Source organism: Lepidochelys kempii, chromosome 18, assembly GCF_965140285.1.
Source record: "Lepidochelys kempii isolate rLepKem1 chromosome 18, rLepKem1.hap1, whole genome shotgun sequence".
In the NCBI taxonomy this organism is placed as follows: Eukaryota; Metazoa; Chordata; order Testudines; family Cheloniidae; genus Lepidochelys; species Lepidochelys kempii.
The window spans coordinates 4364700-4487043 of NC_136397.1; the positions used below are offsets into that span (position 1 = coordinate 4364700).

The window sequence follows — 122344 nt, forward strand, 5'->3', positions numbered from 1 at the left end:
GAGCAGTATGAATAAGCAGCAGTAATTCATTCCTGTTTGCTCTAGCAAGAATTAGACATTCCTTTGTTTTCCGCTCATTTCAGCTCTTTTTTCATATTAATCTATTAAAATTACACATTACTACAGTGGAGGAAACTTCCTATTTACTAGAAGAAAGCATCAAATGGTGCTATTTAAACAAGGCGGTGGAAAGTCCTACAAATGGAGCACTTAGGAATGACAGCAAATGACTTCTTTTTACACAAAACGTGGAGAAAAAAATCACTGTGCCAGTGATCTCAGGGCAAAGAAAGACTGGAACTGGGAAACATCACAGTATAAATGATACGGGACCGTAGTACTCTGTTGTGCATAGTCTGTATTATTCAGCTCGCTGAATTGCAAAAGCTCTGTAAAAATATTCCACCTGGTTGTGGGCAATAGAACAGCTTGTATGGAAATGCTCCTCCATTGTGAATTGCCAGGTACTAATTTAATAGAAACAGCCAGCTGGGCTCCTCATGTTTCTGCTAGAAGCAGAATTTAATAGGGATCCAGGCATGTTTTAGGAATAGGAAGAGATTAATATTGTTGGCCTGACTCTGCTCCCCCTTACAGCACTGAGATTTTGGGCTGGGGTTTTCCAAGTAGCCCCTCAAGGGAGTTAAGAACGGGAATCCCATTGGGAACCTAACTCCCTTAGGCTCTTTTGAACATCCCGGCCTTCACCCAGGAGGATTTGGGAGTTGTGGTGGATATCAGCTGAACTTGAGCTCCTAGTGTGACAGTGTGGCCAAAAGGACTAATGAGATTGCGGGCTGCATAAACAAAGGAGTCTCGAATAGGAGTAGAGCGGTTATTTTATCTCTGTATTTGGCACTTATGCTACTGGAAAGAGATGATCAGATAGGCTGCCAGTCCCTCCTGCCAACTTGTGCGACTGCTGCTGGAATTCTGTGTCCAGTTATAGGGCCCACAACTCAAGAAGGATGTTGATAAATTGGAGATGGGTCAGAGAAGAGCCAAGAGAATGATTAAAGGACTGGAAAATTTGCCTTATAGCGAGAGACTCCAGAAGCCCAAGCTCTTTGGTTTAACAAAGAGAAGGTTAAAGGGTGACTTGATCACAATCTATAAGTAGCAACATGGGGAACAAATATTTAATAATGGATATGACGCTGGCAGACAAGGTGCAAGCTCATGCCAAGGCCCTGAGCCTTGCTGAACACATACAATTGCATAGCTGGAAACCAGTCTTGCTTACTTGTGTTTTAGCATTATCAAAATCACTATTCGATGTTAAGTTGATGAAAATGTGTTTAGTGTTTAAGCTTTATAAAATGCTTGTAGGGTGCTGTGAGTGGTGATCTCACTTATAACCTCTATAGCCCGTGGTATAAAGTTATATTGAGAGTTTGCACAGTAGGCCTCTGTAATTGTGTAACTCAACACACAGGCAAAGAAGCATTGATTAATGTAAAGTGCTCAGCCTGCAGACAAGAATGGCCCATGGAAGGCAAAAGATGTATTGTGTAGCATCAAAGCCCACTCTGTTGATTTCATTCCCAACTCCCTCCAGGCAGGTGAGACCTGCGGATGAACTCATCCCATCGGTTTTAGACTCTGGAGAGGAGGGGGTAAAAATCCCTTACAAGGAGAAACTAATGAATGACTGATCTCTTGGGACTGGAAGCAACCTGATTATTTTGATCTTTGGTTAAAGTGAGCATTTATCACTAAGGCCAGTCTGGGTGGCAAGATAGACTCGAGTGTCCAGGGGGGCTGTCTGTGACTCCATTGTAGGACTATAGTAGTACTTTGGGAATTCACATTTGTTACCGTGTTGGTGAAATCTAATTATAAAACTTGCCACCAGTCTTGGGTCTCGCATTGATGCTGACCTTGGTGGGACACTTCTGAGAGTGCCAATTCAGGACAAATTGCTTAGAGCAGGGCAATTACAGCCCAAGGCTGGGGTTCCTTTGCACACCAAGGAAAACCAAACAAATGGTTTTACCCCACTGGCTAACCATAAGTCATACAAGCAATTCCCTTAGATACTCCAGTTTCCCAGTATCACCATCAGTGCCATTTGTTATGAGGACGAATGGTTATGAAAACTAATGCCCCAGTAAAAGAAAAAAGGTTCTCCTGATCCCAAAGGACCAAGCCCCAGATCCAGGTCAATGTACAAATCAGATCTTACCCACAAATTACGCTGTCGTCAGTCCTTTAGAATTTCAAATCTAAAGGTTTATTCATAAAAAGAAAGCTATAGATGAGAGCAAGGCTTGGTTAAATGGAATGAATTACATACAGTAATGGCGAAGTTCTTGGTTCAGACTTGTAGCAGTGATGGAATAAACTGCAGGTTCAAATCAAGTCTCTGGAGCACATCCACAGCTGGGGTGGGTCATTGTTCAGAGCTTCAGTTTGTAGCAAAGTCCTTCCAGAGGCAAGAAGCAGGATTGAAGACAAGATGGAAATGAGGCATCTGCCTTTTATAGTCTCTTCCGGGTGTAAGAACTTACGGTGGAAAATTACAGCAAAATGGAGTTTGGAGTCATATAGGCAAGTCACATGTCCATGCATGATTCAGTTCTTTACAGGTGCAGCCATTGCCCACATGCTATCTTGAACGTCCCCAGGAAGACTTCTTATGTGGATTGGAGTCTCCCAAGGTCTGTCAGTTAAGTGTTTCTTGATTGGGCACTTAACTTGCAAATTCCTTTCTCAAGAAGCTGACCAAATGCTTTACTAAGGCTACTTAGAAGCTTTGTACAATGTTTGCTGCAAATATATAACAGTAGTTGCAACAATGATCTATACGGTCAGGTTATGTCAGTAACGTCACAGGTGTCTTCCCTTCTTTTTGACAGTCTGCCCTGAGCTTGGCACTCTCAGTTGGGAATCACTCCAGACAGTGAAACAATGGGCTCTTCATTCTAGCAGAGAAACTTATAACATGATCCACTGGCTTGACACTGACGCTAGACAATTTCAGACTGGAAATAAGATGTAAATTTTTAACAGAGTAATTAAACATTGGAACAATTTACAAAAGGTTGGGGTGGATTCTCCATCACTGACAATTTTTAAATCAAGACACAGTGTTTTTTTAAAAGCTCTGCTCTGGGAATTATTTCTGGGAAGGTCTGTTATACTGAAGGTCAGACAAGATGGTCAAAGTGGTCCCTTTTGGCCTTGGAATCTATGAATCGACATCAGTGGTTGCTGCATTCAGAGAAGTATTTTGCAGCATGCTGTGTGTATATGCACATCGCAACTCCACCCAGAATGTTTCCTTGTCAATAAACTTAACTGATTGGTCCAGTTTTGTGAAAAAAGTAGGAGTGTAAAACAGAATGCTTGTGAGTTGGTGGCTCCCAGGAGCTGCACAGGATACGTAACCATATGCAGATAATTTTCCCATGTCCAGTGCGCCAAACAACAAGGATTTTTAAACCACATGTGGTTGTGCTGAGTGGCAACAGCGCCTGGAGGGGTTTGCGGCTGGTCACTACCAAAGATGTCAGGATTCCCTCCCCATTCTGAACTCTAGGGCACAGATGTGGGGACCCGCATGAAAGATGCCCTAAGCTTATTTCTACCAGCTTAGATTAAAAACTTTCCCAAGGCACAAATCCTTCCTTGTCCTTGCTGCCACCACCAATTGAGTTAGACAAAGATTCAGGAAAAGAACCACTTGGAGTTCCTGTTTCCCTAAAATATCCCCCCAAGCCCTTTCCTGGGGAGGTTTGAGAATAATCTACCAACCAAATAGGTACACCAGAGTCTTAAAAAACAGAACTTTATTATATAGAAAAAAAAGTAAAAGAAGTACCTCTGTAAAATCAGGATGGAAGGTAACGTTACAGGGTAATCAGATTCAAAACACAGAGGATTCCCCTCGAGGCAAAACTTTAAAGTTACAAAAAAACAGGGATAAACCTCCCTCTTAGCACAGGGGAAATTCAAAAGCTAAAAACAAAAGATAATGTAAAGCGCCTTGCCTTATTTACTTACTATTTTTGCAATATTGAGACTCATTTTAGGATGATTTTTAGGAGAAGGCGTTTTCTGACCTGATGCTTCTCTGCTTCCCCAGGGAACACACAAAGAAAGAGCACACACAAAGCCTCCCCCCCAAGATCTGAAAGTATCTTCTTTCCCCATTGGTCCTTTTGGTCAGGTGCCAACCAGGTTATTTGAGCTTCTTAACCCCTTACAGGTAAGGAGGAATTCTAGGCTACCCTTAGCTGTACGGTTATGACAAAAGCAATGTGAGAGACAGCCCAGGCTGGAGAGAGTTAAGGTGGCACAGCGGTCCCACAGTCCCAGGCGGCGCTCTGGAGATCCTGTCACAGGGGGAATGGTAGGTGATATCTCCTCCAGCAAGAGGCAAAGGGGATGTGTGGCTGGAAGAAAGAAAATGGCTGAGAGGGATGGAAGCTTGAAGGGCTAGGGGCAGAAAGCAGAAGCCCCGTGTCACTCTTGGGGTATGAGTGTGTGGCCACCAGAAGAGAGGCGAGTCACTGAGTCTGTGGAATTCAGCTAGGCTTTGGTGAGGACAAAGGGCCTGGAGGCAGTCAGAGCTGAAGGGTTCACGATTAGGGAGAAGGCATGGGCCCGGCAGGAGAAGGTCAGGAGAAGGCAAAGGATGAGGGAGCAATGTTGGAGGGAGTGAAACCTTTCAACGTGATTCCTGTCAACACTAAAGGCACTTTGTGGCCTCAGGAATGACTGGAATCCGTTCCTCTTACCATGTCTGTTTGCAGTTCGTTTTCCTCCCTGCTGCCTATGGGGAGAAAGAACGTAGCCCCCTTCCATGATCAGTCGGGATTTACACTGCACCTTCCATCTGCGGAATTCAAAGTGCTTTGTAGCCCAGCCTCCCCTTTCCCCTGGGAGGGCAGTTTGCACTTGGGGCCTGGGTCTACCAGCAGCAATCTTCAGAGGGACCTGATGCTGAACATACTCCACTGATACCAGAATCCCCTTCTTATGAGAGGGCAAAAGCAGCTTTTCCTGCCGACGCTTTGGAATATTTGTGTTAAATCTCGAAAATGTAACTAGACCAAATCAGAATCCACAGTGCTCATGACCGACCTTTATTAAGCAGGTGCTCAGCCTAGCACGTTTATATCATGCTAACATGACACCATCTTCAACAAACGCCCATATCTTGCCAAAATGATGCCAGCCTCTGTGTGGAGTACCTTAAAGCCCCTTGCAGCTACGCTGCACTTACAGAACGCTACAGAAACTTTCATTAATTACCCTAAAAACACATCAAGGTTCTGGAAAATTGAGTGAGATAATTGTTCACGGTCAAAAGCCACTGTCACAAGCTGGAAGCTGATATGATGGCTCAGATCCACTTCAAAAGCAAATCCAGAGAAAATTTCAGGAGGTTTGGGTGCTTTGGAAGAGCAGCAGACAGAGTGTGGGACTGAAGGCAGGTGTCCTTGGAGGTACAGCTACTTCATTACACTCGGGAGTTTATCATATACATCTGCCCAGTGGCAGTTCTTCCAGAGGGGTAGATGGACCTTTGAGGTCTCCTGGAGGGTCTATCATCTGACAGAGAGAAAAGATTTAAAATAATGTAATTGAGAAAGATTATAATCTAGAAAAGAGGTAAAGTCAAGTTGTGACACTACACCGCATATTCTTTGTAGAGATATTGTTATGATATGAATATGGCATAACTAAAATATCTTTTATGCAAGATGGGTCATGTGAGATATCATTGGGAAGGTTATGATTTACTGAATGTGATTATCCTATTTGTGTGCATGTATCATTTCTGTATCTGAGGTTAGGAATATTAACCATGTATCTATTGAAAAAGTGTTTGCACCTGGGGAATGTCCACCAGACAGAATGCAATCAGTCTGGCTGGTTAGTCAATGGGCCATTAGGAAGCACACTAGGACTTTGAAGAGACTAATCTCCCACTTTCCTGAGAAACTTCCTGGGATGCTGCGCCACACTGGAGGGTCATGTGATCCTGTCACCTGGTACTGGACCCCCTTCTTGGCCTGTTGGTATTTTTCCACAAAAGGGGTTGAGACCAAAGTGGGAAACAAAGGATTCCCACCATATGTAAATCCCATTTAAGGCAGCGAAGTGGGTTAATCAGGGCTCTTTTCTTCACTGAATCCCTGCCCAGGATAAGAAACAAGGACTGGGATGCGGGTGGAGAAGAGCTGAGCCAAGCCCGGAAAAGGTGTCTGGTCTGTGACAGAAATGCCTAAAACAACATTTAGGGTGAGAAATTACCACTTGTAATTGGTTTCTTTAGTATCTTGACCTTAGTTTGTGTGTTTGTTTTATTTGCTCAATAATCTGCTTTGATCTGTTTGCTAATCCCTATAATCCCTTAAAAATCTAACCTTTGTGATTAATAAACTTGTTTTGTTTTCTAAAACCCAGTTTGTGGGATTCATAAGTGGGGGGGCGGGGAGGCCATGCATATTTTTCTCCACATTGTGGGAGGGGGCAATTTTCATGAGCGCACGCTGTATAGATTTCTGTGCAGTGCAAGACAAACCAATTTTGGGTTTGCACTCCAGAGGGGGTGTGTACTTGAGTGCCAGGCAATTCCTGAGCTGAGTCTTCCCATGCAGAGCTGATTTCAGTGTCTGTGTCTTTCTACAGCTGCTTGTGTCTTTAACTGTGTGTCGTCTGTGTGTGTGTGTGCTGGAGGAGGCTTGAGGGCCTGGCTCAGCAGGACAGGGTGAGGGAGTCCAGGCTGGTGGAACAGGCAGACTCAGTGGAACCCCAGTACATCAGGTGGCACCCTGAACTGGAGGGGGCAACCTGTCAAACAAGTGACTCATTATTATTTATATTCCCCCAGTGGAGATCAGGTCCTTCTTGTGACGCTCCCTGAAGTGTCTCATAGTTGACTTTCAGTGACGTGTAGCATGCATTGACGCTTCCAATCTGGAGCATATGTTGAATAATCCTGTGCTGAAGTCCCACATACATGGCACCTTGTTCTCCAAACCGAAATGGGTGAACAAAAGCCAGAGCGATGCTGAGCCCAGGGGAGTATGTGTGTGTGACCTGCTCCTTTTACTGACAATAGGGTGACTCTACCTGATTATGCTGGGCTGCTGGGTTTCCTTTCTGAGCCAAGGCAGGTAAATCCATGGAGCAGGTTGTCACAATCTCTCAGTATCCTTGTGATACTGAGAAAGGGGATGGGAGGACACCAGGGTCCATATTATCAAAGGCAATTTGCAGCTCCCATTGATTTCAGTGCAATGTGTCCCCACACGCTCAGCACTTTTGAAGACCAGCCACATGAGGGCTTCTGCTCTGGAGTCAGTAGCTCGGCCCATCCAGACGCCATAGAGGCTCTGGTTGTTGAATTTTTGACAGGTTCTTCTTTCACTGGTTTGAACCAAACTGGGAATGAAAGCCATTACTGAGCCTTCTTTAACATGCACGCTAACGGGAAGTGAGTGTTTTACATACATATGGCGTACAGAACAACACAGTAATCCCTAGTTTCAGAGTGGTACCCGTGTTAGTCTGTATCAGCAAAAAAAACAAACGAGGAGTACTTGTGGCACCTTAGAGACTAACACATTTATTTTTTGTGGGCTAAAACCCTCTTCATCAGATGCATTCAGTGGAAAATACAGTAGGAAGATAGATATATACACAGAGAACATGAAAAAACTGTAACGAGACTAATCAGTTAAGGTGGGCTATTATCATCACGAGAAAAAAACTTTTGTAGTGATAATCAGGGTGGCCCATTTCAAACAGTTGACAAAAAGGTGTAAGTAACCATAGGGAGAAAATTAGCATGGGGAAATAGTTTTTACTTCGTGTAATGACCCATCCACTCCCAGTCTTTATTCAAGCCTAATTTAATAGTGTCCAATTTGCAAATTAATTCCAATTCTGCAGTTTCTCATTGGAGTCTGTTTTTGAAGTTTTTTTTGTTGGAGAATTGCAACTTTTAGGTTTGAAATTAAGTGAGCCAGGGAGGTTGAAGTGTTCTCAGACTGGTTTTTGAATGTCATAATTCTTGACATCTGATTTGTGTTCATTCTTTTACATAGAGACTGTCCAGTTTGGCCAATGTACATGGCAGAGGGGCATTGCTGGCACATGATGGAATATATCACACTGGTAGATGTGCAGGTGAATGAGCCTCTGACGCTGTGGCTGATGAGATTAGGCCCTATGATGGTGTCCCTTGAATAGATATGTGGACAGAGTTGGCAACGGGCTTTGTTGCAAGGATAGATTCCTGGGTTAGTGTTTTTGTTGTGTGGTGTGTGGTTGCTGGTGAGTATTTGCTTCAGGTTGGGAGGCTGTCTGTAAGCAAGGACTGGCCTGTCTCCCAAGATCTGTGAGAGTGATGGGTCGTCCTTCAGGATAGGTTGTAGATCCTTGAAGATGCGTTGGAGAGGTTTTAGTTGGGGGCTGAAGGTGATGGCTAGTGGTGTTCTGTTATTTTCTTTGTTGGGCCTGTCCTGTAGTAGGTGACTTCTGGGTACTCTTCTGGCTCTGTCAATCTGTTTCTTCACTTCAGCAGGTGGGTATTGTAGTTTTAAGAATGCTTGATAGAGCTCTTGTAGGTGCAAATGCGGTTGTATCTTAAAGGTTGGCTGTAGACAATGGATCGTGTGGTGTGGTCTGGGTGAAAGCTGGAGGCATGTAGGTAGGAATAGTGGTCAGTAGGTTTCTGGTATAGGGTGGTGTTTATGTGACCATTGCTTATTAGCACCGTAGTGTCCAGGAAGCGGATCTCTTGCGTGGACTGGTCCAGGCTGAGGTTGATGGTAGGATGGAAATTGTTGCAGTCATGGTGGAATGCCTCAAGGGCTTCTTTTCCATAGGTCCAGATGATGAATATGTCATCAATGTAGCGCAAGTAGAGTAGGGGCATTAGGGGACGAGAGCTGAGGAAGCGTTGTTCTAAGTCAGCCATAAAAATATTGGCATACTGTGGGGCCATGCGGGTACCCATAGCAGTGCCGCTGACTTGAAGGTATGCATTATGGGAGCAGGGCAAGCATCACAACCAAGGCCAAATGCTAACTAATCTCTTACACTGGCCAGGGCAAATCCAGAATACATTGACTTCAGTGGAGAACGCTGAACCGAATATAGGCCAAGGAGACTCTCCTGATGTTTCTGAGCAGGCTCTCTATCTAAATTATTTTTCTGCCTAAAGAGACATTATGCTGAACAATAATCAATTTGTATTAAAGCAGAAGACATATTTTGTGCTCTCTAAGGATGGTCTTGGCGAAGAAAATGGATGGCTGTGTTCTAGTCTAGGCTAGACCACCACTTGGGGTGTTCCCCTGCATCTGCATGAGGGAAAAGGCTGAGTTTACATCAGCTAAACCTAACCCGAAACTCACCCACTTGTCCTAATGGTGAAGGAAACTAGCCAGTGACATTCACATTTAATATTGATGGGTCAGTGAGATTCTTCAACTGTGACACTGTTCTCCTAAATCTGGGCCAAAAGTTTCAAACTTTGTGTCACTAGGTTTCTGAAGATACTGGACAGTTTGCAAATCTGTTTGTAACTGATTTGTCCCTAGTCGGCTGGTATTGCTACTACTGACCTGTGAAGCTATAAAGGCAGCAGGTTAGCATGATGGATGCCATAAAGCAACCTGTCGAACCAACCATTCCCAGCCAGCAAGACCACCCGAAGTCGTAGTGGATCCCCAGGAATATGTCGTGTAATATCAGAGTGGCTCTCTCCACATAGACATCCACCGCATACCACACGGAGCCGACCATGCCAAGGACACCTAGCAAAAGAACAAAGTGAGCTGAGAAACACCTGCACAGAATGCTCCCTACAGACGCCACACCAGCCACTCTCCTTGGGGGAACAGGCCAGGCCAGTCTGACCGGGGTGCCAATCCCAAGGCTTCAAATATCATGAGTTAGACTGCAAAATAATATAATATTTGGGGAGGGGAAGAGAAGAGGAGAAGGGTAGTAAAATCTCTCTGAACCCCTGGGGTTCACCCTGGGGTGAGGGAGCTGCCTTTCTATCCCTCGCCGTCTGCCTCCCCTACTGTGGCCCTTTTTGTCCCCTCCCTGTCTCCTTTGCTGCACCAGGCATCTCTCCCCCACTCACATTCTCCTTCCATGCTCCCCAACAGCCTCCTTTCCCCACCTGTTGCCTCAATTTATCTTCCCACACATTTCCCTCCCTGACCTTTCCCAGCTTCCTACTCCTCACATTCTGCTTCTCTGAGCCTCCATTTGCCTGCATCCTTCAGCCTCTTCCTGCACCGCCAAATTATCCTTCACTCCCTGTCTCCCTCCACCTCCCCCCATTTCCTTTGCTCCCTTGAACACCTCCTGCTCCCCATTCCACTACACCCCAATCTCTTTCTGGTGTTGTCTCTTTCCCCTACCTCCACCCAATTCCCTGTCCAATTCCCTAACCATAGAACACGAGTGTGAGCATCCTCCTCTGCAGACAGTCTGGCTTCAGCTCTATTGGGAACAATGGGATAGAGTGGCCATCTTTACTAGCTGCAGCCTCACTTTCACCTGCAGGGAAATGGGCACCATCTTGAATAAGGGCAGCCTGTGGCTTCAGCCCCAGTGTGTCAGGAGTTGCAGAAGAGCTGGCCTCTGGGCACGCTAACAAGCACAGCTGGCCTGTGGATGGTTGCCTAATTGGCTATGCTGCATGATTGGTCGGAAGAGTCAGCAGACTGGGGCTGAAGCCCAAAAGCAGTAGTTCAGTGGCTGCTCAAAGCAGTTGCCCATGTCTGCAATAGCTCTTACGCCGGCTTGTTCCCAGCCCTGCCCCTGCCTTAGCCCCAGCCTTGCCTCAGTCCGTAGAATCTGCTTCTCACCCTCGGATCTGATTCCTGGCTTCTGACTCCAGCTGGCCCTTGGCTCTGGCATCTGGCCTCTGACTCCAGCTCTGATGCTGGGCTCCAATTCCTGGCTATTGACACCTGCTCTAACCACTAGGCATGACCACTCACATCCCAGTCATTGACAGTTTGAGCAGTCCCTCTGCAAACAATAAGAGAACCAGAGCTGATGTGGTGAGCATGACTTCTACAATCCCTCTTTGACGGAGCTAGTGGGAGCCCTATGGACCTTGTAGGCCCAAGTTGCCACCCTGCAGGTGTAGAATGCAGTCCTGTAAAACTCAAGTCATGCCGCCTTCAACCCCAACCCCTGCTCCCCACAAGCCCAAGCTCCTACTGCCTGACTAATTTAACGATGATCACAACAAATTCTGTGCGTTCCTAAGTCAGGGTCATCTCCACTACATGCGTCCGATGAAGTGAGCTGTAGCTCACGAAAGCTCATGCTCAGATAAATTTGTTAGTCTCTAAGGTGCCACAAGTCCTCCTTTTCTTTCTCCTATTTCTGCTATGCCCACAGTCACACCCCCCACTGATCAAGCCCAAGTGGGATTGATTATCAGCCTGCTTATCAGGGAGTCCCTGGCTTGGGTGTTTTTGCTCCTGAAAAAATCAAACCCCTTTCTGGGACACCTTGAAGACTTCATCAGAGCTATGACAGTGACATTCGATGACCCAAGTCATGAGTGTGTGGCCAAAGTGTTGCAACAGGGATGCTGGCCCTTAGCTAAATATGCAGCAGAGTTCCAGTGCTTTCTAGTAGAAACCAAATGGAGTAAGGCTGCCCAGCATTATCATTTCCAGCTTGGCCTAATGACCGTATTAAAGATGAACTGGCATGTTGGACTCCTCATCTGGCTTGGCTGCCTTAGCTGACCGATCGAGCAAAACACCTCCAGGAAAAAGGATGGCCCTCCTGGCTCCTACCAGGCTGCCAGAGCTGGTCCCATTCCCAGTCCCTTCCCCATTGCCTCAGCTCATGCTAGTTGAGCATGTCTGGCCCCACCTCTCTGCTCTGGAGAAGAATCAACACCGGACATAGGGCCTCTGTCTGTAATGTGGAGAAACAGGACACTGTGCAACAAGCTGCCCTGCCAAGGTCTGATCTGTACCTGGGTTGGGAAACGTCAAGCTGCAGTCGCAGTAGCAGAGCTGGGCTGGGTTGGCACCTTCCCCTCTTCCCAGCAGCCCACACCAACACTCAGATACCAGTCCCCTGGTGATAGGCAAGCAGTGTCCAAAACATCTCCAGTTCCCTCTTTGGCTCTGGCACCCTGCAATGCCCAACACCCCCATCGAGGCACTGGTGGAGTCAGTTGCCTCAGGCAGTTTCATGGATCTGAAGTTTTCCCAAGCACATAATAACCCCATCCATTGCAACCCCACAAGTTAGCAGAGTCCATAGATAGGTCACTCCTTTCATCAGGACCAGACACCCACCAGATGGCTCCCTAAGAGGTAATTATCCTTTCAGGCTACCTAGGAATCCTCCAGTTTGGGCTAATTCATGCATCTCACTCATCAGTTGGGCTCATTGCCATGACCTGTGCAAGCTCATGGCAGTCAGGCATGATACACTTTGATTCCCCATCTTGCAGACAATCCTGCTTCCTGAGAGCCAAGCTAGGGCCAGCAACCCATTGTGGCTTACTTGGTCCTCCAGAGAAGTCAGAGATGTGAACAGAGGATCCAAAGCCAAACTTGGCAACCCCCTAGGACCAGGGATTCCTATTAAATATCAACTCTATGCTGATGTTTCCAACAATAAGAAAGCAAACATCTTACTGCCTCATTGCTGGTATGACAGCCCATCGACCTCCAGCCAGAAACAGAGGGTCCCTCTGGGCGCAACTACTCCCTCTCCAAATCTGAAGTACAGATATTCCCAAAATATCTCAAGGAAAACCTGAAGTTCATTCACTCCTCCACATCCCCAGCTGGGGTCCAGTCATCTTCCTGGCAAAGAAAGACTATTCCCTTCAGCCTTGTGTGGACAACCAAGTACTGAACAAGATTACAATCCAAAATAGGTTCTTCTCACCACTTATTAATGAGTTGTTCTAAAGACTCCACTCTGCCAAGATCTTCACAAAGTTGCACCTCCACAGAGCTTTTAACCTGGGAAAGATCTGATTGGAAGACGCCTTCTGTACCAGCTCTGGTCACTTTGAGTATTTTGTCATACCATTTGGATTGTTCAGCACCTCAGCAACTTTCAAGCATTTAATCAATGACACCTTTGAGGACGTTCTGGACCAATTACCTTATAGACTCATAGACTTTAAGGCCAGAAAGGACCATAATGATCATCTAGGCCATAGAACCTCACCCACCCACTCCTGTAATATACCCATACTCTCTAGCTAAGTTACTGAAGTCCTTAAATCATGATTTTAAGACTTCAAATTACCGAGAATCCACCATTTACACTAGCTTAAAACTGCAAGTGACCCATGCCCCAGGCTGCAGAGGAAGGCAACAAACCCCAGAGTCTGCCAATCTGACACAGGGGAAAATTCCTTCCTGACCCCAAATATGGCAATCAGTTAGACACTGGGCATGTGGGCAAGACTCACCAGTCAGACACCTGGGAAAGAATTCTCTGTAGGCTAGATGCGGAGGCTCTGTAGTTATTTAGAGCTTCCCCATCTAGCGTCCCATCACCAGCCGTTGCAGATATTTACCAGCAGCCTCTATAAATGTATCAGATGTATTTACCAGCCCCTCTATAAATGTATCAAGCTCTTTCCTGAAGCCAGTTAGGGTTTTTCTTGCCCCTACTGCTCCCCTTGGGAGGCTGTTCCAGAACTTCACTTCTCTGATGGTTAGAAATTTTGTCTAATTTCAAGCCTAAACTTATTGATGGCCAGTTTATATCCATTTGTTCTTGTGTCAGCATTGAATTTAAATAACTCCTCCCCCTCCCTGGTATTTATCCCTCTAATGTATTTATAGAGAGCAATCATAGCTCCCCTCAGCCTTCATTTGGTTAGCCTAAAGAAGCCAAGATCTTTGAGTCTCCTCTCTTAAGGTCAGTTTTCCATTCCTCAGATCATCTTAGTAGCCCTTCTCTGCATCTGTTTCAGTTTGAATTCTTCTTTCTTAAACATGGGAGGCCAGAATTGCACACAATACTCCAGATGAGGTCTCACCAGTGCCTTGTATAATGGTACTAACACTTCCTTTTCTCTACTGGAAATATCTTGCCTGATGCATCCTAGGACTGTATTAGCCATTTTCACAGCCCCATCACACTGGTCATTCATAGTCATCCTGTGATCAACCAATGCACCCAGGTCTTTCTCCTCCGCTTTCAGTTCCAACTGATAAATCCCCAGTTTATAGCAAAAATTCTTGTTAGTCCCTAAGTGCATGACCTTGCACTTTGCACTATTAAATTGCATCCCATTTCTATTACTCCAATTTTCAAGGTCATCGAGGTCTGGTATGATATTTTGGTCCTCCTCCATTTTGGCAATACCTCCCATTTTGTGTAATCTGCAAAATTTTAGCACACTCCCACCTTTTGTGCCAAAGTCATTAATAAAACTGTTAAATAAGATAGATCCCATGACCAGTCCCTGCAGAACTCCACTAGTAACATCTCTCCAGCCTGACAGTTCACCTTTCAGTATGACCCATTGCAGTCTCCCCTTTAACCAGTTCTTTATCTGCCTTTCAATTCTCATATTAATCCCATCTCCTCCAATTTAACTATTAATTTCCCATTTGGAACTGTATCAGACGTCTTACTGAAATTCAGGAAGATGAGATTTACTGCATTTCCTTTGTCAACAAAAATAAATAAATAAACAAAATCAATTATCTTCTCAAAGTAGAAGATCAGGTTGGTCTGGCATGATCTACCTTTTGTTGTATTTTATCACAATTACCATTTACCTCTGTGTCTTCAATGATTTTCTCTTTCAAAATTTGTTCCAAGACCTTGCATACAATTGTGGTCAAACTAACAGGCCTGTAGTTTCCCCAATCACATTTTTTCCCTTTCTTTAAAATAGGAGCTATATTCGCAACTCTCAAGTCATAGGGCATGACACCCTGAGTTTACAGACGCATGAAAAGTCCTTGCTATTGGGCTTTCAATTTCATCTGCCAGTTTCTTTAATATACTTGGATGAAGATTATCCAGGCCCCCCGATTTAGTCCCATTAAGATGTTTGAGTTTGACTTCCACCTCGGCTGTGGTAATATCTAATTCCATATCCTCATTGCCATTAGCCACCCTGCCACTACCCCTAAGCTCTTCATTATGTAAGCAGAGTCAGGATGAGTTCTACTCTGACATCTGGTGGTGCGCCTTGGCAGGTCATGGAAAAGAACTCCAGGGGCTGATCTCATTTGCATAGGCACACCCACCCTGCCTAGATGGTCACTTTGGCTGCTGTGGGATCCCCAGTTTCTCTGTTATTGGGGCAGGAAGAATAAAGTGTATTATCCTGATTATGTGAATCAAGGACAGTGGAATTGTACTTGGCTTTTGTTATGATGGAGGGACTTGCCATCAACTAAGTAGCACTCGCTAGGCAAGGGACATGGGTTCCAATTCTCAGTGAATGGAGTGTGGGTGGGGACAGATTTCCTTCTGAGTCACCTGACCTGACCCCTGTAATGGCAGAGCTGATTTTGATTCCACGAGGAGTCTGGTTACAGATTGCAGAGCTAAATTCAGTTTGGGCCAATGGTGCTTCCCCTACTATGAGCTGAAATCACTGAGTACTATGTTAAGTAGCAGGGGGCCTGAAGTGATCACTGAGTACTATGTTAAGTAGTAGAGGGCCTGAAGACCTACTGGTGAGCGGCTCGAAGGATGGCTACTGGAGAGGAGCAGCTGGCTGTGAAGGCTGCAGCAGAAACCCACAGAGAGGCGGGGCAGTTGGCTGTTGGGAGCATGTAAGGTGCCTCTTTACATCCCCCCAATTTCCACACAGGCTGGAACTCTGCAGATGAACTTTGGAACTCTGGACTCACAAAGGACAGAGTTAGAGACTTTTGGGTTGCTGGACTTTTGGGTTGCTGGACTTTGGGGTTGTTGGACTTTTGGGACTTTGGGTGACTTTTGGGTTGCTGGACTCAAGAACCAAAGGGAAAGGACACAGCCCAATTTGCTTGATGTGGGTTTTTGCTCATGGTTTGTGTTATGAATCCTGTTGGTGGTGTTTCCCCAACATAATGCCACATTGTTTCTCTCTGTTATTAAAAGGCTTTTGCCACACTCAGACTCTGTGCTTGTGAGAGGGAAAATATTGCCTCTTAGAGGCGCCCAGGGGAGGGGAGGTGGTTTATATTTATCCCAGGTCACTGGGTGGGGCCTCAAGCTGGTTTTGAATTGTGTTATTGGAACCCCTAGATACTGAACCCGTCCCTTGTTGCTGCCAACTCAAACAGGCAGAAGGGTTCCAATTATACTTATTAAAACCGAGGCAAGTTATTTGTTTATGTGTTGGGCCATGCATAGATTATCATTAATCTCCACCCCATCCTCAGTGCTTAGCTGTCCCCCTTCTCTATTTGTTTTCTTTTTATTTATATGGCTATAGAACCTTTTACTATTGGTTTTACTCTCCTTTGCAAGGTCCAACTCTGCTGGCTTTTGGCAGCTCTCAGTTTTCTCATACACTTTCTGACCTCCAAGAGGTAGTGTTCCTTGCTAATGCATCTCATCTTCCATTCCTGGTAGGCTTTCTGCTTTCACCTGTTTGAGATACTTGCTCATCCAGCTTGGTCTGCAACCCTGCCCTATGAATTTATTCCCCTTACTTGGGATGCAGGCGTCAGATAGTTTCTGCAACTTTGACTAAAAGTAATGTAATTAAGTAAAAGTAATCATGGAGCAGGTCCTCAAAGAATCAATCCTGAAGCACTTGCATGAGAGGAAGGTGATCAGGAACAGGATCAGGAACAGCCAGCATGGATTCACCAAGGGAAGGTCATGCTTGACTAATCTAATCGCCTTTTATGATGAGATTACTGGTTCTGTGGATGAAGGGAAAGCAGTGGATGTATTGTTTCTTGACTTTAGCAAAGCTTTTGACACGGTCTCCCACAGTATTCTTGTCAGCAAGTTAAGGAAGTATGGGCTGGATGAATACACTATAAGGTGGGTAGAAAGCTGGCTAGATTGTCGGGCTCAACGGGTAGTGATCAATGGCTCCATGTCTAGTTGGTAGCCGGTATCAAGTGGAGTGCCCCAAAGGTCGGTCCTGGGGCCGGTTTTGTTCAATATCTTCATAAATGATCTGGAGGATGGTGTGGATTGCACTCTTAGCAAATTTGCGGATGATACTAAACTGGGAGGAGTGGTAGATACGCTGGAGGGGAGGGATAGGATACAGAAAGACCTAGACAAATTGGAGGATTGGGCCAAAAGAAATCTGATGAGGTTCAATAACAGAGACTTGGTGGGATAACTCACATGACTGGAGTACTGTCATGGATGGTTATAAACTGTTCAGGAAGGACAGGCAGGGCAGAAAAGGTGGGGGAGTAGCACTGTATGTAAGGGAGCAGTATGACTGCTCAGAGCTCCGGTACGAAACTGCAGAAAAACCTGAGTGTCTCTGGATTAAGTTTAGAAGTGTGTACAACAAGAGTGATGTAGTGGTGGGAGTCTGCTATAGACCACCGGACCAGGGGGATGAGGTAGATGAGGCTTTCTTCCGGCAGCTCACAGAAGCTACTAGATCGCATGCCCTGATTCTCATGGGTGACTTTAATTTTCCTGATATCTGCTGGGAGAGCAATACAGCGGTGCATAGACAATCCAGGAAGTTTTTGGAAAGCGTAGGGGACAATTTCCTGGCGCAAGTGCTAGAGGAGCCAACTAGGGGGGGCGCTTTTCTTGACCTGCTGCTCACAAACCGGGTAGAATTAGTGGGGGAAGCAAAAGTGGATGGGAATCTGGGAGGCAGTGACCATGAGTTGGTTGAGTTCAGGATCCTGACGCAGAGAAGAAAGGTAAGCAGCAGGATACGGACCATGGACTTCAGGAAAGCAGACTTCGACTCCCTCAGGGAACGGATGGCCAGGATCCCCTGGGGGACTAACTTGAAGGGAAAAGGAGTCCAGGAGAGCTGGCTGTATTTCAAGGAATCCCTGTTGAGGTTACAGGGACAAACCATCCCGATGAGTCGAAAGAATAGTAAATATGGCAGGCGACCAGCTTGGCTTAATGGTGAAATCCTAGCGGATCTTAAACATAAAAAAGAAGCTTACAAGAAGTGGAAAGTTGGACATATGACCAGGGAAGAGTATAAAAATATTGCTCGGGCATGTAGGAATGATATCAGGAGGGCCAAATCGCACCTGGAGCTGCAGCTAGCGAGAGATGTCAAGAGTAACAAGAAGGGTTTCTTCAGGTATGTTGGCAACAAGAAGAAAGCCAAGGAATGTGTGGGCCCCTTACTGAATGAGGGAGGCAACCTAGTGACAGAGGATATGGAAAAAGCTAATGTACTCAATGCTTTTTTTGCCTCTGTTTTCACTAACAAGGTCAGCTCCCAGACTGCTGTGCTGGGCATCACAAAATGGGGAAGAGATGGCCAGCCCTCTGTGGAGATAGAGGTGGTTAGGGACTATTTAGAAAAGCTGGACGTGCACAAGTCCATGGGGCCGGACGAGTTGCATCCGAGAGTGCTGAAGGAATTGGCGGCTGTGATTGCAGAGCCATTGGCCATTATCTTTGAAAACTCGTGGCGAACCGGGGAAGTCCCGGATGACTGGAAAAAGGCTAATGTAGTGCCAATCTTTAAAAAAGGGAAGAAGGAGGATCCTGGGAACTACAGGCCAGTCAGCCTCACTTCAGTCCCTGGAAAAATCATGGAGCAGGTCCTCAAAGAATCAATCCTGAAGCACTTGCATGAGAGGAAAGTGATCAGGAACAGCCAGCATGGATTCACCAAGGGAAGGTCATGCCTGACTAATCTAATCGCCTTTTATGATGAGATTACTGGTTCTGTGGATGAAGGGAAAGCAGTGGATGTATTGTTTCTTGACTTTAGCAAAGCTTTTGACACGGTCTCCCACAGTATTCTTGTCAGCAAGTTAAGGAAGTATGGGCTGGATGAATGCACTACAAGGTGGGTAGAAAGCTGGCTAGATTGTCGGGCTCAACAGGTAGTGATCAATGGCTCCATATCTAGTTGGTATCAAGTGGAGTACCCCAAGGGTCGGTCCTGGGGCCAGTTTTGTTCAATATCTTCATAAATGATCTGGAGGATGGTGTGGATTGCACTCTCAGCAAATTTGCGGATGATACTAAACTGGGAGGAGTGGTAGATACGCTGGAGGGGAGGGATAGGATACAGAAGGACCTAGACAAATTGGAGGATTGGGCCAAAAGAAATCTGATGAGGTTCAATAAGGATAAGTGCAGGGTCCTGCACTTAGGACGGAAGAACCCAATGCACAGCTACAGACTAGGGACTGAATGGCTAGGCAGCAGTTCTGCGGAAAAGGACCTAGGGGTGACAGTGGACGAGAAGCTGGATATGAGTCAGCAGTGTGCCCTTGTTACCAAGAAGGCCAATGGCATTTTGGGATGTATAAGTAGGGGCATAGCGAGCAGATCGAGGGACGTGATCGTTCCCATCTATTCGACATTGGTGAGGCCTCATCTGGAGTACTGTGTCCAGTTTTGGGCCCCACACTACAAGAAGGATGTGGATAAATTGGAGAGAGTCCAGCGAAGGGCAACAAAAATGATTAGGGGACTGGAACACATGAGTTATGAGGAGAGGCTGAGGGAGCTGGGATTGTTTAGCCTGCAGAAGAGAAGAATGAGGGGGGATTTGATAGCTGCTTTCAACTACCTGAGAGGTGGTTCCAGAGAGGATGGTTCTAGACTGTTCTCAATGGTAGCAGATGACAGAACGAGGAGTAATGGTCTCAAGTTGCAGTGGGGGAGGTTTAGATTGGATATTAGGAAAAACTTTTTCACTAAGAGGGTGGTGAAACACTGGAATGCGTTACCTAGGGAGGTGGTAGAATCTCCTTCCTTAGAGGTTTTTAAGGTCAGGCTTGACAAAGCCCTGGCTGGGATGATTTAACTGGGAATTGGTCCTGCTTCGAGCAGGGGGTTGGACTAGATGACCTTCAGGGGTCCCTTCCAACCCTGATATTCTATGATTCTATGATTCTATGATTCTAATTCCAAACCTCCTCTCCATTCAGATCCTTGAGTTCTTCGGTCCAGTCCATGTCCCTAATTAGTTTCCTTAATTTTTTAAAGTTTGCCCTTTTGAAATCAAGGACCTTAGTTGCCGACCTGTTTTTGCTTATCCTTCCATTTAATTTAAATTGAATTGACTCATGATCACTCGAACAAAGGTTGCTCCCTACAACCAGTTCTTCTATGAGGTCCTCACTGCTCACCAATACCAAATCTAAAATGGCATCACCTCTTGTTGGTTCAGTGACTATTTGGTGAAGAAATCTGGGAACTATCACATCCACGAAAATCTGGGCCCCACTATTGTGTACAGCACTTGTCCTCCAGTCTAAATCTGGGACATTAAAGCCTCCCATAATCACACAATCCCCAGTAGTAGTTATTAAAACCATTAAAGAGGTCTCTATCAATATTCAACTCAGCTCATCGGTGTCTGTAGCATATCTCAATCACTATCCCAGGACAATCTCTGTTAGCTTTCTTCCCCAGAGTGTTTTTGACCCAAAGAGTTTCTGTTTTATCCATCCCATCACTTCTAATTTCTTGACAGTCTACTTCATCATTAATATACGGTGCTATTCCACCATCTTTACCTTTATTTTTGTCTTTCCTGAACAGCACATACCCTTTAAAACCTGTACTCCAGTCCTGACCACTATTCCACCATGTTGTCGTTATCCTATATTATCTAGTTTCATTTCCTGCACCAGTAGCGCTAGTTCCTCTATTTTGTTACCCAGGCTCCTTACGTTGGTGTATAAACATATTAGCTGTTTCTGCTTGGCTTCGCCCCCCTTCCTCACCCAATTGGATAAAATCATTCTACTGTCAGTATTGCCTACCTGACTGTTAGCTTCACTGGTATCAGCACTTTATCTCCTCTTAATGTCTATTCCCCTACCCACTGCTCTTCCTTTCTCCATCGCTGTGTCCTTTCTTCTTGATTTTCCTCCCAGTCAATATTAGATAAGACATGGAGATTACATGAACATCTCCTTCTCCTCTGAGTTCCTAATTTAAAGCTCTTTTAATCAGTTATTCCAACCTCCATCACAGAAGTCTATTTCTCTCACTCCTCCGGTGGAGTCCATCACATGAGAACAGTTCTCTGTCCATGAATGCCTCCCAGTGGTTGAACATCCCAAAGCTGCCCTCATAGCTGCTTGGGCCATCTGTTGATCATCATAATCTTACTGTGTCTTCACTCTCCTTCTCTAGAGACAGGTAGAACCCTGCTGACAATCCACAGAGCCTCCATATCTTTGAGTGTCTTCCCCAGCCTGGCATAGTCTCCCTTGATACATTTGAGTGAGAATCTGGCGGTATCATTGGTTCCTATGTGGAGGACAATCAGTGGATTCTTTCCTGCTCTCATTAGGATACTCTTGAGCCTCAGGTTCACATCCCCTATCTTAGCTCCAAGCAGACAACACACCCTTCTGTTCTCTGGATTAGCTCTGGTGACAGGCTTGTCTGTTCTTTATAGACCTGTCCCTTCCTGGTGTTGGTGTGGTTCGCCAGCCTACTTCCTGTTCTTTCTCGCTGCAAGTCCTCTCATCTTTTGTTCCCTCTTGCTGTCTTCTGTGAGTCATCCTGTAGCCTCCTGGGGCTCTGAACTCTGACTGTCTCCACTGACTCGTCCCCTCTTCTTATAGGACTAGCCTCTCTTCTCTTCTTTCTGGCCTGTCCACCTTCTGTTACTGCCTGATGTACACCTTCATTTTCCAACTCAGCAAACCTGTTCCTGAGCTCTATTTCTTCTTCATTAGCCAGTCTTTTCCTCTACCTGGTTCTCATAGTCACTTGCATCCACTGGTCACTTTCCTCACCATAGAATCATAGAATAACAGAGTTGGAAGGGACCTCAGGAGGTCATCTAGTCCAACCCCCTGCTCAAAGCAGGACCAATCCACAATTAAATCATCCCAGCCACGGCTTTGTCAAGCCTGACCTTAAAAACTTCTAAGGAAGGAGATTCCACCACCTCCCTAGGTAACGCATTCCAGTGCTTCACCACCCTCCTAGTGAAAAAGTTTTTCCTAATATCCAACCTAAACCTCCCCCACTGCAATTTGAGACTATTCTCCTTGTTCTGTCATCTGCTACCACTGGTATGAGAACAGTCTAGATCCATTCTTTTTTGGAACCCTCTTTCAGGCAGTTGAAGGCAGCTATGAAATCCCCCCTCATTCTTTTCTTCTGCAGACTAAATAATCCCAGTTCCCTAAGCCTCTCCTCATAAGTCATGTGTTCCAGTCCCCTAATCATTTTTGTTGCCCTCCGCTGGATTCTTTCCAATTTTTCCACATCCTTTTTTGTAGTGTGGGGCCCAAAACTGGACACAATACTCCAGATGAGGCCTCACCAATGTCGAATAGAGGGGAACGATCACATCCCTCGATCTACTGGCAATGCCCCTACTTATACAGCCCAAAATGCCGTTAGCCTTCTTGGCAATGAGGGCACACTGTTGACTCATATCCAGCTTCTCATCCACTGTAACCCCTAGGTCCTTTTCTGCAGAACTGCTGCCTAGCCACTGGGTCCCTAGTCTGTAGCAGTGCATGGGATTCTTCCGTCCTAAGTGCAGGACTCTGCACTTGTCCTTGTTGAACCTCGTCAGATTTCTTTTGGCCCAATCCTCCAATTTGTCTAGGTCCCTCTGTATTCTATCCCTACCCTCCAGCGTATCTACCTCTCCTCCCAGTTCAGTGTCATCTGCAAACTTGCTGAGGGTGCAATCCACGCTATCCTCCAGATCATTAATGAAGATATTGAACAAAACCGGCCCCAGGACCTACCCTTGGTGGACTCCGCTTGATACCGGCTACCAACTGGACATGGAGCCATTGATCACTACGTGTTGAGCCCAATGATCTAGCCAGATTCTATCCACCTTATAGTCCATTCATCCAGCCCATACTTCTTTAACTTGCTGGCAAGAATACTGTGGGAGACAGTGTCAAAAGCTTTGCTAAAGTCAAGGAATAACACATCCACTGCTTTCCCCTCATCCACAGAGACAGTTATCTCATCATAGAAGGCAATAAGATTAGTCAGGCATGACTTGCCCTTGGTGAATCCATGCTGGCTGTTCCTGATCACTTTTCTCTCCTCTAAGTGCTTCAGAATTGATTCCTTGAGGACCTGCTCCATGATTTTTCCAGGGATTGAGGTGAGGCTGACTGGCCTGTAGTTCCCAGGATCCTCCTTCTTCCCTTTTTTTAAAGATGGGCACTACATTAGCCTTTTTCCAGTTGTCTGGGACCTCCCCCGATCGCCATGAGTTTTCAAAGATAATGGCCAATGGCTCTACAGTCACATCCACCAACTCCTTTAGCACCCTTGGATGCAGTGCATCTGGGCCCATGGACTTGTGCTTACCCAGTTTTTTTAAATAGTCCCAAACCACTTCTTTCTCCACAGAGGGCTGGTCACCTCCTCCCCATTCTGTGCTGCCCAGTGCAGTAGTCTGGGAGCTGACCTTGTTTGTGAAGACAGAGGCAAAAAAAGCATTGAGTACATTAGCTTTTTCCACATCCTCTGTCACTAGGTTGCCTCCCTCATTCAGTAAGGGGCCCACACTTTCCTTGACTTTCTTCTTGTTGCTAACATACCTGAAGAAACCCTTCTTGTTACTCTTAACATCTCTTGTTAGTTGCAACTCGAAGTGTGATTTGGCCTTCCTGATATCACTCCTGCATGCCTGAGCAATATTTTTATACTCCTCCCTGGTCATTTGTCCAATCTTTCACTTCTTGTAAGCTTCTTTTTTGTGTTTAAGATCAGCAAGGATTTCACTGTTAAGCCAAGCTGGTCGCCTGCCATATTTACTATTCTTTCTAAACATTGGGATGGTTTGTTCCTGTAACTTCAATAAGGATTCTTTAAAATACAGTCAGCTCTCCTAGACTCCTTTCCCCCTCAAGTTATTCTCCCAGGGGATTCTGCCCATCAGTTCTCTGAGGGAGTCAAAATCTGCTTTTCTGAAGTCCAGGGTCCTATTCTGCTGCTCTCCTTTCTTCCTTGTGTCAGGATCCTGAACTCGATCATGTCATGGTCACTGCCTCCCAGGTTCCCATCCACTTTTGCTTCCCCTACTAATTCTTCCCGGTTTGTGAGCAGCAGGTCAAGAAGAGCTTTGCCCCTAGTTGGTTTCTCCAGCACTTGCACCAGGAAATTGTCCCCTACACTTTCCAAAAACTTCTTGGATTTTCTGTGCACCACTGTATTGCTCTCCCAGCGATATCAGGGTGATTGAAGTCTCCCATGAGAACCAGGGTGTGCGATCTAGTAACTTCCATTAGTACCTGGAAGAAAGCCTCGTCCGCCTCATCCCCCTGGTCTGGTGGTCTCTAGCAGAGTCCCACCATGGCATCTCCCTCGTTGCTCACACTTCTAAACTTAATCCAGAGACTCTCAGGTTTTTCTGCAGGTTCATACTGGAGCTCTGAGCAGTCATACTGCTCCCTTACATACAATGCAACTCCCCCACCTTTTCTGCCCTGCCTGTCCTTCCTGAACAGTTTATATCCATCCATGCAAGTACTCCAGTCATGTGAGTTATCCCACCAAGTCTCTGTTATTCCAATCACATCATAATTCCTTGACTGTGCCAGGACTTCCAGTTCTCCCTTCTTGTTTCCCAGGCTTCTTGCATTTGTGTATAGGCACTTAAAATAACTCACTGATCGTCCCGCTTTCTCAGTATGAGGCAGGAGCCCTCCCCTCTTGCGCTCTCCTGCTCGTGCTTCCTCCCGATATCCCACTTCCCCACTTACCTCAGGGCTTTGGTCTCCTTCCCCAGTGAACCTAGTTAAAAGCCCTCCTCACTAGGTTAGCCAGCCTACTTGTGAAGATGCTCTTCCCTCTCTTCATTAGGTGGAGCCCGTCTCTGCCTAGTACTCCTCCTTCTTGGAACACCATCCCAGGGTCAAAGAATCCAAAGCCTTCTCACTGACACCACCTGCGTAGCCATTCGTTGACCCAGCAGTCTCCCCTCAGAGTTTTCCAGTCTAGCTTGCATCTGTGTGTGTTAACATTTGCCTTCAGCCTCCTCTTGCCTTCCTTGCATCATCTGCTCAAATCCCCTTCAGAACTCAACCATAGTTTCCAACTGCATCTCCAAACCTCAGATCTTCTCTTCCATCAGCTCTGTCAGGCAGCACTTCATACAGACAACCCTCTTTTTGGGTACCCGTTCCATGATAATGTACATCCTGCAGCTTCCACATCTGGTCATCTTTACTGTCTCTTCCATTCCTTAGGTCTAAGCGCCTGTCAAGGGAACAAACAAACAAAAACAAAAAAACAAACACCAAGACAAAACCTGATCACTGCACAGTCCCTTCCCCAAACAAACTTCCTCAAACTCCCCCTACTTTCAGCTCTGTTTCTGGCTCCTATGCCATTGTGCCTGTGTCGTTGGCTGCCTGAATGAAATCCTCATTTTCTCTGAAAGTCACTTGAAAAAGAATATGAACCAGTCACTTCTTGATCTGCACAAGCTGGCAACTGACAAGAATGACCCTCATTTGTGTGACTTCATTATTCATTATTTGTGTGAAAGTCAGGACTGCCAGAATCATCATGTGCACACCGTCTTGGAGAGATTCTGCCAAAACCACCTCTACACATTGCTTGTGAAACATGAGTTCAATAAGGACACCTTAGAAGTCCCAAGGGACTCACCAGGGACTCATGGCAGTAACAGCCAATTGTGCTGCACCCAAGGATGTACATGGAGTGCAGCAATTACTGAGGATTGCCAATATCTAGTGATTTATTAAAGGATTCTCTAGCCTGGTTGTACCCCTAATGGCACTCTTGCAAAAGGGGGCCTGCTTTGCCTAGTCCACAGAGGCTCCATTGGCCTTTGATCAACTGAAGAGTGCATTCACCTCAGAATCTACCCTGATTCACCCATATCCCACTAAACCATTTATGAGTAAGGCTGGCATCTCGAACTTTGCCATAGGTGCGTATTATCTCAACAGGTAGGGCCCTGCAACCAGCTCCATCCCTGTGCTTTTTATTCTCAGAAGGTAATCCCAGCAGAGAAAAATCAACTACACTATTACCAAATTACCTCCACTATTTAACATGGCCTGGAAGAAGACATAAAATCTTCATTGATATAGTTTGCAGATGACACAAAAATTGGGGCATGGTGAATAATGATACAAAAGACTCTAGACTACTTGGTAAGATGGGCTCAAGCAACAGTATGCATTTTAATATGGCTAAATGTAAATGCATACATCTGGGAACAAAGAATGTGGGCTATAGTTACCAGACTGGGGATTCTATCCTGGGAAGCAGTGACTCTGAAAAAGATTTGGGGATGGTGATGGATAATCAGATGAACATGAGCTGCCAGTGTGATTCTGTGCTTAAAAGGGCTAATGCAATCCCTGGGATAAACAGGGGAAACTTGAGGAGGAGCAAAGAGGTTATTTTACCTCTTTATTTGGCATTGGTGCAACTGCTGCTGGAATACTGCAACCAGTTCTAGTGTCCACATTTCAAGAAGGATGTTGATAAATTGGAGAGGGCTCAGAGAAGAGTCATGAGAATGATTAAAGGATTAGAAAACCTACCTTATAGTGATAGACTCAAGGAGCTCCATCTATTTATCTTAACAAAGAGAAGATTAAGTGGGAATGTGATTCAATCAATATGAACCTACATGGGGATTAAATATTTAATAACGGCTCTTCACTCTAACAGAGAAATATACACCACAATGCAATGGCTGGAAGCTGAAGCTAGATCAACTGAGACTAGACATAAAATGCACTTTTTAATAGCGAGGGTAATTAACCACTGGAATAATTTACTTAGGTTGTGGTGGATTCTCCATCACTGATCATTCTGAAATCAAGACTGAATGAGTTGTTAAAAGATTATTTTGGGGAAGTTTTATGGCCTGTGTTACGCAGGAGGTCAGATTGGATGATCACATTGGTCCATTCTGGCCTTGGAATCTATGAATCCATCCCATAATACCATCCATATCCCATAATTTTCATATAGTTTTTTTTAAATCCCACAAACCTATGCAGCACTTTTCAGTCTTTGCCATGTCTGACCAGAAGCAAGCGGCTCGCTGAGCTCTGCACTGTTCTCATGAATGTTGCAAGTACAGAATGCACAATTCTCCTGTATGTGCTGAACCTCAGCAAGTACCACTACAACTCGGGACATGAAGATTTCTTCCGAGACAGTTTGCTGAGGGACATAGAGAAAAACAATTCAGACTTGTTGGTGTCATTCACAGAGAAGCGGCAGACAGTGGAGTGTCGCTTTTGGGTCTGAGAAACGAGCACTGGGTGCTGTGATCTGAGTCTAATACGCGTGTGGGATGGTGAGCAGCAACTACAGACCTTTTAGATGTGAAAGGCCACGTTCCTGGACCTGTGTGCCAAGCTTGCCTTTGCCCACCAGTGCAAGGACACCAGAATCAGAGCTGCATTGACAGTGGAGAAGCAAGCAGTCATCGCACTCTGGAACCTTGCAATACTGGATTGCAAGTACTGGACTGGGCAGAGGGAAATCATTTTGGAGTTGGAAAACCCGCTCTGGGGGCAGTCATCATGCAAGTGTGTAGGGCCATTTACCATCTCCTGCTACACAGGACTGTGATTCTTGCCAATGTGCAGGACATAGTGGATGGTTTTGCAGCAATGGAGTTCTCAAACTGTGGTGAAGTGACAGACAGCATGCATACCTCTATTTTGGCACTAGCCTTGTCACAGAGCCCATTAATAGAAAGGGCTACTTTTCTATGCTTATACAAGCATTAGTGGATCAACAGGGATGGTTGGGGAAGGTACGTGCACCCTCGCATCTGTAAAAACACAGGACTCGTCACAAAGCTGCAAGCAGAGACAGTCTTTTGTGACTGGCAGATTGGCAATAACAAAACGCCAAGAGTGATTCTGGGGGACCTTGCTCCCTTGGCTCATGAAGCCGTACACTGGCCACCTCGACAGCATCAAGGAAAGATTCAACTACCAGCACAGCAGGTGCAGAATGACAGTTGAATGTACTTTTGGTAGATTGAAGAGACGCTGGCAGTGTTTACTCACTAGATTGGAGCTCAGTGAGAAAAATATCCTAATGGTTGTAGCTGCCTGTTGTATCCTGTCTGTGAGACAAATTGGGGGAAAGCTTCTCTCTACTGCTGCCCTACGGCAGTGGTTCTCAACTAGGGGTACGTACCAGCAGAGGTCTTCCAGGGGGTGCATCAGCTCATCTAGTGAATTGCCTAATTTTACAACAGACTACATAAAAAGCACTAGCAAAGTCAGTACCAACTAAAATTTTGTACTGCCAATGACTTGTTTATATATACTGTATATACTATACACTGAAATGTCCGTACAATATTTATATTCCAATTGATTTATTTTATACTTATATGGGAAAAATGAGAAAGTAGCCATTCTTCAGTAATAGTGTGTGTGAAACACTTATGTATTTTTATGTCTGATTTTGCAAGCAAGTAGTTTTTAAGTGAGATGTAACTTGAGGGTACGCAAGAGAAATCAGACTCCTGAAAGGGGTGCAGCAGTCTGGAAAGGTTGAGAGCCACTGCCCCACAGCAATGAACTCAACAAGCAACAGCCCCACCCCCACTCCCTCCAGTTGAGACTATCACAGACACCACAGCTCCATCCTACCCACGCCACACCACAGCACCCACCATGACCTGACGCCAGCCCACTCCCTATTCTTTTCATCTATCCAGCTCCACCAGCCCCAGCCACCACCACTCCCCAGGCCCAGTGGATGCAAATCCCATTCCACTGCACAGGTTTGTTATTGACAAGGCCAATTGCTAGTGCTTTGGAACACTTACTTCCAAGGCCAAGGGTTAAGCCAGCCATGTAGCACATCTTCAGTTTGATATGGGGCGCTTCCTTGAGAAACTTGATGCAGTCCAGACCCAACAGCAGCGTAATCAAAGCCAAGCCCGCCAGAATGTCAGCTGTGATCAGCAGTGCTCGCGTCACCACGATCTTCACTGAGAAGAGTGAACAAAGCAAAAACTGGACAGATCACAGTCATGACAGTGTGGATTTGACTCCAAACACCTTCTATCACTCGGTGTTAGGCATGCTGCTGTTCTAGGGTAACACATGTGTGCTATTGTAACCCATGGGTGAGTGTTTGTTACAGGTCCCCCTCTGGCTCTGATCCAAAGAGGACATGAGTCTGTTACAACCCCCAGCTGCAGAGCCTTGGCTCTTTAGCTCAAGCAGTAATAGTTTAGCTTAGCCGTGGAGGTCCCTGGTTCAGTCCTGATATGTTGTCTAAGAGGGTGATTGTCCCACATTATAAGACCACTGCTTATCATGCTGTGCAGTAGTGTCTCATCATTTCCATCTGTTATCTTATATTTAGACTGTGAGCTCTGGAACTGTCTTTTTATTCATGTTGTACAGTGCCTAACATAATGGGGTCATGGGCCATGACTAAGGCTCCTAGGCATAACAATAATAATTAATATAGATATCACAGTATGAGCCATGTCTCGGTGGTGTTGTGTTACTAGTATCAGTCTTCTCACCGCTGCAAGGATTTCACCATGTTCCGCAAGACACAACTGCCTGAATGTCTGAAGCGTTATTTCCCCTTTCCACCGCACTTACAACGATGGTACCAGGCAAATACCCACAATGTGGCGTTTGACAATCCGGGCAGCACAGCACTGTTTGGACGCATGCTTTACTTGTAATGTAGCTGATGCCAGGGGGAATGCCCACCATCGACATCGATGTATGGTCCATTGGTAGAACTTGTGTGTTTAGGTAAGGCCTTTGTCTTACAGTGAACAGAATAATGACAAGAACAATTGAAATTCATCTAAAACTGACTCTGGCAGATCCTCTGCTGGTTTAAATTGTCAGAGCTCCGTTGGCATCATTGGAGCTATGGGAATGGACACCAGCTGACATCTCCTCCACTGCCTTTATCTTAATCTGTAATGGTCTTCGCTTGGGGTCTGGTTGGGGAGCTTGGCCTTGTGGTCACAGCCACAACCCCTGTGTGCCAAGGGGGCTGTGGGGAGAGGAGCCCAGGCTCTCCCACTCCACAGAGCTCCGACCCAGGGCCTTTTTGTGCTATCAATAGTCTGGCAACCAAAGCTGCTTAAGGCTGTCCTCCCTGGGCCACTTCCTCTCCTCCTTCCCTCGGGTCAGCTTAGTTCAAATCTTAGTTTCCTGTTGGGAAGTCCAAACCATAATACGTAAGAGGGGGCTACCAATGTCCAGGGTCCACAGATGGGAGAGAGGGGGCTATTTCCCTCTCTGGTTGTCTCTGGGGTGGGTCCTCCCTTCCCTCAAGTAGGGCCCCTTTGGGCAGCTATGTCAGAGCCTTTAGGCTTCCCTCTGCTCTGCTGGAGCTGGGGGCTGCAGATCTGCTCACCTCCAGCTCTGCCACCCAAATGAGCTAATTCCTGTTTTTTAATTCCTCCAGTAGATGGAGCATTTGCTGCAGGTGTGGAGGGGTGGGCCTGGCTGAGCCCAAAATAATCCCTTAAACCCTTGTTGTCTAGTATGAGGTCTGTATACTCCATCACACAATCAAAGCTTTTAATGCCATTTAAATGTGACTGTTAAGCAGTGGACTTACCCCTATAAAAGAATCTAAACAACCAAAGAAAAAGAGGAAATTTTTCACATGAAGTTTTACTTCACTTTGGGTTTTTAAGGTTTTGAATGTTTTTATGTGTGTTTTTTTAAAGCATTGGTTGTTACAGTGGGAAGAAGCAAATCATATAGCTTAATGCAAACTCCAAATCACAATGAATTGCTTAACGATGTAACATATGCTTTTGTAAACACACCCTGTTCCCGAACACCCATTCTCATCATGACAAGCAGGACTCACATGGATGGCCTGCTAAAATGGAATCATACTGGTCACAAGTCCTGATGCCATCTTGCACGTTGGTGACACATTCCCTCCACAGGCCCCGGCATTTGAGGCTGACCTAGAAGAGGAAGAAAGAAAGAGATAGAGACACTCAAGCAAAAAGCATCCCATGATCCTTTGGGGCTAATCTAACCCAAGAAGGCAAAACCTGAGCTACCAGCCAATGGACACAATTTGAAAACTCTCTGTAGTTCACAGGCACAAAACTGGAGATGAAGTAGAAAAGAGCCATGAAAATGATTTGAGAGCTGAAAAAATACCTTACAGTGTTAGTCTAAGAGCTCAATCTGCTTAAACTTTCAAAAAGAAGCTTGAGAGGTGACTTGATTATGGTACATTAGTATCTTCATGAGAAGAAAATGCCAGGTTCTAAAGAATCTAGCAGAGAAAGATTTACAAGAATCGATGGCTGGAAGTTATAGCCAGACAAATTTAAATTAGAAAAAAGGCACACATGTTTAGCAGTTAGAGTGGTTAACCTTTGGAACAAACTACCAAGAGGAGTGGTGGATTTTCTATCTTTTGATGTCGTTAGATCAAAACTTGCTGCTTTTCTGGAAGATACATGTTAGCCAACACAAGTTCCTTGGCTCAACACAGGGGTAACTGGGTGAAATTCTCTGGCAGAACATCAGACTTTGATCTAATGGTCCCTTCTGGCCTTAAACTCTATGAACCTCTATGATTTAATTGGGGATTGGTCCTGCTTCGAGCAGGGGGTTGGACTAGATGACCTCCTGAGGTCCCTTCCAACCCTGATATTCTATGATTCTATGATTCTAACCTATAAAATATGTGAAACAGGTTAAATGCAAAGCACTGCGTGCTCACTGTATGGTGTGTAGGATCTACCCAGCTACGGCTAATCCTTGAGTCATCTTCAACTTGAGTCATCTTCAGCAGCAAAGCAAGGGGCAGGTAATACCATCTCTTTCCTCCCCCTGCCCTGCCTCATGGGGTGCAGCCATGAGGCAGGGCAGGGGGAGGAAAGAGATGGTATTACCTGCCCCTTGCTTTGCTACAGAACCCCCATACTGCCCACAGTTCCTAGGACCCTGGTCAAGGCTAGACGTGGGACTTAACGATGGAAGGGATGTATCAGGATCATTGGCAGCTGTGAACCATCAGTCCAGTACTTTCATGGGCTTGCCACAATTTTTGCTACATTGTGAAGTGTTCTCCAAATTTTAAGCTTGCATTTAACCTTAAGCTGATATCTATTTCTATGTAAGACACAGTTATGAAAATACATGCAGATGTGCTGTGATACTTCCTAAATTGAAGCAGCTCCTTAGTCACAGCACTGAACACTGAGCAAAAGGCTGTTCTTTTTCTGCTCACCTCCAAGCTATCATCAGCATTAACCATCCAGCAATCGGTGCAGGTGGCTATGACCAGGAAGAGGGTGGAGAGGAGACCCAGGCAGAAAGCCATCAGCTGGAAGATCACACTCATCTGGAACACTGCAGGACCCCAAAGCACAGTGGGTTGACATTGACACATCAGCCCTGAAGAGAGATGAACTTCCCCACCCTAGCCTGGCACTATTTATGCATCCTGATCCCCCAAACCAGGCACCAATACATTCCAGCCACACAAGCCGGCAGCATTTGTGCTGCCCACACAGTGCTGCTAACTCTGTTTAGAACCAGCAATGAACTCAAGAGATGGAGAACGAAGTCCTGGCTCAACTAAAGTCGATGGCAAAATTCCTCTTGATTTCCAGGCGGCCAGCAGTTCGCCCATTGTTTCCAGAACTGTAGTGCAGGATTACAAGGGATCCCTAATAGGCAAATGTCAAACAAAAGTTAGGTAAGCAATTCTCACAGCAAACTGAACACAGTCTCTGCACACAGAATGTGTTCAACAGGAACATTCCACTGCTTGACCAGTCCCCAACAACTTTAGGGGCATGAATGATTGTGGGCCTGTGCTTGGAGGGGGCGGGGATCAGTTGGTTAACCCATGTGGTTCCAGGTCTCTGCACAGGGGGAATAATGGGGTTAAACTACCTGCGGTCAGAGTGAGCGTAAGTAAGCGATAGGGGTATACGTTGTTCCACTGGAGAAGCAGAAGTGGACGAAAAAATGACGGAGGCCCATTTGAAATGGGAAAAGGCTCCTTTGGGGCTGTTTATCATTTCTAGGCTATGTAGCCCGTGGTTCTGGAATGCTACAAACATTTTCTTCTCTCAGCTGAAATTGATCATAAGCAGCATAATAGCAATATACCGGCTTTATTAAAACATAGATGGGTTCCTCTGTGTGTGTGCAAATGAATGCACGTGTTTATATGTGTACTGGGGTGTTTGTGCATACGTGTGCTCATGTGCATATTAAGAGGAGACAGGTTTTCATGGCCGAGTTAACTCAGGTGATCGGCACCTATGTCTCAGCACTTGCGTTAGCTTAGCGCCAGTGCCTGAGTCCATCGGAATGCTCTTGGACCCCATTCCAGCGCCCCAAAAAGGGCTGGAATGGTGTCTCATGGCACTTATGGGACTTCTGATCCTCGTGTTCCTGCATTGCTTGTGTGTAGCGCTCACCACTCCCTAGCACCCACAGTGCAAAGCCATACCGGAGTAATTGGGTCCTCACCAGGGCTGCACTCACCTGTGTGTGTTGCTAAGACTTCTGGGGACACATCCCATAGTTCTTTGTGCTGTAATAAGCTGAGTTGCTGTGACATTCTGTACCTTGGGAGAGGGCCCTGTAACTCCCAAATACCTCATTTATACATGAGTGTGATCTTGTATGTAAAGCATGCCTAGTAAGGTATCAGGGAAAAGTGATCTGTGATCTGCTGAAAGTCAGTTCTCTATCTATAGATGTGGATATCATTCATGCATATGAAGTTATGAGAATTGTGTTGTATGGGGGTCACTAAAACATGCTGTAAGTTGGAGAATCAGCCAGATATTAGCTCCTCAGAGGCAACAGCAAAGAAAATAGCCAACACCCGAGTAGGGTGTCAATCAACCCATCAACAACCATTGTCTACCAAGGGAGCGACAATACAATGACTCACTTCCATGAGGCCACACCAGAGGAATTGCTCAACCTTGCCATGAGACTCAGCAATGTCCCCAGACATGCCTGGACTTGTGTTTTCCAAGCACATGGACTGAGGGTGTAAAACAGACACAGTGGCCACATGCTGGGCCTTTCTCTTTCACCCACCCATGCTGCAAGCAATAAGGACATGCTGAAGACTCCATCTGAGGGGACTGGCCCAGATTTCAAGGGTGAAATCTGTGCACTATGAACTGCAATATCCAGTGGGGGTGAGAAAAACTGCTTAGTCTAGATGTTGCCCAGTCTAATAGTGTTGAGAATTTAGACTGCGTGCTTATATTTTATTTTATTTTGGTAACTAACTCTTGACTTTTTGCCTGTCACTTACAATCACTTAAAATCTATCTTTTGTAGTCAATAAATTTGTTTTACTCTTTATCTTTACCAGTGAGTTTGTATGAAGTGTGTTGTAAATTTGCTCAGGTTTTGCAAAGGCTGGTGTGTGTCCACTTTCCATTGATGAAGTGGTGAACCAATTAATAAATCTGCACTGCCCATCTTGAGCAATGCAAGATGGTATATTCCTGAGGTACAGAGCTGGGAGCTGGTTGGATTTGGTGCTAGTGCCTTTCTCTGTGTGATTCATGAGTGGCTCTGGAGCAATAGAGCTGGGTATGGGGCTCCATATTCTGTTGTGCTGAGTGATCACAGTGTCTGGAGGCTTTGCTGCTTGTCACTAGCAAGGCATTGTGAGAGAAAGCCCAGGCTGGAGAGATTTAAGGGGGCACAGTGGTCCCACAGTCCTAGGCTCCACTCCGGGGATCCCGTCACAGTTGCTCTGTGATTCTTTCCCCGTGAATAATGGGAGAAGTTGTCTGTCCTTCTAGGCACATACCGGGAATTGTGGGAAGGCAATGGAGGACTATCATCAGCACTCAAATGATTTAGCCTCAATGCAAAATGAGCAAGTTACCAGCCTGAATGAAAGCGGCACCTGAGCTCCGGCCTCTCCCCAAGCTGGACCAGCAAGTCCAGGTTGAAATCACCACTAAACTCACATCAGAAGGTTTTGTGTGTAGACAGGAGGAAAGTTAGAGGCAACACCCTACTAGGAGACCAGGCTAACTCTGCAGTGAAGACAGACCCATAGGCGGCGCATGAACCACTGGCTGTAGGATGACCTTTGGTAAATTGTTCCAATGGTTAATTACTCTCACTGTTAAAAATGTGCACCTTATTTCCTGTCTGAATTTGTCTGTCTTCAACTTCCAGCCATTTCATTGTGTTGTACCTTTTCTCTACAGATCTATCTTTGCTAGACTGAAGAGCCCATTATCAAATATTTGTTCCCCAGGTAGTTACTTATAGAATGAATCAAGTCACCCCTTAACCTTTACTTTGTTAAGCTAAATAGACTGAGATCCTTGAGTCTATCCTTAGAGGCATATATTCAAATCCTTTAATTATTCTTGTGGCTCTGAACCCAGTCCAACATCCTTCTTGAAATGTGTACACCAGAACTGGACACAGGATTCCAGTAGTGGTCACATCAGTCCCAAATACAGAGGTAAAATAACCTCCCTACTCCTACTCGGTATTCCTCCATTATGCAATGCATTAGCCCTTTTGGCCACAACGTCGCACTGAGAGCTCATGTTCAGCTGATTATCCACCAGATCCCCCAAATCTTTTTCAGAGTCACTGCTTTCCAGGAGAGAGTCCCTCATCCTGCAAGTGTGGCCGACATTCTTTGTACAGATGTAGATATTTACATTTAGCCATATTAAGATGCCTATTATTTTCTTGGGCCCAGTTTACCAAGCGATCCAGATTGCTATGAATCCATGACCTTTCCATTATTTACCACTCGCCCAACCTTTGTGTCATCTGCAAACTTCATCAGTGATGATTTGGTGGTTTTTTCCAGGTCATTAGCAAAACTGTTAAATAGCAGAGGGCCAAGAACTGATCCCTGTGGGACCCCACTGGAAACACACCCATGCGATGATGAGTCCCCATTTACAGTTACATTTTGGAACAATCAATTAGCGAGTTTTGAATCCATTTAATGTGTGCCATATTGATTTTGAATCTTTCTACTTTTTTAATCAAAACATCATACACTACCAAGTCAACCGCCTTACAGAAGTCTAAGTCTATTACATCAACACTATTACCTTTCGTATCCAAACTTTGTAATCTCAACAAAAAAAAAAGAAATCAAGTTAGTTTGACAGCATCTATTTTTCATATTTTCTCACAAAATGCCTCATTATCTGGGGGTGTTGCTGCATTCATGAAACTCATGGGGACCCTGGTGTGTGTACTCATGCAAACTTTATTTGAAGCAAGAAACTCAGGCAGGGGGCCCTAACAGAGATCATCAACTGACTGATTCCACACTCTGCAAATTCTCACAGCCCTCTAGTGCTATAAACAAAGGTGCAACTTCCTCTAAACACAACACTTACCGCTCCCTACTGCATGGGTCTGTTGATGCTCAAACTAGGGTTGGGCTTTTCGAAGCCACCTAGGGGCTTGGTTGGATCCATCCATCCCTTTCAGTAGGAAGTGGGCATCCAAATCCCTTAGGCACTGTAAGGGACTGCGGAAGACTTTGTTACAGCCTAGCCAGGGAACTTCTGCTTTCTCAAAGCCGCCCGGTCACTGTAGGACATGGAGAACCAACTTTAACTGGTTTTAGGCCGGTTTTGTCTGTCTTGCATGGCCTGTTGCCAGGTAGCGGAAAGCCCCCTTAGGGAAAAAAATATATATTTATGAGCTGTTTTCGTGTATTGCTTATTATGGCTCTCTGGTTGCCCCTTCATCGGACTCTGTCCCAGGCAAAGCTCCGGTGTGCTGGGTTCTCTGCTTCCGAGACAGCAACGCTTCAAGTCCCTGTTGCAGGTGTGTCACTAACCTTCAATAAAACCAATAACTCGCTGCTTAGCTGTATGTGGATTTCGTTTTCCAGAGTACCTCTGCTGGCCTGCGGTGCTTCCAACACCTTGGCCTAGAACATTTGGTGCAGCGAGCAGGGTACTTTGAGAAGCAATGCCACGTTGGCCGAAGGAAGGGGAAGTGGGGAAGCCGCCACTGTCCCTACAGCGCATACCAGGATGGTCCCCGACAGAGCGCTGGGGGCCGGTAGCACGGGTTATGGCCGGGTGGGCTGCCCCCATGGATTGGCCGGAATTTCAACAGGCTCCAGGAGTCATGCCTGTGCAGCTGGTTGAGGGGTTACAACGGTTATGGGGGAACCAGTGTTCTGGGACGGAATGGCGGGCGATGGGGGAGCTTGGGTGGCTCCTCCTGACCGCCGTCCGGGCCCAGGATGAGGAGTTGCTTCGCTTACAGCGAGCACAAGAAGGGAAGACTCAGGAATGCATGGCGCAGGCGGCGGCCTGTGCCGTGGCCCAAGAAGTCGTGACCTCCCAGGCGGAGTGCGCCCAGGAGCTAATGCGATGGTGTGAAGTGTTGGTTGCTCGGGTGGTGACCAGTGACCACCGCCCAGGTATGTGCGGTGACCACTGCCCCCTCTTGGGATCCCGAGACTTGGGATGGGAACATTTGGGACTCCTTGTCCCCCGTGGTGGCTCTGGCATGGCTGGTACGGGAGCTACGGGTGCAGGGAGGCACCCTGCAGCCAGAGCTCATACATACATTTAAAACAAGTGAGTTGCAGGAAATCATGAAGCCCGGGGAGAGCGTCATTCAGTGGCTCGTGCGGGTCTGGGACAATGCAGGCAACATGGTTCTGCTGCTCCCTTATGAATTTCAGCAATGGGGCGTTCTCTCACAAGACTCTCAGGTACATGCACAATTGGCGACCTCGCCACAGCCGCAGGACAAAGGGCAACCCATTGAAAGCCCCTCTTTGTACCGCTGGTTGGTGGCTGCAGTGAAGGCAGCCTACTCCTCGATGGGGGAATTGGAAGCACAGGCGTGCCCCTGGAAGACTGTTCCGGAGGGGGTGCAAGTCCTCCGCCAGCTGGGGATGGCCTGGGCTGTTGCCACAGGCAGAAAGGCAGGGCTGGACGACATACCAGTGACGAAATCGATAAAGGCTACCATTTTACGCCTGGCTCCTGATGAGTTAAAACCTTCCCTCCTAGCAGCTGTCCTGGCAAAGAACGGGCGAGTGGGGGATTTGGCAGCCACCCTTACGCAATTGGAGGCGGCCCTGGCGAGTGCTAGGCCGCGAGCCGTATGGGCTGTGAAGGGGCAGCAGGGCGGGGGGCAGGAGAAGGGGGTATTACGAGTGCCCCGGAAGACCTTGTGGCTAGATCTTTTGCAGGCTGGTGTCTCTCGCGAGGACAGTAATGGAAAGCCGACGGCGGACCTATACAAGCGCTGGCTGCAGTTGCCCCCTACGAAACGGAGTGCAGGAGGAAAAGGGGAGAAGAGTGTAGAATGAACCAAGCCGGCGGAGCCCTCTGCCCTGCCCGCCGAGTGGAAACTGCCACGCCCCTACTGAGGGCATGGCGGGTCCTCCGCCCTGTGTGTTGCGGCAGCCACACTCGGTAGAGAGGCGGGGGACCAATGCCCCTATGTACCCCGATCTGCTGGCCAAGGGGAGGCGTCCAACATGTCCTAGCATTGATAGACACGGGCACCGAAGTTACCATTTTGCACTCCGCTCAGGCCCAGGGCCGAGCCGCTGTGGTAAAAGGCCTCGGAGGAGCGGAAACTCCGGCATATGAGGTCACTGTCACCCTCACCCTGGGAAAGGCACCCCCGTTTTGGGCCACGGTCTTGGCAGCCGCGATCGGAGAGTATATACTAGGCATCTACGTCCTGCAAGGCCGCTCGGTGGATACCCAGTACTGTCTCTTCGTGTTTGGACATCCCTGGTATGTAAGCGCAACGCGGGTACGGGAGGTGCGGGCATTGACGATCCTGCTGGGTTCTCCCCGCTGGGAGCCCATAGTGCTGCCTTCCCCGACAGCCGTAGTCTCTAAAAAGCAGTATCACCTCCCTGGAGGGGAGGAGGAGATTACCCAGACCATCAGCGCACTATTAGAGGCCAAAGTCATTCGGCCTACCCTAAGCCCGTACAACAGCTCTCTGTGTCCTGTGCGGAAACCAGATGGAACTTGGCGCATGACGGTAGACTACCGCGAGTTGAATAAGGTGACCCCCCCAATTGACAGCTGTTGTACCGGACATGGTAACCTTGATTGAGCGGATTGCGGCGGCTGCCCTACCCTGGCACGCCGTCCTCGATCTCGCTAATGCCTTTTTCTCCATCGCCATCACTACCAGCAGTCAAGAGCAATTTGCCTTTTCATGGCAAGCTCGCCAATATACCTTTTGTGTTTTGCCGCAGGGCTGGAAACACTCCCCGACTATTTGCCACCAGCTGGTGAGTGCAGATCTTGCCCGTATACAATTGCCAGATACCACCCGTTGTTATCATTACATTGACGATGTGATGGTCCGGCCCCTCCCGTGAACTGGTGGTTGATGCATTGCATGCAGTCATCACTGGCCTGGAGGTGCGCGGATGGACTCTGAACCCGCACAAAATACAGGGCCCCACCCAGATGGTGGTCTTCCTGGGTATCATGTGGGCGGGCCCAGAACAACAAATTCCCCAGAAGGTGAGACAAACGGTGCAGGGGTATCCCCCGCTGCAGTCGAAGAAAGGGTTGCAAGCCTTCCTTGGTCTCCTCAGGTTCTGGCGCGCCTTTGTCCCCCACTTGGCTTTCCTCATGCAGCCCTTGCAGGCTTTAGTATGGAAGGCGGCGCCCTGGCAGTGGACGCGGAGCCATCAAACTGCCTTCGACCTGTGTAAAAAGCTCTGCTTACCCACGCACGGCTCCACACTCCACAGCCAGGGGTCCCCTTCGAGCTCGAAGTCACCACGGTAGCAGACGTGGCCTCTTGGGGGCTCTGGCAACAGGTAGGGGTCCAGCAAAAGGCACCTATCGGGTTCTGGTCCCGCGCGTTGAAAGGGGCGGAACCCAGGTACCCTCCTCTGGAAAAGCAAATTTTAGCCATAGTTTGGGCGCTGCAGGACATGGAGCGAGTGACAGGTCCCATGCCGGTTGTCATGCGCACACCTATCCCGCTAGGACGCTGGGTGCATGCGGAGCCGGCCCAAACAGACAGGGGTTGCACAGCTCGCAACCCACTTTACGTGGAAGCACTATTTGCAGCAGCATATGAATCATAGAATCATAGAATATCAGGGTTGGAAGGGACCCCTGAAGGTCATCTAGTCCAACCCCCCGCTTGAAGCAGGACCAATTCCCAGTTAAATCATCCCAGCCAGGGCTTTGTCAAGCCTGACCTTAAAAACCTCTAAGGAAGGAGATTCTACCACCTCCCTAGGTAACGCATTCCAGTGTTTCACCACCCTATGCTATTGGGCCGGCCCTCTCTTTCCATTCCCTATGCCTTGTTGTTGGGGGCTGTCACTTTTGAACATGTGCCGTCCCTCACTGATGAGCTGCCCCCCGTGGAAGACCCTGTGCCCTCCTCCCCGATAGAGGAGGCTCCCCCCGTGGAGCAGTTGTCCACTAAGGAACGAGAGTATGCATGGTTTACGGTTGGGTCAGCCTCCTACACAGCCCAAGGGGCCCGGCAGTGGCGGGCCGTAGCCTATGCCCCATATACTGATGTAGTTGCCATGGCGTGGGGAACGGCCAGCTCCAGCCAATGGGCCGAACTGCGGGCCGCTACCCTGGCGATCGAGGGCGACCCACCACGGGTTTATTTGTATACGGACAGCTGGGTACTGTATAAGGGCCTCCGGACCTGAGTGACGGCATGGGAGGCAAAGGGCTGGGAACTTGCGGGTCGGCCTTTATGGGGAACTACGCTCTGGCAACAATTACTGTGCTACGCCTGACAAGCCCCTTTGGCCGTGCGCCATGTGGATGCCCACACGAAGGCTAAAACCGCTGAGGCTCACTGGAGTGCGGCGGCTGATGACATGGCGCGAGGGGAGGTCTTGCAATTGGCAGAATGGTACCATGTAGAGGGGGGCCACCGAGGAGCCCGCGTGACGCAAATTGCGACCCTCCGCCAAGGCGCCTCTCTGCCCCGGCGGCGTGTCGGACTGTCCATGCCAGTTGTCTGGTTTGTTCTCGCCTGGCACCTATTGCTCTCCTGGGGCCAGCCGGTAAGATTCATCGAGCTACCAGCCCCTGTCAGGACTGGCAAGTGGACTACATTGGCCCCTTGCCTTCAGAGCGACGCTGGCAGTATGCCTTTACAGCCGTCGATACCTATACTGGCCTGTTATTTGTGTATCCGAGTGCGACCGCAGCCACAGCCACCACGATAGTTGTGCTCCTGCTACGGGACGCCACGCACCCTGCAGAGCAATCAAGGAACCCATTTTACGGCCCAGACCATTCGAACCTGGGCCGCAGATGTGGCAGTGGACTGGCATTACCATCTTCCGTATACGCCTACGGCGAGCGGCCTCATTGAACGCCTGAATGGGTTATTGAAGGACCAGATTCGCAGCCTTACCCCTACCCACATGCTGCGCGGTTGGTCAGGGGTACTGGAACAGGCTGTCTGGCTGTTGAATAATCGTTCCCTGGGCGCCCTTCCAGCGGCTGACCTTTCCCCCTATGGTACCTACCCACCTACGAGTTAGTTTACTCCATACACCGGGGGTGGTCGACCCAACGCAAGGCGTGGTAACCTTGTACGTGCCTCACCCCTTTGTCTTGCAGGCTGGACAAGCAGTAAGCCCCTGGCCCGCCCAGGCGCAACTGCAATGTGGGCCGCCCAGTTTGTTCTTTGTTACACCATTGGCCACAGGCGTGCACTTCTATCCACCGTACTGGTTGAGTGCAGACCCCTCGCTAGGCGCCCCTTCGTGCACCAGCGTGGTGACCCAACCTGTACAATGGGAGAGAGGGGAGGCCCTGTGTAAACTCTCTCCTTTACCTCCCGTAGGTCTGGAAACCAGCACCCTGAGCGAGACTGATTGGCACGTACTGGCTAACGTGTGGTGGACATTACTGCAGTGAGAACCACAAGCCGCTGTAGTCCTCACCACTGGGGAAGGATGGGCATACGTACTCCCGGAGGGGGAAGACCATCCCCGCATGGTCTCACTTTCCCGCTTGTCGCGACACTCCTTATAAGCACCGCCGCAGCCAGCTCCTCACCCGTGAACACCTGGCTGGTGCTGGCTCGCAGTGCTGTGAATGCGACGTCGTTTTGCCTACCGCATACATTCGCTGTGGGTGCGGTAATGGAGACCTGTTTCATCGGCGTCTCTGCAGCATCGACCCTGGTCCAGCACTGTTCCCTACTGAAGACAATTGATAAGACTTTTACGTATACAGACTTGTATGCATTGGGGGCAGCCCAATATAAACTGGACGCCTCTATGTATTCCTTTTGGCTTGCCAATGTAACGCTTGCCCCTTCTTGTATGTGGTTTGTAAATGCTACTCACGTTGGGGCGGACCTCACCAATGGAGACCTTATGTGGAATGAGAGTATGGAGATCTCCTTTGCATACGGGCATATGAAATTGCCTGCTGGGTGGTTTCTTTTCTGTGGCAGGCGTTCTTATTCCTACATCCCCGCCAATAGCTCTGGGAGCCCCTGCGCTCTTGGTCGGGTGGCCCCCCTTATTTTTCCGTCTCCCCCACAGGTGCCTGCCCGCCACTGGAGGGATGCCACCCCCCTTGGTTCCACCTGTAAATCGGATGTGACCCTATTCTCCGAGGCCGAAGCCGGGGCCCTGGCCTTTTCCTTGATTGGTATTCCTAGGCTAGTGATGCACAGTTAGCATGCGGCGGAGCACCTTGCCTGTGCCGTGGCAAAAGCCATCAGTCTGACCTCTGCAGTCCTCGCACTCCTCTCACATGAGTTGGGCGAGGTAGGCCAGGGTATGCTACAGAACAGGCTGGCTGTGGATTATTTACTCCTGCGCCACGGCCACCTGTGCCAAGAGTTTGCTGGCATGTGCTGTTTTAATGTAACCGATGCGGGGCCTTCCGCTGAGGCCAACTTATTGCGCCTCCGGAAGTTAGCAGAGGGCATCCACCAGCAGCAAGGGGATGCCTGGCTTTGGTCCTGGCTTTCCACCTTATGGGGGTGGGCAGCACATCTAGTCCAGGGCCTCCTTGTAGGCCTCATTTGCCTTATTAGCTTGTATTTTTGCTGTCTTTGTGGTCGTGGCTTAATGTCCCAATGCTGTGCGCGCTCCACCCATTATGCTTCCGCCTGGGCCCTGACGTCGCTTGAGAAAGTGAGGGGAGGAGTGTAAGGGACTGCGGAAGACTTTGTGATGGCCTAGCTAGGGAACTTCCGCTTTCTCGAGGCCGCCTGGTCACTGTAGGACATGGAGAACCAACTTTAACCGGTTTTAGGCTGGTTTTGTCTGCCTTGCATGGCCCATTGCCAGGTAGTGAAAAGCCCCCTTAGGGAAGTATCTAATTATATATTTATGAGCTGTTTTCGTGTACTGCTTATTATGGCTCGCTGGTTGCCCCTTCGTCGGACTCCGTCCCAGGCAAAGCTCCGGTGTGCTGGGTTCTCCGCCTCCGTGACAGCAACGCTTGGAGTCCCCGTTGCGGGTGTGTCACTAACCTTCCATAAAGCCAATAACTTGCTGCTTAGCTGTATGTGAGTCTCGTTTTCCAGAGTACCTCTGCTGGCCTGCGGTGCTTCGAACACCTTGGCCTAGAACAGGCACCTTTGGAAACCTACAGCCAAAAGTATGAGCCTCAAAATCTCTAAAACGTGCTAATGGGCCCTGAGTGTTCATGCCTCTCATCAGCTGTGGAGCGACCAGGAGTTTACCCTTTCTGGTGGGAAATGGTAACGTATCTGCTAACAGGCACAAACAAGCCCACTGAGGGAGGCATATTATTATATATTCGCAGATGTCCAAGCTTCTGAGGTCGGTTTGGGTGCCACTTTTGCAATTATTCCCTTCATGAACCACAAGCAGGGTTTGAACCTGGGGCATTCAACACTACCCCACAGACACCTTGAGCTAGCTGTGTTTCTTTGTCATTTCTAGGGGTTTCGTTACTTATCAGTCATGGATTCTGGGGTTCTGGGCCAGACACCAACTGCCATTGGTTTCCCTTCCTAGGTAAGGTGGGCCTTCTGGTTGGGGGACAGGAGGCTGAAGGCATTAGGCATGACCCCAGAAGGGAAAGGGTTTAGGCCATAATACCACATATGGTACAGCATCATTTCCTGTGACATCATGTCTGGTGACATCACTTCCAGTTATGTCATCAGCCTAATCTTATTTCTTGACCAATCTTTTATCTCATCCATCAATCTCATTTCAACACAAGCTAGGGTCCACCATTGCATTCTAAGCCTCAATTTGTGGTCACTAACTTTCTTAGAATCATAGAATATCAGGGTTGGAAGGGACCTCAGGAGGTCATCTAGTCCAACCCCCTGCTCAAAGCAGGACCAATCCCCAATTAAATCATCCCAGCCATGGCTTTGTTAAGCCTGACCTTAAAAACTTCTAAGGAAGGAGATTCCACCACCTCCCTAGGTAACGCATTCCAGTGTTTCACCACCCTCCTAGTGAAAAAGATTTTCCTAATATCCAACCTAAATCTCCCCCACTGCAACTTGAGACCATTACTCCTTGTTCTGTCATCTGCTACCACTGAGAACAGTCTAGAGCCATCCTCTTTGGAACCCCCTTTCAGGTAGTTGAAAGCAGCTATCAAATCCTCCCTCATTCTTCTCTTCCATAGATTAAACATCCCCAGTTCCCTCAGTCTCTCCTCATGTGTTCCAGTCCCCTAATCATTTTTGTTGCCCTCCGCTGGACTCTTTCCAATTTTTTCACATCCTTCTTGTAGTGTGGGGCCCAAAACTGGACACAGTACTCCAGATGAGGCCTCACCAGTGTTGAATAGAAGGGAACGATCACGTCCCTTGATCTGCTGGTAGTGCCCCTACTTATACATCCCAAAATGCCATTGGCCTTCTTGGCAACGAGGGCAAACTGTTGACTCATATCCAGCTTCTTGTCCACTGTAACCCCTAGGTCCTTTTCTGCAGAACTGCTGCCAAGCCATTCAGTCCCTAGTCTGTAGCGGTGCATGGGATTCTTCCATCCTAAGTGCAGGACTCTGCACTTGTCCTTGTTGAACCTCATCAGATTTCTTTTGGCCCAATCCTCCAATTTAGCTAGTTCCCTCTGTATCCTATCCCTACCCTCCAGCGTATCTACCTCTCCTCCCAGTTTAGTGTCATCTGCAAACTTGCTGAGGGTGCAATCCACACCATCCTCCAGATCATTTATGAAGATATTGAACAAAACCGGCCCCAAGACCGACCCTTGGGGCACTCCACATGATACCGGCTGCCAACTAGACATGGAGCCATTGATCACTACCCGTTGAGCCTGACAATCTTAGTCACGCTTTGGGACTAGTATGTCTCTTGCTTGTTCTCAGGCAAACTGTGGCTTGTTCCAGGAAACTTTGAAGAAAATCTCTTCAGCAATTTGAGTTATGTGAGCACAAAAAAAATCAATCTCTAAAAGAAATGTTCAGTCTTTGTTTGCGCTCGGATAGCTCAAAAACAAGTTAGTTTCAACATCCAAGTCTTGGCCTGGCATAGCTGTTGGGTGGGATGCCAGCTTTGCTGTGTTTGAAAACATTTTGTCAAGAAATAATGAAGTTAGAATTGATTAAAAATTGCATACCATGAGAACAGCAGCACTTTGTATTCCTTAAAGGAAAAGTCCAGGGACAGTGCAAAATGCCAGACCCAGACAATCTTGCATCAGTGGCAGGGGAATCAGACTTACTTTGAATGAACATTGTTTAATCAATCCTAAAAAGAATGTGAAACATACTCATCCTATGGACCCAGTCATCCATCCGGTCAGTCTGGCCTATCTATCTCGGGTAGTTTATTCTAAAGCACTCAAAGTAAGAGAGTACCACATGTTCCTGTGGAGAGGACGAGCAGAGATGGAAGACTTTTCTCTCTCTTATTGAGTTCAGTGAGAGGGGAGCAGCTAGCTCTGAGTGCCGACTTAAGGTTTTTACAGTTTTTTGCAGGTTTACTCATTTATTTTTGTTTACTCATTAGAGACAACAGGAGTCTGAAATCTGCACAAGATGAACCCCACCCGATCCAGCAGCCTTCAACTTCCTGATGGGGAGTTCCAAAGAGGATGGAGCTCGGCTGTTCTCAGTGGTGGCAGATGGCAGAACAAGGAGCAATGGTCTCAAGTTGCAGTGCGGGAGGTCTAGGTTGGATATTGTAGTAGGGTTACCATACGTCGACATTGCCTTTTTTTGATCCCCGTCCTCAGTCCAGGATGATTTTTCAGATAAGAGGCAATGGTTTAGGTTGGATATTAGGGAAAAAAAATTTCACTAGGAGGGTGGTGAAGCACTGGAATAGGTTACCTAGGGAGGTGGTGGAATCTCCATCCTTAGAGGTTTTTAAGGCCCGGCTTGACAAAGCCCAGGCTGGGATGATTTAGCTGGGGTTGGTTCTGTTTTGAGCAGGGGGTTGGATGAGAAAACCTCCTGAGGTCTCTTCCAAATCTTGTATGATTCTATTATTCTATTATCCCCTTCAAGGAGATCTCCTGAAGGTCCCCCCTTTACCTGCAGAGTGACTGTTTATCACCAGGGCCAAGGGCAGCTGGGAAGAGGTGTCCCTGCCCTCTACTTTCTCTTTAGTTTCACTGAAAGCAAGCTAGTGATGTCAATGTGCCAGTCCTATTTCCCATTAGGCTCCTGGGGTCTCCTCCCTGGCAGCTTGGAAGTTTCTTTTAGCTCACAGTCCTGCAGGAAAGAGGGAAGCAGCCCATAGGACCATTCCTCTGGAAGCAGCAGAGCACTTAGTCGGTGACAGTCTGTGACCCGCACTTCCTGGGGATTTCTCAGTCATGGGGAATAACCGTGATCCCTGATCCTCCTCATGAATGGGGCTCAGTGGGCAGGTGACCTGGGCCAGCTGTTGGCAAAGGATAGGCCCAGTGAACCAGGCAGAGCATGGATCAGCGGCTGTACACACATAAACACCAGCTAATGCACACACGTGTGGCATCAGAGAGAGAGAGAGAGAGAGACCCCAGGATGTTCAGCTAAAGGAGAATGCCCATCACCCGTAGCGCTAATGCCCACCCTGAGAGGGAGACATGGTGCCTTGTACAGTGCTCTATCAGTGGGACTCTGAGTAATGCTGCTACTAATTAATAGTAACCTTAAGACTATCAGGCAATATTCCATGCAGCAGATTGATGTGGTACATGTGCCCTCCCTGCCCTGCACACACCCAGCTGGCCAGGCACATTGGCCAGGCACATGTTCCCGGTAGACCTATAGGGTACAATAGCTATTGTTAAGAGTGGCTGTTTTACATGTTCAATGCTGTGACACCCCCCGGGGGAAAAGATTCCTAAATCCTCAGTACCAAGGCTCCTGCCTAGGCACCACCTGAGGCAGTGCGAGTAACAAACCTGCCAGGGCTTTGTATAACAGGATTAGGCAGTGCAAGGAATAGCATGTTTGGTACAGAACAGGAGAGGCCAGGCCATGGTGCTGTTAAACTGACTCTTGGAACGTAAACAGGCTCAATAGCCCCATTCAAAGGAATTGACTATTGCCTAACCCTCTGAAATGTACGGGCCTTGCTGTGCAATAGCCTGCTTACAGGAGACTGCTAGGAGGGCACAGAGACTGTGGTCGGGGACTCTGCACTTGCCCAAGACACACAGGCTGATTGTGCTATGAAGAGAAGGCAGAACATGGTGAGTGAAGGTGTGGCTGGCTGGGCATGGTGCAAACAGCAGTGTAGATCAGGGGAATGGGACGACTGTTGCCACTCACTCACTTCCAGTGCTCCCCATCCCACGGTATTTTGCTGTATTGATCAGATGAGGATTTCCCAATGAAAAAGCCATGTTCTCTAGTAGTGAGGCATTGACAAATCTACTGGAACATGCTTGTGGAACAATGCACAGGCAAAGGGGTACCCTGTGTGGAAGTGGACAGAAAAAAAGGAAAAGAGAAAAGGCAAGAGGGAGACAGTTGGGAAGAGATTCCTAAGAGGCTAGTTGAAGTGCTACTTGCAGCAATGTGGAGAGAAATGTGTGCTGCAGGATGATCATACGGTCTACTCCAACAGCCAGTCCTATTCTACCCAGATTTGATCAAACAAAAGAATGTTGAGTGTAAGGTACAGGAGAGAAAAATGTGCACAGCTAAGAGTGGTTGTTTGAGTGTCTTGTTGTTAAAATACTGAACAGGGGCTCAGGACACCAGAGTTCAATTCCTGGCTGTGCCACACAGTCCTTCTGTGACCTTGGGCAAGTCACTTAGTATCATACCACCCCACCCCCTCCCATATCGTGATCACACTTAAGATACCACTAAAGGACTGTGGGAGGGGACTTAAAAAGTCAAAAGAAAGAGTGGGGCATGATGTCTGGAAAGCAGTGCATCTGAGAAAGATCCTGAGGTCATAGTATGTAGGAAGCAAAATATGAGCTTGCTGTGAGATGCTGTTTTTATTGGGGGTGGAGTATGTGTGTGAAATCACACACTTGGTAGGGTGACCAGATAGCAAGTGTGAAAAATTGGGACAGGAGCTGAGGGGTAATAAGAGCCCATATTAAAAAAAGCCCATCCCTATAAAATCGGGACATCTGGTCACCCTAACACTTGAAGATGTAGCACCATGGTTTGTTAAGAATGGAGGCAAAACTAGTGAAAAAAAGTTGGATACAGCAATAATTCCAAGTTTGGAGGATAACTGTCAGGAAAGGTGGAGGGAGCTAGAGGAGAAGGGTCACAGGAGACATGAGTCAGGGTGTGCGGATGACAGGCTATAAACCCTTTGGGGAATAACATGAATAAAGCCCTCAGGGGGATGAGGTGCAATGGCCTGAAGAGGAAGAAGGAAAGTTAAAATGTGTTGAACGGTAAGAACAACTGAGCCATAGAATAGATTCCAGGGTTGGCCAGTGAGTCGTCATCACTGCAGAGGTTCTACATGTGGCTGGATAAGGATGGAGTGAGGTGAGAGTCCTGCATCTCCTTTAGCCTGGTGTCTATGGTGTCTGACATTCCCGCTGATCGCATGTGTACAGCGTTCTGCTGCAAGCATAAAGGAAGTGACAGGAACTGGAGTCCAGACAGTGAATTCCCAGAATTTTCCGTCCTCTGCCTACCCCAAAGGAAAAAACCCTCCCAAATCACATGAGCCACCCTGATATCTGCCTCATGCAAGACAGCCCAGAATAGTGCAGGAACCACTGCATCCGGGTGAATTGGACCAGCTCAGTCCAGATCAACAACAGGCACTTCCATTTTGAGGCTGCACTGTGATGCTCCAGAGCCTCAGCTTTCATTTTAAAGAGGAGGTCTTCAGCCCTGGTGGTTATAGAGAAACCTTTCAAATGTGTCCCACAGCTCTGCCCAGTGCACAAGCTACCCCCTGCCACTGGCCCACCTCCTTCTGCTGCAGCTCAGGGGCTAGCATCTCCCCCGCCCTGTTCAGACCCTCTAGCCTCACCCAGTGCAGCAGATGACCCAGCCCTCATCCTGGCCCCTCACACAGAAGGCACCTAAACTGCCTAACACCCAAGCTACCCAATAAAACAAAATAGCAGCATTAACCCTTACAGGCCAGTAAAGGTGAGCTCGCACTCTGCAGGCCCCTGCCAGTGAACTTGTATGAGGTGGCGGAAAATCCTGGCCCTACTCACTGGCAGCATTTCTGCAAGAAACACAAACACCTTTGGAAGCTGCCAACAGATTAACAGGAGCAACTGGTTGCCTGCTAGACACTGACATTCATTTTTATGTTCTCTGAGTCTCTTAAAGTCCAGTTGACTGTATTTTATCCAACCTGGGTTTATCACAGTACCAGCTGCAGGGGACAGGTTACCCGGATATTACCTCACCCATCTTCTCCCTGTATTATCCTGGGACCATCATGGCTACAAAAAGACTGCAAACAACACCCGAAGGGTAAGTCCGTTTTGTACCTCTGAGAACCCTGTGGGGCTGCTCATTGCATGTCTTGAGCTGAATCCCCCGGTGATAATCCAGACTCAGTTCGCTTGAGGAGTAAGCAGAAGAGCCGAGAGTGTTCACTCACTGATATAACAATGTGATCTGCAATGGATCTCCAAGAGCTCCATTCTTAGCATCCATTCCAGTGTATGAGACAGTATGTAATAACTCATTGTAACGGGAAACAAACTGCAAGGCAAATCTTGTTAATTCAGCTGACTCCCTTATGATTGAGCAGTCTTGCTTTATGTTTGACTATGAAAACTGGAAGTTAATTAACACATGTTTAATTCCCAACGTTAACACAAGTTTAATTCCTTGCCGATCTCTTATGTGAAGCTGCTGTACATTTTATCCCAACCCCACCAATGTCATTAAAAGCCATACAAAGACCTTAGACTTATGCAAGATTGCCTGAGAGTAACTGACAAAATAGAGGTCAGGGAAGAGGATGGGAGGGCTAACCCAGACTTGTCCTGCTGACAGTAATGCCCCCCTTAGCAATGAAGAGGAATTTAAGAGGTTACCTTTACTGTGCTCAAGTCAGACTCATCCTTGTTGTTCCCTGGAGGAGGGAATGGAGAAATACCCACAGACTAGGGTAAGAGAATTTGTTTCAGAAAGTTGTAAAGGTAAAATGAGTTTGATCCAGAAGAATCAGTTGGGGGCCTGGAATCACCTGACTGAGTCTGGAGAAAGCAGAGCCCCCCTGGGACAGGCAGCACTCAAAGCCAACACCCGGGTTAGACCATTTTAAGTTTTTCCAAGTCATGTCAGATGTGCTTTGCATTGTAAGATGTGACGTGCAGCCTTGTAATTAAAATGGTAATGGGTCAGAAATCAAGTGCCATGTCCATGTGCCGGTGTCCACAGGAGCTGGCTGGTGGTTGTGGGGAGACATCACGCTTGCTAGGTAGGGTAGTCTCAGCCCTGAGTTAAAATCAGGGCATTCTTCATTTCACCATCATTGCCCTTTATTATTTTTAAGTGCTCCAAAGCGTATTAGATATTGAGATCCAGTGCAAGAGGAAGAAAGACAAGGCCACAGCCCTGAGGGGCTTCCAGTCCAATGTAAGAGATGAGTCAATGTGACATTGGCAGGGCACAGGAGGAGGAAGGATAAAGATTATAACCATAGGAGTTAATGGAGTCTCAGTTGCAGAGTCATAGATTTTAAGACCAGACGGCACCAGTCCGACCTCCTGCATAGCCCAGGCCATACAGTTAAGGCGTGTTCCCATCTTGGGATCACGTACAGATGTTATGTTTATTGTAGTTGCCATCTCGTTTGTGAGCATTAGACAAGGATGTGAGCGTGAGGGAGGGTCTGAATTGGGAGAGGCAAGTGTCATGCTCTGAATCAGCTAATTACTCTTTCTCCAAATTGTTAGGTGCCACTTGCACCAGTCAACAAGCGTGTGACTCAAAGGGGCATTGTCAGCTCACCTTAGTATTCAAAACCAAAATCTGCATTTTCAAGCACCACTTAAGGCTGCCGGGTGACAACACTGCGCTTCCCTCTCAGTGCTATTTGCGTGGCTCCCATCACTGCAGGATCTGAGCGCCTCGGCATCTTCCTTATATTTCCTCTCACAGCGCCCTGCAAGATAGGGAAGTGTTGTTACCCCATTTACAGATGAGGAACTGAGCCACTAAGCCTGCAACAGGACAGAGCAGGGTATCAAAAGCTGGGCTCTTAAGTCTCAGGCTAGTACCCCATGCCACCGTGAACATCCTTCCTCTCCCCTGATAAAGCCCAAGCATTTCTGAGTGAGGAACTGGAGAAGGTTCGCACAAAAGATGAATGCCTCATAAAAATCTTAAATCTCAGGGAAAACTTCCTAACAGTAAGTCCAGTAGGACAACAGTCCAGACACCTATGGAGGTTGTGGAAGCTCCTTCGCTGGAGGCTTTCAAAAGGAGTCTGGGTAGCCAACTGTCTTGGATGCTTTAGACACAACAAAACCTGCATCTCAGCAGGGGGCTAGACTAGATCACTGTGTGAGACAGGTTCCCCCCAGGGTGCAACCTGGAACTGGGGTACCACTGAGCCCTCTGACTCACCAGCCAGGGCTCCCTCTCACACTGTGCTGCTGTGACAAGCTGCAGACTGCTCCTGATCCTACACTCCCACCAGCATTCACAAAGGCAGGGACACATCCAGCTGTAGTTACCGGCAGGCTCTGGCCAGCCATTGTATGAACCAAGAATAGAGATGCTACAGCCAAAATACCTGCAGGTCCCCAACCTAGGACCCCAGAGCTGTACCATCCTGCCCTGGTAAAAGCTTGAACAGTATGAATTTATTATTTTGTCCGCCCCTCCCTCGATGTGAAGAGGACGATGCACAAGCCCTTGTTAAGTGAGCTGAAATTTTTCACCAAACACTTCACTCAAAATCACACTGGTTAAGATAAAACATGAAACAAGTTTATTAACTAGAGAATGGTTGATTTTAAGTGACTAGAAACCAATCACAGCAGAAAATTAAACAAAAACTCAATCTAAGACTTTTATAAATTAGATCTGATTTGTATAAGCAATATCTCACTCTGGCTGATGATACAAGCAGTCCACCAAGCTTCCATACACAGGCTAGAAATCCCTTTAGCCTGGGACCAGCGTTTTCCCCAGTTCAGTCTTTTTTCCTTAGGTGTTTTCAGGTATTCTCTTGTGTGGGAAGTGAGGCCAAGAAATGATGTCAGACCCCATCTTTGATAGTCTTCCCATATGGTGGGAACCCCTTTGTTCTAAGCTAAGTTCCCAGCCCAGTTTGTGGAAAAATACAGGTACCAAAATGGAGTTCAGTATCATGTGATGTGGTCACATGCCCTGGGCATGCCTCGCTGAGTCACAGCAGCCACTATCCCTAGCCTGTTGAAATGTCCCCATATGTGGACAAACCTTTTCCATGGCCACTGCCTTTGTTGATGGGCTATTATCACTGTCTAGCTTCTTTATTGTTGTACCTGAACAACTAGTTGTGGGTGTTACCCAGAGCAAGCACATTTGAAATGAAGATACATAGTCAATATTCATAACTTCAGATACAAAAACGATACATGCATACAAATAGGATAATAATATTCAGCAAATCATAACTTTTCCATTAACACCTCACTTGACATATCTTGTATAAGGTGCATCATAATTATGGCATAATAATATCGTAATCATACCACTATGATGAATATGGGGTGCAGTGTCACATAGTGTTTCTAATGGTGCCGGTCCCTGAGATCTCCAATGGTTTTGGAAGGCAGCAAGCTGGTCCCTGGTATCTAAAAGGTTGAGAAACACTGGACTAGGTGATGCTTGCAGTCCCTTCTAGCCCTTTGGTTCTATGAAATAGGTGAGTATGTTGGTATCTCAGCCCCAGCTGGGTAATGATGTTGAGCTTTCATCAATAAGGGTTATGGTGAATAATACAAGATTATAATAATGTTGCCCCTTGGCCTGAGCCAATATTTTGGCTTTGCTTGGTTCTGTAAGGAGGAAAAAAGAAAAAGAGCCAGATATTTCTTCAGTGCAATCTTGTTTATTTACAAAGAATGTACAAAAACCTGAACACAGGAGGACCAAACAACAAAAGGCAGTTTCTTTGCTCACAATTTTCTAAACCTGCCCTAAATTCTTTGACTCAGATTCAGTGCCTCCCACTAACCTGCTCTTTGGACTAAGTATTCCAGGCTATTCTGAAGGCCAAAGAGGGCAGTCTTCCAGCCATGAGGTTTTGACACAGAAGCACCTCTAGTTTCCAATTACTATTATTGACCATTTATATGCATGCCCTGAACCGGCCGGAGAGTCAGCTGTGCATGGTGTTGTATGTATTGAGGCAGACACAACCCTGGTCCTGAACAGGTGACAGTCTAAGGACTTGCCGAGATGGACAATGGAGCAGCAACGCAGCTGTGGTGCTAAGCTAATGGGAGAGGTCCTCCTGTCGGCCTAGTACTCCACCTCCTCCACCACTGGGGGTCGGTTGATTTAACTGCATCACTCGGGGTGTGGATTTTCCATACCCCTGAGCGATGTATTTACACCTACATAATTTCCTAGCGTTGACCAGGCCTTATAAAATAGTGGCAATTTCTTAAATATGTCTTAATTCCTGTGCTTGAAAACTGCCTCACGCACAAGCCAGTGTCAAAATCAACCTGTTCCAGTGTCTATATGGTGATATGATTTCTCAGGCTGGCAGAGGAATACTAGGCAAGTTGACATACTTGACAGATTTTTCCAAAAGGAGCCATTTCCCAGTCATTAATCTCCATAAATCCTTATTTTGCTTATTCAAAAATTGTCAAGGTGTCAATGAGGAGATTAATCTGAAAAACAGAAGGCAGAAGGATTTCTATTTTTGAAGGTAGAAGGAGGAATAAAATCAGCTCCCCATGATAAGCCACATGTCTGTGGACGGGGGCCTAAAACCCAGCTCCTCCTTAATACAGAGAAGGGGTTTAAACAGCAGCTCCCTACCATTGCACTGTTGAGTCCAGGGTTCGCTACTTACAGAAAAAGCCCACAGTAGCTAGTACATTTTGGACATACATTTAGCTAAAGTACACTCTTCATGCACAGTAAGTGTTACCCACAGTTGGGCCAACTCGTAAGCTTAGGGAGGACGAATGATCCACCAGGGTTTGGCAGAAAGCAGCACATTTATTATACTGATAGCTAAGCTCCAAGGAAGGGGGGAGGGTCACTCTGACACTCGCATACTCACACTCCCAGGACAGGCACAGCACTGGAGATGTCAGGATCCTTCAAGGTAAGTGTATGAAGGTAAGTCTCCCGAGGCACAGTGGAATGCAACGCAGCAAGCCACTGGCCAGGCGGTCCCGGCGAAGGGCCTTCACAGGAGGTAGAAGCTTGGGAGTGCACACCCTTGAGCACATGGCCCCTTTTAAGGACCTACTCCTTATGGCCAGCTACTAGAGATGACTTGGACACGTCTGGTTGGTCACACTCCACATCAGGCAGTGTCCATGCAGTGTCCGTGCACTGGGTGTGTGATCGCTGCCTAATTAGAGTGCCAAACACCTCCTGGACTTGGGAGCTCTTCTGATCTTCCAGTTGTTCAGCCAGCCCATTCCTCCCACAAGCATTCCAGGGGGAGGGGGAAAGCCACTTCACAGGTATTCAGAGAGGGAGAGGAGACAAAAGGGGGGGAAAGTGTAACAGACCTTTTGATCATACAGGTTTTCAGAGCATAGTCATACAGAGGTACAGATCACTGCTGCTCCTACAACACTGCACAGGTGTCCACTCGGGGACCACAGAGCAGCTAATGCACCTTAAATTCACACTCCAGCTTCCTGTGCATTAACGTCCCCCATAGACAAGTCCTCATTCTCACTCTCTGTCCCAATGCCTATTTAGTTAGTTAAGTATTTCATACTCGGTGGAACAGCTTTCATAGGAGAGATTGCAACCTACGCTGGAATATCACAGTCCGCAGTGATTACCACAGGCCAGTGATTTGGGTACTCATCTGCTAATCAGTAAACCTGGGTTCAAATCCCTTCTCCATATCAGGCAGAGGGGGGAGTTAAACTGGGCTCTCCAACAGCCTGGGTAAGTGTCCTAACCCCTGGGCTAAAGATTATTACAGGGGGGAGGAGTCCCCGTCCTGGCCATTTTGGGTGGCATTAGAAAGGCACTGCAGCTTTTCTCACAAGAAATGGCTTGTGTGTGTAACTCCAGGTGAGGGATCTTGGCTGTGAATCCCTAGGAGAGCAAGGTGCCTCCTTCCAGCCTGACCTTAGACACCTAACTCCCAGTGAGGGAGGGAGCTTGGGATCCGTCCTTCTCCATGGCATCTGTTACTGCCCAGTTTAGGCAGATACTTAGGCATCTCCCCACCATACGCTCACTTTTGTGGATCCCATTCTTAGGCACCTCTTTCTCCCCATCCATTGCATAAGGAGCCTAGTGCCTAATTCACAGTTTGTGGAGTCTACTGGCTAGATAGGCTCAGTTTTTTAGTAGAGAATTCAAAGAAGATAATGTAATTAATGCCAATCAACATGGATTTATGGAAAACAGATCCTGTCAAACTAACCTGAGATCTATTTCTGATGAGATTACAAATTTGATTGACAAAAGTAATAGAGCTGACGGAATATATTAAGGCCTTGTCTACACTACACAGTTTTGTTGACAAAAGTCAGCTTTCGTTGACAAAAAAGTGTAGGGATACACACTGCAATGCTCCTTCTGCCAACAAAACTCTCCTGCTTTGCTAAGAAAATAAAACCACCTCAACAAGAGACACAGACCTTTTTGCAGCAAAGTTATATTGACAAAGTGACAGTGTAGACACTGGGCTTGGTTTTATCGCTGTAAATGGCCTCCAGGAGGTGTCCCACAATGCCCATCTTGACCGCTCTGGTCAGCAGTTCGAACTCTGCTGCCATGGCCCAGGTACACAGGCATCATCCACCCCTCCCTTTTTAAAGGCCCAGGAATTGTTGAAATTTCACTTCCTGTTTACTTGGCGTGGAGACCTCATATCACATCTTCCCAGCTGACCATGGCGGCTCCATGCAGCAAATGCTCTCCTGCTTGGAGCACACCCAAGTTGCTGGATCTGCTAGCACTATGGGGAGAGGAGGCTGTGCAGTCCCAGCTCCGCTTCCGCTGTAGGAACTTCGATACCTACAGTCAGATTTCTTGTGGCTTGGAAAAGAACAACAGACAGGACGTAGTGCAGTGCCATGCGAAGATAAAGATGCTGAGACAGGTCTACCAGAAGGCAAGGGAGGCAAATGGTCGCTCTGGTGCTGTGTTGAAGACCTGCAGCTTCTATAAGCAGCTGGACGCCATCCTTGGCGGTGATTCCCACCTCCACTGCCAAGAGCAGATAGTAGACTCAATCCTGAGGACGAAATCATGGACGAGGAGGTTGGAGGATGATGTGGAGCAGATGGCAGGGTCATCCAGTGGTGTGGTGAGTCGGGACCTCTTTTCCACTCTGGAGGGGTCTAGTCAGTCCCAGCAGTCCATCTCTGGTGTGCATGACGCAGGAGAGGAGCGCCCTGGTAAGTGGTCTTTTTGAGTTGATGCTGCTCAGTTATATGAGGTAAAGCTGGCCTTTGCTCTGTATAGTCTAGAAGTAGGTGAAGGGACAGAAATGTACAAGATCAGCTGTGTTTGAGTGTGCTCCACGTTCCTCTGTGCAGCAAAGCAGCGCACTGAACAGTGTTGGTGCACACTGAGATTTCATGGAATCCTCAGGCGAGATCTCTAGGAAACTTTCCTGGAGGTACCCTCAAATCCTCTGCTGAAGATTGCTTGGCAGAGCTGCTTTGTTCCTTCCCCCTTTGTAGGAAACTTTCCCATGCCAATCAGCAATTGCTTGTGCAGGGACAAAAGTGGCACACAGATGAGCAGCATAGGGCCCAGGTCTGAAGCTGCACGCATTGGAACCGCACCCTGAAAGAAATCTTTCCTGATCCCACTTCTGGCCTTCAAGCAACCCCTGAGTCTCACCAAGCTCATCATTAGAAGCAAGCTCCTCACAAACTAGGACTCACCAACTCAAAGCAACCCCAGGCCCTGCCATAACAACAGATGCAAAACCAGCAGACATATCTATTGCTGTGACAATCAATACTCCCCACAACACACTGCTCAAGTTCCAGGGGTCCAACACATGCATATAGCAACATATGGATAGTGCATCCCATGCACTAAATACCCGAATTACGACTATGTGGGTGAAACCAGACAATTGCTACACTCGTATGAACTCACACAGGAAAATGATAAAAGACAAAAATACCATATCACCCCTGGGCAAACACTTTTCACAAAATGATCAGTCCATATCTGACCTCTCAGTCCTGGTCCTCAAATGAAACCTGCACAACACTGTCAAAAGATGAGCTGGGAGTGTAAACCTGTCATGTACCAGGGAACATTCTGTACACAAATTCTCACTAAGAAAATAGTTTTATAATATTTTAAGGGATGTCTGGGAGAAAGTAATATCTGATCTTTATTATGATAGTTTGAGGATAAATCACCTACAAAATGCTACATGACACATAAAGCCTGATCACTGACCCCCTGGTTTAGTCTCCTTGAGGTGGAAAATTAAAAGTTGACCTTCAGATTACCATGGCTCTCTTTATAGTACTGATAATTCCCCCCACAGGTAGCTAAATAGGAAAGCAGCACTTGCTTCCCAAAATTCCATTGGTTTGTAATGCAGAATGAAATAAATTGAGCTCCCGGCTTACACAGATTTTTAGTTTAATGCAGAGCATGCAGGAGAGATTATTTATTGATTCCTGGAAGTGAAATACAGTGACAAAAGTCAGCTGCTTAACAGGGGAGGCTATCTAATGAAGGTGATGCTGGAAGAGGTCTTACTACATGTTGGAGATACTCTGAAGATGTTTCAGGAGCAGAAGTTGATGAAGAAGGGTGTATGCAATTTTTTTTTTTTGTAATGGAAAGGTAAGGTTAGTGGTTTGTTCCAGAATGTGATTGTATTCTGTGAGATACCACAGTAACGAGTGTGAGTAGCTGGATAGCTAGTAAAATGGATTAAAAACCATGTGAATCCAACAGACCGATGCTATATATGAAGTTTTACATTAGCAGAAGTGTCTAGAAAATGAATACTCCAAGCCAAAGCACAGCATCCTGAACTCTTAATTTTATTGTGACTAGGGATAACACCTTGGGAGTGGTGGCACCTCAAGCTAGCTGATATATTTTAGCAGAAATTTTTTCCTGCTTTCCTCTCTGCCTTTTTAAAATTTCCCCACCTTTGAAAAAGATAGAGAGCAGCAAAAGGAAAAACAAAATTCTCTGCCACTCAGCAACTTTTCCAAAGTTGGACAAGTTTTGAAAAATTAGAATTAGAAATTGGGGAAAAAAAGTGAGAGAAACCCCTCCCCCAAAACCCAGCCATCATTCATCCTATTGGATTCATTAACAACAACATAAACAACAAAAACAACAATGAAAAGTGCAGTGGGGACAAGGTACAAAAAAATAAAAAATTTTAGATTTTTTTTCCATTTTCAAAAATTGAAATTAAAATGTAATACAAAATGAAAATTTTATTTTGTTTTGTTTCAACATTTCATAAGGGAAAAAAACCCCAGGTGCTTCCACCAGTTCTTGTGGCATCTTTGAATCTGGAGTTGCAGCTAGCAAGAGATGTGAAGGGTAACAAGAAGGGTTTCTACAGGTATGTTGGAAACAAGAAGAAGATCAGGAAAAGTGTAGGACCCTTACTGAAAGGGAGAGGCAACCTAGTGACAGATTATATGGAAAAAGCTGAAGTACTCAATGCTTTTTTTGCCTCGGAGTTCACAGACAAGGTCAGCTCCCACACTGCTGTCCTGGGCGACACAGTATGGGAAAGAGGTGAGCAGCCCTCAGTGGTCAAAGAACAGGTTAAAGACTATTTAGAAAAGGTGGACATGCACAAGTCCATGGGTCCAGATCTAATGCATCCGAGAGTGCTGAGGGAATTGGCTGATGTGATTGCAGAGCCATTGGCCATTATCTTTGAAAACTCATGGTGATCGGCGGAGGTCCTGGACTATTGGAAAAAGGCAAATATAGTGCCCATCTTTAAAAAAGGGAAGAAGGAGAACCTGGGGAACTACAGACCCTGGTCAAACTCACCTCAGTCCCTGGAAAAATCATGGATCAGGTACACAAGAAAACCATTTTAAAGCACTTGGAGGAGAGGAAGGTGATCAGGAACAGTCAACATGATTTACCAAGGGCAAGTCATGCCTGACCAACCTGATTGCCTTCTATGATGAGATAACTGGCTCTGTGGATATGGGGAAAGAGGTGGACATGATATATCTTGATTTTAGCAAATTGTACATCTCAATCCCAAGAGACAGTTGCATCCACCTGCTATGGGGATTGTACCTGCACCCTGTGATGGGCATCAATGGTCATTCATAGTGGCAATCCATAGTAAATCATATGGATAACGAATAATCATTGGGGGAGGGAAAGAATGTTGGGCAGATTCTATATCCTGCCAGGTAGGGCCCTCACCTAGCGTATAGGTGACCCAGGTTCAAGCCGTTCCTCCTGTGACTGTGTACTTGTTTATGCAAAGTGGAACAGCTGCAACAGCCTCCAGTGCTTATGGCACTCACTTAAGAGAGTGAAAATGTAAGGGCAAATACCTTCTCCTTAGTGGAGGGGGAGGGACATAAACTGGTGTCTTCAACATCAAAATGCCTGGAAGCTTAAATGAAAAAATTCACGTAGGTCAAAACAAAGGGTTTTATTTCACCGATTTTTTTTTTAACTTTCAATGAGCCAAAAATTTCAAAAAACTTCAGTTTTTGGTTCAACATGAAAAAAAACTTTGTCTTTGATGTTCCAGAATTGCCAGGGAACTGAAGAATTTCTTATTCAGCCAGCCCAATGGGAGCCTGCTCTCTAGGCAATTAGATAAGGTGATGTGGTGCCCTTATCAAAGGCAGCTCTGTTCCAGCTCTGGCCACTGGGAAGCCACAAGTGAGTTCTGATTCCCATATGTCATCCAGCCTTGTCATGCACAAGCTCCCAGTGGAACTGTCTTAATGGCAGTAAAATGTTCATGTTCCGTCTAGTGCTACACAAATATATTATTATCATTCCTTTAACAGTCACACCATTTTTAACTCTTGGTAAGGTTCCAGACTCTGCCGTGGCTGCTAAATCGCAAGGTCAGATATCTTGTTTGCTAAGCTGAGACTTGAACTAGCCCTTTGTTTTGCACTTTGTTCGTCTTAGGATGGCTCTCAGCCAGTCAATTCCGAGTCTTGGGGCCAGTTTAGTAGAGTTGCATAGAACACATTGTTGTGGGGGCAAAGATCTTAGTGGCAGTTCATCAGTTGAGAGAGAGGCCTTTTTCTCAGGACTTCCCCGCAGTACCATCGCTTATCCAGGAGCCTGAGTTCCCAGGGCTTCATCACTATAGTGCTCATGTACTAAGGCTGACTTAAGAGTCAATACTTGGATATTTTTCTCTTTTGCTCTGCTGCAGATTTTCAGGCACCCATCGCAACGTTCACATTTGTAAGTGGATATTAGCTTTTGCCTCAGCCAGAGTAGAATACATATGCCATGCCTGAGGCCCTGGGTCTCTCTCCTATCCGCAAGGCCAGTAGATAGTCACTGTGGCCCAGATCCACAAAGGTACTTAGGTGCCTAAAACCCAGATTTTGGGGCTATTGTAATAATTAAAACTGCTGCTTGGCTGCTGCCTAACCCTGCAGGTGCCTAAATGTTCAGAATAAACGTTCCCAATGTGTCTACATTTCTGCCTCTGGGCATTCACACTGCTGCATCCCTCTAGGCGCCCTGACGCCTAAGCCCCAGCATGAGCCAGAAACTGGGGGAAGGAGGACACACCGTCCTCTGCCTATCTTGCCTGTGGGACATGATCTGATAGACATGCTCAGAGCATGCTTCCTGCATTGCAGCCCTTTAAAATCTAGACAACAAGGTGGTGCTGTCTCCTTTATAATTTGTAGCCCTGTGGTTAAAGCACTCACCCAGGATGTGTAAGACCTTGGTTTGATTCCCATCCCCTCCAGTGGGGAAAAGGGAGAGAGGGCCTGAACCAGTGGGCCATGGGATATTCTGAGCCCTCAGTCTCTCCTGGTGAAGCTATTCCACTTTGGATTCATACTTAAATTGCCATTGGGTGAGAATGACTCTAAAATCTGGCGGCTAAAGCCCCTGTTGGCAAGATGGGACGACTCAGGGTCCAGTCCCCCTGGTCCAATGACAGTTTAACTATTTGTACACAGTGGAACAGCTTCAACAGGGGACATGAAGGAAGCCCCAGGGAAATGCTGTCAGACCGTGGTGCAAATTTCATGTCTAGTTTTCAAAAAATTGTGGGAGTTGTGTGGAGTGAGGCAAGGTAACAGCTGCCCACTCTCATCCAGAAATGAATGGTCTGGTGGAAAGATTTCATGTAACTTTGAAAGCTGTATTGAAAATGTGTGTCACCATGTGAGAGAATGACTGGGATGTGTTACTCCCTTGTTAGTTATTTGCATACAGAAATGTACCCCAAGAATATACTGGCTTTGACCCCTTGATCTCTTGTATGGGAGACAGGTGAGGGGACCCCTAGATTTAATCCAAGGCTCTTAGGAGGGTAGCACTGAGGAGCTAGGACAGAATGGATGGGAGCATGTCACACAATGAATAACCGATAATGGAACAGAACCTTGAAAGGAGTCAGGAATCGCAGATGACTTGGCATGACAGGAATGCTGAAGAAAGATGGTTTGATACTGGTGATTTGATGTTAGTGCTGATTCCAATGAGGAAAAACAAAATGCACGATTGTTGGGAAGGACCGTGTGAGGTGCTAGAGAGAGTGAACCAAGTCACTTACAGTGCACTCTAGCCCCAGTGCAGGGGAGATGTACAAACTGTACATGTCGACAGATTTAGAGCTTGCCAGGAAAGGGAGATGGGAGTCAATGTGATTTGTTGTGCTGATGAGGGAACGTTTAATGCCCCTTTAATTGATTTGAAGAGGTTCCTCTGGAGAGCACTGAGATGTGGGAGAGTCTGAAACCCACCCAAAAGCAGGCAATGTCAGCCCTTTTAAAGCACCATAAACAGGTAATTCCAACCAGCCAAGTTTAAGGGACAGAATTCTACATTCCATTGAAACTACTCTGCTCCTAGCAAAGCACATTGTTCTAAAGGAGAGATGCAGAAGCAAATTCAGGAGGTGGAAAGCCTGCTGGAAATGGGGGTGATTACTACATTAAAAAGCCCCTGGGTGTCTCATATTGTGATGGTAACTAAAAAGGATAAAACCATGAGGTTTTGTGTGGACTTTATGGGGTTAAATTCTATCACCCAAATTCTATCACCCATAGCCCACATCCTGAATAGAGGACCTACTGAATCCCTTGGGGTGAGGGGGGTGTACAAAGTTCATAAGAAGTCTGGACTTAACTTGTGGGTATTGGCAAATTCCCTTAGATGCTGTTGACCAAGAAAAATCCGCTTTTATAGTGAAATCTTGCCTATATGAGTTTAAGGTTATGCCCTTTGGATTAGTCAATGCAGAGGCCACCTTCCAGAGGCTTGTCAAGGAAGTGTTGCAAGGATTAGAAACCTTTGCCAGGGCCTAATAGATGGCTTGGCGATTTTCAGTAGCTTGTGGTGAGATCACTTGAACCATGTAGGAATTGTGTTACAAAGGCTGAGAGAAGCCAACCTCACTGTTATGACTCCAAATTCAGGGGGGGAGGGGGGGGCTGCAGAGGTATCTTACCGAGGACACAGGGTGGATAGTGGGTTTGTTCACCCGGACCCTTTAAAAGTAGAAGCTATTCAGGGTTGGCCTGCCCCACAAACACAGAAGCCGGCTCAATCCTTTATTGTTCTGGCCAACTCTTATAGGTTTGTAAAGATGTTTAGTGACATTGTGGGCTCATAACAGACCTTAAAAAAAGTGGAAACCAGAGTCGGTGGTGTGAACAAAGGTCCGTGAAAAAGGCTTTCGGAACATAAAAGAAACTTTGTCTAAAAAGCCTGTTTTGGTCAGTCCTGATTTCAGCAAACCTTTGTGCTGTGCACTGAGGCTTCTAGGTATAGTGCTAATGCAGGATGGTATGGGAAACAAGCGATATCCCATTGCCTGCTTGAGTAAAAAACTGACCCCTACTGAACAGAACTATGCTGTCATTGAGCGGGAAGGCTATGCCATTGTTTGGGCTGCTAAGCAACTAAAATCTTATTTATATAATAAAAATTATAAGGTTTTGACATATCATGCCTCTCTAGTATGGTTCCATCAAGGTAAGGGCACCAATTCCAGACTATTAGGGTTCCAGACTATAGTCATAGAATCATAGAATCATAGAATCATAGAATATCAGGATTGGAAGGGACCCCAGAAGGTCATCTAGTCCAACCCCCTGCTCAAAGCAGGACCAATTCCCAGTTAAATCATCCCAGCCAGGGCTTTGTCAAGCCTGACCTTAAAAACCTCTAAGGAAGAAGATTCTACCACCTCCCTAGGTAACGCATTCCAGTGTTTCACCACCCTCTTAGTGAAAAAGTTTTTCCTAATATCCAATCTAAACCTCCCCCACTGCAACTTGAGACCATTACTCCTCGTTCTGTCATCTGCTACCATTGAGAACAGTCTAGAGCCATCCTCTTTGGAACCCCCTTTCAGGTAGTTGAAAGCAGCTATCAAATCCCCCCTCATTCTTCTCTTCTGCAGGCTAAACAATCCCAGCTCCCTCAGCCTCTCCTCATAACTCATGTGTTCCAGTCCCCTAATCATTTTTGTTGCCCTTCGCTGGACTCTCTCCAATTTATCCACATCCTTCTTGAAGTGTGGGGCCCAAAACTGGACACAGTACTCCAGATGAGGCCTCACCAATGTCGAATAGAGGGGAACGATCACGTCCCTCGATCTGCTCGCTATGCCCCTACTTATACATCCCAAAATGCCATTGGCCTTCTTGGCAACAAGGGCACACTGCTGACTCATATCCAGCTTCTCGTCCACTGTCACCCCTAGGTCCTTTTCCGCAGAACTGCTGCCTAGCCATTCGGTCCCTAGTCTGTAGCTGTGCATTGGGTTCTTCCGTCCTAAGTGCAGGACCCTGCACTTATCCTTATTGAACCTCATCAGATTCCTTTTGGCCCAATCTTCCAATTGGTCTAGGTCCTTCTGTATCCTATCCCTCCCCTCCAGCGTATCTACCACTCCTCCCAGTTTAGTATCATCCGCAAATTTGCTGAGAGTGCAATCCACACCATCCTCCAGATCATTTATGAAGATATTGAATAAAACCGGCCCCAGGACCGACCCTTGGGGCACTCCACTTGATACCAGCTGCCAACTAGACATGGAGCCATTGATCACTACCCGTTGAGCCCGACAATTTAGCCAGCTTTCTACCCACCTTATAGTGCATTCATCCAGCCCATACTTCCTTAACTTGCTGACAAGAATACTATGGGAGACCGTGTCAAAAGCTTTGCTAAAGTCAAGAAACAATACATCCACTGCTTTCCCTTCATCCACAGAACCAGTAATCTCATCGTAAAAGGTGATTAGATTAGTCAGGCATGACCTTCCCTTGGTGAATCCATGCTGGCTGTTCCTGATCACTTTCCTCTCATGCAAGTGCTTCAGGATTGATTCTTTGAGGACCTGCTCCATGATTTTTCCAGGGACTGAGGTGAGGCTGACTGGCCTGTAGTTCCCAGGATCTTCCTTCTTCCCTTTTTTAAAGATTGGCACTACATTAGCCTTTTTCCAGTCATCCGGGACTTCCCCGGTTCGCCACGAGTTTTCAAAGATAATGGCCAGTGGCTCTGCAATCACAGCCGCCAATTCCTTCAGCACTCTCGGATGCAACTCGTCCGGCCCCATGGACTTGTGCACGTCCAGCTTTTCTAAATAGTCCCTAACCACCTCTATCTCCACAGAGGGCTGGCCATCTTTTCCCCATTTTGTGATGCCCAGCGCAGCAGTCTGGGAGCTGACCTTGTTAGTGAAAACAGAGGCAAAAAAAGCATTGAGTACATTAGCTTTTTCCATATCCTCTGTCGCTAGGTTGCCTCCCTCATTCAGTAAGGGGCCCACACATTCCTTGGCTTTCTTCTTGTTGCCAACATACCTGAAGAAACCCTTCTTGTTACTCTTGACATCTCTCGCTAGCTGCAGCTCCAGGTGCGATTTGGCCCTCCTGATAACATTCCTACATGCCCGAGCAATATTTTTATACTCTTCCCTGGTCATATGTCCAACCTTCCACTTCTTGTAAGCTTCTTTTTTATGTTTAAGATCGGCTAGGATTTCACCATTAAGCCAAGCTGGTCGCCTGCCATATTTACTATTCTTTCGACTCATCGGGATGGTTTGTCCCTGTAACCTCAACAGGGATTCCTTGAAATACAGCCAGCTCTCCTGGACTCCTTTCCCCTTCAAGTTAGTCCCCCAGGGGATCCTGGCCATCCGTTCCCTGAAGGAGTCAAAGTCTGCTTTCCTGAAGTCCAGGGTCCGTATCCTGCTGCTTACCTTTCTTCCCTGCGTCAGGATCCTGAACTCAACCAACTCATGGTCACTGCCTCCCAGATTCCCATCCACTTTTGCTTCCCCCACTAATTCTACCCGGTTTGTGAGCAGCAGGTCAAGAAAAGCGCCCCCCCTAGTTGGCTCCTCTAGCACTTGCGCCAGGAAATTGTCCCCTACGCTTTCCAAAAACTTCCTGGATTGTCTATGCACCGCTGTATTGCTCTCCCAGCAGATATCAGGAAAATTAAAGTCACCCATGAGAATCAGGGCATGCGATCTAGTAGCTTCCGTGAGCTGCCGGAAGAAAGCCTCATCCACCTCATCCCCCTGGTCCGGTGGTCTATAGCAGACTCCCACCACTACATCACTCTTGTTGTACACACTTCTAAACTTAATCCAGAGACACTCAGGTTTTTCTGCAGTTTCGTACCGGAGCTCTGAGCAGTCATACTGCTCCCTTACATACAGTGCTACTCCCCCACCTTTTCTGCCCTGCCTGTCCTTCCTGAACAGTTTATAACCATCCATGACAGTACTCCAGTCATGTGAGTTATCCCACCAAGTCTCTGTTATTCCGATCACGTCATAGTTCCTTGACATCACCAGGACCTCCAGTTCTCCCTGCTTGTTTCCAAGGCTTTGTGCATTTGTATATAAGCACTTGAGATAACCTGTTGATCGCCCCTCATTGCCAGTATGAGGCAGGAGCCCTCCCCTCACAGACATTCCTGCCTGTGCTTCCTCCCGGTATCCCGCTTTCCCACTTACCTCAGGGCTTTGGTCTCCTTCCCCCGGTGAACCTAGTTTAAAGCCCTCCTCACTAGGTTAGCCAGCCTGCTGGCAAAGATGCTCTTCCCTCTTTTTGTAAGATGGAGCCCGTCTCTGCCCAGCACTCCTCCTTCATGGAACACCATCCCATGGTCAAAGAAACCAAAGCCTTCTCTCCGACACCACCTGCGTAGCCATTCGTTGACTTCCACGATTCGACGCTCCCTACCTAGGCCTTTTCCTTCCACGGGGAGGATGGACGAGAACACCACTTGCGCCTCCAACTCCTTTATTCTTCTTCCTAGAGCTACATAGTCCGCAGTGATCCGCTCAAGGTCATTCTTGGCAGTATCATTGGTGCCCACGTGGAGAAGCAGGAAGGGGTAGCGATCCGAGGGCTTGATGAGTCTCGGCAGTCTCTCCGTCACATCACGAATCTTAGCCCCTGGCAAGCAGCAGACTTCTCGGTTTTCCCGGTCAGGGCGGCAGATAGATGACTCAGTCCCCCGGAGGAGAGAGTCCCCGACCACCACCACCCGCCTTCTCCTCTTGGGGGTGGTGGTCGTGGAACCCCCAACCTCAGGACAGCGCATCTCAGTCCATCAGATGAAATTCGTGTTGATAAATGAAAAGTAATGCACATTGGAAAACATAATCCCAACTTTATATATAAAATGACGGGGTCTAAATTAGCTGTTACCACTCAAGAAAGAGATCTTGGGGTCATCGTGGATAGTTCTCTGAAATCATCCACTCACTGTGCAGTGGCAGTCAAAAAAGCGAACAGAATGTTGGGAATCATTAAGAAAGGGATCGATAATAAGACAGAAAATATCATGTTGCCTCTATATAAATCCATGGTACATCCACACCTTGGATACTGTGTGCAGATGTGGTCGCCCCATCTCAAAAAAGATATGTTGGAATTGGAAAAGGTTCAGAAAAGGTCAACAAAAACTATTAGGGGTATGAAATGGCTTCTGTATGAGGAGAGATTAATAAGACTGGGACTTTTCAGCTTGGAAAAGAGACAACTAAGGGGGGATATGATAGAGGTCTATAAAATCATGACTGGTGTGGCAAAAATAAATCAGGAATGGTTATTTACTCCTTCTCATAACACAAGAAGTAAGGGGTCACCAAATGAAATTAATAGGCAGCAGGTTTAAAACAATAAAAGGAAGTATTTTTTCACACAACGCACAGTCTCCCTGTGGAACTTCTTGCCAGACGATGTTGTGAAGGCCAATTTCTTCAAAAAAGAACTAGATAAGTTCATGGAGGATAGGTCCATCAATGGTTATTAGCCAGGATGGGCAAGGATGGTGTCCCTAGTCTTTGTTTGCCAGAAGCTGGGAATGGGTGACAGGGGATGAATCACCTGTTCTGTTCATTCCCTCTGGGTCACCTGGCATTGGCCATTGTCCGAAGACAGGATACTGGGTTAGATGGACCTTTGGTCTGACTCACTAAGGCCATTCTTATGTTCTTATTATGGTGGAGCCTAGTTCTGCAGGAATTTGACATGGAAATAGTCCATAGCAAGAGGAAAGAAAATATAGTGGCTGATGCCTTAGCAAGACTAGGGGGATTCTAGGACATCAGTGACACCCCTTCTGACATCAGTTTTGCATTGGGGGGGTGTGATGCTGTTGGACCAGGTGCCAGCTATTGTCAAGGCTGTAGGCATCAGCTGAGTGCTGACAAATTCATAGCTAGAAACCAGACCAGCTCACCTGTATGTTAGTACTGTGAGAGCTAGATGTTAGACTTGTAAGGATGTATTTAGTGGTTTGACTCTATAAAAGGCTTGTAAGTTGCTGTATGCCTTACTCTGACTTGTAGTGTCTGTAGCCCATGCTATAAGGTAATATGAAAATTTTGCTTTATAATTGTAAAAATGCCTGCTCTGAACTTGTGAAGTCACACAGGAGGCGTGTTCCCCCGGCCCATTAAGGAGGACTATCAAAACTAAGTGGGCCATTGTAGGACAAAAACTTTGCTGATTGCCCCATCCACCCATGAAGAAGTTGCGTGCAGATATGCTCGTTCCATCAGTTTGAACTCTGGGTGAAGGTCATATAAAAATGCTCACAGGAAGAAATAGTTTGCTGTTTGGATCTCAGAAGGGCTGGAGCTAAGGGACAAAAGCAGAAATCCCTAGGGACCGCCTGGGTTAGCCCTAAAAGACATTCAATGCTGACGGATTACTACATCTACATATTTAGAAAAGCTGGACGTGCACAAGTCCATGGGGCCGGACGAGTTGCATCCGAGAGTGCTGAAGGAATTGGCGGCTGTGATTGCAGAGCCACTGGCCATTATCTTTGAAAACTCGTGGCGAACCGGGGAAGTCCCGGATGACTGGAAAAAGGCTAATGTAGTGCCAATCTTTAAAAAAGGGAAGAAGGAAGATCCTGGGAACTACAGGCCAGTCAGCCTCACCTCAGTCCCTGGAAAAATCATGGAGCAGGTCCTCAAAGAATCAATCCTGAAGCACTTGCATGAGAGGAAAGTGATCAGGAACAGCCAGCATGGATTCACCAAGGGAAGATCATGCCTGACTAATCTAATCGCCTTTTACGATGAGATTACTGGTTCTGTGGATGAAGGGAAAGCAGTGGATGTATTGTTTCTTGACTTTAGCAAAGCTTTTGACACGGTCTCCCATAGTATTCTTGTCAGCAAGTTAAGGAAGTATGGGCTGGATGAATGCACTATAAGGTGGGTAGAAAGCTGGCTAAATTGTCGGGCTCAACGGGTAGTGATCAATGGCTCCATGTCTAGTTGGCAGCCGGTATCAAGTGGAGTGCCCCAAGGGTCGGTCCTGGGGCCGGTTTTATTCAATATCTTCATAAATGATCTGGAGGATGGTGTGGATTGCACTCTCAGCAAATTTGTGGATGATACTAAACTGGGAGGAGTGGTAGATACGCTGGAGGGGAGGGATAGGATACAGAAGGACCTAGGCCAATTGGAAGATTGGGCCAAAAGGAATCTGATGAGGTTCAATAAGGATAAGTGCAGGGTCCTGCACTTAGGACGGAAGAACCCAATGCACAGCTACAGACTAGGGACCAAATGGCTAGGCAGCAGTTCTGCGGAAAAGGACCTAGGGGTGACAGTGGACGAGAAGCTGGATATGAGTCAGCAGTGTGCCCTTGTTGCCAAGAAGGCCAATGGCATTTTGGGATGTATAAGTAGGGGCATAGCGAGCAGATCGAGGGACGTGATCGTTCCCCTCTATTCGACATTGGTGAGGCCTCATCTGGAGTACTGTGTCCAGTTTTGGGCCCCACACTTCAAGAAGGATGTGGATAAATTGGAGAGAGTCCAGCGAAGGGCAACAAAAATGATTAGGGGACTGGAACACATGAGTTATGAGGAGAGGCTGAGGGAGCTGGGATTGTTTAGCCTGCAGAAGAGAAGAATGAGGGGGGATTTGATAGCTGCTTTCAACTACCTGAAAGGGGGTTCCAAAGAGGATGGCTCTAGACTGTTCTCAATGGTAGCAGATGACAGAACGAGGAGTAATGGTCTCAAGTTGCAGTGGGGGAGGTTTAGATTGGATATTAGGAAAAACTTTTTCACTAAGAGGGTGGTGAAACACTGGAATGCGTTACCTAGGGAGGTGGTAGAATCTCCTTCCTTAGAGGTTTTTAAGGTCAGGCTTGACAAAGCCCTGGCTGGGATGATTTAACTGGGAATTGGTCCTGCTTTGAGCAGGGGGTTGGACTAGATGACCTTCTGGGGTCCCTTCCAACCCTGATATTCTATGATTCTATGATTCTGTGATCTCTGTCACCTTTTGGAACCATAGACTGTAACTCATTTGTGCTTATATTGTGCCTGCTTTAACCTGTAAATAACTCTCATTTCTTTTTCCTAGTTTATAAATCCTTAGTTAGTTTGCTATAGGATTGGCTACCAGCATTGTCTTTGGTGTGAGATCCAAGGTACAAATTAATCTGGGGTAAGTGACTGGTCACAACCTGACTATTTTGTGATATTTGGTGTAAGTGAGCACTTACCAGCTTGGCTCGGTGGCAAGATAGACTGGAGTGCCCAAGGGGACTGTCTGTAGCTCCAGGATAAGATTATTGTAGTACTTTGGGAGTTCACATTTGTTACTGGGTTTGTGAAATCTAATTATAAAACGTATCACCCATCTGGGATGTCTGCCCTGAGGCTGGCGCTCACGGTCATGAACCACTCCAGAGAGCGTGGCACTGGCTGTCTTCAAATTCTGCCCATAACTGTCAAAGGGAGCTGAGCACTTGAAAATCTGAGCCTTGCTGTCCGGCGCGGACCAATGTCTGAGGCGTAGATCACTGAGTACTGAAATGCTCTAGTAAAGAGGTACTCCTAAGGACCTAGTCTCTAGCTAATCTGAGCCCCACCGAGCTCTGATTTACTTTGCAGATGGAATTGCCAAACGATGAACTGCAGAGAGGCACAAATATCTCACAGCTGTTACTGTAGCCAGCAGCTTACTGGTCAAAAACATGTTGCCAACGCAGTCAAGACAAGCAAAACTGCCTTCTAAACAGCTATTGCAGCACCCCATAATGTTACCTGACAGGGCTGTGTGTGTCGGGCTGCTGAACCTACAGCCCATCTTAAAGCAAAAGTCCGTTTAAATTAGCAAAGCACAAATCATCGCACCCAATTAGGCACAATCCAAACTCTGAATCAACTGAAAAGAGATTATGTGTTTTATGCACAGCATCTTAAACGACTCCATGCAGGCAGCCTTGGTTAATTAAGACTTTGTTTAGTCACCGGGCTGAAAAATGTCAGTAAATAGGGAATGAACATTCTGGCTTGGAGAGGCCAATTAAGGGAGTTAGTCCAAGAGTGAGTCCTAGGAACAAAGAGTTTGGGCTGAGCTGAGGGCCAGTGCCAAGTCAGTGAGCAGAGATGAGAGTGAAAACCAGTACAAGGATCCTGATGTTCGGGCCTGGCCAACTGCAGACTTCTACTGCTCCCACCACCACAGATCTCCTCTGCATTCCCTCCTCCCACTAGTGCCAGCTCCCCTTTCCTTCCTTCTCCTACAGCTCCCACCCGCCACACTTCCTCCCATTGCCCTCCCCTTTGCCCCCTGTCATGCCTGCACAAATCCAGATTCCAGCAGCACTTCCTCCTCCTCCCTGGCAATGTATGCCCCAACCTGGCGCTGCCTCTGCCTCCATCCTCTCTGCCCCTTCCACCACACCTCCACCTCTCTGTGCCCTCCCACTGTAAGCTCAGACTTCTTCCCACGCTGTCACCCTCCCTTTCTCTGCCCCAAATTGTTCCCATGTGTGAAGATCACCCCAAAGTGCTCCACCCTCCGTGGTCATGCCAAACCAACCCCCCCAGGCTCACCTTAAATTGGTCCTTCGTGCATGCTCACTCTCGCGAGATCTTTCCCAAACCCTCCCCCCACTATGTTCTCCCCATACACTGGCCCTGTGTAATCATCCCAAACTCCTCCTCATTATCTCACCCTAAAGCACTGTACCCCCTTGAGGTGCTCTTCCCTTGATCCCCCCCAAACCCATCCACCATGAGCTCCCACTAAACCACTCCAATTTAAAATCAACCCTAATTTTGAAATTGTGAATGAAAAGGAGGAAATTATTAATATTATATTCCCAAGAGAGGTGAAAAACATGTATAGTAGAAAAGGGAGGAAAGGGATAGATAATAAGACAGAAAATATCATATTGCCTCTATATAAATCCATAGTACCCCCACATCTTGAATACTGCTTGCAGATCTGGTCATCCCATCTCAAAAAAGATATATTGGAATTGGAAAAGGTTCAGAAAAGGGCAACAAAAATAATTAGGGGTATGGAATGGCTGCCATATGAGGAGAAATTAATAAGACTGGGACTTTTCAGTCTGGAAAAGAGACGACTCAGGAGAGATATGATTGAGGTCTATAAAATCATGACTGGTGTAGAGAAAGTAGATAAGGAAGTGTTGGTTACTACTTCTCATAACACAAGAACTAGGGGTCACCAAAAGAAATTAATCGGCAGCAGATTTAAAACAAACAAAAGGAAGTATTTCTTCACACAACGCATAGTCAACCTGTGGAACTATTTGCTCAAGAATGTTGTGAAGGCCAAGACTATAACAGGGTTCAAAAAATAACTACATGAGTTAATGGAGGATAGGTCCATCAATGGCGATTAGCCAGGATGGGCAGGGATGGTGTCCCTAGCCTCTGTTTGCAAGAAGCTGGGAGTGGATGACCGGGAATGGATGACTTGATGATTGCCTGTTCTGTTCATTCCCTCTGAAGCACCTAGCATTGGCCACTGTCAGAAGACAGGATACTGGGCTAGATGGACCTTTGATCTGACCCAGTGTGGACATTCTTATGTTCTTATGTAAAAGAACCTCAGTAAGAGTGTGCGACCAGCATCAAATAGCAAGAGCCTAAAAAGCATAGTGATCCCATTTCACTATGCATTATTACAATATAGCTGGCACAAATGCTAATCATTGTTTGCATTGGGATACACTTTCGCATTGGAAATATAGTTGAAAGTTTTCTTTTTAAAAACAGTAATCATTTTATGACAGTCATTTTTGTAACTTGCTCTAAAGGCTTAAAAACTAGTAAGCAGCTCTGAAACTCATTCACCACCACAGGAAGCGTATTGCAGGGCCCACCGCTCCTGAGCCCCAATTCTATGTCATAGCCGCAGGGCGACTGTCTGAAACAAACACAGCTGACCATGTCTTTAGAGACTGTACCATTCAGCTCTGTGTTTCACAGGGCCTTGTAGAAGTCTTCCACTCTCACTGGCAGCATAGTCAGGAGAGCAAAAAGATGAGACTTTGTTCTTCTGGACAGTCGTGTGGTTAAGTAAATGAGACAGTTCTCAGCTGTGGTAGCCCATGAGCTCTGCCAGTAGGGTTATTGTGCAGATCCTCAGATCCTACTACCTTGTCTGTAAAATGTGGGGAATGATCCCCTAGTCCTTGCTCAGTAATAGGGGCTGTGAGCAATTAACACCAACCCTTTGGACAGGTGAGACTTGTGGTGGGCCCCAGACAGCCTGGGTGCCATGCTGCGATACAGTGTTATTTCAGCTCCATGCCAGGCTGCAGCGATATCTGCAGCACATGTCCAGGTGTGTTTATTTTCTCTCTCATTTTGTGATTTCCCCTCCATTTCTGTTAAATAGCTAATAAAATATCGAGGACCTGAATTGGCTTTCTGAGCGACAAGCTACATCATCTAGGCATGGGCCTCCCATTGACTTTCAGTGAGGCTCAGGGCTTGTCTACATGGTCAGTTAGCAAGTGCCAAGCTGGGGTGTGAATCTACAGTCACTAGCCTGCCGCATACTGTTGGCTTGCAGCCTGCTACCGTGCATTAAAGTGTGCACCAACTCACTCTCATTTCAAAGTGGAGTAGATCGAACCCTTAGGCTTCCAGTGGGTGAGTCACTTTTGAAAATGGGACTTAGGCCTAGCAACGCCTAAATACCATTAAAAATCTCAACCTTCCCGCCTTGGAGAGAGATTGGACTCTGACCTTGGGAGACCCAGGAGCAGGGAACTAATTGGGAAGAACATATAGGTTGCAATCTTTTTCCTTAAATCACACCACAGGAGGATTTGCAAATCACCTGAGAGGTACAGAGTCTGGTTACAAGAACTTTCTGGGGGTTTGCATAAAAGGAGCTGTAGATTTTAAAGAGTAAAAGAGAGGCAAGCATTTAGAAAGATGGCAAAGACCAAAAATATTTTATTAACCTTTGAGTTGTGATTTTTAGTATAAACAATCAAAAGACATTTGAAATTCAAACCTGTATAATTCCCCTTAAGTATATTTTGGACCATAGAAAAGTTAATACAATTTTCAATTAAAAGAATAAAAACATTCTTATACACAGTGCTGTACTCTTTGTATAAAAAGATCTTTCAGAAAATGTGTCACAGGTTTCTTTTAAAATCCTTGCTATAGTAGTGTCACTTAAATTTTTTGGACTTTTTTTGAAGGAAACACAATAAGCTGGGTTCAGACAAACAACCACTGCTCTCCCCTGATGGGTGAAGACAGACTATAAACACTGCTCTCCCCTGATGGGTGAAGACAGACTATAAACACTGCTCTCCCCTGATGGGTGAAGAAGACATTTTTACATTGGGTCTGAAATTCAAAAGAGAGAGAGAGCTGTTAGTGCTGAGTTATGCAGAAAAAACAGCAAATAGGGCAGAAAGACCATACACTGCTCCCTTCCCTACTGATCTTCAATGCACCCATCCACCCAGGTTTCAGCAAAACACCTGATAGTTTGACAAAATTCCACTTGAAAAATTAGTTTGAATTTGGCATAGATTTTAAAAAAACAAACCGCTCCTGTGGACTAAAAACTGGCTGCAAACCAAGGAGAATGAGAATTTAATGATATAAGGGGCTGTGTCTAGAGGCTATGAGGACTGATGTTATAACCAGTCACTTTAAATAGCTGCATATCATGATCTGGAGAACGGTGTTAAACGCTAATTTGATTTGCAGATGCTAGTAAACTGGGAGGTCTGAACCATGTAAACAGAAATAACCCCCAGGGACCTACAGAGATTAGCAATGTGGGCAGGAAGTAACAATAGAGAACACCACTTCGAGAAATGCAAAGTAGGCATCTGGGGGGTAAATAAATCAAAATATTCCATGGGAGCCATTGGCTTCCCTAACACAGGGAGGCACTGTCCATCTTTAATATAGGGCCAGATTTTTAAAGGTATTTAGACTTAAAGATGTAGGTACCTTAGAGACTAACAAATTTATTTGAGCATAAGGGATGAAGTGAGCTGTAGCTCACGAAAGCTTATGCTCAAATAAATTGGTTAGTCTCTAAGGTGCCACAAGTACTCCTGTTCTTTTTGTGGATACAGACTAACATGGCTGCTACTCTGAAAGACGTAGGTAGACACTAGTCATCTAACTCCCATTGATTTCAATGGCACTATTCCCGAGGGCATGTTCTACCCAGTGCAACTAAGGGGTCCAGAACTGGGCCCTATGTCAATATCTCACAAGCTGTTTCTCAGAGAAATGAACGTACTGAGATGCCTTAACAGAATTCTTGTCTGTCTATTTAACAGAGCAACTTTTGTATTTTTCAGGTGACCTGCCCTCAAAGACCAAGTGTTACTTTTCCAGAGTATTAGAGGCACTTTAAAAAAAATATTGTTATGCTGTTTCTGAAGTGAGTGAGAATCAGTAGAGAATTGACACTGGTATGTGACCGATTTAAAAGTTATCAATATCTTTCTAACGAGGCAGAAAACTGTAAAACTCAATTTTTTGAGGCCTGGCATAAAAGTATGAGTGTTTCCAGGGGCTAAGTACATTACTGTTTTAACTATTAAGTGTATTAACACCACTGACAGTCATTGAAAGAGTCTGTCTAACCCTAACCATTTATCTACTTTAGGACATTTTCATTATTACTCTCTTGTTAGACAACATGTTACAGCTAAAATAGGGGGTGTCACATATGCAGAGACTGTAGTATACAGTAGTATAAGAGGCTACATGTAAATCTAGGGTTGCAGAAAAGATAGGCTAGGCTATTGTATTTGCAAAACAGTACTTGATGTGGTTAATGACTATATCAACGTATATGCACAAGGGGGCAGAGTTAAGGTTGCACAGGCAATTGGCACTTCTTCACTTAAGTGCTTAACTGTGCAACCTTAGTGACATTCTCCTAACATGGGTCCATCTCCAGGACTTAAAAGTTCCAATTCCAAAACACCTGTAAGAAACTTGTGTTTGTTCTATAATCCTGACCTGTTTGGCTGGATGCTCTCTGAATGCTGACATTCTTCTCTGAAACTACCAGAATCCAGCTGGCTTGACCAAGGGCTGCCAGCTGCTGAGAACCCTTATTCTATATTCCTTCTGATGCTCCTGGTGTAATCTGGGTGTGCTGGGATGCTGGGAGAAGGGGCACTGCCTGAAGATCTACAGGGAGCTTTGGGGCGTTTTGCAGGAGAAGGGGCCTGCTCAGCTGAGCTCCTCACCCGCACTGGAGCAGAGGCCCTGCCGCTGTATCAGAATTCAGATCCAGTCGTCTGACACCTTTTCCATTTGTGGCTCCAAAGCCAGTTAGCAGCAAATGAAACATTTCAAAGCCTGCAGAAGACTTTACAGCCACTTCGATTTTCAGGTTCCTAAGCTCTGTTGTCTAGCTATGCTCCCATGGAGTTTAGGAGCTTCTTAAGCTTCAAGAACTCACCCTCCTCCGGAGCTAGTTTTGCCAGGCCCTTGGTTTCGGGAACTGGTTTGGAGCAGTCACTGGACTAAGATGTTTAGGGTCAGATTTCAGAAGCATTCCAGTGTTCTCCTTTGGAGGCATAGGATCCTCCATTGTTTGTGGAGGAGTTGCTGAGTACAAACCCCTTTTAAAAGTCTGACCTGGACCATGTAGCTAAGTTGGCTACATCCTTCCTAGGATATGTACTTAGCAAAAAGAAAAACCAATGTATTGCACATGCTCAAAACCCAGTTTTCAAATGCTCAGAACTTAGCCAAATCAAAACCCTTCCCCCCCAAACAAGGCCAGATACTCCTGCTCTCTGAGGACTCACCCCATGCCAACTTTCAGTTGTCAAACCTCAGCCAGTTCAGCTCTAAGATAAAAAAAAAGTTTGTCTATAATTGACAGTGGATTTCTTCTAACTCTCTGGGTGCTCAGCCTTGCAAAAAACTTGTTTTGGGTATAAACCAAAGCTGCAGAATTTCAATCTGACAGGCGAAAGCTTTAGAAACACAGGGTGCCTGTCAACAGGATGTATAAAGGTGCAACCTTAGTTTAGTACACATGGCTACTACACCTCTAATGTCAGTAATAAATCAGTGGTAGACTCTCTCCTGGAGTACTGTGTTCAGGTTCAGCCAGGCCATCTGAAGGATAGAGTAGAAAAAGGCTACAGAAGAGCAACAAAACCTTCAGAGGCCTGGAAGGATTAGGAGCTAAAAAAGAGGTGACATGATAAAAGTACCTCGAATGAATAATGGCCCAGAGAACATCTGCCAGACCCTCCTATTTCCCCCCTCGGAAACACAAGAACCAGGGGAGACCCAAGGAAATTAAATACAACAAAATTTAGACTAAGAAGAAAGACTTGTTTTTACACAACACAAAACTCAGTGGGACTCAATGCCATAAGATATCATGGAGATTGAAAATGTATTAGGATTTTTTTTTAAAACAGACATTTATATAGAGAATAGCTGCGTTTACATGAGTTACGATAAAAGTGTATATGGGATGAATCAACCCGCGTCTGCCAGGAATTAGGAAAACACTTCCCCAGTGATGAGTGATGGGTTTTGGCCATTCCTCTGAAGCATCTGGGACTGGCCTCTGTCACAAACAGGACACTGGCCTAGATGAGCCCCAAGTCTGCGCCAGCCTGGTCATTCCTATGTTTCAGTGTTCTAGCTGTTTGGCCGGCCAACATGGCAGAGGCCAAGCAATGCTGGACCGGTGATAAACCTGGCCGTGAGGCCAGCGTAGACGGAGCTAGTAGGGAAGAACCTGACGATGGCTGAAGCAAGAGCTATGTCGAGAAGAACATTTTAGATGCTTCTGCTATAAGTGGAGCTGCCCCCCAGGCTATTAGGGGCGCCCCCGAGAAGTGTGTGTGGTTTGGGAAGGCCCGCCCAAGGCTGCCTGAGCAGCACTGAAGAAGGATCTAGTGTCTGTTGCACTGACGAAGTGGCCGGGAACACCGCGGTCTCTAGCACATGCCTGAGAAGGAAGGGAACCGTTGGGCGGCGGGTGGGAAGGTGGGGGTCAGACGTACTCCCTAGCTGTTGAAGGCTGTGACTGCCTATAGTACTGCTGTCCTCTCCTCTCCTCAGGGGGGGTGGGGCAGGAGCAGCACAGGAAGGAGCCTCCCAGCATGGTCAGGCTGGCAGCTGCCCAGCCAACAAACAAGGCGGAACCAAATTCGTACCTAGTGTGAGAGAGAAAAGAGATGGTGGAAACAAGGGAGAAGGTGGAGGGACTGGTGCTCCACCCCTCTGCCGGGGGCTGGGTGGGAAAGGGACCCCATGCCCATTCACCGACACATCACCCAGATGCCCCACATGGGCACATATGTAGAATGTGGCCCTCTGTCTCTTCTGGGAGAAAGAGGCTGATGGAGCACTGGGCATTACAGAGAGGAAGACAGGCCAGATCTGTTCCAGAGCCAGCGCCCGGACAGAATGCATTGGCTCGCTGATGGACTGATTTCATAATGTCTGGAGGTAGGGGAGGGAACCGGGCTTATTCAGCCTTTTCACACGACACACATCCCAAGCACGCTGAGGGGGAGGGGAGGAGACCCACCTGGCCCCCACAGTGTGGCTCCCCAGGCAGAAGTGGTGTTGGCAGCACAGGCGGTGGCCTGGATGGCAAACGCGGAAATTCACAGCTGACATTCAATCAGGGGGGGCTGCGAACCCCAGTGAGGACAGAGAGGGAGACGCTGCGGAGAACAGCAACAAAGGGTCCCACGTGGGGAAACACAGGTAACCCCTCCAGGGAAATAACAGCTGAAACATGGATACAGTGAGGTGACAGGAAAAGGACCATTTGTGCTTCCTAGGTCCAAGGGAGAATCAGGGCAGGAGGTTGCTGCTGGTAGAACAGGGGCTTGTTTGACAGAGTGACTGAGTCTCCTGGAGAATGTATGGTGGCATATGGGAAGGGGGCTGGCACTGCTGGGGGCATGAACAGAGGGACAGAGGCTTGGGGCAGGGGGCTGGCACTGCTGTGGGCACGAACAGAGGGGCAATAGCACCAGAGGAGAGCATAGGGTCGTGTGAGCCATGGGCTATGGCTAGCTCTGGCAGGAAAGGACAGGACAATGCAGGGAATAACACTGTGTGTACTGTTTCTTTCAATTTCTATCATGAGGCTAGGGAGGAGTGTGGCTGAGACAAATGGGCACCAGATGGCACCATGGGCAGGGGCACCAGGCTCTGAATACGATGTCCGTGGCTGGGTACCTTTGTCACAATGCCACTAATGAGCTAAAACACAAGGAAAATGGCTTCCCCCTAAACAGCCCATTTGTTTAAAGGCACTTACCGGGCATTAACTGGAGTGTTGGGGTTGAAGAATTCATAGGTCACCTGTGTTGCATACCACGAAACAGCTGTTAAGGTGCACAGACCTGGGAATATACAACAAGAACCAAAGAATCAGCTTCCGGAGGCCTTTTGGGGATGTTTTCCCACCATAGACTTTACAATTGAATACAGTCCTTCGCTTTTAAAAGCTATTTGAGCCCTTTAATATTCTATTCTTCATATTCTCTGTGGCTACGAAGTTCCATTGAAGTCCAATGGGACTCTCAGGGCTCGTCTACGGACAACCATGACCCAAAATGACGACACTGGTTTCATTCACACCTTTTGTTATTTTGGTGAACGTTGGTACACAGACCCACCATTACACATGTAATATGAGGTAGGAAGGGACTTTCCAATAAAGGGCTAAAACTGTCACCAGGTTGCTTAGAAACAAGGAAGCAGATTCTAAGAGGCAGCTAGCCAGATAGGAGTAATAGGTAGTTAATGTGACAGGACTAAAATATGCTTTCAGTTTACATATGTGAATAAGAACATGAGAACGGTCACACTGGGTCAGACCAAACCCCAGTATCCTGTCTTCCAACAGTGGCCAATGCCAGGTGCCCCAGGGGAATGAACAGAACAGATAATCATCGAGTGATCCATCCCCTGTCGCTCATTCCCAGCTTCTGGCAAACAGAGGCTAAGGACACCATCCCTGGCCATTCTGGCTAATAGCCATTGATGGGACTATCCTCCATGAATTTATCTAGTTCTTCTTTGAACTGAAGTCAGCTGAGTTACTCCATGTGGAACTGGGACCAGAATTTGGGCCACCATTTTTAAGAGACAAGATCTCTTTGAAGCAGGAACAAATATAAGGTGCAAAACTGTCAAACTACTTCTCTTTCCTGTTGCAAAATGGCCCTAAACAAAGAGGATCCCAGACCAGAAGAAGGTGGTTTGACCCCCCTGTTCTTAGAGACAGCTTTATAACCTTGGGAAAGAAGTGAATCTTTTCCGGACTGGATTCAGAGCAGTACTGAGCACAGATTTGGACTCTACAGGCATGGCAGAATATTCGTTTTAAGAACACCTGGACCTTTGCTGAAATTTTTAATGGGGAATCAACACTTAGAAGGGATGTTTCTAGTGGGTTCCCATCGGGACCCGTTTTTGGCCCAATGCTATTCATTATCTTTATCAATGATCTGGAAGAAAAATGAGGTTTTCAGATGACACAAAGATTGGTGGGTTGGTAAATAATGACACGGATGGGTCAGTGATACAGACCAATCAGATCGCTTGGTAAACTGGGTGCAGTTAAATAACACCATTTATTACAGCCAAAGGCAAAAATCACACCTCAAGGAAACAAGAATGTTGGTCAGACTTCTGTGGTTGGGGAACTGTGTCCTGGAAAGCACAGACTCAAAGTGGGTCATGGTGGGTAACTGGAGCTAAAAGGGCTAACATGATCCTTGGATATATAAACAAGAGAACATAAAGCATCAGTAGGAGGAGTTAATACCACTGTATAGGGCAGGAAAGAGACCAATAATGGGCGCTGTCCAGTTCTGGTATCCTGTTGTGATAACTGGACCTACACATTTACCCTAATTGTGGGTTCAACTGTAAGAGGTGAGTGTAGGTTCGTCAAATGTCACCATAACCTGTAACAACAAATGTTGATGGGGAGAAGTAGAGGAAGTTATTTTCAATAAAGAATCTTACAAACAGGTGCAAGAAAACCAGACAGAGACTGAATTAGTCCAAACAAAAAGGCCTCCACATATAACCCATGTGTTGAGATCATGCCTGGTAGACAAGAAAATCTGGGTCTGAAAATTAATGACTCAAAATAGGTGTGTCAGAAACCAGACCTAATTGGTGGATGAAATAATGAGTGGATAGGCTATTCTGCCCACCATTCCCATTTACAAAGACTCTGGGGGGAGTGGGAAAGAGCAGATGGCGCTACTAAAGCAAGCTTCACCATCATGGCTGCCACCCCATCATCTGCTGGGACCTCCGGCCTAATCCTGAAAGATGTCCTGACCTGACTGGGTCAGAGAAAGGGACCCAGACAACACTGCTTGTCTACCGGCTCCAACTGAATCCCAAACACCACCTGGGATGGAATGGGATCAGACTTTAACAACAACCCAACACTGGTCCTGCAGCAGCATCCAGCCTGGTCTCGGGTATCATTTCTTATTACACTAGTGTCTAGGGGACCTAGGCATGGATGGTTCTATTATTCTAGGTGCTGTACAAACACATGACAAAGAGGTGGCCCTGCCTCAAAGAGCTTTCAATCCAAGTTACACATTCGTAGCCAGGGGCCTCATCTGTACATAAATCGGGGATGGAATTAACTTTACAAATTCCTCACCTTGCACTGAACACTTTCAATAAACAAGCAGGATCACTGGCAGCAGAAGATGCTATTTTCCTGAGGGAGAACCCATGTCAAAGCCAAAAGAACCAAGATGAAACATCCCAGCATTGGCTGGCATCAGCCCATTTCAATGCTGGGCCTCTCCCCTTAGCTGAGAGGCAGGTCTAAAGCACCTGTGCTAAACTGTTATAGCTAAATGGGCCTTCAGCTGAGCCTGCCCGCCTTGGAGAAGCCAGCCGGCTCCATTAGACACAAGTGCCACTTATCTAAACCCCACCCCCTCATCTTACAGTTTTCCACATCTCCCAGAGTAAAAATGAGAGACCCCCTTTTAGAACCACTGAGTAGGTGGATAGGCAGATTTCAGATCCCTGAGGCCATTCTGCTAGACCCACCTATGCCCAGACGTTGTATCTACAGGCATAGCATCTACTAGAAATAGAGGAGAATGTTTATTAACCCCCTGCCTGTGATCACACTCTCTCCTGCAAGGGGAATAACTCACATGGACTTTGAGGCTACCTGCCCATTCAGAAGCTGTGACATGTCATCAGATCTCCTGCCCCACGCTAGTGCTAACCAATATCACAGCAGACAAGTTCAGACTATCATCAAATGGCAGGAGTTTGTGGGTACAGGGGGCTCTGGACTTTGTCTTACCTGCTATGAGGAAGAGAATGCCACCGGCCACAGCAATCCGGCTTTTGATAACAGGGTTCTCGTCCCCCACTTTGGTACATTTCATTCCCACCACACTGACAATGACCCCCACAAAGCCCAGGAGGATAGAAACCACCATGAGCGCCCGGGAGGTCTGGAGGTGAACTGCAAAGCAAGAAAAGTGCAAGTCACTGGTGCTGCAGAGCAGATTAACCATGCAAAGAACCAGAGCCAGAGAAGAGAGGGGGCATCACTGGTCAACAAGACCAGCACCCCGGGGAAGAACAGTGCCTCCCAAGTCCCTGCACTGATGAGTGCAACTATTCGCATCCCTAAGTAGCAGTTCTGAGGTGCCCAGCAGCCCTTCCCCGTGGCCATATTGTCTTGTGGTGTCTAAAGAGCCATTCCCCCAGGTTTGCTGCTCTGTGGCACTGAGGAGCCATTCTGCACAGTGGTAACGTCGTGGCCAATCCTGGAGCTGTTCTCCACCAATCAGGTCACGTCACAAGCACCAGGATCCTCTTCCTTACCAGCCACGCTGCTCTCTGGAGTCCAGAATCCAACCCCGACTCATCAAGCTCCCAGCCCCAGGTGGGGGCTTTGGAGGCTGTGTATATTGGGGGGGATTTAGCCTCAGGCATTGTAACCAGATGCAGTTCCCCCTCCTCTCTTCTCCAAGGGTCACTTCAGGAGTGGAGCACAGCCCTGCAGAGAGGCCCCATCCTGTGATGAGCTGCCAAAATCTTAACAACCGGTTCCCTATAAAAAGTTCTGATGTAAGGGCTGTGCCCCAGTATGTATTTTTGTACCAACAGGGTTACCATACGTCCGTATTTTCCCGTATTTTAAAATTTAAAAATTCCTCCTGGATGGCGATTTAAGAACCAGAAAGCCTGACCTGTCCAGGAAAATACGGGTGTATGTTAACCCTGCCTAAAGTTCTTCAAAAAGATGGGCCTGAGCTAGAAATGAGCTCTGTTTCACAGGTGTGAGGCCCCACCACGCCTTGGGGGTGTGCTAGGGGGACCAGATGTCCGGATTTTATAGGGACAGTCCCGATTTTAGGGTCTTTTTCTTATATAGGCCTCTATTACCCCCCACCCCCATCCTGATTTTTCACACTTGCTGTCTGGTCACTGTGCACATATGTGGGTCCCAGCTGCTCCCTGCCCCCCTCATTGAAGCAGATGTGCAGGGTTACTGCCCTGGGAACTGCAGGGCACCAGTGGACATGGGGCCAGCTGCAGACAGGGGCGTGGGGCAGGGCTAGCTGGAGGCAGGGGGTGTGGGGCTGGCTGCGGGCAGGGCAGGGGGTTCGGAGCTGACTGGAGCCAGGAGGGTGCAGGGGTAGCTGGAGGCAAGGGGGTGTGGGGCTGACTGGAGGTAGGGGCTGGCTGCAGGCAAGGCAGGGGGTTGCGGGCCTGGCTGCAGACAGGGCAGGGGGTGCGTGCGGCAGGGGTTGGCTGCAGGCAAGGCAGGGGGTACGGCAGGGGCTGGCTGCAGGCAGGGCAGGGGGTGCTGGGCTGGTGTGGACAGGGGGTGCGGGGCTGGCTGGAGACAGGGCACGGGGTGTGTGCTGCAGGCATTGACTGGATACAGGGCAGGGGGGGTGTGGGGCTGGTGTGGGCAGGGCAGGGGTGTGTGTCAGGGGTTGGCTGGATACAGGTCAGGGGGTGCGGCAGGGGCTGGCTGCGGGCAGGGGCTGCGGGGGTGGCTGGAGATAGGGCAGGGGGTGCGGGCAGGGAGTGCAGGGGTGGCTGGAGTCAGGGCAGGGGGTGGCTGGAGACAGGGGCTGGCTGTGGGGAGGGGGTTCAGGGGTGGCTGGAGACAGGGCAGGGGGTGGCTGGAGATAGGGCAGGGGGTGCGGGCAGGGGGTGCAGGGGTGGCTGGAGACAGGGCAGGGGGTGGCTGGAGACAGGGGGTGGCTGCGGGCTGGGCAGGGGTGCAGCAGGGACTGGCTGCAGGCAGTGGGTGCGGGGGTGGCTGGAGGCAGGGCAGGGGGTGTGGGGAGGGGGTTCAGGGGTGGCTGGAGACAGGGCAGGGGGTGTTGCAGGGCCTGGCTGCAGGGAGGGGGTTCAGGGGTGGCTGGAGACAGGGCAGGGGGTGTTGCAGGGCCTGGCTGCAGGGAGGGGGTTCAGGGGTGGCTGGAGGCAGGGCAGGGGGTGCGGCAGGGGCTGGCTGCGGGCAGGGGGGTGGGTGCTCGTGGGCAGAGTGGCTCGGAGCAGCCTGAGTAGCAGGACGCAGCCCCGGCCCAGCAGAGCAGCCGGGGACCCACCCGGCAGCAGCGGGAGCCCCAGGGCCAGGGGTCGGGGGAGCAGCAGCACCAGGGCTCGTGCCCAGGGCCAGGCCGCAGCCCACGCGGCTCCCGCAGTGCAGCGCCCCCGGTGGCCGGAGGAGGAATCACATCACTTGATACTCTTGGGGTATCTGGCAGAGCCCCCATGCGGGAGGAGAAAGAAGACTTTCCAAATGTATTATCCCTTATTCCCTTTCAATCTCCCCCTTTCCGTTTCTTATGCAGCCCATTAATTACACTGCCCATTACATGCAGGGGGAGGATCAGTGTGGCCATTAGCTACTTCTGTCCGAGGAGCAGCTGCTAGTCTGGAGTGTTAAATGGTTACTAGAAACTTGCAGTTATCAAACACACACACATCAGCATAGGGGCTGGATTGGGACACCCACTTCTCAGTAACTTCAATGTCAGTTATGTGTCTGAACTCCCCTAAACAGCTTTGAAAATCTCGCCTTAGAAAGGCAGAATTAAGCCTTAGGCTGCAGCCATCTTGGAATAAAAAAGCCCCTGAACTTGTGCAGTGAGACCCTACCCTGGCCATCTTCCAGCCCTGCTCTGTCATCCTTATTCACAAGGGCTTTGAGGGTGTGGAGTTGTAGACAAGGCTGTTCTCGGCCAGTGCCATAGGAATGCACTGAGATTGTGTTCCCCAGACATAAGGGGGAGAGATAGCTCAGTGGTTTGAGCATTGGCCTGCTAAACCCAGGGTTGAGAGTTCAATCTTTGAGGAGGCCATTTAGGGATCTGGGGGAAAAAATGGGGATTGGTCCTGCTTTGATCAGGGGGTTGGACTAGATGATCTCCTGAGGTCCCTTCCAACCCTGATATTCTATGATGGCTCTGGGTTTGTCCCACAAGCTCGTTGCTTAGACTTGATTGTTTTTAACACCTAAAAGCTGGGCTAGAGTTTCAAACCTGCCTGAGTCAGACGGAGAGAAGGGGCCAGGAGGCCATCATGAGCCGCGAATGTGTCATAAAACAGGTGATAAACACCAGCGCAGATTGGTGGGGAAGGAACTGCATGAATTGACCGGCTCCAAGTACTTTCTATGCGCTTGTGAGCTCAGAAAAGATGGACACAAGAAATGTCTTAAAACAAAGTGAAATGCCTAAGTTTGGGGCATGGACCATGGACATTCCGTGAGACAGAAACAGAGACTTCGTCAGGGGCCACCATCTTCAACTGTGGATTCCTGGGAAACGCTCAGAAACACCCCGGTCACCACCCCACGAGCATAGGCGTGCGCACGGGGTGTGCCGGGTGTGCCCAGGCACACCCTAATGCAGGGCAGAGCTCTGGGGGGCCGGGGCTGCATGCTTCCATGGGGCAGCGTGTCTGGCTCTGCGCTGAGCCAAACGCTTCTAGAAGCCTCATGATTGGGGGGCCATGGTGTTGGACAAGGGCCAGGGGCAGTCAGGGGACAGGGAGCAGGGTGGGTTGGATACATAGGAGGTGAGCTGGGCCGTGGTGCCCATGCTTCATGGTTCGGCAGTGTGGGGTGGGGCAGCTCCCCCCTCCCCGGCATCCCTCCGCACACTGCCTCCATCCCCCCTCCCAGAGCTGACCCGGTTCCCAGAGTGGTGGGGGGGCAATGCCAGAGCTGCCTGACTGCGCCTCCCCAGCAGGGAGAGGGAGGGAGCTGCAGGCAGAGAAAGCAGCAGGAGTCTGTCACTGTCAGACACAGATGGGGGGCGGGGCGGCATTGTGGGGGCAAACAGATGGAGCCAGGGGCAGGAGAAAGTAACAGTGATGGGCACCCCGGGGCTGGCATAAAATACACAGTACAGAGAGGGCTTCCTGGGGAGGGGGGGTATACCAACACTCCCTTCCCCCACAGACCAGACCCAGGCTGCAGCTGGCTCTGTCCATCACTCCCCCCACCCCACAGAGACCCACACAACCCTCTGCCCTCCTGGAAGATCCCCACCAGCCCCTGTGCCCCCATCACCCCTCTCCAGAGAGCCCCCCCTTTGTGCCTCCAGAGACAGCTCCCCTCCCCCCTGCTCCCCAGCTCCCTACAATCTCCCCCTTTGCCTTCCCCGTCCCGCCCCCAGCTCATTGGCCAGGAGGCTCCCAGGCTGTTGGCCAGCGCAGCCAATGGGAGCTGCACCTGAGGCAGGGGGCCTGCTTCCAGATGGTGCCTCCACAGCACAGGGAGGGGGAGCCACAGGTGAGCAAACCCCGGTCACCGTCATCACAGGCCCAGCAATTCTCTGGGTATTTAATTTCACTGAGGCAAGTAATTTAATCTACCCTTCCTTTCCAGACAGTTTGTGTCTTTTCTTGTAAGAAAACTTACATTTTCTTTGCAAACAAGTCCAGATATAGTTTTTCACTTGAGAAGTATATTTTCTGGTTGTTCATAAGCTCATTTATTTTGTTAACTCAGTTTCATAGGGAATTTTAAAAGTCACTTGAATTGTAACTCTTTTTTTCCCATTGGTCCAAAAACACATGGAAGATGTGCAGATTTTTATTTCTGTGGGTCAAACCGTGTAGAAATGTAAATGTCAGAGCTAGAAAAGCTCTGCAAGGGTATGGGTCCCTCAGGAAACTGTCCTCAAGTCATTCATTCTTCTGGGCACTCCATTCTATTGTTCCCTCTTACATTGAGAGAGATCAGTGTCTCCACCCACAGGTTTCAGAGTAGCAGCCGTGTTAGTCTGTATTCGCAAAAAGAAAAGGAGGACTTGTGGCACCTTAGAGACTAACCAATTTATTTGAGCATAAGCTTTCGTGAGCTACAGCTCACTTCATCAGAGTAGCTCACGAAAGCTTATGCTCAAATAAATTGGTTAGTCTCTAAGGGGCCACAAGTACTCCTTTTCTTCTTTCCACCCACAGGAAGACTGGGCCAACCCTGCAGCCACTCTGCCTCTACCCTTGTTCTCCGTCTGCTCCCTCTACCAGCCCCTTTGGTCTCCCTGGGATTCCCCCTACCATTACTCCCTCTGGGGCTTCTTTCTCTGGAGCTTCTCCTGAAGTAAAGTTGTCATTACAGGTTCTTATCTCTGTAATGTATTTAATTTTGATGTATTTATTAAGTGTTAATTAATGCACTTTGCACTTCAGCCCTCTGTATAAATTAATCCTCTTCTTTCCATATGTTTTGCCCATAGGGTTTTCGGCAGCCCTAGGTCAGCCAGCAACAGCACTTGCGCCTTTGCAATGGGGTGAAGGAAGGGGACCATGAGATCCCTATTGATGTGCTTTGCAAGAAGTGTTATCCTTACTCAGGGTTTAAATGTGTTTAAATGATATAAGTGCCTTGTAGAATCCCAAAGCAAGCTCATTCTCATTTCTCTTATAATAATCTCACCTACAGTATACACACGTGTTTCATTCATTCTGAGTTGATTTTATTGTTAATTGTTATTGTTATTATTAATGATTATTAACTAGGTTACTGGGTTTTTTCAGTGAGGAAAATCGTGTGCTAAATGTTCGCCTTTAAAAAGCCCCCCTGGGTGCACACGCCCCTGCGCAGGAGCAAGACCATCGGGCGGCTGAACCAGTTCAGTCCGCAGCGGGAACGTCTCCCGTCGGCTGCTCATTTCCTGTTTGGTTGCCAGCCCGTTTTATCTTGGCAGGGAGGGGAAAGGAGCCTGTGATGCGATGCAAACCAAAAAACGCAGCCCGCAGCTGGGAGCCCAAGACTCCCCCCTGCCAGATTTGAAATGCGAAGGTTGCTGGCCCCGCCTGAGCGCTGCACATGGGGCATGTAGGGTGGGGACACGGCGAAGTCCCGCTCGCGGAGGGTGCCCGGGTGCAGGGAGCTACTCCCAGGCAGTCTCAGAAGGAGGCGCTGCTCCCGCTCGCCAGAGCTCAGCGGTGGGTTTGTTAACATCGGCCCGTCCCGGGCCAGCGAAAACCAAGGCGCGCAGCCTCCTATTCCGCAGCCCGAAAACCAGGTTGGAAAATCCCTCCCTGGGGCAAAAATGAGCGATCAGGAGAACCCTGCTCAGAGGGGAGGAACCAGCATTTCCTCTTCTTTGAGCTCCCACTCGATGCAGTGACCCCCGTGTTCAGCGGCGCAATGAACCGCTGACAAGGGGATTGTGAACCGCGAGCTAAGGGAAAGCGCTGCTCGGCTCTGACTGCGGTTACCTCCCCCTGGCTGAGCATTCACACGGCTCCCATAAAGTACAACCCCTCCCCCGCACACACACCCCTTTGGGGCCTGTTTTCATTCATTTGCCTCCTGGTCTCGCGTCGTACCAGGTGGTGGAGGCTGCGTCTCACAACCGCTGTACCAACAAAAGAAGGAGACCCCAGGAAAGGGATGTGAGTTACCAGGATACATTGTGTAAAGAGTTGTCACTTTGGATGGGCTATCACCAGCAGGAGAGTGAATCTGTGTGGGGGGGTGGAGGGTGAGAAAACCTGGATTTGTGCTGGAAATGGCCCACCTGATGACCACTTTAGATAAGCTATTACCAGCTGGACAGTGGGGTGGGAGGAGGTATTTTTTCATATTCTCTGTGTATATATAAAGTCTGCTACAGTTTCCACGGCATGCATCCGATGAAGTGAGCTGTAGCTCACGAAAGCTCATGCTCAAATAAATTGGTTAGTCTCTAAGGTGCCACAAGTACTCCTTTTCTTTTTGCGAATACAGACTAACACGGCTGTTACTCTGAAACAGGATACGAACGGAATCTGCGACTCACTCCTCTCCTGCAAACTAAGCTAATCTCATTTCCCAGCTGGCTTCAAATCTCCAGCAGCTACTAGCAGGGGCAGGCGGGATTTGCTGGGTATTTTTAAGCCCAGGCTTGTGTTAGGGACACAGGGACAAATAGTTTCAACTCTTCTCGTTTAAACAAATAGCTCGTTTCCATTTTAGACATGGCATCTGGCTGGCTCCTGGGAAGGGCTCAGAGCTTTCTCCCAGGGTGCGGCTGCTGTAGCCCAAACTCACTCTTCGAACACTTCTCCGGGTGTAGCCGATTCCCTCCGGGACGTCTGTTTGCAGAAGAGCCCGGGGGTCAGACACGGCCTCTGTCTGCTACAAAAGAGAAAGGCCAGCGGGGGAGAAAGTGCCGCGAACTGCTGAGAACGGAGAGGGAATCCCCAGGCTCCTCGCCCACAGCAGCCCCTTTCTGGGCGCACCATGGGGGCTTTCAGCACAGACACAGCCCGGCTGCGAAGGAAGGCCGAGCAGAGGAGACAAGGAGAGTTTAGTGTAAAGGAGGAGATAGGACGGACTATAACGGGCTGCGAAGGACGTTCCAGTTCACAAGGACTCACTAGTGACATTACAAAGGCAGGGGAGTTTTCAATGAACCAAACGGTGCTTTGACAAGAGTAAAGGGTAACTGTGGGTCACTGTTTGCAGTGCTGTAACCCGTAATTAACGCCCGCTGGACCACTGGCAACTCACCCCTTTCCTTGCAGGGCCGCGGCTTGGCTACACTGAATGCTCCTGCGGCTCGCAGGGCTGCAGCTGTGCCCAGTGTGTGACTCCCTACACCGCCAGTAGGGGGTCTCCCGTCAGATGATCCACCCCTCCCAGATGCGGCGGTAGTGAGGTGGACAGAAGAATTCTTCCTTCGATCTAGCTCTGTCTATACCAGGGTTAGGCCGGCATAGCCACATCGCTCTGGGTGTGGCTTTACACAGACATGCCGATGTCAATTCCCAGGGGAGACCGGCCCCAGGGCGCTGAGGACGAAGCACAAAACCCAGCCTGTGCCAGAGGCCAGAGGCAAAGGGACTGGGTCAGGCGCTTTCTGAACTAGAACAAAGTCCCGAGGAGGACGAGGGAGGAGAGCTTTTCACTCTTGTGCTCCAGGGGCTGATCTGGGCACCAGCTACATTCAGTGTGTCCCAAGATTTTTTTCGGGGCCCTCGGAGTGCAGATGAAAGGGAAGATTTGGCATTTGAGCTCAGCCAGGCACGTCTGACAAGGGGAAAGGGTTGGTCGAGTCTCTGCTCCTGGCTGTGCCACAGACTCCACCTGTAACCTTGAACAAGTCCCACAGGCCCAGATGCTCAAAGGTGTTTAGGCCCCTAACTCCCACCAGGGGACTTTGGGAATCTGGGCCTCAGTTTCCCATCTGTACTCTGGAGATAACAGCCCTGCCCTGCCCCCCGGGGTGTTGTGAGGACAAACACATAAGTAGAGGGGCGGTGCCGGGGCACTGCAGAGATGGGGGCAATACAAACACACGTCAATCCACCCCCACGCCCTACACTGCCGGGGGACCCGCCCCCTCGGCTTCCTCCAGCCGCTTCAGCACGCTCCCGGTCAGGCTCCCTGAACCCGGGCTTCCCCCCGGAATGACAACTCCTTGCTCGGGGGCTGCTCTCCGCGGCATGGAGCGCACCGCAGGGACCCGGCACCCAGCGCCAGTCCTACCCTGGCAGGAACGGCCGGGGCCTGCCGCAGCCACGGGCCAAGCAGACAAGCTCCCGCCGCCCCAGGCTGGCAGGTCCGTAAAGGCCCCCAGCCGCACTCCCACCTGCCCCCCAACTGCAAAGCCCCGAGGCGGCGCCTTCCGCGGGGTCTGAGCGGCGCTGGCCCGGCCCACGGGCAGAGCTTAGCCCTCAGCTGCCCCGCTCCGCGCCGGCAGGGCCGTATAACGCGCCCGGTCCTGTTCGCTCCGGGGCTCCGCCGGCCCCCGGCCCGCTCCAGCTCGCTGCCCCCAGAAGCCGGAACGGGAGCGACCGGACACGGAGCTTGGGCTGCACCTGCACAGATCGCCCCGCTCCCCTGGGCCCCCTTGACCCTTCTCCCGGAGCGCCCTGGGGCCCCGGCTCCCCCCGGCTCCCGCCCGCCCCGCGCCCCTTGTCCGGCCCGGCGGGACTCACCGTCCAGCGAGAGCAGCGAGTCGTGCAGCTTGCATTGGACCTGGCCCGTGCTCTGCGAGGCACAGCTCATCCACAGCCCCTCGTACAGCCCCACGGCCGTGATGATCGCGTCCCCCGCGTACGAGCTCTGCTTCCACTGCGGCAGCGCCGCGCTGCAGATGGTGCCGACCCAGCCGCCCAGCGCCAGGAAATAGCCCAGCAGCTGCAAGCCCGCGTTGGCCATGGCGGCTCCCTCGGGCACTGGGCGCTGGAGCCCAGGGGCAGGCGGCTCCGCGCTCGCTGCCCAGCCCGGCCCTGCGCTCGGCCCCCGACCGCCCTGAGAGGGGCGGGCAGCAGCGCGGCTGTGCCGGGGGCCGCCCCCGCAGGGCAGGAGCCGGCCGGCGCTGCCCGCCCCGCCGCCAACGGGTGGCTGGGGCCCGGCCCTGGGGGCGCTCGGCGGCTCTGCAGCCGGGGTGGGACCTGCCGGGCCACTCCAGGCCGGGGCACGGGGCGGGGGCGCTGGGTCCTTCCCGGCTTGTGAAAGGGGGAAACGGAACAGGAATGTGGATGCCGGAGCCACCCGACCCCGCCCTGAGCCGGGGCTGCTGGGGGAACCCTTGGGGAAGGGGCTGTGAGCGGGCCCCTGAGCAGCGCTCCCGCGGGCTGCCGGTGCTCCGGGGGCTGGTGCTGCCGGAGCAGCGGTTCCCTTCCCCACCACAGCCAGGTGTGGGGGGAGGAGGGAAGGAGCCCTCCTCTCTCTAAGCCTTCCCTTGCTGCACGGGTCAGGGCCGCTTTTCGCTGACACGCCAGGGTTGACCGGGGTCCCCCTGAAGGAAAAGCAGGAGCCGCTGCAGTGCGCGGTTAAGACACGGGCTAGCTAGGCTACCAAGGTCCGGTGATGGGAGGTCAGCTTACAGCCGTGGGAGTGTGTATGCCACTTGGGTCGGTGCATGCCCACTGCTTGGGTGCTTCCATTAGCACTGCCTGAACTACTAGCAGGGATAAAGTGAGCTGAGGCTCAGGAAGGCTCATGTTCAAATAAATCTGTTAGTCTCTAAGGGGCCACAAGTCCTCCTTTTCTTTCTGGGAATACAGACTGACACGACTGCTACTCTGAAACCTGTCACTAGTAGGGGTATGTCTACACAGCAAGGAGAGCCCTGCTGCTGGGCTGTTTCTTTGCTGTGTAGGCTTCCAGGCTCGGACTGCAGAGAACCATAGAAGATTAGGGCTGGAAGAGATCTCAGGAGGTATCTAGTCCAACCCCCTGCTCAAAGCAGGACCAACACCAACGAAATCAGCCCCAGCTCTGGGAACCTTCCATCCCATAGGGCCCTAGAGCCCAGCTGGAAGTCTACACAGCAATGAAACAGCCCCACAGCCCAAGTCAGCTGGAAAGGGCTAGCAGACGATTGAATGTGCTTTTGGTAGACTGAAGGTATGCTGGTGTTCTCCCTTTTGTTCTGTGTGGACTGGTAGGGGTAAGCAGTGCCACATGGTATGTTGGCAGGTTGGGGTGTATGGACAAGTGGGGAGTTCTCCAAGGACTGGAAAGGTTGTTGAGGCCAGGGTCTTTGGACATGTAGGTCAACAATGTTCTGCAACATTTAAGTCTGTTGGCTGAGCAAATCCAGCTGCTAGCGGTGTCCTGACAGTGACCAGGCCCATATGCCACGAGCCTGTTGACTGCAATGGTGCCAGCCGAATTCATCACAGAGTGGTGTGGGACAGTCTCGTATCATGGTGGAAGAAACCAGGTTGTCTTCCCTAGAAATCTTCAGGAGCGGATTGCACACTATCTCCATTAAAGTTTCAAGGGGATAAAAGGGACATCTTTCTTCAGATAAACACAGTGTTCTGCATGGTCCCCCTTGACTAGCCCCAAAAACCAAAGAAATGACAAGTGGTTGACAACTCTACCTCTGTTTGGTCTCTCTCTGCTTGAGCACAGGACACTGCTCTGGGTGGATGTGTAAGCAGACTGCCATTCTACTCTTAGAATTTGTTCCTAACATTTTATTGTGTGACATTATAGCAGTAAAGCAACTAAAACTCAATACCTTGTTCTCTAAACTAGCGGATGAGAGCAGCCCCATTTTTAAGTGGGGAGGGAGAGCAGGAGGAGGGGAAGAGTGAGGGAGAGAGAGAAATGAGGTTTCAGGGAAATGAAAAGCAAAAAACCCACTATAAGGAATAATGAATGTGCACACTTACCTGAGCTCCCTTGTCTTTCATCAGTGGGCCCATCCTCACCCTCCTGCTGGGACTGACCTGACTCTGGCAGCTGTCCTCATCCTCCTCCTCACTGTTTATGGCAGGGGGTCTCTGCCTTGGGTTTCTCCAAAGTGTTCACACTCATCTGCTGGTTCACACTCATTTGCGGTGCATCATAAAAGCAGCAGGTCTAAGCACCAGCACCAGTGAGTGGGGACTGGGAATCAGCTCCCTGACACCACCAGCCTTTCAGACACTCAAGCACTCTCCTCTGGTCTATGCCAGCCCTGTCTCCACCTTGCAGGTTAACAACAGGTGCACCCCTGTCCTCGAGTCCCTTTGAATCATTCCCCTGTGATATTCAGCCCCTGACACTGGCTACTCACAGAAATCCCACATCCTCTGCCCCCAAGAGAGCAGTGTACTCCAGTTTACCAGTTTCATCTGAAATCACCACTCCTGTGAACTACACAGCACATGTAAGCACTTATACTAAAACAAAAGTAGGGTGTTACCTAGAAACAACATTCCACACAAAGATGGACGACAAGCCGTCAGGAACAGTATCTCCGATAATGTCACGGCAAACCTGGTGGCTGAACTTTGTGACTTTGTCCTCACCCATAACTATTTCACATTTGGGGACAATGTATACTTTCAGATCAGCGGCACTGCTATGGGTACCCACATGGCCCCACAGTATGCCAACATTTTTATGGCTGACTTAGAACAACGCTTCCTCAGCTCTTGTCCCCTAATGATCCTCCTCTACTTGCGCTGCATTGATAACATCTTCATCATCTGTACCCATGGAAAAGAAGCCCTTGAGGAATTCCACCATGATTTCAACAATTTCCATCCCACCATCAACCTCAGCCTGGACCAGTCCACACAAGAGATCCACTTCCTGGACACTACGGTGCTAATAAGCGATGGTCACATAAACACCAACCTATACCGGAAACCTACCGACCGCTATTTCTACCTACATGCCTCCAGCTTTCATCCAGACCACACCACACGATCCATCATCTACAGCCAAGCTCTGCGATACAACCGCATTTGCTCCAACCCCTCAGACAGAGCCAAACACCTACAAGATCTCTATGAAGCATTCTTACAACTACAATACCCACCTGCTGAAGTGAAGAAACAGATTGGCAGAGCCAGAAGAGTTCCCAGAAGTCACCTACCACAGGACAGGCCTAACAAAGAAAATTACAGAACGCCACTAGCCATCACCTTCAGCCCCCAACTAAAACCTCTCCAACGCATCATCAAGGATCTACAACCTATCCTGAAGGATGACCCATCACTCTCACAGATCTTGGGAGACAGGCCAGTCCTTGCTTACAGACAGTCCCCCAACCTGAAGCAAATACTCACCAGCAACCACACACACCACAACAGAACCACTAACCCAGGAACCTATCCTTGCAACGAAGCCCGTTGCCAACTGTGTCCACATATCTATTCAGGGGACACCATCATAGGGCCTAATCACATCAGCCACACTATCAGAGGCTTGTTCACCTGCACATCTACCAATGTCATATATACCATCATGTGCCAGCAATGCCCCTCTGCCATGTACATTGTGGCCAAGCCGGACAGTCTTTACATAAAAGAATAAATGGACACAAATCAGACGTCAAGAATTATAACATTCAAAAACCAGTTGGAGAACACTTTAATCTCTTTGGTCACTCAATTACAGACCTAAAAGTTGCAATTCTTCAACAAAAAAACTTCAAAAACAGACTCCAAGGAGAAACAGCTGAATTGGAATTAATTTGCAAACGGGATACAATTAACTTAGGCTTGAATAGAGACTGGGAGTGGATGGGTCATTACACAAAGTAAAACTATTTCCCCATGTTTATTTCCCACCCCCACCTCCCACTGTTCCTCAGACGTTCTTGTCAACTGCTGGAAATGGCCCACCTTGATTATCACTACAAAAGGTTCCCCCCACCCCCACCCCCCACTCTGCTGCTGGTAATAGCTCACCTTAAGTGATCACTCTCCTTACAGTGTGTATGGTAACACCCATTGTTTCATGTTCGCTATGTATATAAATCTCCCCACTGTATTTTCCACTGAATGCATCTGATGAAATGAGCTGTAGCTCACGAAAACTTATGCTCAAATAAATTTGTTAGTCTCTAAGGTGCCACAAGTTCTCCTTTTCTTTTTGCGAATACAGACTAACACGGCTGCTACTCTGAAAAAAGAAACAAGAGAGTGGTGGAAGCAAACGGTTACAATATAAAACAATAAAACACAAACCTGATTCTATACTTATTAATAGTTACCTTTCTTATCTAATAAAGTTCACTCTGTTGCAGAGGTGGCTGGCTTCACAAGAACCAGGATCCAGTTTTTCATGAAAACATTCCCCCTTCCCAAGGTGTCTCCTCAGTGAAAAGATATAGAGGGCCTTTCCCCCCCGCTGTATTACACTGGAACTGTCTCTGGTCTCTATTTATAGACAGGGTGATCCCCTGTATGTTCTAATGTTTCTTTTTTTTTTTTAAACCTCAATTCTGGCAATTGTTCCAGTTGTCTCTGATGGCTTTCCATTGATAATCTTAGAATGGAGCAAGGCTAGCCAATTGAACCTTGCATTGCATCACTGGCTAACCAGGGTTGGGTGACAACTCCCTCCTTCCTGAATGGGCTATCACAAAAACATACTATCCTGGGAACTAACTTTTACTCTAAGTCCATAAAGCAGACTTGCAGTATAATTTCATTATTTCTGAAATATTACCTGTACATGCATCTCACACTGATTATGAATCTTGACAAGTTACAAGCTTTCAGTAGTTACCTTACAAGTTACTTTATATGGATAAATATTCTTCAAAACATGTGTTTGGTGTCAATGAGTTTGTGAGAGTTGGGGTCTGAAAAGAAGAGGGGACCCTTTGCCAAGGAACCTCTGTGTAATAGTGACCCCTGGGCAGTGGAGTTCAAAACTGTGACCAAAGTGGTCACTGTTGAAGGAACCAGGGCATTCTGGGACAGCTGCTAGAAGACTGTTAGAGTTGACACAACTAATGCAGTGTCTACACTCACATTTCATCAACCTAAATAGGTAATAATAATAAGTCAATCATGTCTCTGTGCTGTATGGGTATGTCTTCACTACCCACCAGATTGGCAGACAGTGATTGCGGATGATACTAAACTGGGAGGAGTGGTAGATACGCTGGAGGGGAGGGATAGGATACAGAAGGACCTAGACAAATTGGAGGATTGGGCCAAAAGAAATCTGATGAGGTTCAATAAGGATAAGTGCAGGGTCCTGCACTTAGGACGGAAGAACCCAATGCACAGCTACAGACTAGGGACCGAATGGCTAAACAGCAGTTCTGCGGAAAAGGACCTAGGGGTGACAGTGGACGAGAAGCTGGATATGAGTCAGCAGTGTGCCCTTGTTGCCAAGAAGGCCAATGGCATTTTGGGATGTATAAGTAGGGGCATAGCGAGCAGATCGAGGGACGTGATCGTTCCCCTCTATTCGACATTGGTGAGGCCTCATCTGGAGTACTGTGTCCAGTTTTGGGCCCCACACTTCAAGAAGGATGTGGATAAATTGGAGAGAGTCCAGCGAAGGGCAACAAAAATGATTAGGGGACTGGAACACATGAGTTACGAGGAGAGGCTGAGGGAGCTGGGATTGTTTAGCCTGCAGAAGAGAAGCATGAGGGGGGATTTGATAGCTGCTTTCAACTACCTGAAAGGGGGTTCCAAAGAGGATGGCTCTAGACTGTTCTCAATGGTAGCAGATGACAGAACGAGGAGTAATGGTCTCAAGTTGCAGTGGGGGAGGTTTACATTGGATATTAGGAAAAACTTTTTCACTAAGAGGGTGGTGAAACACTGGAATGCGTTACCTAGGGAGGTGGTAGAATCTCCTTCCTTAGAGGTTTTTAAGGTCAGGCTTGACAAAGCCCTGGCTGGGATGATTTAACTGGGAATTGGTCCTGCTTTGAGCAGGGGGTTGGACTAGATGACCTTCTGGGGTCCCTTCCAACCCTGATATTCTATGATTCTATGATTCTATGATCGATCCAGTGAGGATCGATTTATCGTGTCTAGTCTAGACATGATAAATCGACCCCCGAGCACTCTCTGTCAGCACCTGTACTCCAATGCTGCGAAAGGCGCAGGCAGAGTCGACTTACCGTGGTGAAGACGCCACAGTAAGTTGATCTAAGTACGTTGACTTCAGCTACGTTATTCTCTTGGCTGAAGTTGCATAACTTAGTCCTGGTCTACACTATGAGTTTAGGTCGAATTTAGCAGCATTAGATCGATTTAACTCTGCACCCGTCCACATGACGAAGCCATTTACTTCAACTTAAAGGGCTCTTAAAATCGATTTCTATACTCCTCCCCCGGTGAAGGGATTAGCACTGAAATCGACCTTGCTGGGTCGAATTTGGGGTAGTGTGGTCTCAATTCGACGGTATTGGCCTCTGGAAGCGATCCCAGAGTGCTCCATTGTGACCGCTCTGGACAGCGCTCTCAACTCAGATGCACTGGCCAGGTAGACAGGAAAAGACCCGTGAACTTTTGAATCTCATTTCCTGTTTGGCCAGCATGGCAAGCTGCAGGTGAGTGCAGATCTCATCAGCAGAGGTGACCATGATGGAGTCCCAGAATCGCAAAAGAGCTCCAGCATGGACTGAACAGGAGGTATGGATCTGATCGCTGTATGGGGAGACAAATCCATGCTATCAGAACTCTGTTCCAAAAGATGAAATGCCCAAACATTTCCAAGGGCATGAAGGACAGAGGCTATAACAGGGACCCGCAGCAGTGCCGCGTGAAATTTAAGGAGCTCAGGCAAGCCTACCGAAAAACCAGAGAGGCAAACGGCTGCTCGGGGTCAGAGCCCCAGACATGCCACTTCTATGATGAGCTGCATGCCATTCTAGGGGATGCAGTCACCACTACCCCACCCCTGTGCTTTGACTCCATCAATGGATTATCATGCAACAGGGATGCGCATTTTGGGGATGAGGAAGATGATGAGGAAGAGGAGGTTGAAGATAGCGCACAGCAAGGAAGTGGAGAAACTGTTTTCCCTGAGAGCCAGGAACTATTTCTCACCCTGGACCTACTACCCCCTGAATCCACCCAAGGCAGGCTCCGGAACCCACCAGGTTGAGAAGGGACCTCTGGTGAGTGTACCTTTGTAAATATAATACATGGTTTAAAAGCAAGCGTGTTTAACGATTAATTTGCGGCCAGTACAGCTACTGGAAAAGGGAATGGAGCAGAAATCCTCCAGGGACATCTCCATAAAGCTCTCCTGGATGTACTCCCAAAGCCTTTGCAAAAGGTTTCTGGGGAGGGCAGCCTTATTCCATCCTCCATGGTAGCACACTTTACCACGCCAGGCCAGTAGCACGTAGTCGGGAATCATTGCAGAACAAAGCATGGCAGCGTATGGTTCCAGTGTTTGCTGGCATTCATTATCTCTCTGTGTTATCCTCAGGAGAGTGATATCATTCATGGTCACCTCATTGAAATAGGGTAGTTTTATTAAGGGGACATTCAGAGGTGGCCATTCCTGCTGGGCTGTGTGCCTGTGGCTGCACAGAAATCTTTCCCGCTGTTAGCCACGCGGTGGGGAGAGGGGTGAAGCGATCATCCCAGAGAATTGGGGGGGGGGGGGTGTATCGGGGTTTAGTTGGGTTTGTGCTGCACGTTAACTCAAAAACCACAGCCCCTCCTTTTAAACTGCCAACCCATTTTAAATGGCCAACCCAACGGCTGCTTGGTATGGGAAATGAGGGCGCTGCTGTTTGAAACCATTCCCACATGTTATGAAGGTTAAAGAAGCCAAATGACTGTGGCTTACCATGGCTGCCTGCAAGCCAAATTTTGTTGCCCGCTGGCCCTGTGTGTGTCACACCAAACCGGCAGACCCTCAATATAAGAGGCAAAATGCGACCTTCTACCGAATGCACATGTGCTATGTAATGTTAACAGCAAGGTTCACCCTGAAAGAGTCTACCCATTGTTCTCTAAAATGTGTCTTTTTAACTACTACTCTCCCTTTTTTTCCCCTCCCGCAGCTGCAAATGTTTCAACGCTCACACTGTCATCTCCTTCCCAGAGGCTAGTGAAGATTAGAAGGCGAAAAAAATGCACTCGCGATGAAATGTTCTCTGAGCTCATGCAGTCCTCCCAGTAGAATGCATGGAGGCAGACAATGTTAGAGTCCAGGAAAGCACAATATGAACGCAAGGACAGATGGCGAGTTGAAGATAATATGTGGCGGGTTGAAGATGGTAGGTGGCGTCAGCTTGCTGACAGAAAGCAGGAGTCAATGCTGAGGCTGCTGGAGGATCAAACTGATATGCTCCAGTGTATGGTTGAGGTGCAGGAAAGGCAGCATGTGCACAGACTCCCGCTACAGCCCCTGTGTAACCAACCACCCTCCTCCCCAAGTTCCATAGCCTCCTCACCCAGATGCTCAAGAACGCGTTGGGGGGGCCTCCAGGCACCCAACCACTTCACACCAGAGGACTGCCCAAGCAATAGAAAGCTGGCATTCAATAAGTTTTGAAGTGCAGTGTGGCCTTGTCCTTCCCTCCTCCCCAACCCAACCTGGGCTACCTTGGCAGTTATCCCCCTATTTGTGTGATGAATTAATAAAGAATGCATGAATTTGAAGCAACAATGACTTTATTGCCTCTGCAAGTGATGATCAAGGAGGGAGGGGAGGGTGGTTAGCTTACAGGGAAGTAGGGTGAACCAAGGGATAGGGGATTTCATCAAGGAGAAACAAACAGAACTTTCACACTGTAGCCTGGCCAGTCATGAAACTGGTTTTCAAAGCTTCTCTGATGCGCACCGTGCCCTCCTGTACTCTTCTAACTGCCCTGGTGTCTGGCTGCACGTAATCAGCGGCCAGGCGATTTGCGTCAACCTCCCACCCCACCATAAATGTCTCCCCCTTGCACAGCAAGCAGTAATAACAATGGGAATATTGGTTTTGCTGAGTTCTAACCGAATCAGTAAACTGCGCCGGCGCACTTTTAAACATCCAAATGCACATTCTACCACCATTCTGCACTTCCTCAGCCTATAGTTGAACAGCTCCTGACTACTGTCCAGGCTGCCTGTGTATGGCTTCATGAGCCATGGCATTAAGGGGTAGGCTGGGTCCCCAAGGATAACTATAGGCATTGCAACATCCCCAATGGTTATCTTCTGGTCTGAAAAGAAAGTCCCTTGCTGCAGCTGTTGAAACAGACCAGAGTTCCTGAAGATGCAAGCGTCATGAACCTTTCCCAGCCATCCCACCTTGATGTTGGTGAAACGTCCCTTGTGATGTTTGCAGCACCATTGAAAAATACCGCTTTCGGTTTATGTACTCTCTGTTTTGGTGCCCTGGTGCCAAGATAGGGATATGCGTTCCGTCTATCGCCCCACCACAGTTAGGGAATCCCATTGCAGCAAAACCACCCACTATGACCGGCACATTTCCCAGAGTCACTACCCTTGGTAGCAGCAGCTCAGTGATTGCATTGGGTACTTGGATCACAGGAGCCCCCACAGTAGATTTACCCACTCCAAACTGATTCCCAACTGACCGGTAGCTGTCTGGCATTGCAAGCTTCCACAGGGCTATCGCCACTCACTTGTGAACTGTGAGGGCTGCTCTCATCTTGGTATTCTGGCGCTTCAGGGCAGGGGAAAGCAAGTCACAAAGTTCCATGAAAGTGCCCTTACGCATGTGAAAGTTTTGCAGCCATTGGGAATCATCCTAGACCTGCAACACTATGCAGTTCCACCAGTCTGTGCTTGTTTCCCAGGCCCAGAATTGGCTTTCCACGGCATGAACCTGCCCCATTACCACCATGATGTCCACACTGCTGGGGCCCATACTTTGAGAGAAGTCTGTGTCCATGTCCTCATCACTCTCCTCACCGTGCTGCCATTGCCTACTTGCCTGCTTTTCCAGGTTCTGGTTCTGGTTCTGGTTCTGCATATACTGCTGGATAATGCGCGTGGTGTTTAGAATAGTCATGACTGCCACAGTGATCTGAGTGGGCTCCATGCTTGCCATGGTATGGCGTCTGCAGGAGAGCAGAGTGGCAGCGGAAGCGGCAGGTGGATGACGATGCTGACAGCAATATGGTGCCCGCACGGAAAAAGGCGCAAAATGATTGCTGGCCATTGCTTTCATGGAGGGAGGAGGAAGCAAGGGGTAGGCTAGCAGCCGACCTTGCAGTACAACTGCTAGCTGTAATTGTCTCCTGGGTTCTCACAGTGCTGCTCTGACTGGGAGAGCAACCTGAGGCAGAATGGCCCCTTCAAGGATTGAACTCACAACCCTGGATTTAGAAGGCCAAACTCAAACCACTGAGCTATTCCTCTGTTGATATTCCAGGCAGTACTGATCTCCATTAGACAAAACTTAAAGAAGAGAATGACCTGAGTCACTCCCATTTATGTCCAGGTGCCCCTGACAGACCTCACCGAGATCTGCCAGGAGCACTCATGTCTGTCCAGGTGCCCTGACCGACCTCACTGAAGCCGGCCAAGAGCACCCAGGAGACGACAAGGATGGCTACCAGTCATAATGCACCATCTGCTGCCACAAGGCAATGAGCTGCTGCTGTGTAGTAATGCAGCCCTGTGTCTGCCAGCACCCAGGAGACGTACGGTGATGGTGAGCTGAGTGGGCTCCATGCTTGCCGTGGTATGGCGTCTGCACGAGTAACCCAGGAAAAAAGGCATGAAACGATTGTCTGTTGTTGCTTTCACGGGGGGTGGGGAGAGGTCTGACGACATGTACCCAGAACCAACCGCGACAATGTTTTTTGCCCCATCAGGCATTGGGATCTCAACCCAGAATTCCAATGGGCGGTGGAGACTGCGGGAACTGTGGGATAGCTACCCACAGTGCAACGCTCTGGAAGTCGATGCTAGCCTCGGTACTGTGGACGCATTCCGCCGACTTAATGGTCTTAAGTGGGGACACACGCAATCGATTGTATAAAATCGATTTCTAAAAAATCAACTTCTATAAATTAGACCTAATTTCATAGTGTAGACATAGCCTTGGATTGATCCCCTACCCAGCGTAGACCAGGGCTAAGAGAAGGCAGTGTTATTGCATTGTTGTAATGGGGTGCTTATGTCAGTGGGAGACAAATTTTGGTGTAGACACATGCACAACTAGATCAATGCAAGTCGACTTATGTCAACCTAACTTTGTAGTGTAAACCAGACTCACGACTTTGCAGTTGGCAGCTATAACAACTCATTCTCTGTGGATCAGCACAGAGGGGGACTTGTACTATACACTCTCCAGTGGGTAATGCATCATTCACCAGAGAGTCGGTACATTTTATTTGCTTTAAAAAAAATGTTCACCAATTATCTGAAATTTCTGTCCGTCCCAGTTTTGATAATTGTGAGAAAGCTAAGGCTTCATCTAAGCTAAGGCCTCATCTTCCAGTTTATTTAAATTGTGTGTCAATATTAATGTCAATTTGATATGTCAGGTTTAAACTGATTAAAGAGTATCCACACACAAAGTTGAATCAGTTTAACTCTATTGGTTTAAAGAACATTGTTAGTTAAGCCAGTGAAATTCTGCAGGTGGACAAGTCTGGCTCAGCAGGAATTTTTGGATATTGTAAAGGAAAATCAAGAGGTCTCGAGGCATTCTCTGTGAGTATCCCACAGTGTTTGGGATACAGTTACTGAGGGCAGCAAACACCATTTTATTTATTTATTTATTTTACAGTTCAAGCTAGATTCTGGAGCTCGTGTTGCAGAGAGGGTAGGATTCTGAAGCAAATTCTGTACAATCATGGAACAGTCAGAACCCTGCTTATACTGAAGATTTGTAAGATTCCTACTGGGAGTTTTGTTCATATTCAAATCCAGATCAAATATTCATTTCAGGAAAGCAAAAATTCTCTGCCACTATGGGGGCTCCTTAGGTCTTGTCTACATGGGAAAGTTATATCTGTATAAGCTAAGGTGTGAATTTAAACCACTATAATTTTACCAGAATAACTCCCTTTCTGGACACACTTATTCTGGTATGGTGGCTTTTCTTCTGTTTAGATTATGTTGCTTTGGAAGAGGTTTAAGTTAAATTGAAAAAAGCCACACTTATACCAGGATAACAGTGTCCACCCAGGGAGGTATACTGGTATAACTAAATCGGTGTAATTATACCAATATAATTAAACTGGTAAAACATTCTGTGTAGATTAACCCTTAGCTTCCCTCTTCCCCCAGAATTTTGGAGTTTAGGCACCTATAACTTCTAGAGAGGAGCGGAACTGAGGAGCTGGGTGTTTAATGGAGTTTTCTAAGGGAGTTCTGGCATGCTGAGTTTGAGGCTATGCACATGTCTGAATGGCTGTCCTGGTCAGACTGGGTCTGTGGCAAGGTACATGACTCCTAGAGGGTGCCTTCATGGAGGAAAGAAATCCCAAGAACAAGGGTTGCTGGGAAGGTGCCTTCATTCACTTCCTCACCTTGGCCAGCTTAAATATTTGATTACTAGGCTAGTAAATGAATAACCATATCCTGTATGTGCAATGTGGGGAAATGAACGTCACTTTCTGTGTAACAGGGTAACCCTAATATTGAGTTAACTGTTTTGTTCTTGGGTTTGTATTTATTTGTGTAACATCAGTCATGTGTGATTCAGGGCTTCAAACAAAACCTCAGCCTCAAACTGGGAGCATGTCCCAAGACTGCAGACAAAATGCCAGATAGAGATACCAGAATATCTCTGCACTGCAGGTGAATCCTTAGTGTCCCAATGAGGAAAGTACCAGTACCCAGCTGACATAAACTATACCTTGCTACAGCACGCCATGTTGCTTCCTGCCTTTCCTATTACTTCTACCACAGTCTTCACTGGGAACGTAGCAAGTGGCCCATATTACAATGATGTCAAATGGTGGGTGGGGGGGTGGGAGTTAGTCAAAGGCTGGCAGCACCACCTAGTGGCAATACTCTGGACTGAGGCACCCAGTGGTGAGAGTCAGCAGCCGCCTCATCTAGTGGCAGGGTTTAGTGGCCGTGTCACCCAATGGCGAGAGTTGGTGGCCATGGGCAGGGGTCCCAGACCCCTCTTCTACCAGGCTGCAATGCAGAGTCAAAAGAAACAATAATTCAAATTGCACGGCCTAGGAGACAGGCACTCCATGCCTGTTCCCTGGGCCACTTCCTAGCCTGGCTTTGGATCATCTGCTGGCCCCACCAGTCTGTCTTGGGGTCCCCCTTGGAGCGCTCTCAGGCCATTCCCCAGAGGGTCCCCCTCTGCCTGCCATGGTTCATTGTCCTTAGCCCCCACGACTGAAGGGCTTGTGGTGACTTGACCATAGAGCCTGGTCCCAGCCTCTGGCTTCTCTGCAAGAGGCTGCAACCCCCTCCTGCTCTGCCTACACAGACTGAACTGAGCCACTCCCTTCTGAGCTTTGCCTCTGCTGGGAATGTGCCCAGCAAGGGTGGCTGGAGTGGGGCTTCCTGTGTCCAGATCAACTCCTTAACCCTCACGTCACCAGTACAGGGTTTGTACACACCCTCATAAATGGGTCTGGGGTGCAGGTTATCCTATCATAGAATCATAGAATCTTAGGGTTGGAAGGGACCTCAGGAGGTCATCTAGTCCAACCCCCTGCTCACAGCAGGACCAATCCCCAACTAAATCATCCCAGCCACGGCTTTGTCAAGCCTGACCTTAAAAATCTCAAAGGAAGGAGATTCCACCACCTCCCTAAGTAATGTATTCCAGTGCTTCACCACCCTCCTCATGAAAAAGATTTTCTTAATATCCAACCTAAACCTCCCCCACCGCAACTTGAGACCATTACTCCTTGTTCTGTCATCTGCTACCACTGAGAACAGTCTAGATCCATCCTCTTTGGAACCCCCCTTCAGGTAGTTGAAAGCAGCTATCAAATCTCACCTCATTCTTCTCTTCTGCAGACTAAACAATTCCAGTTCCCTCAGCCTCTCCTCATAAGTCATGTGTTCCAGTCCCCTAATCATTTTTGTTGCCCTCCGTTGGATGCTTTCCAATTTTTTCACATCCTTCTTGTAGTGTGGGGCCCAAAACTGGACACAGTACTCCAGATGAGGCCTCACCAATGTCGAATAGAGGGGAACAATCACGTCCCTCGATCTGCTGGCAATGCCCCTACTTATACATCCCAAAATGCCATTGGCCTTCTTGGCAACAAGAGCACACTGTTGACTCATATCCAGCTTCTCGTCCACTGTAAACCCTAGGTCCTTTTCTGCAGAATTGCTGCCGAGCCATTCGGTCCCTAGTCTTAGCGGTGCATGGGATTCTTCTGTCCTAAGTGCAGGACTCTGCACTTGTCCTTGTTGAACCTCATCAGATTTCTTTTGGCCCAGTCCTCTAATTTGCCTAGGTCCCACTGTATACTATCCCTACCCTCTAGCGTATCTACCTCTCCTCCCAGTTTAGTGTCATCTGCAAACTTGCTGAGGGTGCAATCCACACCATCCTCCAGATCATTAATGAAGATATTGAACAAAACCGGCCCCAGGACTGACCTTTGGGGCACTCCGCTTGATACCGGCTGCCAACTAGACATGGAGCCATTGATCACTACCTGTTGAGCCCGATGATCTAGCCAGCTTTCTATCTACCTTGTAGTCCATTCATCCAGCCCATACTTCTTTAACTTGCTGGCAAGAATACTGTGGGAGACCGTGTCAAAAGCTTTGCTAAAGTCAAGGAATAACACATCCACTGCTTTCTCCTCATCCACAGAGCCAGTTATCTCGTCATAGAAGGCAATTAGATTAGTCAGACATGACTTGCCCTTGGTGAATCCATGCTGACTGTTCCTGATCACTTTCCTCTCCTCTAAGTGCTTCAGAATTGATTCCTTGAGGACCTGCTCCATGATTTTTCTGGGGACTGAGGTGAGGCTGACTGGCCTGTAGTTCCCAGGATCCTCCTTCTTCCCTTTTTTAAAGATGGGCGCTACATTACCCTTTTTCCAGTCTTCCAGGACTTCCCCCGATTGCCATGAGTTTTCAAAGATAATGGCCAATGGCTCTGCAATAACATCCGCCAACTCCTTTAGCACTCTCGGATGCAGCGCATCCAGCCCCATGGACTTGTGCACGTCCAGCTTTTCTAAATAGTCCCGAACCACTTCTTTCTCCACACAGGGCTGGTCACCTCCTCCCCATGCTGTGCTGCCCAGTGCAGCAGTCTGGGAGCTGACCTCATTCCTGAAGACAGAGGCAAAAAAAGCATTGAGTACATTAGCTTTTTCCACATCCTCTGTCACTAGGTTGCCTCCCTCATTCAATAAGGGGCCCACACTTTCCTTGACTTTCTTCTTGTTGCTAAGATACCTGAAGAAACCCTTCTTGTTACTCTTAACATCTCTTGCTAGCTGCAACTCCAACTGTGATTTGGCCTTCCTGATTTCACTCCTGCATCCCTGAGCAATATTTTTATACTCTTCCCTGGTCATTTGTCCAATCTTCCACTTCTTATAAGCTTCTTTTTTGTGTTTAAGATCAGCAAGGATTTCACTGTTAAGCCAAGTTGGTCACCTGCCATATTTACTATTTTTTCTACACATTGGGATGGTTTGTCCCTGTAACCTCAATAACAATTCTTTAAAATACAGCCAGCTCTCCTGGATTCCTTTCCCCCTCATGACAGGTTTCAGAGTAGCAGTCGTATTAGTCTGTATCCGCAAAAAGAAAAGGAGTACTTGTGGCCTCTAAGGTGCCACAAGTACTCCTTTTCTTCCCCCCTGTCATGTTATTCTCCCAGGGGATCGGGCTGTGATGAAGCGGGACTGTTCTTAATGTTTCCTCTGAATAGTGTGTGGGTGCCTCAGTTTCCCCTATGCAGTTCTTAAGTATCTAGGTGGTGGGATAAGGGTGTATGATCGTTGCAGAGCCCTAGAGGGCAGGTGTGTGCAGGGGTCTGGACACAGAGAATGGCCAACACCCTGTTTCCTGGAAACTGATGGCCTGGGCCCTTCCCCCCTGCAAGGTGAGAGCTAAAGGGTTGGAGAACAAAGGAATCAGGTGACCTCCTGGCCCGGGAAAGGGACAAAGCCCAGAGGAGGAGGGGCTGGAGAGAGTTTCAGTTTGGGGCTGGCTGGGGACATGGAGTGAAGTGCAGCAGTGGTTGTCTGGCTCACTGCCCCCCAAAATGGACCCAGCTGAGGGGTCCTGTTCTCTGCACCTACAAGCTCTGTGTTAGACCATGTTCCTGTCATCTAATAAACCTTCTGTTTTACTGTCTGGCTGAGAGTCACATCTGACTGCAGAGTTGGAGTGCAGGACCCTCTGGCTTCCCCAGGAGCCTGCCTGGGCGGACTCGCTGTGGGAACCGCACGGAAGGGCAGAGAGGATGCTGAATGCTCCGAGGACAGACCCAGGAAGGTGGAAGTTGTGTGAGCTGTTTGCCCTGCAGACAGTCTGCTCCCAGAGAGGAGACTTCCCCAGAGTCCTGCCTGGCTTTGTAGGGAGCAGTTCCAGAGCATCGCCCGGGGACTCCATGACACGGGCCCATCAGTTCCCTGAGGTTGTCAAAGTCTGCTTTTCTGAAGTCCAGGGTCCGTATTCTGCTGCTCTCCTTTCTTCCTTGTGTCAGGATCCTGAACTCGACCATCTCATGGTCACTGCCTCCCAGGTTCCCATCCTGTGATAAAGCTGTCCAAGTCCCTGGTGTTCTGTTTCAAAGAAGACACTGGAAGGGGTGGGGGGAAGAGGGATAAGTGCAGGAGAGGCGGGGTCCTAATTCTGAGCTCACACTCATGTAAACCAGGAAAAACTCCACTGAAATCAAGGGAGTCACATCAGTGTAAGAGAAATCAGAATCAAGGCCCAAATTTCAGAAGCTCTGAGCCCTCACAACTCCAATGGAAGCCCAAGGGAATTGTGGCAGCTCAAGTGACCTCTTTGAAAATCAGGTCCATGGTGCTTCTGTTTCAGAAATGACCTGGTGTCATTGAGGCCTCATGGGAATTTGAAAGGGTTGAACCCTCATTGCTCCAACTCCAGGAATTCATCTTTCATGGAAGTGCAGAAAGAGCCAATGGCAAAAGAGCCTGAGATGAATGTTAATGAGTGTAACCTTTGCCTCTCATTTGCTTGCGTCCAAGGACTGCTTTGTGCTGAGCCTGGCTCTGTGGGTGAAGTGTGGCATTTGGGATGGAATCTGGGTGCACCACTTTTGTAAACAAGACTTTCATTGACACAAGATGTTTTTGATCATTTAGTTCTCTGGACAAATAAACTTCAACGTTGCCCAAGGAAGTACACTGGAAAGTGAGAGCTCGCCTTCCTTTTAATGTTGACAGGTAACAGCCTGGCTTCATTGAGGTAACCTGGCCCTCCCTCGAGCAGACATGCTGGAAAGGTGCCAGGATCACAGCAGAGAGGAATTAAAAAAGGAGTTGGTCTTAGAAACTGCCCATAAACTTGCAGAAGGAAGTAAATGTGAGTCAGGTCAGGCCCATACTGTGGCTGACCACGATCATTATGAGAAAATCTCTTGCAGAGTTTCTTCCCTTTTAGGGGTTGCATTTAAAATTCATCCCAGCACTGGGAAATGCTGGGACAAGTGGGTGGGGCATTTCCTCCCACGGTTCAGTAACTGCAACTCATTGGGAAATTATTTTTTCTTCCTACAAAAATTTGGTAAAAAATGGAAAAGTTTCATTTTCATCTAAATTAACATCTTTCTTCAATAGTTTTGGGGTTTGCATCAACACTTTTTGGTTGCTGAGCACTGAAAATCTCAGAGCCAGGGAGTTCTCCACACTCAGCCTAAACCTGTCCTTAATCCCATCCTGACATGGTCATGGTGCTACCATAATGTGAATAATTAATGAATAGCCCCTCTCAATCTTTTGTGTTAAAACCCTTCAAATATCTGCAGACTGTCCTGACACCCCTTAGTCATGGCTTAGGCAACTCAGACTTTTTTAGGCCTTTCAATCTTCCTGCCAGGCCCCTGATCACTTTTGTTGGTACGTTCTGTATCTTTCTGGCAATGTGCTTTGCAGAGCTGAACAAGGCATTCCAGGTGGAGTCGTGTCAGATAGAGAGGCTGCTGCCTCCCTGTGCTGGATTTGAGGCCCAAAATTGCATTGACCTTATCGTCTACTGCATCCCACTGTAAACTCAGGTCGAAGTTGCTGTCCATTCTCCTTGTCGGGCTCCATGTCCATTCCTGCTTCCACGGTCTCTCCCTACCAGTGAGTAGTTGTGCTTCAGGTTATTTTGGAGAAGGTGGATTTCAAACAACTACAGGAGAGGGTCACGGGCTCCAAACCCAGAGACTGAGGCTAAGAAAAGGTGGGGCACTGAGCGAGCTCAGGGCAGAGAGACTTCTTCACATTCAGGGAACCAGGGAAAGCAGAACACGGCCAGGCATTTGGAGGGTAATCACTGTAGGGGCTGAATGCTGGGCAGAGGACAGCAGATCCAGCTGGCCATTGCACCCTCCTTTAGGACCAACACTTGACAATTTACTCCACTCCTGTGGTCCTGCAAACGGTGCCAGGCATACACATAAGGGAGCACTGTGATCTTACACCAACAACTGACATTTCCACAGTGCTTGAATTTTTTGGACCCTCCCCCACTATGTTCCCCAGAAATAGTAATTTCTAGACACTCCCTAGCCTGGCTGGCTGGAGCGGTTGTGGTTTGGGGCAGACGGTTTCGGTTTAACCCTGTTTCATACAGGGTCTCTCTCCTCTGCATTACAGGTGTGTGCATTACCCAAAGTAATAAAGAACCCTGTGCCGTCAGGGACCAGAACCTGAGTCTGATGTGTTCCAGTGGCAATGCAGCCTTTGCCACTGGAACACGTGAGACTCAGGTTCTGGTCCCTGATGGCACAGGGCCTTTCCCTCCACCCGATTGAGTCCAGGTTAATTCCACTCCAGAAAGCTGCGGCTAATCCCCACCTTGGTCTATGCTCTCCCGTGCTGCCAGCAGGCCACTTGTACAGTGTGCTCTGCTGTCTGCCCCAGCTTACAGGGCTCCTGCTGGGGAGCTGGCAGAGCTGAATTCCAGGCTATTACGGGCGATTAGAGACTTCGGAGCATGTGGTAATAGTGAGGCAGGAGGTGACTGGGCAGGTTACTGTCACTCTGCTTGCCAAGCGGAAACAGGCTGCTCACTACAGATTTCCCGCTGACTTCCTGCTTCTATACATCAGGGCAGCTGGGAAACGACTGGCCCAAGAGAGGGGTTGTGAGTGAAAACATGGCTCCCGAGCTCTGCAAGCATTCGCTCCTCATTGGCTGTCAGTGGGTCCTGTACAGGGGATGTCTCCTGAACCCTCAGCCTGGCCACATTTGTATCCCAGACTTGGACAAACCCCACACAGCTCCCCTGTGGTTTTGCTGCATGGATTTCCTTTGCAGGTCGGCAGGGCTGCTGGTCATGGGGATGCTGAGAGCCATTGAAACAAACTGTAAACCCTGGATATAATGGAAACCACTTCCAGCCAGGGGGTGCTGCAGCACCCCAGCACCCCAAGATCCAGCTCCTAGGCCAGCTAGTCCCCAAGGGCGGGGAGTGAGCGCAGCACCTCCTGCTGCTGGAGTCCTCCAGGGAGATCACTTGCGTGCAGAGGAATTGAACCCAGCTGAGCTCAGTGGCTGTGGTTGCTTTGTGGGGCTGGGAGACTGGCAGCTGGGTGTGGGAAGGGGGAGGGACCTGTGCATGCTGGGCTTAGGAAAGGGTTAGGCCAACACACAACTTCCCATTGCCGGGAAACAGGGACATCAGTGTCACATCTGTTACATCCCATCCTGCTGATCTGTCCTTGCCCCCTGGAGAGCGCCAGGCCCCTCAGCCCCATGGGAGTCAGACGCCTTGGGGGGTGGGGGGCACATGGAGAGAGCAGGACCCACAGGCTGAGGGATCTGTGGGAATAAAGACATACCAGATAGTGAGCCTGGGCCACACTGACTGGGGGAGGCAGCCGATCAGGGAAAAGCACATGACGGCTTTGGGGGTCAAGCCCTGCAGAACCCAGCTCAGCCCAAAGGAGAAGCCCGTGTCTGAGGACCTGATTTGTCATCAGCCAATGGCTCCATTGTGCCAGCCGGGCTAACAGAGGAGCCATTGGAGAGGAGTTAACATTCCCCCAGGCTCTGCATGGGCGTAGACAGCTGGGAGGTTGCTGGCGGGGGTGGGGGTTAGCCCCCCCCAAAATGTAGGAATTGCATTAATACATAAAGGAAACACAATGTTTGGAGCAGAAGCTCATTTGTCTCATTTTAATAAAAGTGGACTCATTTAATCACGGTGCAAAACTCCAGATTGAAGTGACACCACCAGCTGTTCTTTTATTATTTATCTCTTGTCCCCCGATGAGGCTGTCTACACCCCTGTTCTGGGGACTTCCCCGGTGCAGGGGGCCTCCACAACCGCCCGGGGCCCAGAGAACACCTCAGAACAAGGGTGTGTGTGGGCGGGGGACACATGGCCTGGGTACTTCCCCAGTGTTTACACAACTGGGTTAAACTGGGAGGGAACCAACATGGAGACCCTGGGGATTAGAGGATTCCTGCCAAAACAGACACCCCACCATGGCCTTCCTCACAAAAACACCTAGGCACTTGGGAGCCATCTCTGCTGGGTGCTTCCTCAGCAGCTGGAACAGCTTCCTTCCAGCAGGCCATGGCTGGAAGGGGTCTTGTGCCAGGGCTGTATTTCAAAGCCATCTGGGAAACTGCCTGTGTAAGATCAACCATGTTTCCCAGGGCAGCGACTGCAGTGAGCTGGAGAAGTCATCAGGGTGATGGGTTCCGTCCAGCACCGGGCTCCTGCTGGTCTTTCAGCCAGACACAGATCATTTGACTTGCAGTTCAGCCAACGTTTTCCGGAAGAATCTGTTTGTCCCTGGGAATGGCTGTGCCGCAGGGAAGGAGCAGAAGCAATTGTGCCGCCAAGGGGCAGATGCAGCAAAAGAAACAGCAGGAAAAGAGGAGCTTCCAGAAGAAAACCAAATAGCCTGGTGGGCTTTGGGCTGACTTGATCCCTGAGCAAGGAGAGGGGAGCCCCTGTCCATGCAGTGCCCCTCCCATGGCCTGCATGAGCCCCCGCTGCTCTTTGTGAGCTCTTCTGTATGCTCCTGGGGCTGGAAATGTTTAACTCTCCTGCGAATTCTCATTAGCAATCTGCTCACACCTGCATTCCTGAGCACACCAGAGGGCATCGCACTCTCCTGCATGTTCTCCCGGGAGGCCACCACCCAAGGGGTAAAACGTTCAATGGACTGAAAAGGGAATCGCGCCTTAGCTGAGCTCTAGCCCCTCACCTTGAGATCGCCCTGCCCCAAGAGCCCAACCATCTCCCCACACAACTCCCCAGCAGTATGCCTCAGCTCCCTGGCTCATTGTCTCAGCTTCATACCATCCTGAATGGCCAGGGTCCTCTGCAGCTCTCTCTGCTCCCCACCCACAACCTCTCAGCTTCTCATCTGTAATTCCCCAGCCCCACCTTGAGGTCTGCTCTGCATCTTGGTTATGCTGTTCCCGCTCCCCTTCCCCCAGCACCTCTGCAGGGATCATAGAATCACAGAATATCAGGGCTGGAAGGGACCTCAGGAGGCCATCTAGTCCAACTCTCCAAACTCAAAGCAGGACCAATCCCCAACTAAATCATCCCAGCCAGGGCTTTGTCATCATCCCAGGGATGGCTTTTGCTGCGGAAAGTGATTTGATTTCATGCCCAGGAAGTGATCTCTGATCTGAGGCCTTTGCAACAGAAAAGTAAGAGATCAAGCGAGAGGCTGTTCCAGAACACCCAATAGCCCAGTGGCCAGGGCACTTGGCTGGGATGCAGGAGGCCTGTTGTCAGATCCCCATGGTCTGATCTGGAGCAGGGACTTGAAATGCCTAGCAAGCGCTCTAAGTCCCAGGCTTAGCTGGGGACAGGACTCTCTCAGTCTCGCCCACTGAAGCGATATACTTGGGGAAAGAGAGGAATTGACTCTCTAGCGGGGTGGCTAGTGCACTCAGTGGAGAGGTCAGAGACTCCAGTTCCTGCTCCCATGACTATTTCTAGCAGGAGAGATTGAGACACCCCAGAATGCCTCAGCGCCTGGTGGCCAGGTTGCGCACCTGAGCTGGGGAGACCCCTGGTTCAAATCCCTTCTCTACCTCAGGCAGGGGGGGAATTTCACATGGGTCTCCCACGTCCTAGGTGAGTGCACTGAGTGAAGGGAGATCGGCTCCACCTGCCCCCAGCTAGTTTGTGTGGAGTTAGGCATGTGCCACTTGCCTGCAAGGAAGAGCTTAGATGCCTGAGTCCAGGAGAAAATTCCCGGCTGGCTGTGAATTGCAAAGAGAGGTAGACAGTGAACCCCCTGAGAAGGGCAGGGCTTAGGACCCGCCTCTCTTCTCAGCATCCCCTGATGGCTGGCTTAGGCGGCTCCCTGCCCACCATGCCGGTGCTTGTGGATCCCATTCCCAGCTGCTCATCTCTCCCCATGCATTGTACAGGGAGCGCAGGCTCCTGACTCAGGATTTGCGAATTCCACCGGGTGGCCGCAGGACACCTAGAAGCTCGGTGCTGCAATGCTGAATCTAGCCCCAGCGTCGGGAATCCTGCACCCTCTGACACCAGAGCTGTTTGGCCCAGTCCTGTGACCAAAGTGTTTCTGTGACACTCCAGCTTCTCCCACTAACAGCCCAATCGTAAGGCCAGCAAAGGAAGAGAAAACCTCAGAGCCCCACCCACTTCATCAACTCTTCACTATTGGCCTGAAGCCCCCAGCCGCTGGAGTCAGGGAAGGGTGAAGCTTTGCTCCTGGCTCTACTCTGCCTCCTGATCCATCTTGCCCAAATTCCCGTCATCCCCTATCCACCATGGCCTTCTGCTCAAACGTGCCCTGGCCCTGGCATGGCTGTAACACCCTGGGAGCGTACCGGGGCTTTCAGCCTGAGCAAGGAGTGACCGTTCTCATTTCAATGAGGAACATACTGAATGGCCAGTAGGGGCCATTAGATCATCTAGTCCGACCTGCTGCATGACCCAGGTCAGAGACCCTCCCCGCAGGGAGGGAATCAGTCACTATTATCTAAGGCCATTTAGCTCAGGAACTTGTGGTTGCATGAGAGCGGATCTCCCAGAGACAGCCAGTGTCGATGCAGAGGTTGTGTGTGGTGAAGAATCCAGCACTCCCCCTGCTCCATGCCGTCTCGTTAGAGCTCAGGAAGACACCTCAGGAGCGGTGCTCATGGACGGGAGGCCGGAGGCTAAATCCTTCCCTTGCCTTTCTCCATCCAAGAGCTCTTGCTTTCATTTTATTCTCTGTTAAAGGGGTGGATCCAGCCCCCATCTCCCAGCAGCATCTCTGACCCTCGGAGCTCCTGACCTATCAGCTGGTCCAGTGCTCAGTGCCCCACCCAGAGGTGATCAGGCAGTTGGGTGGGTGTCAGAGAGACAGCACCAGCCCTCTCAATGAAAACACAGGCACAGTGGGGCTTGAGAAGCTGAACTAATCACATCCTGCTTCCAGGCTCTGGGTGTCTGAGTTCAAGTTCTCCCCCAGCTCTCCCAGATGGGGCTATTTGTGACAAGCAGATTAGATTGTTTATTAAACTATTTCTTCTGTCTCTCTAAATATTATTTATCTGCCCAGTTGGGCATTTTTATGCAGATCTGTCTGTACTCACATTCTCCGGATGGTTATGCTAATGGCAGGAGCTGCCGGACTCCAGCAGGGAACAATCCTTGCCCCTGTTCAGGAGCATGGCACAGAATGTTCCTCTTGTTCCTGCAGGGTGGCAGTGCCCAGCTCAGAGATGTGGGCGCAGAGGTGGCAGCAGGCCTGGGCTGCCCTTGCCCTGCTAACACACACATGCCGACCACTGGGGCAGGCCTGCTGCCTCCTCACAACAACCGTCTCCAGCGACTGTCCATCCTACTCAGACTGCTGCATCCAGGGCCGGCCTGAGGGGTCTTTGGGTCCCTTTCTGCTTCCTGCTAGAGCAGTGGGGCTCGGCTATGGGGACTTTTCAGCCAAAGGGGTCGATTTGGACTGGTTACATTTTCAAGGCTCTGAGCGTGGAAAAGGGCTGACACTTCAAGTACATCTACACTGCACAAAAACCCTGCACCAGCCAGTGTCAGCGCCGGGGCTAGAGACCTGGGCTCACGCTACAGCACTAAATGTAGCCACTCAGAGGTTCCCGCTTGGGCTGTGATGCCACCCTCCTCTCTGGGTTTCAGAGCCTGGGCTCCAGCCGGAGCGGAAATGTCTCCACGGCTATTTTTAGTGCCGTAGCACGAGCCCAAGTTGGTAGCCCTGGGCTCTGAGACTCGCTCCCCCGGGGTTGGGTTTGTTTTGCAGTGTGGACATACCCTTAAGCCTAGTTCCTCAAAAGTATTTAGGCCCCAACTCCCATGGAGTTCAATGGCCTTTCTCTTTTCCCACACATGCTTAGATTCTGGGTCCATTTCAAGCTGCCCCAAGTCAGGGGAGCTGCTTGCTAGGAAACCAACGCTCTAAGCAGTGATTGAACAGAACAGCCTGCCTCCATGCAGCAGGTCTGGGATGTTTTACTGATGAACTGGACTAGTCCAAGCACTGGTTTCTGCTCAGCCAGCCAGAAGTGTCTCTAATGCAAATCCATACACCACCTCAGTCCAGCATTCACTGCTGCAAACTCTGGCAGGAGAGATTTGGGCAGATGTTTGAGGTGACCTAATCAAAAGCCAAGAGCTTAGTATAGGTCACTGGCTTTGAAATGATACCAACCACCTCCAAGTGGGACAGAGAAATGTTAGTTTCTCTTGCTGGAAATTCATTCAACAAACTTGGGAAATGCATAACAACATACAGGATACTCCCATTTATCCCAGACCCCATTATCTGAACCTCTGCATTATCCAGATCCCTTCCTTGTCCCTGTCCCCAGCACAACTGTCTATCAGTTAGCCACCCCGCCCAGCTGCTGGCATACACATTCCTGCCCCCTGGCCTCTTCCCTATGCCTCTGGGTGGAGTTGCTCTTCATCTGGTCAGTGTCATAGCTCTGGCCCTGGCTGATGCAGCATGGAGGTGCTCAGATCACTCTTCAGTGCGGCCCCCATGCTGCTCCCTGGCTGGCCCACAGGAGCCAGTGCTGGGGATCATGGGCACCCCAAACCGAGCAACTGCAGAAGTCTGGCTGCTAGGGAGTCTACTGCACATGTGTAGTGACAGCAGCAAAGTCTATACACTGTTCACCTGTTTCTGGCTGAAAGGGAGAGCTCTGGGGCGAGAGGCTGCCCGCTCAAGTATACAAAGTCTTGGTTATGTGAACAAAATCCACGTCCCCCATGCTATTGGATAATCTGGAGTATAAACAATGTACTCCATATTTATACAGGGCCCAATTCTGCTCCCCATGCTCTGCTGAGCAAGTCCTTTGTTCCACTAATAATCCCATTGAAATCAGATTTGATGATGAGCTAAGGGTGGCAGAAGCGGACACCATTATACTGTGATCACAACCAGGGCTGGCGTTAGGGAAAATGGCACCCTGGGCAAACTTGTACTTTGGTGCCCCTGGCCCCCGTGCTCCCCCCACTGCCCTTGGGCCTCACTGCCTCCCCACCCATGCCCCTGCACTCTGCTGCCTCCGTACCCATGCCCCCAGGCCTCTTCCCCCAACCCCACATCCCCGCTGCCTCCCCCCCATTGTTGCAGAAGTGGAAGGAACCTCCTCATCCTACCTCAGCATCCAGCCTTCCTCAGCTCTCACCCCCACTCAGCCAGTGTCCCTTGTTCTCCTGCCACAGCCACGCACCCGCCCCCCCCTTCAGGAGCCCCAGGGAGGTGCAGAGCGGCGAGTTGAGGAAGGATGGGAAGGAGGGGGCAGCAATTGAGGGGGAGAGGTGGTTGGATGACAGAACAAGATGGGAGAGACAAGGAAGATAGCGCTCTGTCAGTGGTGCCTGACCTTTTATGGCTCCCCCTCTTGTGAGTGGGACTCTGGCAAGAGCGTGAAGGGGTCATCCCTATGCATGCCGTGCGGTTGGCTGTTGGAGGTCATGCTGTGGAGGGGCCAGGCCTGGGAAAATCGTGCCCCACCCCACCCCACCGACCATGGTGGTTCTACTTGGCATCCCAGCCTGGCCTGTGTTGTGGGGCCTCTGGTGTCATTCAGCTGAAGCACAGTGAGGAGTAGGACTGGGGGCAATGTGGAGGCTGGGCCTGCATCCCCTCCTTGCCCCCTGACCATGGCACCCTCTCCTAAGGCCAGCCCTGATGACACCAACTTGTCCAAACCTGGCTGTAGAGCTCATCCCTCTGGAAGTCAGAGGCCTAATGTTTTCAGTGTGAGAAATACCATGGCTTTTCTAACAGGGGGGTGAGGACCCTTGGACACTCATGGTCACCTCGGGCAGGTGAGTGTCTCTTTCCCGAAGGTTATTTGCCAAGGACTCCTGACTGGCTGGCAGAGGAGTGGAGTGCACAGGGATACAACAAGCAGCTCTTTGCACATATCTTTCAGGGTAGGGCTTGAGTGAAGTACCAAGATTTTTCTGGGGGAGGAAGATGCTTCCAAATGTCACAGCAGCCTCCTCCTACAGAGACGGACTGGATTCCCTGCCAGTTCAGGGACGATTGTTATTTACACGGTGGTATACATCTGGGCTCAGGACTTCAGAATGCTAGGTCATCTACAAACCCTAGAAAGACTCTCTCTGCCCCCTATGGTCTAGTCTGCCTTTTGCTCCAGGTGGCAGCTGGAGGGGGAAGGAAGCTCCCTGTTGGCCTAATATACATTCAGTTAGTACATACCACAGAGGATGAAGACCTGGCAGTTATAAGAGCTGAACTGACCTATGTTTTTCCCAGAGTTCTGTTCACTCACGCTAAGCTACATCCCACAAGGCCATGCAATTAGTCCCACCCAGCATATGGACTAAACAAATGGAAACTTGTCAAAATCAAGACACTCATTGTATGTCTTAGTACAACTAGGGAGGTACCTTCATAGACCAGTACCTGGAATGGTAGTATTTAAAACAAAGATAAAGAAAGGTACAGAACAAGTTAAGGAACTAGGGCAAACTGGTGGATTACATTTTAGTAACGTGTAACTGGTGTGCAGAGTAGCAGCCGTGTTAGTCTGTATCCGCAAAAAGAAAAGGAGGACTTGTGGCACCTTAGAGACGAACAAATTTATTTGAGCATAAGTTTTCGGGAGCTACAGCCCACTTCATCGGATGCATTCAGTGGAAAATACAGCGGGGAGATTTATATACACAGAGAACATGAAACAATGGGTGTTACCATACACATTAACGAGAATGATCAGGTAAGGTGAGCTATTACCAGCAGGAGAGCGGGGAGGGGGGGACCTTTTGTAGTGATAATCAAGGTGGGCCATTTCCAGCAGTTGACAAGAACATCTGAGGAATGGTGGCGGGGGTGTGTGTGTGTGTAAACACGGGGAAATAGTTTTTCTTTGTGTAATGACCCATCCACTCCCAGTCTTTATTCAAGCCTAAGTTAATTGTATCCCGTTTGCAAATTAATTCCAATTCAGCAGTCTCTCGTTGGAGTCTGTTTTTGAAGTTTTTTTGTTGAAGAATTGCCACTTTTAGGTCTGTAATTGAGTGACCAAAGAGATTGAAGTGTTCTCCGACTGGTTTTTCAATGTTATAATTCTTGACGTCTGATTTGTGTTCATTTATTCTTTTACGTAGAGACTGTCCAGTTTGACCAATGTACATGGCAGAGGGGCATTGCTGGCACATGATGGCATATATGACATTGGTAGATGTGCAGGTGAATGAGCCTCTGACGCTGTGGCTGATGTGATTAGGCCCTGTGATGGTGTCCCCTGAATAGATATGTGGACACAGTTGGCAACGGGCTTCGTTGCAAGGATAGGTTCCTGGGTTAGTGGTTCTGTTGTGTGGTGTGTGGTTGCTGGTGAGTATTTGCTTCAGGTTGGGGGACTGTCTGTAAGCAAGGACTGGCCTGTCTCCCAAGATCTGTGAGAGTGATGGGTCATCCTTCAGGATAGGTTGTAGATCCTTGCTTCAGTTGGGGGCTGAAGGTGATGGCTAGTGGCGTTCTGTTATTTTCTTTGTTGGGCCTGTCCTGTAGTAGGTGACTTCTGGGTACTCTTCTGGCTCCGTCAATCTGTTTCTTCACTTCAGCAGGTGGGTATTGTAGTTGTAAGAATGCTTCATAGAGATCTTGTAGGTGTTTGGCTCTGTCTGAGGGGTTGAAGCAAATGCGGTTGTATCGTAGAGCTTGGCTGTAGACAATGGATCGTGTGGTGTGGTCTGGATGAAAGCTAGAGGCATGTAGGTAAGTACAGCAGTCAGTAGGTTTCCGGTATAGGTTGGTGTTTATGTGACCATCGCTTATTAGCAACGTAGTGTCCAGGAAGTGGATCTCTTGTGTGGACTGATCCAGGCTGAGGTTGATGGTGGGATGGAAACTGTTGAAATCATGGTGAAATTCCTCAAGGGCTTCTTTTCCATGGGTCCAGATGATGATGTCATCAATGTAGTGCAAGTAGTATCTATTCAGGGGACACCATCATAGGGCCTAATCACATCAGCCACACTATCAGAGGCTTGTTCACCTGCACTTCTACCAATGTGATATATGCCATCATGTGCCAGCAATGCCGCTCTGCCATGTACATTGGCCAAACTGGACAGTCTCTACGTAAAAGAATAAATGGACACAAATCATAGAATACCAGGGTTGGAAGGGACCACAGGAGGTCATCTAGTCCAACCCCCTGCTCAAAGCAGGGCCAATCCCCAACTAAATCATCCCAGCCAGGGCTTTGTCAAGCCTGACCTTAAAAATATCCAAGGAAGGAGATTCCACCACCTCCCTAGGTAACGCATTCCAGTGTTTCACCACCCTCCTAGTGAAAAAGTTTTTCCTAATATCCAACCTAAACCTCCCCCACTGCAACTTGGGACCATTACTCCTTGTTCTGTCATCAGCTACCACTGAGAACAGTCTAGATCCATCCTCTTTGGAACCCCCTTTCAGGTAGTTGAAAGTAGCTATCAAATCCCCCCTCATTCTTCTCTTCCGCAGACTAAACAATCCCAGTTCCCTCAGCCTTTCCTCATAAGTCTTGTGTTCCAGTCCCCTAGTCATTTTTGTTGCCCTCCGCTGGACTCTTTCCAATTTTTCCACATCCTTCGTGTAGTGTGGGACCCAAAACTGGACACAGTACTCCAGATGAGGCCTCACCAATGTTGAATAGAGGGGAACGATGACGTCCCTCAATCTGATGGCAATGCCCCTACTTATACATCCCAAAATGCCATTGGCCTTCTTGGCAACAAGGGCACACTGTTGACTCATATCCAGCTTCTCGTCCACTGTAACCCCTAGGTCCTTTTCTGCAGAACTGCTGCCGAGCCATTTGGTCCCTAGTCTGTAGCGGTGCATGGGATTCTTCCGTCCTAAGTGCAGGACTCTGCATTTGTCCTTGTTGAACCTCATCAGATTTCTTTTGGCCCAATCCTCCAATTTGGCTAGGGCCCTCTGTAGCCTATCCCTACCCTCCAGCGTATCTACCTCTCCTCCCAGTTTAGTGTCATCTGCAAACTTGCTGAGGGTGCAATCCACACCATCCTCCAGATCATTAATGAAGATATTGAACAAAACCGGCCCCAGGACCGACCCTTGGGGCACTCCACTTGATACCAGCTGCCAACTAGATATGGAGCCATTGATCACTACCCCTTGAGCCCGACAATCTAGCCAACTTTCTATCCACCTTATAGTTCACTCCTCCAGCCCATACTTCTTTAACTTGCTGGCAAGAATACTGTGGGAGACCGTGTCAAAAGCTTTGCTAAAGTCAAGGAACAACACGTCCACCGCTTTCCCCTCATCCACAGAGCCAGTTATCTCGTCATAGAAGGCAATTAGATTAGTCAGGCCTGACTTGCCCTTGGTGAATCCATGCTGACTGTTCCTGATCAGACGTCAAGAATTATAACATTCAAAAACCAGTCAGAGAACA

General features: G+C 48.5%; 1 protein-coding gene across 3 annotated transcripts; it reads right to left on the reverse strand.

The window, feature by feature from the left end:
• Positions 1 to 5467: 5467 nt before the first annotated feature.
• On the reverse strand, positions 5468 to 92440 carry CLDN19 (claudin 19). 3 transcript variants are annotated; one of them, XM_073316663.1, is made up of 7 exons: positions 92103 to 92440; positions 82993 to 83157; positions 32341 to 32462; positions 30955 to 31057; positions 28922 to 29086; positions 9588 to 9779; positions 5468 to 5559 (listed from the first exon to the last, which is right to left on the reverse strand). In XM_073316663.1, exons 1-7 carry the CDS (start codon positions 92323 to 92325, stop codon positions 5468 to 5470), a joined length of 1062 nt encoding a protein of 353 aa, XP_073172764.1. In that variant the 5' UTR covers positions 92326 to 92440. The 3 variants fall into 3 exon arrangements, with proteins under 3 accessions (XP_073172764.1, XP_078705444.1, XP_073172765.1); XM_078849318.1 differs by lacking the exons at positions 5468 to 5559; positions 9588 to 9779; positions 28922 to 29086; positions 30955 to 31057; positions 32341 to 32462 and adding exons at positions 74583 to 75005; positions 77453 to 77494; positions 78674 to 78826; positions 79948 to 80032; XM_073316664.1 differs by lacking the exons at positions 5468 to 5559; positions 9588 to 9779; positions 28922 to 29086; positions 30955 to 31057; positions 32341 to 32462 and adding exons at positions 74583 to 75005; positions 78674 to 78826; positions 79948 to 80032.
• Positions 92441 to 122344: the final 29904 nt, after the last annotated feature.

Excerpts from the sequence above, each read along its gene's own strand:
- CLDN19 (XM_073316663.1), bottom strand. The coding sequence starts at position 92,325 with ATGGCCAACGCGGGCTTGCAGCTGCTGGGCTATTTCCTGGCGCTGGGC. Across the intron at positions 32,463-82,992 it reads CATTCTCTTCCTCATAGCAG|TGTTCCAGATGAGTGTGATC; the intron begins GTAAGACAAAGT and ends GGGGTCCTGCAG. Across the intron at positions 5,560-9,587 it reads CTGCCTTTATAGCTTCACAG|ATGATAGACCCTCCAGGAGA; the intron begins GTCAGTAGTAGC and ends TCTCTCTGTCAG.